Source organism: Chiloscyllium plagiosum, unplaced genomic scaffold (genome assembly GCF_037043375.1).
Source record: "Chiloscyllium plagiosum isolate Xiang-an unplaced genomic scaffold, Cpla_swu_hap1 HiC_scaffold_2, whole genome shotgun sequence".
In the NCBI taxonomy this organism is placed as follows: Eukaryota; Metazoa; Chordata; class Chondrichthyes; order Orectolobiformes; family Hemiscylliidae; genus Chiloscyllium; species Chiloscyllium plagiosum.
Genome location: NW_028270140.1, coordinates 113,465,961 through 113,610,139, shown reverse-complemented (window position 1 = coordinate 113,610,139; position 144,179 = coordinate 113,465,961). Strand labels below are relative to the sequence as shown.

The 144,179-nt window shown below is 40.7% G+C and overlaps 1 protein-coding gene across 1 annotated transcript; it reads right to left on the bottom strand.

Annotated features, from left to right (window-relative positions):
* Window positions 1-70,695: 70,695 nt before the first annotated feature.
* On the bottom strand, window positions 70,696-113,058 carry zcchc9 (zinc finger, CCHC domain containing 9). The gene is made up of 6 exons (XM_043708462.2): window positions 112,848-113,058; window positions 110,451-110,853; window positions 101,105-101,258; window positions 97,061-97,153; window positions 80,163-80,231; window positions 70,696-72,754 (listed from the first exon to the last, which is right to left on the bottom strand). The coding sequence occupies exons 2-6, from the start codon at window positions 110,841-110,843 to the stop codon at window positions 72,633-72,635; spliced, it is 831 nt and encodes a 276-aa protein (XP_043564397.1). The 5' UTR covers window positions 110,844-110,853; window positions 112,848-113,058; the 3' UTR covers window positions 70,696-72,632.
* Window positions 113,059-144,179: the final 31,121 nt, after the last annotated feature.

Sequence of the window (144,179 nt, the reverse complement as noted above, 5' to 3'; positions counted from 1 at the left end):
AATCCAGGTACACCATGCCCACTGGTTCCCCATTATCCTCTGCACTCATAATGTCCTCAGAGAATTCCAGTAAATTAGTTAAACATGATCTGCCTTTCTTGAACCAATGCTGTACCTGATAGGACAGTTTCTATCCAGATGTCTCGCTAATTCTTCCTTGAGTACAGATTCAAGATTTACCCATGACAGAAGTTAAGTTAACAGGCCCATAGTTACCTTTTATCTCCTTTTTTTAAACAGTGACAACATTTGCTGTTTTTCCTATCTGCTGGGACTGCCCAGAGTCCAGTGAAGTTTGCTAAATTACTACTGACGGGTTTCCTATTTCCCCACCATATCTTTCAGTACCCTGGGATGCATTCCATCAGGGCTAGGATACTTGTCTACCTTTGGTTCCCATTAGGTTACCCAACACTACCCTTTCAGTGATATTGATCATTTCTAGTGTTCACCTGCCATAGCTTCCTTGTCATCAATTATTGGCATGTTATTAGTGTCTTCCAATGTGAAAACAGACAAAGTATCTGTCACTGTCTTAGCCATTTCTGCATTTTCCGTTATTAAATTCCCCTTCTCATCCTGTAAAGGACCAATGTTTACCTCAGCCACTCTTTTTCATTTGACATATTTGTGGAAGGTTTTGCTGTCTGTTTTTATATTCTGAGCTAGTCAGTGTAGAAACTATTTCTCCCCATCGCAGTCTTTAGTGGCTTGACCCTTATTTTGAATTGGTCTACTGTTAAAATTGTTGGGTCCTAGACTCCCCAACCAGGGAAAATATCTGCATCTGGCCTGCCTACTCTCTCTAATGTTTTTTAGGTTTGTGATATGAACTGTGTGATTTATATGTTTTTTAATACTATTTGTTGCAAGTTTGGGTACTTGGATTCTGGGTTAATGAAAATGTGAGTTTTTCTGTGTCTGAAGTTAATAATTAACTTGTAGTATTTCTGTATCTGTGATTATTTTTAAAACAGTATTTGAGACGTATCTTTAGAATTAATGGTGGACTGTGTACTTTGGTAAGATTTTACAGCTTAGCAAGATTGCTATCCCTGTATTCAAATCCTCTTGCTGTAATAGCAACCTTCCTAATTGCTTGCCTTCAGTGACTCATTGAAAAGGACAACTAAATCCCTTTGTAATCTACACCCTTTAATCTCTTATCATGTAATAAATACTCTACATCCTATCAAAGTGAGAACACACATTTTTCCACGTTATGTTCGATCTGTCATGTTCATGCTCACTCAAATCTGTCGAAATCCTTTTGTATTAGCTTTGCATCTTTTTCATAGCACCTGTTTTTATCAGGTTTGGTGTCATCCATGAACTTGGAAATATTACATTTGTACCCAGATCCAGATCATTGATGAACACCTAGGGCCCAATTATTGATCCTTGCGATACCTACTCGTCAGTTTGCCAGACCGTACCCTCTACCTGTGTTCTTTTTCTGCACCTACCCTCACCCTCAGTCCTGAAGAAAGGTTATAGCCAAAACGTTGATTTATTAACCTCCTGATGCTGCCTGGCTTGCTGCGTTCTTCCAGCTTCCTGTTTGTCTACTTTGGATTCCAGCATCTGCAGTTTTTTTTTTTGTCTCTAGCATACTAATGTTCTGTTTAGTCCTACTTTCAATTTCCCATCTGTTAATCAACCCTTAATCCATACTAGCATATTGTTTTCTACCCAATAGGAAAGCATTCTGAAAATCCCAAGTATTCTTCCTTTCATCAGCACCCCTTTACCAATTCTGTTCATAACATCCTCAAGAAAAGCTCAAATAAATTTGTCAGACATGATTTCCCATTCACAAATCTATGTTGGCTAAGTCCAGTCAGAACATTATTATCCATCTGCCCATTTATCACTTGCTTTTTAATAGATTCTTGCATATTCCATACTGTTGATGCAAGGCTAATAGGCCAGAAGTTCCCTGTTTTGTCTCCTCCCTTGTTCAATAGTGGGGTGACATTTGCTAGCTTCCAAACTGTAAAAACTATTTCAGAATCTATAGAGTGCAACCTCAATCTCCATAGATATCTGGTTCAGAATTCTGGGATGTAGAATATTAGATCCAGGGCCCTTATGAACATTTTGTCCCTATTAATTTCTCTAACATAACCTTCTCCATAAAACCACGTTCTTTCAATTCTTTATTCTCCCCAATCCCTTCTATAACTAATCCTGGGAGATTTCTTGTTTGCTTGACTCAGTAAAGCAGAAACAAGGTAATCATTTAGCAATTTGTGAGTTAGTTTTGTTAGTGCTACTTCCGAGTAATGTGATTCTAACTTCTCCAAGCATAAATATAAATTCAGCTGACTTTGTATAGATGCCAAACATGTCCTTTCTTGGTACCTATATAGGCATTTAAAGTACTTTTAAAGTATTTTTGCTAATTTACATTCATAATTCATTCCCACTTGTTTTTCAGTTTCTTGGTCCTCCTATGCTTTATTCTGAAATCTTCCCAATCCTTACTTTTATTGCTATCTTGCTTTTTCATTTAATCTTCTACAAGCTTTAACTTGTTTTGTTAACCACAGTTGATACATATTTTTAGAATTACTGTGCCTTAAAGGAATGTACTGTTGCTGTAAACTATGTAATAATGCTCTAAATGTTATCTACTGAATCTGTGCCATCATTCCTTTTAATATATTTTGTTAATCAGCCTCAGGCAATTTGGCCCGTCTCCCTTTATAATTTATTTTGATTAATTTTAACATGCTGGCTTAGATTTAACTACCTCATTTTCAAATATAATACAAAAATGTATCATATTATGGTTATTCATCCCTAAAGTTGTTATTGAGTTAGTTCCATATCATATTGCTCTGGAAAAAATAACCCTAATACACTGTAGAAACTCATCATATTTTGAGTGATTGATTGACATCTTTAAGTATTTTATTGTTATTCTTTCTGTGATGTCTGTTAATGGAAGTTTGAGAGTTTGAAATCATAATGACTAAATAATAACTAATAACACACTGATAAACTGCCGAGCCCCCATATATAAATTAATATAAAGTGATAATGTTATTAATTTTACACCAAAACCATAAACACCTCATGATATTAATATATTAGGCCAGATTTCCAATCATATTTAAGTCTTGGACTCAGCACAAAATAGTATTCTCCTCGGTTTCCGTTTCATGTCATTTTCTCATTTTGTATGTATTTTTGCAAAATAAAGGTATAAAATGACAGATCGAAGGCAGTTGGATGGAGCTAACTTACAGTGCAGCCATAAACATATACAAGGGCAGAACATTTCAGGGAACTGAATAGGGTTCTTCTATTCCTATGTTTTGAATATTTGGAATTTATTATTGTCACTTTGAATTCTTTTAAATTGTGCTATAAGTAAATTGTTTTTTAAAATATTTTTATATTTTACTTTCATTGTTTTGTGAATAAACTTTTTGTTTTATAATTAAAATCAAATCTGTAACATTGCATGCTGTGTTTCAGTGCCAAGTGTTAAATAAAATAAATAAATAATCTAAGAAGCCAAATTTCAGAGTGGGATCTAGTCCAGTAGACACATCAGCTGAGATCGTAGCCTAGATTGGTTACTTGAGCCTTAGTGAAGTTGATCTTTGCAGGATTGACAACTAGGTCAGCTCACTGTATTTTCCAAAAAGGCCTTCAAGTTGCTCTAAGTTCATTTTCTAAATGTCACTGTTAACCATGTAATTAAATTAGCTTATGGCTGTTTTCATTCATAAGCCCTTGAAAGGTGATTGAGGCTTTTCAGAGTCTGAACAGCATGAGTCAATGCAAGAAGATGGTGTCTGCAGATACATAGGTGGAGATTTCCATGTGCGACCAGTCAAAGAAACCTGCAAGTTCCCCTTGGGTTAATCTATCTTGGTAATGTAGGTGACTTTACCTACTGCATTTCTGCAATCATCCAGCTGAGATATTGGGTAGGATTCTGTTCTGGTCACCGCATTAACATTTCAGGAATCAATACAGAGCTTTGTGGAGCTGTCCAGTTGGGCACAAATGGAGATCTCCAGCTACTGCCTCTGGGATCTTTGAAGAAGGCGCTTGGTATGCTTTCCTTTATCGGTCAGAGTATTGAGTACAGGAGTTGGAAGTTCATTCTGAGCAGATAGGGGAAGCCCTAAATGAGTTCTGATCAGATTGGGGAAGCCCTAATTTTGCTTCAGTTTTCACCAAGGAAAGAGAACTTGTTGTAAATGAAAACTTAGAGGAGCTGGGATACAGTCTTGACCAGATCAAGATTGATAAAGCTGATGTGCCAGAAATTTTGGAAAACATTAAGATTGATAAGTCTGCAGGGCCAGACCAGATTTATCCTGGGTTGCTCCGGGAAGTGAGAAAGGCGGTTGCTAAGCCGCTGGCGAGGATATTTGCCTCCTCACTTTCCACAGGAGTTGTACCGGAGGATTGGAAGGAGGCGAATGTTGTTCCTCGTTTCAAGAAGGGTAATAGGGAAATCCCTGGCAATTACAGATCAGTCAGTTTTACGTCTGTGGTCAGCAAGGTTTTGGAAAGAATTCTGAGGGATAGGATCAATTACTATTTGGCAAAGCATAATGTGATTAAAGGCAGTCAGCATGGCTTTGTGAGGGGCAGGTCATGCCTCACAAATCTTATTGAGTTCTTTGAGGAGGTGTCGAGACAAGTCAACGACTGTCAAGCAGTAGATGTGGTGTATATGGACTTCAGCAAGGCATTTGATAGGGTTCCCCATGGTAGGCTCATTCATAAAGTCAGAAAGTATGGGATACAGGGAGATTTGGCTGTCTGGATTCAGAGTTGGCTGACAGAAGGCGGAGGGTGATTGTAGATGGAAAGTATTCTGCCTGGAGGTCAGTGTTGAGTGGGGTCCTGTAGGGCTCTGTTCTTGGGCTGTTTGTAGTTTTTATAAATGACTGGGATGAGGAGGTTGTGGGGTGGATTAGTAAATTTGCAGATGACACAAAGGTTGGAAATGTCGTCGATCGTATAGAGGGCTACTGCAGGCTGCAGCACAACATGAACAGGCTGCAGAGCTGGGCTGAGAAATGGCAGATGGAGTTCAACCTGGATAAATGTGAGGTGATGCATTTTGGAAGGTCAAACTTGAATGCTGAATATAGGATTAAAGACAGGATTCTTGGCAGTGTAGAGGAACAGAGGGATCTGGGTGTGCAAGTGCATAGATCCCTCAAAGTTGCCACCCAAGTGGAGAGGGTTGTTCAGAAAGCATATGGTGTTTTGGCTTTCATTAACAGGGGGATCGAGTTTAAGAGCCACAAGGTTTTGCTACAGCTCTACAAGTCCCTGGTGAGACCACACCTGGAATATTGTGTACAGTTCTGGTCGCCCTACTATAGGACACATACAGAGGCTTTGGAGAGGGTACAAAGAAGGTTTACCAGGATGCTGCCTTGACTGGAGGGCTTGCCTCATGAAGAAATATTGAATAAGCTCGGACTTTTCTCTCTGGAGAGAAGGAGGAAGAGAGATGACCTGATTGAGGCATACAAGGTAATGAGAGGCATGGATAGAGTCAATAGCCAGAGACTTTTCCCCAGGGCAGGATTGATTGGTATGAGAAGTCATAGTTTGAAGATATTAGGAGGAAGGTATAAAGGAGACATCAGAGGTAGGTTCTTTACTCTGAGAGTTGTAAATGTATGGAATGTGTTGCCAGCTGTGGTGGTGGAAGCAGACTCATTGGGGACATTAAAGTGATTGCTGGACATGCACATGGATAGCAGTGAATTGAGGGGTGCGTAGGTTAAGTTACTATATTTACATTAGGATTAAATCTCGGCACAAGATCATGGGCCAAAGGGCCTGTTCTGTGCTGTACTTTTCGATGTTCTATGTCTATGTTCTACGTCATATTGCGGCTGTACAGGACATTGGTTAGGCCACTGTTGGAATATTGCGTGCAATTCTGGTCTCCTTCCTATCGGAAAGATGTTGTGAAACTTGAAAGGGTTCAGAAAAGATTTACAAGGTTGTTTCCAGGGTTGGAGGATTTGAGCTTCAGGGAGAGGCTGAACAGGCTGGAGCTGTTCTTCCTGGAGTGTCGGAGGCTGAGGGATGACCTTATAGAGGTTTACAAAATTATGGGGGGGCATGGACAGGATAAATAGACAAAGTCTTTTTCTGTGGTAGGGGAGTCTAGAACTAGAGGGTGTAGGTTTAGAGTGAGAAGGGAAAGATATAAAAGAGACCTAAGGGGCAACTTTTTCACGCAGAGGGTGGTAGGTGTATAGAATGAGCTACCAGAGGAAGTGGTGGAGGCTGGTACAATTGCAACATTTAAAAGGCATTTGGATGGGCATATGAATTGGAAGGGTTTGGAGGGATATAGGCCGGGTGCTGGCAGGTGGGACGAGGTTGGGTTGGGATATCTGGTCGACATGGATGGATTGGACTGAAGGGTCTGTTTCCATGCTGTACATCTCTATGACTCTATCTATGTCTTGGTGCTCCAGAATGTAGTTAATTTTCATCTAACTCCAGAAATGCTAGGGCAGAGCTAATAGGGATGTGGCCTTGTGGGAGAGGCGCTCATTCATACTATGTCAAGCTCGGCTGGATTGTCAATGTGTAAACTCCTAAATACAGTGTTACCTCATTAAGTCTGCTCACTGCTTTGCACTGAGGTGAGTGTATAAGTTTGTTAGCATTTCTGTATTGGTTAACCAGGTAATAGAAGGTTCAATGTTTGTTAGATTCATCCCAACTCTAACCCATCCTCTCGGTTAATACAATGGGACAGACCCACTTCTCAGCAGTTGGATTGCTAAATCATGTTAACATAGAAACATAGGAGCAGGAATAGCCTTCACATGACACAGTCTTCACTTTGTTTCAATAATCTGTGATCTCAATCAGACAACGCATTTCCCAAGCTTCATGGTTGCTCTGTATGGGTCACTAAACCAAAACGTTACGTTTTCACCTGATACTGGTTGGAACACTACCACGTAGTCTACCAGCTGCAAGGTTCACGCCCTGACATCTCATTGTATATTTTTGTTTCCTCACTGATCAGGAGATTTTCAAGTGTTCTCAGGCCATCTATTGGCTGACAAGAGTTGGTGTCCGAACTCTGATATGAAGACTTCCTCCTCCTATTCTTAAAAAAACTTTCTTTGAATTGCTTCAGTTTCAGATTCATTTTGCATTTGGTGCCCATAAATTAATTCAAATGGAGTAAAACCAGTGGATTCATTGGCTGAGTCCCTGGTGGTGAACAGAAGAAAACCCTGACCTTTATGGGGGTGGTTGTGGCATTACTGATGGCAGTGTGCTCTGATCATTGCTCTTAGAATCCAGTGCTACCATCCAGCACCCACCATGACTGAAGGTGATACACTGCAGATTTCCACTAAGCCATGTCCAGGTTACTCCAAGGTCCTGGAATATTTTGGATATGAAATCTGAGCCCTGGTCTGACTGGATCTCAGTGGGGTATCATACTGTGTGAAGAATTGGGTTAGTTCCCTTACCATTGATTTGGTGTGTCAGATAGCTATGGAAGCAATGTTGAACTAAGCATGAGTTCATTTTCAAGCATAAACACTGCTGTCTGTTGCGCTTTCAATCACTTTAATGTAACTAACTTTTGAAATATTAGTATCTATATTCTTTTATTTTTGTTTAATAAAATTCTTTTGGTTTAAACATAAACCTTGTGGCTTTGTTCTTTTAGTAAATTCCTGTTCTTTGAATGTAAAACAAAACACTTTACTGGTCTTTACGAAGAGGAGAGAAGGAGATCAATTGATCAACAGTTGGATACTGTATATCACTGAACGTGACTTTTCAACACTTTTTTTCTCTTGGCATTAATTGTATCTTCCTTTACTTCTCCTGGGTGATTGCATGACTTATGTTTGGGATGAAGGTTGTCTTGACTGTGATTCATTTAAGTGAGACAGGCAGTCAGTCCTTTTTTTCTTGGTTACTGACTTATTCCCCTTGCAAGTAATGCCTTAGGAGATTGTATCAACATTTTGTTCAAATACCTTTCCACTTGCATTGTCTCTTATATATCCTGGTATTCAAAGGAAATGAAATTGCAAATCCACAGCCTGTTGTCCTGAGGTTCCCAGAACCAAGCGTGTTATTAGCCCATATTCTATATAAGGCAATATTAATAATATGAAAATGAGATATAATTTAATTCTGATTTTAAAAAAGAACACTTGAATTCCATTGGGAATAGATTTACACGGTACATAAACATGAGGAGAATAAGGCCAAGTGACCATTAAAACTAAAGGCTCAAGCCTGAAATAGTGTCGGGCAAAAGTGGATACTGCAGATGCTGGAGATCAGAGTCTAGATTAGAGTGGTGCTGGAAAAGGATAGCGGAGCAGGAAAATCGATGTTTCGGGCAAAAGCCCTTCGTCAGGACCGAAAAGTCGATTTTCCTGCTTCTCAGATGTTGCCTGACCTGCTGTGCTTTTCCAGCACCACTCTAATCTAGACCCTGAAATAGTATCACCAATCTAACCACCACATTGGCCTTTCTGTTTGTAAAAAGTGAGTTAGTGTTGAATAGGGGCAGAACTTAACTACAATATCCAGTTTACAAATGGGTGATTAATACCACTGTCAGTATATGGTTGAGTTTATCCAAATTATATTTTGTTTATTATTGATCTATTATTCTCGAGTTATCTGCTACTGTCCACTGAAATATTGACCTGTCTAATACACTTGTACACCTGAGATTGACAGATGCCTGTGTTACTTATAAACAATATTTTAAAAGAACAAGTGGCATAGAGATGCAGGTTTACATTATTGACACCAAGCTGAAGAACTGTCACTGAAGAATTTCTTTAAAAACCAATCTGCAAGTTCCTGACAAGTGGCTATTATTGGCTTCATATTGAGATAATATGCTGAAAGCTTTCTCTGCTTGAGAGACAGAAACTCAAATGTGTTTGTTTAGACAGCTGATACAGCATACAGTTGATATGGAAATTCTTCATCTCCCCAGATTTCATGTCCATAAATTCTTCCATTAGATAAACAATGATCGCCACTTAGGTATCCTCGCCAATTCAACTGCAAAATAAAACCGTTCATCTTGATACAATTCACTTGAAAGGCCTGAATGTAAGCCAAGCCTTGGATACACCAGACTTCAACCTTGCAAACACTTCACATGAAAACATTATAGTCGGAGAAGAAAATCTGCCCTCACTTGAGGGCCTTGTTGAAATTGGAATGAGTTGGGTGGGGGAGGGTTGGAAGAAACAGGAGAATTGGGACTAGGCCAGGAGCCAGAGCAGATATACTGACATTGCAAATGTTCTGACCTTAATCTCTAAGGTATGCAGATTAGTTTTGGAGCAGGTGTTATTATGGTTGACATGACAGTGAATGTAGGATTTGAATTTATGCTCTGGACATTGGAAGATTGTTTTATTTAATGGTATTGTGAATGTAACTATCTTTTTAATTCCTCACCTTTGGAAGATGCAACTTGACCCAAAGTTTCCAGCCTTGTTTCAATAGCCCAGGAAAGGTGAAAGCCTAGTGGTATTATTGCTAGAAATAATAATCCAGAAACTCAGCTAACGTTCTGGGAACCCAGGTTTGAATTTTGCCATGGCAGATGGTGGAATTTGAATTCAATAAAATCTATTCTTAAGAATCTACTGATGACCATGAAATCTGCCATTCTTACCTGGTCTGGCCTACATGTAACTGCAGATCTGCTGCAATGTGGCTGACACTCAATTGCCCTCTGAAATGGCCGAGTAAGCCATTTGGTTGTACCAATTTCTACAAAGTGTCAAAGAAGTGAAACTGGACGGATCTCCTGGCAATGACTTAGGCACCAGAAAAGACAATGGCAGAAGCAGCCCTCTCGACCCTGCAAAGTTCTCCTTATGAACATCTGGGGTCTAGTACCAAAACTGGGAGAGCTGTCTCACAGACTAGTCAAGCAACAGCCTAACATAGTCATTCTTACAGAATCATACCTTACAGACAATGCTCCAGACACCACCATCACCATCACCATTGGATGACTCTTTGTCCTGTCCCACCAGCAGGACAGACCCAGCAAAGGTAGTAGCACCATGGTATATATTTGGGAAGGAGTTGTCCTGGGAGTCCTCAATTTTGACTCCGGTCCGCAAGAAGCCTCGTGGCATTAAACATAGGCACGGAAACTTCTTGCTGATTACCACATACCATCCTCTCTCAGCTGATGAATCGATGCTCCTCCATGTTGAACAACACTTAGAGGAAGCACTGAGCATGGCAAGGGCACAAAATCTCCACCACCAAGAGTGACTCAGCAGCAGCACTGCTGATTGAGTTGGTTGGGTCCTAAAGGACATAGTTGCTAGATTGGGTCTGCAGCAGATGATGAGAGAACCAACAAGTGGGAAAAGCATACTTGACCTCATTCTTATCGATCTGCCGGCTGGAGATGCATCTGTCCATGAGAGTATCAGTAAGAGCAACCAACGCACAGTCCTTGTGGAGGCAAAGCCCCATCTTCACATTGAGAATAACCTCCATTGTGCTGTGTGGCACTATCACCATACTAAATGGAACAGACTTTGAACAGATCTGGCAACTCAAGTCTGGGCATCTGTGAGTTGCTGTGGGCCATCAACAGCAGCAGAATTGTACTCCAGAACAATCAATAACCTCATGGCCTGGCATGTTCCCTCCTTGACCATTACCAACAAGGCAGGGGGCCAACCCTCGTTCAATGGAGGGCATACCAGGAGCAGCATCAGGCATTCCTAAAATTGAGGTGTCAACCTGCTGAAGCTACCAAACAGGACTACTTTTGTGTCAGACGGCATAAACAGCAAGTGATAGACAGAGATAAGTGATTCCCACAACCAATGGATCTGATCTAAGCTCTGCAGTCTCGCCACATCCAGTCGTGAATGGTGATGGACAATTAAACAACTCACTGGAGGAGGAGGAAGGTCCACAAATATCTCCATCCTCAATGATGGAAGAACCCAGCACATCAGTGCAAAAGATAAGGCTGAAAATTTCACCGCAATCTTCAGCCAGAAGTGCTGAGTAAATGATCCATCTCTACCTCCTCCAGTGGTACCCAGTATTACAAATACCAGTCTTCAGCCAATCCTACATAATATCAAGAAATAGTTGGAGACACCGGATACTGCAAAGGTTACCGGGCCTCACAAGATGCCAGAATTAGTACTGAAGTCTTCTGCTCCAGAACTTGCTGCTCCCCTGGTCAAGCTGTTCCAGTACAGTTACAATACTGTCCTTTACCTGACAATGTGGGAAAATTGCCCAAGTATGTCCTATACTTAAAAAGCAGGACAAATCTAACCCGGCCAATTACTGCCCTGTCAGTCTACTATTAATCATCAGTAAAGTAATGGAAGGTGTCATCAACAGTGCTATCAAGCAGCACCTACTCAGTGACGCACACGTTGGGTTCTACTAGGGTCACTCAGCTCCTGATCTCATTACAACCTTGGTCCAAACATGGATAAAGGAGTTGAATTCCAGAGGTGAGGGGACAGCCCTTGACATCAAGCCTGCATTTGACTATGTGTGGCATCAAGGAGCCCTAGTCATACCTGACACATAGAAAGATGGTCGTGGTTGTTGCAGGCCAGCCATCCCAACTCCAGGACATCTCTGCAGGAGTCCCTCAGTGCAGTGTCCTAGGTCCAACCATCCTCAGCTGCTTCATCAATGACCTTCCCTCTACCATAAAGTTAGAAGTAGGGATGTTCACCGATGATTGTGCAATGTTCAGCACATTCACGACTCTTCAGACACTGAAGCAGTCCATGTCCAAATGCAAGAAGATCTCTACAATATCCAGGCTTAGACTGACAAGTGGCAAGTTACATTTATGTTACACAAATGCCAGGCTATGATCATCACCAGTAAAAGACAATCTAACTACTCCCTCTTGACATTCAATGATCTTACCATCACTGAATTCCCAACTATCAACATCCTGGGGGTTATCTTTGACCAGAAACTCAAATGTACTCAAATGTGCACAAACACAGTGGCTACAAGAGCAGGGCAGAGGCTAGGAATACTACAGCAAGTGACTCACCACCTGACTCCCTAAAGCCTGTCCACCATCTACAAGGCACAAGTCAGAAGTGAGATGAAATACTTGCTGGAATGAGTACAGCCCAACAACGCTCAACAATCTTGACATCATCCAGGACAAAGCAGCCCACTTGATTGAGACTACATCCACTCCCTCCACTAGCAATGCTCAGTAGCAGCAGTGTGAACTATCTACAAGATGTACTGCAAAAACTCACCAAAGATCCTCAGACAGCACTTTCCAAATCCCATGACCACACCCAACTAGAAGGGCAAGAGCAACAGATACATGGGAACACCACCTTCAAGTCCCCCTCCAAGCCACTCACCATCCCAGCTTGGAAATACATCACTGATTCTTCACTGTCACTGGGTCAAAATCCTGGAATTCCCTCCCGAATGGCATTGGTCAACCCACCACAGGTGGACTGCAGCGATTCGAGAATGTAGCTCACCACCACCTTTTCAAGGGCAACTAGAATGGGCAATAAATGCTGGCCAGCCAGCAACACCCACATCCCACAAATTAATTTTAAAATGTAAATGTCTAGGTGTGAGCCCCATGACATGGCAGCTCCTAACTGCAGAGTTATGAGGGAACTCTTAACCCCTTAGTAAGTTGACTCTGGTCTGTAGCCATGTTTCCTGGCAGCTGCAAACCTGATGTTAATGTTGTAATCATTGGCATCCAAAGCTTGTGATTTCAAGTAAACCTGTTGGACTATAACCTGGTGTCCTTGTCCCTACAAGAAGAGTTCAGTTTTAATGGGGCCTCAACTTACAAGAACTGTAAATTTCAAGCAATGACAGTCACATATCTTTTTGGAAATGTAAAGACGTCATTTTTTTTTAAAACCTGGGGACTGAAACAGGAAAGAACTATTTTCTAAACCAGTTTTTCAAAGAAAGCAGTAACTACACCCATGCCAGGAATCGTGTAAGCGTTTCAGCAAACAATAATCACAGATTTGTAGAGCATTTAGAGCCAAGGGAGCATACAGAAGCAGCATTTGCTGGCAGCAAGAAGTTAATGGTTTATGGACTAGTAATCAGTTATTAATGACAGAGATCTATTTGCCTGCTAACAAATGTGTGTTCGCTTCTTAGGCAACTGAACAGTTGGAGCTGAGGGAGAGAAAGAGAGACAAAGAAGTGTTCAGTTCTTTTGCAGCTTAGAAGCCATTTCTATCCTCTGCAGTTAAACTGCACTGTAAACCTGAAGAAAACCAGTTTATCTTTCCTTCAAAAGTCACAGTATGCTGTGACTTTCAACTAATGTCAAAAATGTTTGTATGTATTGGCCACCTTGTGTCTCTTACTATCCAGTGGAAGAAACCAGAGAAAGACAGCTGAATTAACATGCTGGCCAGCAGGTTCTTCCTTAACTATATGCTTTATTGAGCTATGTCTCTTGATAATACTTATGGCTTATGGTATAAGTATAAACTTAATCTGGAGCAGTGTTTTGTAAGACATAAGACAGTGCTATTTTCTGGGTCTGTAGATTGGAAGGAGCAAAATGGCCTTTAGTAGAGTGATATGCTCCTCTTGTTGGATGTGGGAGTTTCGGGCAAGTTCATGGGTTATGAGGATTATATCTGCAATAAATGCCGTTGATTGCAAATCCTATCAGATCGAATGGATTGGTTGGAGACATAGTCAGAGGCAATGAGGAATTTACAAGAGCAAGCGGATGTGATGGATGGAAGTTACAGGAAGGGTTGAAAGTCTCAGATAAAGTCATATAGATGGGTTAACTCCAGGAAAGGTAAAAGAAGTAGGCAGGTAATGCAGGAGTCTTCTGTGGCTATCCCCATTTCAAACAAGTATGCTGTTTTGGAAAACGTAAGGGCTGATTGATTCACAGGGGAACATAGCATGAACAACCAAGTTTCTGGTATTGAGACTGGCTCTAATGCAATGAGGGGTAGGTCGGGTTCCAAGAGATTGATTGTGTTAGGGGACTGTCTAGAACTAGGTACAGACAGGCGTTTCTGTGGCCAGCAGTGAAAAATCAGAATTTTGTGTTGCTTCCCTGGGGCCAGGATAAAGGATATCTCAGAGAGAGTGCAGAATGTTTTCAAGGGGGAGAGGGGTCAGCAGCAGGTCATTGTCCACATTGGAACCAATGACATAGGAAGGGAAAAGGTTGAGATTCTGAAGGGAGATTACAGAGAGTTAGGCAGGAATTTTAAAAAGGAGGTCCTTGAGAGTAGTAATATCTGGATTACTTCTGAAGCTGCAAGCTAGTGAGGGCAGGAATAGGAGAATAGAGCAGATGAAGGCATGGCTCAGGAACTGATGTATGGGAGAAGGATTCACATTTTTGGATCTTTGGAATCTGTTTTAGGGCAGAAGTGACCTGTACAAGAAGGACGGATTGCACCTGAATTAGGAGGAGACTAAGGTACTGGCAGGGAAATTTGCTAGAGCTGCTCGGGAGAATTTAAACTAGTAAGGTGGTGGGATGGGATCCAAGGAGATAGTGAGGAAAGAGAGCAATCTGAGACTGGTACAGTTGAGAACAAAGGTGAATCAAACAGGGCAGGCAGGGACAAAGCAGAGAACAAGGTAGGACTGATAAATTAAACTGCATTTATTTCAATACGAGAGGCCTAACAGAGAAGGCAGATGAACTCAGGGCATGGTTAGGAACATGGGACTGGGATATCATAGCAATTACAGAAACATGGCTCAGGGATGGGCAGGACTGGCAACTTAATGTTCCAGGATTCAAATGCTACAGATAGGACAGACAGGGAGGCAAGAGAGGAGAGGGAGTGGCGTTTTTGATAAGGGATAGCATTACAGCTGTATTGAGGGAGGAAATTCCCAGAAAAAACACCCAAGGAAGTTATTTGGGTGGAACTGAGAAATAAGAAAGGGATGATCACCTTATTAGGATTGTATTTTAGAACCCCCCCAATGGTCAGAGGGAAATTTGGAAGGAGATTTCAGTTATCTGTAAGAATAATAGGGTGGTTATGGTAGAGGATTTTAAATTTCCAAACATAGGCTAGGACTGCCATAGTGTTAAGGGTTTAGATGGAGAGGAATTTAAGTGTGTACAAGAAAAGGTTCTGATTCAGTATGTGAATGTACCGACTAGAGAAGGTGCAAAACTTGACCTACTCTTGAGAAATAAGGCAGGGCAGGTGACTGAGGTGTCAGTGGGGGAGCACCTTGGGACCAGCGACCATAACTCTTAGTTTTAAAATAGTGATGGAAAAGAATAGACCAGATCTAAAAGTTGAAGTTCTAAATTAGAGAAAGGCCAATTTTGACGGTATAAGGCAAGAACGTTTGAAAGCTGATTGGAAGCAGATGTTCGCAGGTAAAGGAACGGGTAGAAAATGGGAAGCCTTCAGAAGTGAGATAACAAGAATCCAGAGAAAGTATATTCCTGTCAGGGTGAAAGGGAAGGTTGGTAGGTATAGGGAGTGCTGGATGACTAAAGAAATTGAGGGTTTGTTTAAGAAAAGGAAAGAAGCATATGTCAGGTATAGACAAGATAGATCGAGTGAATCCTTAGAAGAGTAAAAGAAAGTAGGAATATACTTAAGAGGGAAATCAGGAGAGCAAAACGGGGACAAGAGATAGCTTTGGCAAAAAGATTTAAAGAGTATCCAAAGGGTTTTTACAAATATATTAAGGACAAAAGGGTAACTAGGGAGAGATTGGGCCCTGAGAACTCTGTGGGAAGCTAGAGAAGTGATTGCTGGGCCTCTTGCTGAGATATTTGTATCATCGATAGTCACAGGTGAGGTGCCAGAAGACTGGAAGTTGGCAAACGTGGTGCCACTGTTTAAGAAGGGCAGTAAAGACAAGCCAGGGAACTATAGACCGGTGAGCCTATCCTCGGTGGTGGGCAAGTTGTTGGAGGGAATCCTGAGGGACAGGATGTACATGTATTTGGAAAGGCAAGGACTGATTCGGGATAGTCAGCATGGCTTTGTGTGTGGGAAATCATGTCTCACAAACTTGATTGAGTTTTTTGAAGAAGTAACAAAGAAGATTGATGAGGGCAGAACAGTAGATGTGATCTATATGGACTTCAGTAAGGCATTTGACAAGGTTTCCCCATGGGAGACTGATTAGAAAGGTTAGATCTCATGGAATATAGGGAGAACTAGCCATTTGGATACAGAACTGGCTTAAAGGTAGAAGACAGAGTGTGGTGGTAGAGGGTTGTTTTTCAGACTGGAGGTCTGTGACCAGTGGAGTGCCACAAGGATCGATGCTGGGCCCTCTACTTTTTGTCATTTGCATAAATGATTTGTATGCGAGCATAAGAGGTACAGTTAGTAAGTTTGCAGATGACACCAAAATTGGAGGTGTAGTGGACACGAAGAGGGTTACCTCAGATTACAACAGGATCTGGACCAGATGGGCCAATGGGCTGAGAAGTGGCAGATGGAGTTTAATTCAGATAAATGCGAGGTGCTGCATTTGGGAAAGCAAATCTTAGCAGGGCTTATATACTTAATGGTAAGGTCCTAGGGATTGTTGCTGAACAAAGAGACCTTGGAGTGCAGGTTCATAGCTTCTTGAAAGTGGAGTCACAAGTAGATAGGATAGTGAAGAAGGCATTTGGTATGCTTTCCATTCTTCGTCAGAGTATTGAGTACAGGAGTTGGGAGGTCATATTGCGGCTGTACAGGACATTGGTTAGGCCACTGTTGGAATATTGCATGCAATTCTGGTCTCGTTCCTATCAGAAAGTTGTTGTGAAACTTGAAAGGGTTCAGAAAAGATTTACAAGGATGTTGCCAGGGTTGGAGGATCTGAGCTACAGGGAGAGGCTGAACAGGCTGGGGCTGTTTTCCCTGGAGCGTCGGAGGCTGAGGGGTGACATTATAGAGATTTACAAAATTATGAGGGGCATGGATAGAATAAATAGGCAAAGTCTTTTCCCTGGGGTTGGGGAGTCCAGAGGTAGAGGGCATAGGTTTAGGGTGTGAGGCAAAAGATATAAAAGAGACCTAAGGGGCAACTTTTTCACGCAGAGGCCGCTATGTGTATGGAATGAGCTGCCAGAGGATGTGGTGGAGGCTGGTACAATTGCAACATTTAAGAGACATTTGGATGGGTATATGAATTGGAAGGGTTTGGAGGGATATGGACCGGGTGCTGACAGGTGGGACTAGATTGGGTTGGGATATCTGGTCGGCATGGACGGGTTGGACCAAAGGGTCTGTTTCCATGCTGTACATCTCTATGACTCTAAATGAGATAACGAGAGTCCAGAGAAAGTATATTCCTGCTAGGGTGAAAAGAAAGGCTGGTAGATATAGGGAATGCTGGATGACTAAAGAAATTGATGGTTTGATTAAGAAAAAAAAGGAAGCAAATGTCAGGCATAGGCAGGAGAGATTGAGTGAATCCTTAGAGTATAAAGGCAGTAGGAGTATACTAAAGAGGAAAATCAGGAGGGAAAAAAGGGGACATGAGATAGCATTGGCAAATAGAGTTAAGGAGAATCCAAAGGGTTTTTACAAATACATGAGGGACAAAAGAGTAACGAGGGAGAGAATAGAGCCCCTCAAAGATCAGGCAGCATCTGAGGAGCAGGAAAATCGATGTTTATCATCATCTTCCTTCAGGGTTCTGCTCAAAACGTCAGTTTTCCTGTTTCTTGAATGCTACCTGACCTGCTGTGAATTTCCAGCACCACTCTAATCTCCAGCATACACAGTCCTCACTTTTGCCTCTCAAAGATTAGCAAGGTGGCCTTTGTGTGGAGCCGTAGGAAATGGGGGAGATATTAAACGAGTATCTTGCATCAGTATTTACTGTGGAAAAGGACATGGAAGATATAGAATGTAGGGAAATGGATGGTCACATCTTGAAAAATGTCCATATTACAAGAGGAGTAAGTGCTGGATGTCTTGAAATGCATAAAAGTGGATAAGTCCCCAGGACCTGATCAGGTGTACCTAGAACTCCGTGGCAAGCTAGAGAAGTGATTGCTGAGCCTCTTACTGAGATATTCGTATCATCAATAGTTACAGGTGAGGTGCCGGAAGACTGGAGGTTGGCTAACGTGGTGCCACTGTTTAAGAAGGGTGGTAAGGACAAGCCAGGGAACTAGAGACCAATGAGCCTGACGTCAGCAGTGGGCAAGTTGTTGGAGGGAATCCTGTGAGACAGGATGTACATGTATTTGGAAAGGCAAGGACTGATTATGGATCGACAACATGTCTTGCATGGGAAATCATGTCTCACAAACTTGATTGAGTTTTTTGAAGAAGTAACAAAGAGAATTAATATGGGCAGAGCGGTAGATGTGATCTATATGAATTTCAGTAAGGCGTTCAACAAGATTCCCCAGGGGAGACTGATTAGCAAGGTTAGATCTCATGAAATATAAGGGAAACTAGCCATTTGGATACAGAACTGGCTCAAAGGTAGAAGATAGAGGATGGTGATGGAGGGTTGTTTTTCAGACTGGAGGCCCGTGACCAGTGGAGTGCCACAAGGATCAGCACTGGTTCCACTACTTTTAATCATTTATATAAACAATTTGGATGTGAGCTTAAGAGGTACAGCTAGTAAGTTTGCAGATGACACCAAAATTGGAGATGTTGTGGACAGCAAAGAAGGTTACCTCAGATTACAACAGGATCTTGATCAGATGGGCCAATGGGCTGAGAGGTGGCAGATGGAGTTTAATTTAGATAAATGCGAGGTGCTGCATTTTGGGAATGTAAATCTTAGCAGGACTTATATATTAATGGTAAGGTCCTAGGGAGTGTTGCTGAACAAAAAGACCTTGGAATGCAGGTTCATAGCTCCTTGAAAGCGGAGTCGCAGGTAGATAGGATTGTAAAGAAGGTGTTTGGTATGCTTTCCTTTATTAGTCAGAGTATTGAGTACAGGAGTTGGGAGGTCATATTGCGGCTGTACCGGACATTGGTTCGGCCACTGTTGGAATATAGTGTGCAATTCTGGTCTCCTTCCTTTCGGAAAGATATTGTAAAACTTGAAAGGGTTCAGAAAAGGATGTTGCCAGCGTTGGAGGATTTGAACTTTAGGGAGAGGTTAAATAGGCTAAGGCTGTTTTCCCTGTAGTGTCGGAGGCTGAGGGGTGACTTTATGGAGGTTTATAAAATCATGAGGGGAATGGATAGGATAAATAGACAAAGTCTTTTCCCTGGGGTGGGGGAGTCCAGAAGTAGAGGACATAGGTTTAGGGTGAGAGGGGAAAGATATAAAAGAGACCTACTGGGCAACTTTTTCATGGAGAGGGTGGTGCTTGTATGGAATGAGCTGCCAGACGAAGTGGTAGAGGCTGGTACAATTGCAACATTTAAAAGGCATTTGGATGGGTATATGAATAGGAAGGGTTTGGAGGGATATGGGCCGGGTGCTGGCAGGTGGGACTAAATTGGGTTGGGATATCTGGTCGGCAAAGACGGGTTGGACCAAAGGGTCTGTTTCCGTGCTGTACATCTCAATGACTATGAATCCATGACTCTATGATTATCGCAACAACAGAACCTGGGAACAAAGACAACTGAACTGTATTTCCAGTTTTCCTCTCCTTGTCTATAACCTATTTAAGCTATTTGTCTGTCCGTCTGTGTTGCGCACCAGGCGGGAGTTTGCAAGGAGGTTAAAGTTATAATGAGAATTAAGCTCATTGTTTTATAATTGTTTACATATAGTTAGAGTCTAACTTTTTGTGATAAATAGTGATTCTGGTTCAGTTCAGAAAACTAGTCCATGCTCATTATTCCTGAAAAATGTGTTGCTGGAAAAGCGCAGCAGGTCAGGCAGCATCCAAGGAGCAGGAGAATCGACGTTTTGGGCATAAGCCCTTCTTCAAGAATGAGGGAGGGAGGAAGAGAGCTTCTTCAAGGAAGGCATCTGCAGTCCTCACTTTCTCCATGCTCATTATTACTCTGGGTCTGAAAGTCAGCAAATTGGGGATTTTTGCATTCTTTACAAAATCTTTAACTTTTGTGTTGACTCTGGGAATAGCAAAGATTGATTTCCAGCACGTTCCCTCAGTGAGGTGTAACAGAATATCCCTGTGTTTAATTATATGTTTCTGGTTGCGCGCAAGTGAAATACATGTGAACAAAAGGTGACATCAAAACAAGTGCATAGTTTGTGACTTTGTTTGGAAGAACAAGTCAATGCAATGAATTACGTATTGTTATGATCTCCATGGAGACCAATAAACTAAGTGGAATTATTGAATAGCCCCTATGATAAACCAATGACTAAGACTTCACTTTTGCTAATTTATATGTTAACAATCAAACCAAAATAAATAAGCATTTGAATAAAAATAAAAACCTGTAGATGATGGAAATTTGAAACCAATGTGGAGAAACCAGAAGAAACTCATCAGGTCTGGCAGCATGTGTGTAGGGAACAATAGCGTTAATGTTTTGAGTCCAGTGTAACTCTTTTATAGAACTATAAAATACACATTAATTAACAGGCAAATGTCAGTCAATATAGACTATAAATTACGCATTAAAAACAACTACGTTAAACTCACAGACTTGAACAAAGCAAACAACTGTGGATACTGAAAATCTGAAACAAAAACAGTAAGTGCTTGAGAAACTCTGCGGGTCAGGCTGCATTTGTGGAGAAAAAGCAGAGTTAACATTTTGAGTCTAGTGTTCTGAAGAAGGGTCACTGCACTCAAAATGTTAACTTTTTTTTCTCTCTCCACAGATTCTATCAGACCTATTGAGTTTATCCAGCAATTTCTGTTTTAATCTCACAGATTTACTGAGGAATCTACTCAGTGAATATGGTGCCTGTTTCTAAATCTTTCAAGCTCTTTACTTCCTTCAGGGATTTAGCTTCTCGTTCTATCGAGCAGAAACTTTCGAATTAACTCAGTTCCATAAGCAGGTTCTACCCCTGTAGAACCTTCTCTGATCTGCTTACGATACTCTTAATAAATTAGATCCAAATTACACACTACATTGTTAAAATCCTCACTGATTTCCCATTACTTTTGTTTTATTATTTTATTAATTATAGTTTAGAGCTGTGAACTGAACTGTAACATGAAAATGACCATTGAAACTGTGGGCAGAAGCTTGTGCTAAAAAAGAGAGATAAAAACAACCTGTTTGTGAGGCCAATCCTGAAAGTTAATTGCAAGTTGGTTCTTGATCAATAGGTTCTACAGACTCTTTAACAGTGGTGAAGAGTGTCATTTTTAAACGGATTACAGATATTTGGCCATAAACAAGGTCAGTACTTGGGAATTAGTTCCTGAAAGTCTAGGGGAGACCTTATGCTCAAGCAGATGACAGTTGCTGAATAGTGACTCAGGCCTTTTGGGGATATCAGGATAGCATGTTGGCTCAGTGGTTGGCACAGCTGCCTCGCAGTGCCAGAGACCCAGGTTTGATTCCAGCCTCAGTGTGGTGTCTGAAAATGTGTTGCTGGAAAAGCGCAGCAGGTCAGGCAGCATCCAGGGAACAGGAGAATCGAGGGCTTCATTTCCTGAAGAAGGGCTTATGCCCGAAACGTCGTTTCTCCTGTTCCCTGGATGCTGCCTGACCTGCTGCGCTTTTCCAGCAACACATTTTCAGCTCTGATCTCCAGCATCTGCAGACCTCACTTTCTCCTCAGTGTGGTGTCTGCCTGGGTTTCTACCGGCCGCTCCAATTTAATCCCAAAGTCCAAAGATGTGCAAGGTAAAAACAATGACTGTGGATGCTGAAAAGCAGATTCTGGATTAGAGTGGTGCTGGAAAAGCACAGCGGTTCAGGCGCCATCTGAGGAGCAGGAAAATCAATGTTTAGGGCAAAAGCCTTTAATCCTGATAAAGGGCTTTTGCCCGAAACGTTGATTTTCCTGCTCCTTGGATGCTGCCTAAACTGCTGTGCTTTTCCAGCACCACTCTAATCCAAAGATGCGCAAATTAGGTGTATTGGCCATGCCAAATTGTCGCTTAATGTCTAGGGATGCAGGTGAGTTAGATTAGCCATGGTAAATTTGTGGCTATGGGATAGGGTGGGGTGGGGGGTGCTGGAGCTGGGTGGGTTACTATTCAGAGGGTTGGTCAGAGTCTTTCTGCACTGTAGAGATTCTGAGATGATCAGTCTAGCAGGGACAGACCAAAGTTTGAATTGGGTTTTGGACGAGGTTTTCTGTGAGGAGGAGTTTGGCTGTTGATGCTACAGTGTGAAGAGTTGAAGGATTCCTGCCTGACCTGCCATTATCAGCTACTGGAAATTTGGAGAGTAGAAACTGCATTCTAAGTATCACTGACGTTCTCTGAATGTACTGAAGATGGTGGCCCTGATCGACAACTTTAGAAAATCAACTGAGAAGCAATCATCTATGTCTGTGGAACAGTGCATTGTAAAAACCAACTCAAGGGTCTACCTTCTGTGTGAATGGGGCTGAAAACAAAGGTTATTGGGTTTAAATCATAGATGCCAATTAGATTATTTTGTTGTTTGAATTTGCGATGCTAAAGTTACTGCATTGCTAATAAACTGCTAAGTCTTTTCCCTAATTTGTAGATCTAGTGCCTAGAATTATTTATTCAGAGTCCAGAAATGGTTATTCAAAAAAGTCTGGTTAGAAGCCTTTGAGACCAAGTTTGAGGGTCTTTAATTTTGCAGTGTTATGAATACAGAGGTTGAAAGGCTAATTTGGCTCAGCTGTGTTTCTGTGTTGTGACATAATGACCAAGGCTAGTCTGTCATTTATTGTAAAATAACATGTACATCAGCAGTAGTTGTTTTCCTTCATATCTGCTCCTAGATGGAGCCTTTGTGTTCTTCAGCCTGCCTACACTGCACTGTGTCTGAGGTTGGATGGTTCTCTATCTTCTTGTATTGTTTCACCCAGCTAAAAACCTGAAGTTCCCATTTCAGTTTTAATTTTCCTGAATGAAAAGCTTTACTTTCTCTTTCAGTTAGGGTCTGACCTAGAAAATACATGCTTTTAAAAGCAACAAATGTATCATAACATTGATCTTTGATTTCAGCACCCTTGTCGAAGTAATCATCCCAAACTGATGGACATGAAAGTCTCCTTCTGCCAGAATCCTTTGTGAAATGAGAGTTTTCTGTCTTCCTTTGGAGGATGGATTCTTCTCAAGAAGGTACAATCTCATTCAATAAGCATAACACAACACCAGGTTATAGTCCAACTGGTTTATTTGGAAGTACTAGCTTTTGGAGCACAGCTCCTTCATCACCTCAACCTCCTGATGAAAGAGCCATGCTCCGAAAGCTAGTGCTTCCAAATAAACCTGTCGGACTATTACCTGGTGTTGTGTGATTTTTAACTTTGTATACCCCAGTCCAACACCAGCACTTCCAAATCATAAGAACTCTGTTAGTGGAAACAGAATTATTTTATAGAATTGATTCTGAATGAGGATGTCAATGTTCATCTTCAAGACTGACTTGATAGTACTATTACTGTCCAAGCTAGTTGACCATAAGGACAATTTTCTAAGTTGAAGGACTGAGGAGCAGCTTTACTCTGTACTGTGTTTTACCAACTTGCAAGAACATGCGATGAGTGGCACAAATTTAAGATGGATGTTTTTTATTTCCCAGAATTAAGATTCTTTACTTGCAGAAGTGCAAAACTCAAGCCTGAAGTATAACATTCTAGAGTTACAAGTTCAAAGCGCACTATTGTAGCTAGGAAATTTAAGTTCAGATAAGTAAGTTTACCTGGAAGTAAAACTCTGCAGGTAAAGGTAATGCTGACCATGAAGTCAATAGATGATATTAAAGCCCATCTGATATATTAATGTCCTTTAAGGAAATAAATTTCATCCTTACACCAATGTTAGCTCCAGATCCACAGTAAACTAACTGCCCCCTGAATGATCTAACAAGCCATTCAGTTTTGAATAGCCATTGTCTAAGAATGAAACCAGATGGCTTTTCTGGTATTGACCAAGGCATACAGTGTGAAAAACTCACAGGTCTCCCTTCAAAGGTGCTTCCCACTAATATTTGATGACTTGTCCCAAATTTAGGAGAGCTGCCTTAGACTCATCAAACAATATCCTGACATAATCATTCTCACAAAAAATATACCTTTCAGCCAATATCCAAGAATCCTCCATTGCTATTCCTGTATATGTCCAATCCTGCCAACAGAACAGTCACTCCAGAAGTGGCAGCACAATGGTATCAATGAAGGAAGGAATTGTCTTGGATTCTTCAGCGTTGATTCTTGATGTTTGAAGTCTCAGGGCATCACATCAAAAATGTGTAAGGGACCTCTGATTGATCATCACCTACCACCTGTCCAGAGTTCCCCAAACTGAACATCAATTGAAGGAGCACTGAGACTTTCAAGGGCACAGAATTGATTCTGGATGAGGATGTCAATGTCTATCTTCAAGGCTGACTTGATAGTACTATTACTGTCTAAGTTAGTTGAACCTTAAGGGCATAGCTGCCAGATCAGTTTTGTGTGAGATGCTATGAGAGCCAACAAGCAGGAACAACCTACCTGATGTCATACCCATCAACGTAACTATTGCAAATGCATCTATCCATGACAATATTGATAGAAATAGCAGGCACACAATTCACACTGAGGTGAAATTGTATGCCACCTTTATTGTGGGGCATTAGAATATGCTAAATTGTGTAGGTTCTGAACAGATCTAGCAGTTCAACAGAGGGCATCAATGAGGAATAGACTTACTGCACAGTAGAATTATATTCTTTTGCTTTTTGTAAATTCATGAACTGGCAAATCTGTCACTTTATCATCAAGACAAGTTTACTATTAAAACAATTTATAATCTAGTATTATTACCAAGTAATAATTGAAATTATTTCTATAATAAAAATAAAAAAATGCTAGAAATGCTTGGAAAGTCTATCAGAATCCATGAAGAGAGAAAGAAAAGTTACAATGTCAGCTCTGTGACCCTTTCATTAGAACCTGTCACAGACCTCCCTGGCATGCACATATGTCAGCTTACACCCATTGAGGCAAAATGAGAGTGATACACAAAAAAAACCCCAGAGATTGCTGGAAAAACTCATCAGGTCTGGCAGCATCTGTGGAGAGGAATCAGAGTTAATTTTTCCAGTCCAGTGACCCTACTTCAGAACTCAAGAAAGGTCTGTTCTGAAGAAGGGTTGCTGCACTAGAAACATTGACCTTGATTTCTCTCCACAAATGCTGCCAGACCTGCTAGGTTTTTCCAGCATTTTTGTTTGCTTCTGAGAGTTGAACAGATTCCTCTGAGATGCTTCAGTTGAGGTGGGTCATTAATGGTCTTCCCAGCCAAAGGCAGCAGCTGTTGTTGAACAACCTGAATCATTTAATATTCACTTGGACGTACATTCATCTAGCACCCCACCACTTGCAATTATCGGCCACTTCAGGAGAAATCTTAACCCAGTCCATTGGGCAGGAAACCAATGGATTCAAGTCGGGCACCCATTTTACACCCAACTCAATGTTACACTCCATTGGATGCTAAGCCTCTTCTTGTTCAGCTTAATAGGTTAGTTTAATATTAACCCTATGAATCGATGCATTCAAATTACCAACATGCTAATTTGATTACAAATCATATCATTAACTCTTTTCAAATTCACTAACTTTTTTCAGATTAGATTAGATTAGATTAGATTAGATTACAGTGTGGAAACAGGCCCTTCGGCCCAACAAGTCCACACCGACCCGCCAAAGCGAAACCCACCCATACCCCTACATTTACCCCTTACCTAACACTACGGGCAATTTAGTATGGCCAATTCACCTGACCCTGCACATCTTTGGATGGTGGGAGGAAACCGGAGCACCCGGAGGAAACCCACGCAGACACGGGGAGAACGTGCAAACTCCACACAGTCAGTCGCCTGAGGCGGAATTGAACCCAGGTCTCTGGCGCTGTGAGGCAGCAGTGCTAACCACTGTGCCAGCATGAAAATTCAATTTTCATGACATTGTTATATTGTATATCATATCCTAGATTTTTTGATCGCTTGTTTACAATAGAATTATATGGATATTGTGCCTATGCCTATGGATATTGTGCAGACATAACAATTGGGAACCTATATATTGCCATCTAATTTAAGGTAGCACATCTGTGGGCTGTTCTAATTATGTATTTGTTCACTGTTGTCATTTCATAATAGTGTCTCATCTTGCACTTGAGAGTTGTGCGCATATGCTGATTATATCCTAACAAAAAAGAAATGAAATAAGAGTCCAAGATTATATACTATTTTGTGTGTGTGACGTCATAAAAAGTAAATTACATTCAGAATACAACTGATTAAACACATGTAAGAATGCTTTATATAATTCCAACACTGATTTGTACTGTTATGGCCAGAGTTTCCTAGCGTTATTGTTGATAAGGAATGCTACATCAAAGGAGCTATCAGTAATCTATGTACAAAAGTTGCATCTTAACCTTATTGGTCTTGGCTACAAAAATCAAAAACAGAACATGGCTTGGACCAAATCAAGAGAATAAATAAAAGCCAAGATCACTGACTACTTATGTTCAAAGACAAATAAGATGTAAGTTAAAAATATTTTTAGAAAGACATATATAGGTAACTGAGGGAGGTAAATGAGATACTAAAGACACTTTTAGAATAGCTGAAAAGTTAATTCAAATATGTATAGTGGACAACTACGGTAACAGTATGAAAATCTTTCTCCGTTAAGTGCAAGAGACAGAATATTGCCAAAGGCTGCATTGGGCCATTGAAATATACTCAAGGTCACTTATGCAGGACTGTATCTGTGGCAGCGATAGTAAGGCTGAATGTTTGCTAGCTTGTGTCAGTCACCTCCTCAAGCTCTCCTCCTGAGAGAGCGCATTAAATTATATCCATTGCCTATATAACATGCAGGATTTATCTATCATCTTTTTGTTGTTATGGGATATATTTTCTAATTATGTCTCTGAGATGTTGTACAAAAGAGTATCAGCTCAAGTATCACCATTCCAGTCTGTCTTGCTGTTTGATAGCATCTGCCCTGCAAGCATGTAATAAGCCTTGTTTGCCGTGTGCATGTACAAGCTGCCAATGAGACAAGTGTGAGCCACACAGTACCAGCTGTGCATCGTGTGTAGCCAGTCATGTCATCATTTATCTCAATACTATATCTGACCATTTCATCTGCTTTTATTCCTGGCCTCTGCCAGATATATTTAAGTGACAATGATGTTGCAGTTCTGTCAACATGAATAGGAAATGGCTTGCACACAAAGAGAGGTGAATCATGAGAAGATGCTTCAGACAAAAATCAATTGAGTTTTTTATTATTTTATTACGTTCCTATCCCAGTGGCCAGTCGTCTGACAGTTATTGAAGGAATAGTTACATTGAGGAGAAGCATCACAACCTTATCTGCCTGAATACATGTCTGTTACATTCAGAGTGACAGAGGGACCCTTTTTTTGGCTTTTGCAGGCTGCATGCTAACAGACTTCTTTTGCTGCAACTGTAGGTACACTGTGAAACATTGCATCAGGCAGGTATCTACAAAAAACCATTTTTATGTTTTAAGTTAAAAATGAAAAAATGTCAAGATCTGCAAAGTGAATTTTTATGATGAATAAGTTTGATTAAATGCATCTGACATAGATTTTAGATTTTGATACATGCACTCTGCTCTGATCGATAACTTTAAGATTCTAGTTTTGGAATGAGTTTACATTCAGGCCAAACTAAACAACATTTAGTATCAGCCAAAACTAGGGGCAGAATCTAAAGCTATTCTTAGAAGCAGGCAAAAGTTTTTGCTGGGGAATTCAGTTGTGCAGGAGATGGATACCTAGATTCCCCATGTCCAGACTAAAGGTGAGGAATAAATTAGTAGTTGATTGGAGGTGGATCAAGGAGCTCCTGGCATCAAGTAGCAGGAACATTAGCATGTCACACACATTTATTAAAACACACATTCACCAGAATAGATGTAAATTTGTGATTATGCCAGCAGTTAAACAAGGAAGGCTGGTTAAAGGTGATGTGAAGTAGGAAAAATAGCTTACCTGGTAAATTTGGAAATGACCAGCAGCAGTTTTCGTTGTATGGGTAGTTTTCTTTGACCATGGGAGAGGTGGCTGATATGTTGCATTGAGCAAGAATGTTAGATATTCAGCAAGGCCTGGTTGTCACAGAGAAAGAGATGGATATATATATATATATATATATATATATAGGTAGATAAGGAGACAGAGATCACGATTGATAAATAGATAGATAGAAAGAGAGATGTCTGCCCAGGGACGTGGGGCATAGCTTTATGAGGGAGGAAGGAAATCAGATGATGACACTCCTAAGAAGGACCATGAGGGACAGATGGAGGGAGCTGGATGACAGAGGGAAGGTCAACCTTTGCAGACAGCCCCTCAATCATGAGAGAAGTGAAATTGAGGATAATGGTAAAGTTTGGAGAGGCAAGTGTAGTCCAGGGTAGGACTAGAGTGATAGGAGGACGGTCAAAGATGATGGTAGGAAGGTGCCATGTGGCAGATCAGTGGTGGGAGTTGTTTAAAGGTGTCAGTGGGTCATTTGAAAGTCATCAAAAGTAAGGCAGGGGTGTTAAAGGGAGGGCCAGGGGCAATTGACGGAAGGAGAAGATTAATGTCCTTCAGTCATTGTGTCGGAGCAGGAGTGTCCTGGAAGAGGCACCGAGGCCAAGGGCTGAGGTGGCTGTGGTGAAATGGGTGGAGACCAGGATGTGTTTGATACATCCTCAACCCAATCAACTCACAGTCATCAAGTCAGGAATGAGGCCCAAATAAACTGTGTCTATCTTCGGTCTGCAATGGAATTGAATTGAATTAGGTTTATTGACACCTACTCACATGAGTACAGTGAAAAGTCACCACTTATGCTGCCATCTTAGGTACAAAGGTACCTAGGTACAGAATCTTAAGTACAAAACAGAAGAATAAGGAAAAGAAGGTTAAAATGTTAAATGTTAAAATCCTTCTTCGTAAAAAGTGGAAAAATAAATAAACACAATTACCAATTCCCCACAGTACATAAGCGCCTGGCCATGTCAGGCTCACACTCCTCACAAGGGCTTGACATCCCCGCTCCATCTCAAACAGCACCCCCCAACTTCCATCGCCTTGCCCTATCTGCTCTCATTACCTTGCAGCCTATTTCTGCTATCGTTGCTGGCCACCCCAGGCTGACTGCTCCCGCACTCCTGCTGGAATCCCACTCTGCCACTGACCACCTGCGTTCTACCTGGGCACACCAGCCACTGACTGCCAAAGTCCCCGCTCTGGGACCCCAGCCTGTGCCATCCCAGCCACTGCCTCTGTGACCAAGCTCTATCTAGAAGGTAAATAGAGAAAAGAAAAAAACTTAGAAGAAGAAAAAAAGCGGGAAACAGAGAAAGAAAAGTGGTCACAGCATACGAGCTCTGGCTTAAGAACCCTCCACCACCGCCATCTTGTCTTCAGGCAAACAGCATGAGCATTGTCCACCCAGTGGTTTTTGATGCAATTATACTCTCGGACACTATGAGGTTTCTCTGATTTGGGAAACTGCAGGCATGACTCCTCAGTGACATTGATAGCCTCAGAAGACGTGGCTTGTGGCATTTGTGTGTAACCCACAAATACTAATGAAGGAGGGGTACAATGACACCTAGGCCTCAGCAAGTACAAAGTAGAACCGACCATTGAGCTGGTGATGATTGCATTCCAGATTGAGCTGCAGATACCAGTGTGGTGGAGTGACACACCAGACTGGACTATGAGACACTCTTTAAATCCTGACTACAGGCAGAGGGTGACCCTTCAAGTTCTCTTGATCTCCAACTGAAGAAATATCATAGTGCAAGTGCCACCAAATCTAGACTAACTTACAGGCCTGTGACCACTGGAAACTAGAAGAAAAAGAGCTTGACCTGAACAATTCCCCAGCAGGGTTCTATCGAAACCCAGTTAGCTTCTGACTAGGTAGAAGTCTCCACTGTTTCAGTCTGATTGGACCAAGCTTGATATATTCATACATCTACAAAAGATGGAATGCTTCAGGTATACATGTTGCTCAATCAATCACTTCTAAGGAATGATAAGAATGTGCACTTGTCAGTGAGTTTGCTCACCCGTGAACTAACAAAGGTTGACAAAAACTAAAACTATCACTTGACACATTATTAAAAATCACACAACACCAGGTTATAGTCCAACAGGTTTAATTGGAAGCACACTAGCTTTCGGAGCGACGCTCCTTCATCAGGTGATTGTGGAGGACTCGATCGTAACACAGAATTTATAGCAAAAATTTGCAGTGTGATGTAACTGAAATAATACATTAAAGAATTGATTGTCTGTTAAGCCTTTCATCTGTTCGAATACAGTGATAGTTTCACTTCTTTCACTTCTTTCTTTTACACATGAAAGAAGTGAAACTATCACTGTATTCGAACAGATGAAAGGCTTAACAGACAATCAATTCTTCAATGTATAATTTCAGTTACATCACACTGCAAATTTTTGCTATAAATTCTGTGTTACGATCGAGCCCTCCACAATCACCTGATGAAGGAGCGTCGCTCCGAAAGCTAGTGTGCTTCCAATTAAACCTGTTGGACTATAACCTGGTGTTGTGTGATTTTTAACTTTGTACACCCCAATCCAACACCGGCATCTCCGAATCATTGACACATTATGACATTCAAAATTCATCTGAGTGAAACAGCCATTTTATTCTGTTATATTGAGTGGCAAGTGCTACAACTTTACATCTAGAATCAATGATAATAGACAATAGGGTAAAAACAATGACTGCAGATGCTGAAAACCAGAATTTAGATTAGAGTGATGCTGGAAAAGCACAGCAGTTCAGGCAGCATCCAAGGAGCAGTAAAATCGACGTTTCGGGCAATAGCCCTTCATCAGGAATACAGGCAGAGTGCCTGAAGGGTGGAGAGATAAATGAGAGGAGGGTGGGGGTGGAGAGAAAGTAGCATAGAGTACAATAGGTGAGTGGGGGAGGGGATGAAGGTGATGGGTCAAGGAGGAGGGTGGAGTGGATAGGTGGAAAGGAAGATAGGCAGGTAAGACAAGTCATGGGGACAGTGCGGAGCTGCAAGTTTGGAACTGGGGTGAGGTGGGGGAAGGGGAAATGAGGAAACTGTTGAAGTCCACACTGATGCCCTGGGGTTGAAGTGTTCTGAGGCGGAAGATAAGACGTTCTTCTTCCAGGCGTCGAGTGGTGAGGGAGCGGAGGTGAACGAGGCTCAGGACCTCCATGTCTTCGGCTGAGTGGGAGGGGGAATTGAAGTGTTGGGCCACAGGACGGTGTAGTTGATTGGTGCGGGTGTCCCAGAGATGTTCCCTAAAGCGCTCTGGTGGTGGGGTCCATTTGGAGGTAGCGGAAATGTCGGCGGATGATTTGGTTTATGCGAAGGTTGGTAGGGTGGAAGGTGAGCACCAGGGGGGTTCTGTCCTTGTTACGGTTGAAGGGGTGGGGTCTGAGGGCGGAGGTGCGAGATGTGGATGAGATTCGTTGGAGAGCATCTTTAACCATGTGGGAAGGGAAATTGTGGTCTCTAAAGAAGGAGACCATCTGATGTGTTCTGTGGTGGAACTGGTCCTCCTGGGAGCAGATACAGCGGAGGAATTGGGAATAGGGGATGGCATTTTTGCAGGAGGTAGGGTGGGAAGAGGTGTAATCCAGGTAGCTGTGGGAGTCGGTGGGTTTGGTAAAAAATGTCAGTGTCAAGTTGGTCGTCATTAATGGAGATGGAGAGGTCCAGGAAGGGGAAGGAGATGTCAGAGATGGTCCAGGTAAATTTAAGGTCAGGGTGGAATGTGTTGGTGAAGTTGATGAATTGCTCAACCTCCTCGCGGGAGCACGAGGTGGCACCAATGCAGTCATCAATGTAGTGGAGGAAGAGGTGGGGTGTGGTGCCGGTGTAATTACAGAAGATGGACTGTTCTACGTAGCCAACAAAGAGACAGGCATAGCTGGGGCCCATACGTGTGCCCATGGCTACCCCTTTGGTCTGGAGGAAGTGGGAGGATTCGAAGGAGAAATTGTTAAGGGTGAGGACCAGTTCAGCCAAACGAATGAGAGTGTCGGAGGAAGGAAGGGTACTGTTGGGGACGTTGGGAGAGGAAGAAACGGAGGGCTTTGAGGCCCTGGTCATGGCGGATGGAGGTGTAGAAGGACTGGATATCCATGGTGAAAATTAGGCGTTGGGGGCCGGGGAAACTGAAGTCTTGGAGGCGGTGGAGGGTGTGGGTGGTGTCTCAAACGTATGTAGGGAGTTTCTGGACTGGGGGGGGGGGGGGGGGGGGGGGAATAGGACGATGTCGAGGTAGGTTGAAATGAGTTTAGTGGAGCAGGAGCATGCTGAGATATTGGGTCAGCCAGGCTGGTCAGGCTTGTGGATCTTGGGAAGGAGATAGAACCAGGCAGTGAGGGGTTCCCAGACTGAGGTTGGAAGCTATGGATGGGAGATCTCCTGAGGTGATGAGGTTCTGTATGGTCTGGGAGATGATGGTTTGGTAATGGGGGATGGGGTCATGGTCGAGGGGGCGGTAGGAAGAGGTGTCCTCGAGTTGGCGTCTGGCTTCAGCGGTGTAATAGTAATAGTAATAGACAATAGGTGCAGGAGTAGGCCATTTGGCCCTTCGAGCCATCACCACCATTCATTATGATCATGGCTGATCATCCACAATCAGTATCCTGTTCCTGGCTTATCCCCATAACCCTTGATTACACTATCTTTAAGAGCTCTATCCATCTCTTTCTTGAAAGTATCCAGAGACTTGGCCTTCACTGCCATCCTGGGCAGAGCATTCCATATATCCACCACTCTCTGGGTGAAGAAGTTTCTCCTCAACTCTGTTTTAAATGGCCTACCCCTTATTTTTAATCTGTGTCCTCTGGTTCTGGACTCACCCATCAGCGGAAACATGCTTCCAGCCTCCAGAGTGTTCAATTCCTTTAATAATCTTATACGTCTCAATCAGATCCCCTCTCATCCTTCTAAACTCAAGTGTATACAAGCCCAGCAACATATGACAGTCCCGCCATTCCAGGAATTGGCCTTGTGAACCTACGCTGCACTCCCTCAATAGCCAGAATGTCCTTCCTCAGATTTAGAAACCAAAAATGCGCACAATACTCCAAGTGCAGTCTCACCAGGGCCCTGTACAGCTGCAGAAGGACCTCTTCGCTCCTGTACTCAATTCCTCTTATTATGAAGGCCAGCATGCCATTAGCTTTCTTCACTGCCTGCTGTCCCTGCATGCTTGCTTCCATTGACTGATGTACAAGAACTGGATCAGTGGTGCTGGAAGAGCACAGCAGTTCAGGCAGCATTCAAGGAGCAGCAAAATCGACGTTTTGGGCAAAAGCCCTTCATCAGGAATAAAGACAGTGAGCCTGAAGCGTGGAGAGGTAAGATAGAGGAGGGTGGGGGTGGGGAGAAAGTAGCATAGAGTACAATGGGTGAGTGGGGGAGGGAATGAAGGTGATAGGTCAGGGAGGAGAGGGTGGAGTGGATAGGTGGAAAAGGAGATAGGCGGGTAGGACAAGTCCAGACAAGTCATGGGGACAGTGCTGAGCTGGAAGTTTGGAACTATGGTGAGGTGGGGGAAGGGGAAATGAGGAAACTGTTGAAGTCCACATTGATGCCCTGGGGTTGAAGTGTTCCAAGGCGGAGGATGAGGCGTTCTTCCTCCAGGCGTCTGGTGACGAGGGAGCGGTGGTGAAGGAGGCCCAGGACCTCCATGTCCTCGGTAGAATGGGAGGGGGAGTTGAAATGTTGGGCCATGGGGCAGTGTGGTTGATTGGTGCGGGTGTCCCGGAGATATTCCCTAAAGCGCTCTGCTAGGAGGCGCCCAGTCTCCCCAATGTAGAGGAGACTGCATCGGGAGCAACGGATACAATAAATGATATTAGTGGATGTGCAAGTAAAACTTTGGATGTGGAAGGCTCCTTTAGGGCCTTGGATAGAGGTGAGGGAGGAGGTGTGGGCGCAGGTTTTACAGTTCCTGCGGTGGCAGGGGCAAGTGCCAGGTTTGGAGGGTGGGTTGTAGGGGGGCATGGACCTGACCAGGTAGTCACGGAGGGAACGGTCTTTGCAGAAGGCGGAAAGGGGTGGGGAGGGAAATATATCTCTGGTGGTGGGGTCTTTTTGGAGGTGGCGGAAATGTCGGCACAGTGGTTAGCACTGCTGTCTCACAGCGCCAGAGACCCGGGTTCAATTCCCGCCTCAGGCGACTTGACTGTGTGGAGTTTGCACGTTCTCCCTGTGTCTGTGTGGGTTTCCTCCGGGTGCTCCGGTTTCCTCCCACAGTCCAAAGATGTGCAGGTCAGTGAATTGGCCATGCTAAATTGCCCGTAGTGTTAGGTAAGGGGTAAATGTAGGGGTATGGGTGGGTTGCGCTTCGGTGGGGCGGTGTGGACTTGTTGGGCCGAAGGGCCTGTTTCCACTCTGTAATTAATCTAGTCTAATCTAATCTAATGATTTGGTTTATGCGAAGGTTGGTAGGGTGGAAGGTGAGCACCAGGGGCGTTCTGTCCTTGTTATGGTTGGAGGGATGGGGTCTGAGGGCAGAGGTGCGGGATGTGGACGAGATGCGTTGGAGGGCATATTTAACCCTGTGGAAAGGGAAATTGCGGTCTCTAAAGAAGGAGGCCATCTGGTGTGTTCTGTGGTGGAACTGGTCCTCCTGGGAGCAGATACGGCGGAGGCGGAGGAATTGGGAATATGGGATGGCGTTTTTGCAAGAGGTGGGTTGGGAAGAGGTGTAATCCAGATAGCTGTGGGAGTCGGTGGGTTTGTAAAAAATGTCAGTGTCAAGTCGGTCGTTGTTAATGGAGATGGAGAGGTCCAGGAAGGGGAAGGAGGTGTCAGAGATTGTCCAGGTAAATTTAAGGTCAGGGTGGAATGTGTTGGTGAAGTTGATGAATTGCTCAACCTCCTCACGGGAGCACGAGGTGGCGCCAATGCAGTCATCAATGTACAAGAACACCTGGATCTCGTTGTACTTCCCCTTTGCCTACCTTGACTCCATTTAGATAGTAATCTGCTTGCGTGTTCTTGCCACCAAAGTGGATAACCGCAGATTCATTCACATTAAACTGCATCTGCCTAGCATCCGTCCACTCACCTAGCCTGTCCAAGTCAGCCTGTATTCTTAAAGATCCTCCTCACATTTCCCTCTGCCATCCAGCTTTGTGTCATCAGCAAATTTGCTAATATTACTTTTAATGCCTTCATATATATCATTAATATATATTGTAAACAGCTGCGCTCCCAACACTGAACCTTGTGGTATCCCACTGGTCACCGTCTGCCATTCCGAAAGGGACCTGTTTATCACTACTCTTTGCTTCCTGTCAGTCAGCCAATTTTCATTCCAAGTCAGTATTTTGCCCCCAATACCATGTGCACTAGTTTTGCTCACTAATCTCCTATGTGGGACTTTATCAAAGGCTTTCTGAAAGCTGAGGTACACTACATCCACTGGCTCTCCCTTGTCCATCCTCATAGCTACATCCTCAAAACAATTCCAGTAGATTAGTCAAGCACAATTTTCCCTTTGCAAATCCATGCTGACTCTGACTTTCCTGTTACTGTTATCCAAATGAGTCGTAATTTCATCTTTTATAATTGACTCCAGCATCTTTCCCACCACTGACGCCAGGCTAACCAGTCTGTAATTCCCTGTTTTCTCTCCCCCTCCTTTCTTGAAAAGTGGGACAACATTAGCCACCCTCCAGTCTGCAGGAACTGATCCTGAATTTATAGAACATTGGAAAATGATTATCAATGCGTCCACGATTTCTAGAGCCATTACCTTAAGTACCCTGGGATGCCGACCATCAGGTCTCAGAAACTTACCAGCCTTTAGACATAACAGTCTATTCAATACCATTTCCTGCTTAATATAAGTTCCCTTCAGTTCATCATTACCCGAAGTCCTTCAGCCACTATTACATCTGGGAGATTGCTTGTCTCTTCCCCAGTAAAGACAGATCCAAAGTACATATTCAACTCTTCTGCCATTTCCTTGTTCCCCGTAATAAATTCACCCGTTTCTGTCTTCAAGGGCCCAATTTTAGTCTTAACCATTTTTTTTTCTTTTCACATACCTAAAAAAAGCATTTACTATTCTCCTTTATATTTTTGGCCAGTTTGCCACCTTACCTCATTTTTCTTCTCTGCTTATTGCCTTTTTAGTTATCCTCTGTTGCTCTTTAAAAGTTCCCCAGTCCTCCAGCTTCCTGCTCATCTTTGCTATGTTATACTTCTTCTCTTTTATCTTTATAAAGTACTTAACTTTCCTTGTCAGCCATGGCCACCCCTGCCTCCCCTTAGGATCTTTTTTCCTCTTTGGAATGACCTGATCCTGCACCTTCTGCATTATATCCAGAAATACCTGCCATTGTTGTTCCACTGCCATCCCTGCTAGGGTATTGAACCATTGAACTTTGGCCAGCTCCTCCCTCATAGCTCCATAGTTCCCTTTATTCAAATGCAATACTGACACTTCCAATTCTCCCTTCTCCCTCTCAAATTGCAGATTAAAACTTATCATATTATAGTCACTACCTCCTCGTGGCTCCTTTACTTCGAGGTCCCTGATCAAATCTGGTTTGTTGCACAATACCAGGATTGCCTTCTGCCTGGCAGGCTCCAGTACAAACTGTTCTAAGAATCCATTCCGAAGCACTCCATAAACTCCCTTTCTTGGGGTTCAGTACCATCTTGATTCTCCAAGTCTATCTCCATGTTCAAATCCCGCATAACAACTGTAGTTATACATTTGCGATAGGCCAATTTCAACTCCTTATTCAACTTACACCCTACATCCAGATTACTGTTTGGGACCTTGTAGATAACTCCCATTACAGTTTTTCTATCCTTAGAATTTCTCAGCTCTATCCATACTAATTCTACATCTCCTGATTCTATGTCCCCCTCACAAGGCACTGAATATCATTCCTCATCAACAGGGCCACCCCAACTCCTCTGCCCGTCAGACTGTCCTCTCGATAGCATATGTAACCTTGAATATTCATTTCCCAGACCCTGTCCACTTGAAGCCATGTCTCAGTTATCCCCAGAACATCATACCTGCCAATTTCCAATTGAGCCTCAAGCTCATCCACCTTATTTCTTATGATTTGTGCATTCATATATAATATTCATAATTTGTTACTCCCCTCACCCTTCCTATCAATCCCTATTTCACTTGACCATACTGTATGATTCTATCTTGAGTTTTCTGCTCCGTTGATTCTGTTGTCTTTCTTAACTTCTCTTATCCTCACTTTCCATTTAACTTCCTTCTTGAATTTCCAGTTTGCTCCCCCCCTCGGCTTAGTTTAAACACACCTGTGTTGCAATGGCAAACCTACCTACCAGAATGCTGGTTCCCCCACCTGTTAAGATGCAACCTGCTCCTCTTGTATAATTTATCCTTACCGCAAAACATACCCCAGTGATCCAAGAATTTAAATCCTTGCTTCCTGCACCAGTTCCTCAGCCACACATTCAAGTCCATTATCTCCCTGTTCCTGCCCTCTCCAGCCCGAGGAACTGGAAGCAAACTGAAGATAACCACCCTCTAAGTCCTGCTTTTCCACTTTCTTCTGAGTTCCCTGAAGTCCCACTGTAGAATGTCACTCCTCTTCTTCCCGACGTCATTTGTGCCGACATGCACCACCACCTCTGGCTCTTCACCTTCGACCATGAGGATTCCCTGCACTCTGTCGGTAATATCCTAGATCCTGGCACCAGGAAGACAATACACCATCCTCAAATCCCGCCTGTTGCTGCAGGAACCCTTTTCAGTCCCTCTCACTATGGAGTCCCTTATTACCATGGCTTTGTGTGATGTCTCACTCCTTGGCTCTGCCTCCACACCAATTTTTGATTGGCAGACCTATCCGCCTCTCAGACTGGCAGTGTCATCTGTCTCAACAGTTTCCAAGAGAGTCAGCCTGTTCACGAGAGGTACGTCCCCCGCATGAATCATCTCTTCCTTCCTCATCGTCATCTCCCTTCTCTCTTCTGGTGTAATGACCTCGCTGAAGGTTCTGTCCAGAAAATTCTTGTTCTCTCGGATGAGCCTGAGGTCATCTCGTTCGTTCTTCAGTGCTGCAACATGCTCCTTCAGAAGCTGAATGTGTACACACTTGCCACATCTATAGGAGCCAGAGACACCATCAATGCCACATCTACTGGCTGGGTACCAGTGTAATAAAGCTTGTGGAGGAGCAAGACAAATCCAAAAGTGACTTCAGATGTTCCATTATTACAACAAATTGTGATAGTCTTGCTGTTGTTTTAATTCAAATTTTGTTTCAATATCTAACTAATGCTGCAAGTACACAAACTTAAACTTCTCTCTATTCTCTCAGCGGCACAGGTTTCAGCCACTAAGAAATTGTTATTTGGGCAAGAGATTAATTGTATATGACTTACACACTTAATTAGATATGATTACAATACAGTAATTGTCAGTGTATCTTTGAAGATCCGATGAGATCAAACTCTGGTACCGCAGTTATGCCTGACATTTCTATTTATGTTTATGGGTACCTCCTGTCATGCTGCTTGAGTCACTTTGCATGGTGATTGTATGTTAGTGAATCTTTCATCAATTCTCCCTTCTGTTCAATCAAAAACAAGACAGCAAATTGTTAACCAGGCTATATTTGAGTCTTTTGTTTTTACAATTGAAAGTACTAATATCCTTTTAAACTTCTGGAAGATGTAAGTTCTCATTTACTGAGAGATAAATGGTTAAAGCACAAAATGGTCCTGGAGCTTATCTATACAATTTGAATTAGACCAAATACAAAAACAGAAGTAGGTGCTGAAGTCAAACCATCCAATGTGCTCCCATTCAAATAGGGGGGAGAATGGTGACCAAACATTTGCACTTTCATACTTAGCCAATGTGTTATATAAGAACACACTTAATGTTAACATTTCACTGCTTAGATAATAGATTCTGTACTTCCAGAGTTTACTATTTCCTCAGGATTATTATAACCCTCTCCTTCTAAATCAATAGGGCACTTTCTGTATCACATGTAATACCTTCACTAGAATAAAGGCTTAAACATGAATTTGGTTTTGTTGCATCTGCCAGTTTAGAATAAAGAATACCTAACAAGCATGGATTATGGAACACAGTTCTCCTCTGCTCCATCAACAGCTTAATATCCTATATTTCAGAACATCAGTCATACTGCAGAAATATGAAATGTTTCATTGTTGCATCAGACATTCTTATGAGTTAAGACTAAGTGACACTGACCGCATTAATCCATTCTGAATTCTTTGTAAACTTATGGTGGATAGCAATGTTTGAGAAGCTAAGGGAAAATTTTTTAGTTTCCCTGAAACATTTGGACAGAGTTAAAAATGACACGACACCAGTTTATAGTTCAACGGGTTTATTTGGAAGTTCAAGCTTTAGGAGCGCTGCTCCTTCATCAGGTAGCTATTGGGGCAGGATCATGAGACACAAAATTTATAAGAGATCAAAGTGTCATACAACTGATACGATATATTAGACAAACCTAGATGGCTGTTAAGTCTTCATCACTTATAATGGGGATGAAGATTTTGATTGATTAATATGTCCATCCCATAATTTTTTCCAAGTCACAGGGCTGAGATAACTTAAGGTTTTATCAGTATATAAAAAAAGGTGGCATCTCAGCTCAGACAATACATACACTGTGGGCGGCACGGTGGCACAGTGGTTAGCACTGCTGCCTCACAGCGCCAGAGACCCGGGTTCAATTCCCGACTCAGGCGACTGACTGTGTGGAGTTTGCACGTTCTCCCCGTGTCTGCGTGGGTTTCCTCCGGGTGCTCCGGTTTCCTCCCACAGTCCAAAAAAAATGTGCAGGTCAGGTGAATTGGCCATGCTAAATTGCCCGTAGTGTTAGGTAAAGGGGTAAATGTAGGGGAATGGGTGGGTTGCGCTTCGGCAGGTCGGTGTGGACTTGTTGGGCCTGTTTCCACATTGTAAGTAATCTAATCTAATCTAATCTAATTAAAGGAATGAGGTTAGAGTCTGTCTGTATCCCAACCTGAAGTCAGACTGGTTTTGCAAATTCGTGTGTGTGTTCTTTTATTTATATATATATATAGTGGTGGGGTCACCTGTAGTGTGTCACAAACCCAAGATCCCAGTTGAGGCCATTGTACCGTGTCCATTCATCTGTTGTTGTAGTGTCTGCATGGTTTTGACAATATACCATGCCTCAGGGCATCCGTGCCTGTAGCATATTAGGTAGACAACTTCGGCCGAGTCACATAAGTGTCTGCTGTGTATGTGGTGGATGGTATTCGCCATGCGTAATGGTAGTATCCATGTCAAAACTCTGACATGTCTTGCAGTGGTTGCCATGATAGGATTGTATGGTGTTGTGGGTTATGTTGTCCTGTAGGTTGGGCAGTTTGCTGCAAACAATGGTCTGTTTAAAGTTTAGAGGTTGTTTAAAGGTGAGAAGTGGAAGTGCAGGGAAGATCATGGCGAGATGTTCATTGTCATCGAAATGTGTTGCAGACTGTGAAGAACATGGTGTAGTTTCTGTGTTCCCGGGAAGTACTGGACATTGAAGGGTACCCTATCGGTCATATCCCATGTCTGTCTCCTGAGGAGGTTTTTTGCTGTTGCATGTCGGAACTGGCAATCAATGAGTTGAGCATCGTATCCCGTTCTTACGAGGGCATCCTTCAGCATCTTCAGGAGTCTGTCACGTTCCTCCTCATCTAAGCAGATCCTATGTATGTGTAGGGCTTGTCCGTAGGGGATGGCTGTTTTAATATATTTGGGGTGGAAGCTAGAGAAGTGCAACATCGCGAGGTTATCTGTGGGTTTGCGGTAGAGTGAGGTGTCTGTCCTTGATGGAGATGCATGTGTCCAAGAATGAGACAGAGTCTGAAGAGTAGTCCATGCTAAGTCTGATGGTGGGATGAAACTCGTTGATATCACTGTGTATTTGTTTCAGTGACTCCTCGCCATGGGTCCAGAGGAAGAAAATGTCATCAATGTATCTGGTGTACAGTGTTGATCGGAGGTCCTGTGCAGCAAAGAAGTCTTGTTCAAATTTGTGCATGCAAATTTGTATTTGCAGATACATTCTACTATGTTCAAAAAGCATACAATCTGTATGCAGTCAGTCAATGTGACATTTTATAAAATCTTACTTTGGAAATAAAACCAATCCGACCAAAGGTTGGGGTACAGACAGATTCTAACCTCATTCCTTTAATGCATTGTCTGAGCTGAAATGTCACTTTTTTATAGATACTGATAACACCTTAAGTTGTCACGGGCCTGTGACTTAAAAGAAATTCTGGGATGGACATATTAATCAATTGAAACCTTCATCCCCATTCTAAGTGATTAAGACTTAACAGCCAGCTAGGTTTGTCTTAATACATCGCATCGGTTGTGTGACACTTTGATCTTTTACTATAAATTCTGTGTCTCATGATCCTGCCCCACTAGCTACCTGACGAAGGAGCAGCACTCTGAAAGCTTGTCCATCCCAGTCCAACACTGGCACCTCCACATCATCACTTGGAAAAAGCATCTCAATCACTTTATCAGATTCCTACCTGGAGGGCTATCTATTGAACAGGCTGATCCTTGGTGTTATGACATAATGTTACTGTTCAAGTAATCCAGACCTGTGGGAAGCATGAATTCAAATCTCATTTGAATTGAACAGAAAGATAATTTAGTAGTGACCAGATAAGAGTTGTAGATTGTCACTAAAAAAAACTAGTTTGCTAAAGGGAAGGAAATTTGCAGTCGTTGCCTGATATGGACTATAAATGATTCCAGACCCACAGCAATATGTTAACTGTCCTCTGGGCAATTAGACATCAGAATAAACGTTGGCTAAGATAATAGCATTCACATCACAAGGCCCTCATATAAAAAGAGTTGGGTCTCCAGTTGAAGCAGAATCAATAAGGCACAGCAGCAGCTGCATTCTCATGGTGAACCAGAGCTGGATGGGATCATCCAGATTAAGGGAGTAGACTGAAGAAATTTTGATTGAGAAGATGTCAATTGTGTAAGGGGGCTGAGCCTGGGGAGGAGTATGAAATTGATTGGAGGTGAGTTCAGAGCTGAAAATGTGTTGCTGGAAAAGCGCAGCAGGTCAGGCAGCATCCAAGGAACAGGAGAATCGACGTTTCGGGCATAAGCCCTTCACTTATGCCCGAAACGTCGATTCTCCTGTTCCCTGGATGCTGCCTGACCTGCTGCGCTTTTCCAGCAACACATTTTCAGCTCTGATCTCCAGCATCTGCAGTCCTCACTTTCTCCTGGAGGTGAGTTCAGTCAGGAATGTGATTGGGATTGATTGGAATGGAGGAGGTAAGATTCAATAGAAATCCCAGTCAGGAGGTTAGATTCCTCAGGAGAGAGGTCGGAGCCCTCATAGCTAATGAGAATCAGAGACCTAGGGCAAGGGGTGTATGGGAAGGGGGAGGTGCGAGTAGAGGGATGCAGGGCATGGGGAATCCAAGATTGTGTGAGTTCTGTTTGTGGGAATAGGAAACCTCACAGTCAGGTTGTATTTGGAGATCAATCAGGAAAGCCAGCAATCTTAAGGTGCCCCAGAGTATACAATTGCTGAGTCTTTTGAGAAAGGTATAGAGACCCAAGTCTTAGATTCAATTAGTCTGCTAGATCACCTGTCAGTCTGGAAACCCTGATGTGGAGGTGCTAGTGTTGGTTTGGGTTAGACAAGGTCAGAAGTCACACAGCACCAGGTTATAGTCTAACATGTTTATTTGAAATCACGAGTTCTCGGAATGCTGCCGTTTCCTCAGATAATATCACCTGATGAAGGGGCAGTGCTTTGAAAGCTTGTGATTTCAAATAAACCTGTTAGATTATAATGACAGTTGAAATTTAAATTGCATGTGTCAATGAGATCTGCTGTCTCATTATCACATTTAAAGTTCTCACCCTTTTAAAAATATGTTGGTCATTTGTCAACCATCCAGTACTAAATGTTATGACCATGTAATTATAATATTGTAAGTATGTTGAATGAACCTGTTTGGATGTGCTGGAAACTGTTTACAGCACAAGTAGGACAAGCTCAGAGGCAGTGGCATTACCACAGTGCCACAGGAGCCCTATTATAACATTTAGTGTTTTATAAGGAAAGCTAATTTGACTTTTAAATAATAGAACCAACATAAGGAAATTGGCTGGCAGGGGTCAGATGACTGTTCCTGTTAATTCACTACCAGTAGTCAAACTGGTACATTTTCTGAACATCAATCATAAAGGGAGCTATTTAGAATATGTTTAACCAGGAATTATAGCATGGGACATATTTTTAAAAGAATTGTGAGAATTTAGGAATTCCCAAGATAAGCAAGATGATATGAAGAAAACTTCGCAGAGAATTCCAACATAATTGACTTTGCTTTGTAGGTTAATGATTCATCAAAATTCAGTCACAGAGGCCATCTAAAGTTTGATCTGTAAAAGCTGTGAGGTACCATTAAAATCAGATACCTCAGGAATATCTGTGAGCAACAAGGCGTTTTAGAAATAAACTGTAATTTTATTTAAAAAGTCTGCAAATACCACAACCATAGAACCAGTGAGGATCAACTTTTCTCCCTTGCTGTCAAAGCCTGATCTCCTTACAGAGTCCATTTTGTACAAACACCATCCAACTATTCAACTACAGAAGTCATCAAAACTGCTGAGTTCTAATTTCAGGTTTTCAATTTCTTCAAGCAAGCAACAACCTGCAACATAATTGGATTGAACTAACATTCAACTTTACAAATATCATTTATCTGCATCTATTTTTAATCTTTTAATCTGTATTTTATCTAGTAGTTGCATCACATTTTTACTTAATAACCTTCAGCAATAAAAACGAGCTTTTATCTTGTTTAAAACTGAAACTTTGTTACTGGTTATTTTTAAATTGGATCACTAAAAACCTAAAAAGGAAAAAAAAAATCAAACAATATAATACACTGATCACACTGCATAAAATAGCTGGTAATTGTATACTCAATTGTGGAAAAGTGGCTGTGTCTCTATCTCTAGTCCAGAAGACCTGGGTTCAAGTTCCACTTGCTTCAGAGGGTTATCATAACAGGCCTGAACATTTGATTAAAAATATCTTCTTGGTTTACACTGGAAATTGGTGGGTTGAGGTAAGATCTGGAGAAACAGATTTTTGAGGCTTTAAGCGATCCACATGACACAAGTTGCTCATTTATTTATTTTATAAGTTAGTTGAGACATAAAAACCTTGCAGCAATAAAAAGAGATTGCAATGCAGTATTGTAGACCAGACTGAAATTGTGATTAAGACATGAAATTACATTGGTAAAAACTTGAGTTTCTGAATGTCATGAAGTGCTTTAATTGTTGAGCAAAAGTTGCCAATGTTTTATTGGTATAACTGCAAGCTTAGTTAAATAGGGATTATACAATGCCAGGATTATCCTTGCACTTTGTTAATGCAGTTTTGCGCTATAACTATTAGCATAGGCTGTCATGTTAATGAAACTGTCATTAAATAATTAGGTGGGATAATTAAGCAAAGGGTTCAATTCTTAAACTTTTAACCTGTGATTTCATTATTGAGGATCAAAACCTTTATCGACAAACCGTAGGATATTTTATCGACAGAAGTAACCATAAATGCAGTAATGTCAGCAATGTAGGCTGTACATTCCTGGCTCTGACTTTGGCCTCTGGCACTGCTGGGACAAGCACTATCCAGAAGTACTGCATTAAATCTGGATAGCCCTTGCACAATTTGGGAGTCAAGCCAGATGCATTACAGAACAGAAAACTGCAATAATAATTTAGGGCATGTACCTGTTTGTCATTGATGCATGAAATAAAAACAAATATTATTTTGGTGCACCAATCTATTTGTAAAACTGCTGGCAATTTTTTTATTTTCAGAGCTATTAATATCTGTAGCTTGAAGAAAGCTCCCTTTTTATCATGTGTCACAAAACTCTACTGTAAAAAAGAGAATTGTTGTATCACTGTATATAGGTACCAAGGAATTTGTTTAGACAATTGACTTGTTTCTCTCTGGAACAATGACAAATATTAAGAAAACCAATACGCTGAGGAAATGAGTGGGATAGAAGTATGGGTAAGCAACACATAAAGAAACTGTGGTGAAGCTTGGCATACCAGCACAATGCCATTTCCTCAGCTACCTAGAATCATCAAAGACTTTGGTTCTACTCCCTTGCAAATACAGGTTGCAGATTTTAGTTTCTATTTGGGGTACACAGACCAAATACTTAAATCAAGGACATGAAAGGCCAGTGCTAGAGAATCGTTAAGTTCAGGAATTGGCAAAAAATTATGCTTTTATTGTCCTTTTATGCTTTAATATACTTTTATTTCATCGACAACAAGTGCTGGAGTTGGCCATTCAGCCCTTTGAGCCTGCTTTCCCATTCAGTATGATCGAGACTGTTTTTCTATGTCACTGCCATATTCCCATTTTCTCCCCAAAACCTCTGATGTTTTTAAAATCTAGAAATGTACCTTTCTCTTCCTTGAATATATTCAGTGACTTGGACTCAACAGACTTGTGTGATAGAGAATGCCATACGTTCACTGTCCTTTGAGTGAAAAACATTTTCCTCATCTCAGTCCTAAGTGGTCTACCCTGTATCCTGAAAAGGTATCTCCAGGGTCTAGACACCCCAAACCAAGGAAAACATCCTCCCCATATTTGTGTCCAGCCCTGTTAGAATTTTCTCCATGTCAATCAGATCCCCTCTCAGCCTTCAGAACTGAAATGAATACAAACACATTCAAACTAGTATAGGACAGTCCTACCATCCAAAGAAACAGCCTAGTGAATCTCCCTTGCAATCCCTCAATGACAAATATATCCTTTCGTACATAGGTAAACCAAAATTGGTATAAGACAGATGTCAAAGGTAGTTTCTTTACTCAGAGAGTAGTAGGGGCATGGAATGCACTGCCTGCAATAGTGGTAGACTCGCCAACTTTAAGGACATTTAAATGGTCATTGGATAAACATATGGATGAGAATGGAATAGTGTAGGATAGATCGGCTTTAGATTGGTTCTACAGGTCAGTGCAACATCGAGGGCTGAAGGGCCTGTACAGCACTGTTATATTCTATGTAAATGCACATAACACAGCAGGCATGATCTTATCAAAGCTCTATACAAGTGCGGGAAGACTTCCCTACTTCTGAACTCAAACCCTCAAATTTTAGTTTTGTGTCTTTGTGTGCTGGAAACACATATTGGTAATTTGGATTTTAGAGCATTAAAGTGAAGCTTGACTCCATAATTATTTTTAAAGTCTGACAACCCTAACAAAACTTGTAGAATTTCTGGGAATGTTAAACTAGGGGGCATTCAGGTGAGAGGGGAAAAGTTTAAAGGAAATATGTCAGGAAAGTCTTTATACACAGAAGGTGGTAAGTGCCACACACACTGCCAGAGAAGGTGATGGAAGCAGATATGTTAACAAAGTTCAAGAGGCATTTAGATGGGCAGGGAATAGAGGAATACGGACTACCTGCAGGCAGGTGGGATTAATTTAGAATGGCATCATGGTCAGCACAAACACGATGCGCCGAAGGGCCTGTTCCTGGCTGTACTGTTTTCTTTTAAAATCAAGGGTGAATGAAATACTGGTTGCATTAGCAGAAATATTATTATTGTTGTGTGAAAAATTACGTTACAATTAATTTCACTTGAATTGATACTTGAGCATGTGAAATGTAATTTCATGACTAATTTCAATTGACATCATATTATTTAAACAACTGCAGAGTAAGTGCATGCTGGAAGAGTGTTGTTCATGGCTAGTCTCTGATGGATCTGGTGTTGAGGCTATTCTTAGATTTTTTGCAATATTGACTGTGAAAGGGCTTACAATGAACTCTTGCTTCCTTGGAACTCAACTTCTGGCTGATGTAGTCAGTAGGAGAAAGTGAGGTCTGCAGATGCTGGAGATCAGAGCTGGAAATGTGTTGCTGGAAAAGCGCAGCAGGTCAGGCAGCATCCAGGGAACAGGAGAATCAACGTTTCGGGCATAAGCCCTTCTTCAGGATGTAGTCAGTAAACTATCCTTGTAGTTTGCAGACTTTAACGCAAGGAAGTACTGCTACTATTCAACCAATGTGAAGCAGGCTGTAAACTCTGATAGTTTAGGTCACTCCCTTCTTACCTGAGCTAAGGTATCAGCTTGGTTCAGTTGATCGTATCATTGTCTGTGAGTCAAGTTATTAATTCATTCTCTAAACTGCTCAAATCAACATCTGCAAAAAAAGTGCAAAAAATCATTAAATGAAATGTAACAAAACATTTTGCTGAAGTGGAACAGATGGACATATTAAAGATACCTCAAGCAAATTGAGCAGGGGTTCTCCCACTGTCCAACAAATAATACATTAGCTTGTTATTCATCTAATTACTACTTGCAGCATCTTGATGTTGACGATATAGCTGCTGCATATGCTACATGGCAAGGTTGTTCCAGAGTAGGAAGTGTCTGGGCTCAGATCCTTGGACTTGTTCACGCGATCCATTTTTCTTTTGGTTCTTCTCTACTCACTTTACTTCTTTTTTTTTAGATTTTTTTTTTTAAACATACCTTCTGGAGGGAGCTTTGTTTTGGGAGGCCATAGCCTTGGGTTCTGGAGCAGGTCTTTGGCACTCGGTGACAAGGCAGTGGTGATCTGTGTGGAACCCCAGCAGTCAGTGGCAAGATGGAAGTGCAGAGAGCAAACCCAGCATGGGGGAGAGATCGATCCCTCCTGGGGAATGCGATCCCTCCTGGGGAATGCGATCCCTCCTGGGGAATGAGATCCCTCCTGGGGAGTGCGATCCCTCCTGGGGAGTGCGATCCCTCCTGGGGAATGCGATCCCTCCTGGGGAGTACGCTGCCTTGTGGGGAATGCGATCCCTCCTGGGGAATGCGATCCCTCCTGGGGAGTGCGATCCCTCCTGGGGAATGCGATCCCTCCTGGGGAGTACGCTGCCTTGTGGGGAGTGCGATCCCTCGTGGTGAAAGCCCAATGTGGAGCATCTGCAGGTCCATGGCTGAAGAAGAACTACAATGCTGAACTTTTAACTTTATTTCTTTATTTTTTGACATTATATGAAGAACTGTAATGTTGAACTTTTAATTTTATTTTTCTATTTTGTATCTAAGATATTGTACCTAGGTACCTTTGTACCTAAGATGGTGCTAGGAACAATGATAAAATCATAGAATCCCAACGGTGTGCAAACAGGCCATTTTGGCCCAACAAGTCCACACCAACCCTCTGAAGAGTATCCCACCCAGACCCATTCCTCTAACTAATGCACCTAGACTACACATCGCTGAACAATATGGGCAACTTAGCATGTCCAATTCACCTAACTAGCACATGTTTGGACTGTGTGAGGAAATCAGAGCACCCAGAGGAAAGCTGCACAGACACAGGGCGAATATGCAAACTCCACACAGACAGTCACCTGAGGCTGGAATTGAACCTGGGTCCCTGGCACTTTGAGAAAGCAGTGCTAATGACTGAACCACTGTGCCACCCATAATATTATGCACTTCTCACTGCATTCCTGTATCCCTGTACTGGAATACACAATAAAACCTAATCCAAATATTAATTCAAATCTCAAAGTTATTTTTAAAAAAAAATCAAGTTTTTGAGTGGAATTTTCCCAAATAATTTTGAAGTGTGGGGGTGAACATGTTAGGTGGCAACTAACAATCCACTCCTACCCACAAGGTAACTCACAGTTCACCACCCAACTAACTTATACAGTGCTGATAGACACACCCAGGTATCTCACCGTATAACAGCCCTCAACACTAGTGACCCACATTGTAAGAAGTTGTGACTAATTTCATTCCTGAAGTCCATTGATTAATTCCTACCCTTGGGGGAATCCAATGGTGTGAAGCTTTCTTCTCTCCTTTTTGCGTGCTCAGAGTCAAAGGGCGAAGTGGGTTGGTGTTGAGGATAAGGAGGTGGCTTCCAGAGGCCAGCCCTTGCTCACCATCAGTGCCTGTGATTATCCCGAGGTCGTTTTTAATGTTAAAGAAAATGGCATAATGTGTATGTTAAATTAGATAAATCCTTCTATCCATAATGACTTAATTGATTGCAGGCAGGAAACAACTGAGCAAGACTCTAAAAATTATGGTTTTTAAAACTTGGCAAGGATACACACATTTGGAACTAAAAGAACATGACACAACATACACATTAAATAATTCTGCTCTCCTCCTTCAATAATGTAATAACTGGTTATGGAACTACGTTCCACAGCTGCCCTGTGAACATTGCAACAAGTCCCAGTGAGAAGTAACAGCTTTACAGTGACATCTGGCAAGAAATGAAAAGAAATGTAATGAATACTTGCAAAGCTAGTGACACCATAGTGAATTTCAATGAAATGGCATATTGCAAAGAGTTCATGTGAAATCGAAAAGTAAGATTTATCACTGGAATCTACCTGGTTGAACTGCTGATATGAATTAAGAGCAGGGGTAGCCCACTCTACCCCTCAAGATAACTGGTGCTATCCTACAAACGGATGTCAGTAAGGATCAGAATCTGCACGTCTGAGGTAGATCATAGTATAAGCAGGAAATTAGGCAAAATAGGGTACAGAGAAATTCAATGGCCTTTCCTCCATCATAAGGACAAAAGTGAGGATGGTTGGCGATGACTTTAGCACCATTCATTACTCCTAAGACAATGAAGTAGCTAGTCCATGTCCAAATGCAGCAAGACTTGGACATAAGCTGGGGCTGATAAATGGCAAGTAACATTTGTGCCTTACAAGTGCCAGGCAATGATCATCGCCAGTGAGAAAACCTAACCATCATGCCATGATATTAATTGAAATCACCATTGCTGAATCCCTTACAATCAATATCCTGGAGTTACCATTGACAGAATCTGAACTGGACTGGCCATATTAAATATGTGTTTATAAAAGCAGGTCACAGGCTCGGAGTCTTACAAAGAGTAACTCCCCTCTTGTCTTATCAAAACCTATTCACCATTTAAAAGGCATTAGTCTTTTGGAAAACTCTCTACTTTCCTGGGGAGTAATCATAAACATTACAACTTTTGTTCATCTATTTCTCCAATCCTTTTCCCTTTATCTATTGACTCAAGATAATGCTGAAAACGGACATAGATTCTGATCAATCGCTAACCCTTGAAGCAAATTTCATGATGACCTTCTCAATAGTGTGGTTCAAATTTCACTCCCCTTTCCTGATTGAACTGCTGATATGAATTAGGAGCAGGAGTAGCCCATTCTACCCCTCAAGATAACTGGTGATATCCTACAAATGGATGCAGGAAGGAGCAGCTTTGTTTTATTCAAAAAATGGGGTGTGGGCATTGCTGGCCAGGGCAACAACTGCAGGCTGATGAGAATCTGGTGATGAACTGGCTTCTTGAATTAGGCACACACTCAATGTTATTAGGGAGGGAGTTGCAGGATTTTGACCCTTCTTGATTGTTGCTGGAGCTTCACTCATCCAAACAAATAGAGTTATTCCAATACACACCTGACTTGTGCCTTATACTGTACTGTGGACAGGATTTGGAGAGTCGAGCGATGAATTCTTCACCACAGAATTCCTAACCTATGACCCGTTCCTGTAGTCACAGTAGTTACATGGCTGGCACTTTGTGTGGTGTAAAGGTTCCTTGCCAAATGCAAGCCTAGATGTTGTCCAGGTCTTGCTGCAAAAGTAGCAGTTTCAGTCTCTGAGGAGTCAGAAAATGGTGCTGAACATTGTACAATCATCAGCAATCATCCCAGGCTATGACTTTCTGATGGAAGGAAGTTTATTGATGAAGCAGCTTAAAATGGTGGAGCCTAGAGCATGAGCAACTCCAGTAGTGATGTCCTTTAACTGAGTTGATTGACTTCAACAACCATAGTTATCTTCCTTTGTGTCAGATATGACTCCAAACAGCAGAGAGTTTCAACCTTGATTTCAGACAGCAGCCCACCCCAACTGGCCAGGCCAATCATCTCATCCCCAAGTTAAAAGATCCTTTGCCTCTACAGTATCAATGAGTCCCTTCTTCCCTTTATATTACAGGTATCCCCCCGACTCATCTATCACTAGAATCCTTCACTAGATTAGGATAGTTCCAATTATTTACAGGTATTCCAATCAGGAGGTCCTGTGTGTGTTAGGCTGATTATCTTTCTTCTTACTCTGTTTTCTATAGACAAGGGTGTTGGTTTGCTTGGATGATTTGTTTGTGATGCCAACAGCACAGGCTCAATTCCCACACCAACTGAGGTTACCATTAAGAACTCTACTTCTCAACCTCGCCACTCACCTGAATTGTGGTGTTCCACAGGTTAAACCACCACACGTGGTTAAATAATTTTATCACAATACAGTGCACACATTCCAGTTCTCTTATTCCCCTAGCCTTTGGTCATGTGGCACACTTATATTTGATCGACTATTAATTCCTATACCTATTCTTTCTGCTACAATATCTACATTAGCCCAAAGGAAAAAAAAAACTAAGAATTAATGCAATCAACAAAAGTAATGAGAAATCAACAGGAGAAATGAGAGTGGTGTGTTTAGCTGTTAATAAAAAAAAAAATTGATGTGAAATCATGGAATGATGTAAATTTGCAGTAACCGTACAAATTCAGGATGCTGTGTTTAAAAGTTAATGAGCAAATGAACAAAACAAAATTTAGTTTGTTGCCAATTCCTTAAACATATTCCATAAGCGCTAACTGTTCCCTTGATATCCAAAATAAGCCATCTTTTTCACATGTCCGTATCAACATTGATGTCACACAAAGATTCCTCATTGCTTTCCCTAATTTGAAATATTTTTGTATGTTTGATGGCCACACGTTGTATATTGATTTGGGTGAATGCAACTATGTGCTTTAATAAATCACAGTCTTACGACTATGTTATTTACTGAACTTAATAACAAATGCCACATGACTCTGGAATTTAAATAACTCACCTCTGAACCCATCAAAATGTTTTAGTGAAGGAAGAAAGAGAACATTGTTAACCAGAAAAGATGCTTTCAGAAGAAATATATGCTCTCAGATAAGTAGTCTAAGAATATTCTGAACATATACCCATTTTAACTTGTTCTAAATGAATCAGTAGAAATATAATTTTCAGAGGAAAACCTAAAATAAGGTCTTAGTTCTCATACACTGTTGTGCATCTATTATTCAAAATGCACTGTTCCCAATTAGACAAAAGGTGGCAGGTAATCACACCAGCAATTGGAAATAATTTTAAAGAAAATTCTGAGATTTCATCAGAGAAGTGAAAATTGTTAGAATTGTAACAGTGATTACCTACACAAGACATTTGAAAAACTGGATAGTCTTCAGTTTCAGACAAACGAAGCCAGCATTGATGCGTTGCCCATGGAAATTCACTTCATGGCAATCAAAGATCTGTTAACAGCATTTGTGGAGTTGGCTGCAGTATGGTGCACATTATCGCAGATTATGAAAGGTGGGTGGTAACTGAGCAGTTTTGTCAAAAATAAGTGGAGGAAGGAAACACTTACAGCAGTGAGAAAAATGCAAGTACCTTCTAGAACAATTTAACTTTATAATATAACTTTAGACTTGATGCATTTGGCATTGGTGTCAATTTCTATTGGGTACAAAAGAATTGACCTTCTAATTGTAATGATTACCTGTACTCAATTGTTACCAGACAGTTCCATTTGAAAGATTAACTTGTAGGCCCTGGATAACAAACAACCATCCGACTCATTACAGCAGTAATTGGATAGTGATAGTGATAGTTATAATGATAGTACTATGGTGCAGTGATTTGATCATATAATCCATGCCAATATTTCATTGCAGTACTAAAGAATACTGCACTGATGTTAAACCTTGGTGGCATCTGTCCTCTTGAATGACATAAAAGATGCTATAGCATTATTTGAAGATGAGAAGGTACATTTTCTTGGTGTACAGAACAACATTTATCCTTCAACAAGCATCACCAAAATTGTCCTACAAACCTGCTGTTTGTGGGATCCTACTAGGTCCAAGTTCACCACGTCATTCCCCATATTCCGTTATAACTAGCGTATTTTTATTAACTCAATTCATGAAAGATAGGAGGTACCATAGGCTAACGTTATGGAAAGCTGGTATTTTCCACTTTTGTTGCCTGAGCATAGTAAGACAAATTAAAAAGCAAACTTGGCTAGACAAAAGTTATGAATATTCAAACAACATTGGGAATTCAGAGAGCAAGATAAATGATCAACAGCTGGAAACAGGTATCACAATTTAAGCACCAGCTGAGAAGCATCTTATCATAAGATCATCACTATTAGAAATAAATCACAACCAGAATAGTATAGGCAAAGAATACATTCTCCAGATAAAAAGAATTGCTCACATCTTACTATATGGGCCTGAAACCTGGAGGTGGGAGCCAGATCTTGTGAAAAGCAGGCACTAAAGATTTAAACATGATTCTGGAAAAGGCTAGATCAAGTCAGTTGGAGAAAACATAAGATCAATAAAGAAGTGCTCAGGATAGTGGAGAATAAAAGATTATTGGAATGAACACATCAGGAAAAGGTGACATGATTGGATTGGCTATACTCTAAAGCAAGGAGCATGTTGAGGAAGGTGAAGGACGATTAGAAGGATGCAGACCAAAGGGTAGAAAGGGAATGATAATATCAGACAACTTGAAAGTGATGATAGAAAGCTCCAATGAGCATCTTAGGGGGAAAGCTCAAGACCAAGAGGAGTAGAGAAATGATTAGAGGACCAGCCCTCTGGCAGACCACTACTGATATGTGATTTAGAATTAACTAGTGGTAAGTAGTGAAGTTATTTACATTTCCATGTATTTTGCATAACCTGAACAAAGTTTCCAAATTAATATAAGAATACTGTTCAGGAAGGCCTTTTATGTTTTGTATTATGCACAGAATTGGATTTGTCACACAATTAGTTTCCTTCTCTGTTGCAATTCTCTAATTTTCTTAATATATCCTGGATAATTTTGGGACTTCGTTGCTAATCTCATTACAGAATCTGATTCAGGACAATAAATATCATCTTCATGGGACTGGAGTGGACTGTGGGCAATAGCAGTTTGCAAAGAGGTTTTAAAAACTATCCTTGGACAAGTAGCAAAGTATAATAATTCAAATGAAACAAGCGATACACTCTCAGAAATTGTTTAAAGAATTGAAATATTTTGTTTTTATTAATGTTTAATGCTTCATTGACATAAAGTTCTAATTGCAGAACATTTTAAGATTACACATGCTTTAACATCTGCTTGAAAGACATACTAACTAAATTTATCAATAACTCCACAGCTCAGAAAGGTGATAATTAACTGCACTAAAAAACAAAAATGACAACCAACTGCAGCTAATTATCACTCAACAATCTGCCATTTACCACACATTTCAAATACATTTGAAAGCTAATATAGGACAATAGAACATCATAATATAAAATATTACATAGGCCGACAGTGCCCAATTTATGTTCTCAAACCATTCCAATCTCAGTACATTTTCAACTCAGTTCAATTTACTCTTTTTTGCTTTGCGTGTTTGAAATTTTGGGCCTGCAATTTAGAAAACAATGGAGCTTGTAGTGCAATTGCCTCATTGCTAAATAAATCCAACATTCAAATTCAAAGAATTATTAGTAGAGTGTCAGCAACTTGAGATATATTCAAATTAATGGGAATACAGACTTCAACCTTGCAACGTTTCAGATGGATCTGGGTACAATCAGAACAAGCAGTTTGAGCTTTTGGGTAAAACCCAGTTATATTTTTGAAATTGTTTAAGCTGTTCTGATATCTGCTGTTGATATCTGCTGTAACTGGTTACAGCAAGTTACTCCCTCGATCCATCTGAAATATTGAAAGATTTACAGGACCAGGAGGCTCACCCGATACCCTAACATTTATGCGGGCTTTGCTTGTGTAATGTTTTTGGTGGAGTTACATTGGGAGGTAAGGAGAGCATTGCATTTTGTGAAATTTTTGGAGCAGGATTAGTCAACACACTATAGAGTTATGGGGGACAGATAAGAAAGTGAAGTTGAAGATGATCAGATCAGACATATTCAGACTCGATGGGCTGAGCGGTCTACTTCTGCTTCTATATTTTATGATGCTATGGGTAAAATGCATACAACATCACTCTTTGTCCATACCATCACTAAGGGAATTGCTGATCTTTAGTTGTACACCATTTAGGTAGGCACAAAGTGCCACATAATCCATACAGACTTCAAGTCTCCCTAATGTAAAGCCATATTTAGCTGAAAATGAAAGTTTTGAAAGTATTGAAAATGTTTTGATTATGGTTTTCGTAGAAGTTTGCAAACATGTTCAGCAGCACAATACAGTACATTTAGAGAAATCTTGTAGAAGTCACTATCATACATAGTTGGGTGGGTTTTTTTTTTAACAACAGAATTGGAGAAGGTGCACTAGGACATTAAATGTTGGCAGACTTATTGACCAATACATTCTCCAGCCCTCTTTCATTCATGATTCTGCTTAAATTTCACCATACAAAATTTTTGTGTGCAGAGTTCTACTTGTAAAATTAAAGTCTACAAGTTTCATTGTTGGAACTATGCAGATATTTGGGCTTGACACAGAATGTTAAGGTACAGTAGCAATAAATCGTTGTGGATGACTCAGACGTGATCTGGCGCAAGAACTTGGCAAACATAGCACCGTATTGTGTTCCAAAGGACGTGTGGACTAGCCACATTGTGGATGTTGTGGACAGTTGTCTCTAATCTGAAACAGGCCAAGTGATTCCAGTCTACTTTTTCTCAGGACCATCAAATGATTTCATCCATCGAATCTGACTGCAACATTGTCACCAGCAAAATAGTGAGAACTTGTAAAAGGCTGAAAAAGCATGGGATGAAGAAGATTAGGTTTTCTTGTGAATTGCTACTCTACTGCAAATTTTGCAATATTTTCTATCTTCAGTGTGAACAAGGGTAAATCAGATGTAATTACTAACTCGGTCATTTGAATACTTGTAACAGGAGGGAGTTTGCAATCCTGTACAGGTGGTTGGCAATGTCACAGTCAAATCAAACAAATGCTTTGTTTTTCTCTACAACAGACATGTAATTTATCTGCTTCTACTCAATTAGACTGCTTTTGTCAGCAGATCTTCACAATGTTTTCAAAGATATCTGTGCCAAATGTTAAGGGATATTCTATTTTGAAATAATGTTTTCTAATACCTTCTGGTCAAAATAACTTTTGTAAAAAGCTGCACAATAACTTTCTTTTAATAGTGTGCAACTTCTAATATAAAACCTCAATATTGTGACTGTAGCTAACAGAAATGTTAATACCATTCAATCTCCATATAATTAATGCATATTGAATGTTTTCAGCATCAACAATCAATGTGATAAAGTTGATACAACCTGATGAAAGATCTTCCTTCAAGTGCTGTCAATGGCACTGACAGCAGACAGCTTCCCAAGTCTGTCAGTTTATGTAAACTGAATAGACCGCTTAGTTCACATTTAATAAAGACACTTACTTGACTCAGCCCATTTTTACCAAGTTGATCTCTTCCTCCAACTGACTGAGAAGGGATTCCATATTTTATGATCTATGATAGGAAAAGAGCTGTCAGACACAGGAAACCATGACCATGGGTTTACTTTCCAGCCTCATTATTCACTCGTGGCAGTAGCAACATGGAAATGAACAATTACCTCAATAAAGTCACCTTTTCACAAAAATGTAGTTATGAACAGATGGGAACTACATGCATGTAGTTTATCCAGCCAGTGGAAGCTCATTTCAGAGAGACACCACATTTAGCCTACAGTAGGATATCTATTGAATATCTCTTAACATCCATTATCTTCTCAAACTTGAAATGTATCAAATGTTTCTCATTAGCAAACTGGTATTTCACATATATTACAAGGAATCTCCTTGTAAGATAACCTGAAAATGATGCTTCAAGGTAGAAAATGGGAAATGATTCGTGTTCATTAATAGAGCTTATTAAACAAGTATTGTTTTCATAAATTAGGTGAGGCATCATTAGAATAATCTGGCACTAATACTAATTCTAGGGAATCATGCTTGTGAATAATTTATTCTGATTGCTTCGATTGCATATCAGTGGGATTGAAGCTACATTTTCATTGAAATTGTTTTGAGCTAACATCTGGGTCCTTTGCTTTCTTGCCATCACACAACATGCCAGCCTTTGTTTTATTTTGCACAATTAATTTTAGATACTCAAGGCATAGTTACATTTAGTAGGCACAAGCCAAGTGACAGAGTAGTATTATTTTCTTTGCTCGAGACAGTAATGTTTCAACCTAATTCATGCAATACCATTACATTTTTTTTACAAGACAAGCAAATCACTTGCTTCTGTGGCAACATACATTTATATGTGAAAGACAACAAGGCTGATCTAGTTAATATTTATAGTTTAGCAAATGTTCACATTATCCATGGCAACAGAGTAATCGATCTCATAATATCTCTTAGATGTTTGAAAGCAATGAGAAAGAAAATGGTTTGTTCTTTGTTTCACATTATAAATATGTAAAACTATTTGGTTGATTGCTTTAATAGCTACCAATAATGGTTCAGTACAGACATACTGAATCCGAGGATTCCAAGTTGTGCTAGTGGTAAATAATTTTGTGTTTTAAAAATTTATGTTTCTTTTTTTTCCCTGTGCAGCATCATTTAATCTGATTTTGTTATGTTACCCTTTCCACTGAGATGCAACACTGTACATAATGAACCAACTGGATCAAGTCATGAGTTTTTCGAACTGGGAGCCTTGGCAGATCCACCAAGACACATAAATTTAATACTTTTACTGGAAACCACAACATAATAATAATCATCACATAACTATATCTTTGACACTTTCATCAGCATAAATAAGTCACAATCAAAAACATTCATATCATAAAATAATAGTTTATCTTTGTACTGTGTTGTGCCACCAAGAATATCAATATTTAATGCTACACATTTCTCAGAACATTATTTCCAAACTTTGCAGAAAAGCTTCTGACAGATTCTGTTAGGGAAAGGTAGATATGTTGTAATTCATTAATACAAGGAACTTAAGGCCAAAATTCCTTTTATTTACAAAGCTAAAGCAAAAAGTGTTTTTCTTTTGATTAACTGTTAATCGACCATGGATATGCACCCTTGCTCTCTAACAGTGCCAATATGCTTCTCAGTTGATTAGTGGCTATTCACATTGCTCCTGCAATTATGTTCCTCAAATGTTTCGAGCAGTTAATAATCAGTATTACTGCCCAAATGTTTTTAATCCAGGTATAAACTACCAAAGATTCTGCTAAATGGCCCTAAAGTGATTGAGAAAGTCACAGTTCACACGAGTTTTTGCGTGTTCCATAGCAGTAGCTCTGTTTTTTCTCCTAACAACCTGTTCAAGTAGATCCTGCAAGTAACTTAAAACATTTGTAATTGTACTTAATGTCAATAATAATGAGATGACTATGATATAATGGGACTGGGTCATTGAGGACTCAGGAGTGTGAGACTGAATGGAGGAGTTAAAGAACTTAAAGCACAATGTACTGTTATAATATTATAACAGACATTATAACAGCAGCTGCAGCCAGCTCCAGCTCCTCACAGACCGCGTTAGGGAACTGGAGCTGGAGTTGGATGAACTGAGGATTATTCGGGAGGCTGAGAGGGTGATAGATAGAAGCTACAGGGACATAGTTACGCCAGAGAACAGAGGTAGCTGGGTAACAGTTAGAGGTGGGAAGGGGAGGAAGCAGGCAGTGCAGGGATCCCCTGTGGTCGGTCCCTTCAACAATAAGTATACCGCTTTGGATACTGTTGGGCGGGACGGCCTAGCAGGGGTAAGCGGCAGTGACCGGGTCTCTGGCACGAGGTCCGACTCTGAGGCGCAGAAGGGAAAGGGGGAGAGGAGGAGAGCACTAGTTATAGGAGACTCTATAGTTAGAGGGACAGACAGGCGGTTCTGTGGACATGGGCGAGACTCTCGGATGGTTTGTTGCCTCCCAGGTGCCAGGGTCCGAGACGTCTCGGACCATATCTTCAGAATTCCTAAGGGGGAGGGTGTGCAGCCAGAAGTCGTGGTGCACATTGGCACCAATGACATAGGTAGGAAGAGGGGTGGGGAGGTCATTCAGGAGCTCAGGGAGTTAGACTGGAAGCTAAAAGCTAGGACGGACAGAGTCGTCATCTCTGGGTTGTTGCCGGTGCCACGTGACAGTGAGGCAAGGAATAGGGAGAGAGCACAGTTAAACATGTGGCTGCAAGGATGGTGTAGGAGGGAGGGCTTCAGGTATTTGGACAATTGGACTGCATTCTGGGGAAGGTGGGACCTGTACAAGCAGGACGGGTTGCACCTGAACCAGAAGGGCACCAATATCCTGGGAGGTAGGTTCGCTAGCACTCTTTGGGGGGGAGGGGTTAAACTAATTTGGCAGGGGGATGGGATCTGGACTTGTAGTCCAGCAAGTAGGTTAGCTGTTTTTCAGGTTGTCCAAGAATGTAGGGAGGCTGTGGAGAAGGTAGCATTGACAGGGAATACTTGCGGACACAGAGATGGGCTCAAGTGTGTATACTTCAACACAAGGAGTATCAGAAATAAGGTGGGTGAACTTAAGGCATGGATCGGTACTTGGGACTACGATGTTATGGTCATCACGGAAACGAGGGACAGGAATGGTTGTTGGAGGTTCCTGGTTACAGATGTTTCAGGAAGATTGGGGGGGGGTGGTAAAAAAGGAGGGGGGGTGGCGTTGCTAATTAGAAATGGTATAACGGCTGCAGAAAAGCAGTTCGAGGGGGATCTGCCTTTGGAGGTAGTATGAGCTGAAGTCAGAAATAGGAAAGGAGCAGTCACCTTGTTGGGTGTTTACTATAGGCCCCCCAATAGCAGCAGAGATGTGGAGAAACAGATTGGGAAACAGATTTTGGAAAGGTGCAGAAGCCACAGGATAGTAGTCATGGGCGATTTCAACTTCCCAAATATTGATTGGAAGCTCTTTAGATCAAGTAGATTGGACGGGGCAGTGTTTGTGCAGTGTGTCCAGGAAGCTTTTCTAACTCAGTATGTAGATTGTCCGACTGGACAGGAGGCCATATTGGATTTGGTACTTGGTAACGAACTGGGACAAGTGATGGGCTTGTTAGTGGGTGAGCATTTTGGTGATGGTGACCACAATTCTGTGACTTTCACCTTGGTTATGGAGAGAGATAGATGCGTGCAACAGGGCAGATTTTACAATTGGGGGAAGGGTAAATACAGGAAGACAGGATCTGAGGAGCATAAATTGGGAGCATAGGCTGTCAGGGAAGGATGTCGTTGAAATGAGGAACTTTTTCAAGGAACAGATACGATGTGTCCTTGATATGTATGCACCTCTCAGGCAGGAAAGAGATGGTCGTGTGAGGGAACCTTGGTTGATGAGGGAGGTTGAATGTCTTGTAAGGAGGAAGAAGGAGGCTTACATAAGGTTGAGGAAACAAGGTTCAGACAGAGCGTTAGAGGGATACAGGATAGCCAGGAGGGAGCTGAAGAAAGGGATTAGGAGAGCTAAGAGAGGGCATGAAAAATCTTTGGCGGGTAGGATCAAGGATAACCCCAAGGCCTTTTATGCGTATGTGAGAAACATGAGAATGACAAGAACGAGGGTAGGTCCGATCAAGGACAGTAGTGGGAGACTGTGTATTGAGTCGGGAGAGATAGGAGAGGTCTTGAATGAGTACCTTTCTTCAGTATTTATAAATGAGAGGGACCGTATTGTTGAAGAGGAGAGTATGAAACGGACTGGTAAGCTAGAGGAGATAACTTGTTAGGAAGGAAGATGTGTTGGACATTTTGAAAAACAAGGATAGACAAGTCCCCCGGGCCTGACGGGAATTATCCTAGGATTATGTGGGAAGCAAGAGAAGAAATTACAGAACTGTTGGCAATGATCTTTTCGTCTTCACTGTCAATGGGGGTGTGCCAGGGGACTGGAGACTGGCGAATGTTGTGCCCCTATTCAAAAAAGGGAATAGGGATAACCCCGGGAATTACAGGCCAGTTAGTCTTACTTCAGTCGTAGGCAAAGTAATGGAAAGGCTACTGAGGGATAAGATTTATGAGTATCTGGAAAGACACTGCTTGATTAGGGACAGCCAGCACGGATTTGTGAGGAGTAGGTCTTACCTTACAAATCTTATTGAATTCTTTGAGGAGGTGACCAAGCATGTGGATGAGGGTAGAGCAGTGGATGTAGTGTACATGGATGTTAGTAAGGCATTTGATAAGGTTCCCCATGGTAGGCTTATGCGGAAAGTCAGGAGGCTTGGAAAGTGGGAAGTTTGGCCAGTTGGATAGAGAACTGGCTAACAGGTCGAAGTCAGAGAGTGGTGGTAGATGGTAAATATTCAGCCTGGAGCCCAGTTACAAGTGGAGTTCCGCAGGGATCAGTTCTGGGTGCTCTGCTGTTTGTAATTTTTATTAATGACTTGGAAGAGGGAGTTGAAGGGTGGGTCAGTAAATTTACAGGCGATACGAAGATTGGTGGAGTTGTGGATAGTGAGGAGGGCTGTTGTCAGCTGCAAAGGGACTTAGATATGATGCCGAGCTGGGCTGAGGAGTGGCAGATGGAATTCAACCCTGTCAAGTGTGAGGTTGTCCATTTTGGAAGGACAAATAAGAATGCAGAATACAGGGTTAACGATAGGGTTCTTAGTAAGGTGGAGGAGCAGAGGGATGTTGGGGTCTATGTTCATAGATCTTTGAAAGTTGCCACTCAGGTGGATAGAGCTTGTAAGAAGGCCTATGGTGTATTAGCGTTTCATTAGCAGAGGGATTGAATTCAAGAGTTGTGAGGTGATGTTGCAGCTGTATAGGACCTTGGTAAGGCCACATTTGGAGTACTGTGTGCAGTTCTGGTCGCCTCATTTTAGGAAAGATGTGGAAGCTTTGGAGAGGATGCAGAGGAGATTTACCAGAATGTTGCCTGGAATGGAGAATAGGTCGTACGAGGATAGGTTGAGAGTGCTAGGCCTTTTCTCATTGGAACGGCGAAGGATAAGGGGTGACTTGATAGAGGTTTATAAGATGATCAGGGGAATAGATAGAGTAGACAGTCAGAGACTTTTTCCCCGGGTACAACAGAGTGTTACAAGGGGACATAAATTTAAGGTGAAGGGTGGAAGGTATAGGGGGGATGTCAGGGGTAGGTTCTTTACCCAGAGAGTGGTGGGAGCATGGAATGCGCTGCCTGTGGGAGTGGCAGAGTCAGAATCATTGGTGACCTTTAAGCGGCAATTGGATAGGTACATGGATAGGTGCTTAAGCTAGGACAAATGTTCGGCACAACGCCGTGGGCCGAAGGGCCTGTTCTGTGCTGTATTGTTCTATGTTCTATGTTCTATGTATTAGAACCTAACAAGTAAGAGGAATTTTCTGTATATTAACCAGTAGAACATATTGATTCTGATATAAAGATATTCAGCAAGTTTAGAAAATAAACAACAGAATGGAATTGTGCTAATTTGATCAATGTAAATAATTACAAGATAAAATGAGAGTGTGCTGCTATGCAAGGGGAGGAGGTGTGGTAATAACAATGTCACTGCCTTGATACTCCTATGACAATTTGCAGCTTTGGGTTCAAAACCCATCTTGTTGAAGTTTAAAAGCAATAAAAAGGAAAACCTGGTCTCATGGCAATTACACATGTCCAATGCATGAAGTAAACAAAAATGTGTGGAGTGTAATATGATAACAGTATATTTTGATAACACATTATCAGCAAATTTGCAACAATGACATTGTGCACATGCCCTTACCTCCTGCTATCTCTGTTTGAGTGGTGATCCCTAGGACTACATGGCTAGCGGGGTGCTCCAAGCCCTTGGGGTCAAATTGCCTTTCTTCCTGAAGTTATTGGGTGTCCCTTGATTCGAGATTGACACCTACTCAAAGTTGTGAGTTCCTGCTGTTGGTTTTCATGGAACTGACAAGATGATTTTCAATCTACAGAGCTTTGGGCACAAGGGATGTTTTAAAATGCGACTGATGATTTAATGTAAAAGATTAGAACCATCAGAAGTGGGTGCTGTGCTGGAAATTGTAGAAATATCCGATGGTAATTACGAGGGTGTCCTTTCAAAGGTGTTATGAAAGGAACAGTTGAGTTCCTCCAAAGTGAGAACCACACCTTTACACCAACGAGCTGTAGTTGGAAACAGTCCAGAATAAGTTAGCCTATTGTATCCATTTTAGTTGGAAAAGGAAAATCAAAATAAATTGTGGGAATTCGTAAAAGAGCTGCAGGGTAAAAATGATTGCCAACATGAATGCAACATCTCCATTAGGAATAACATGATGGAAAGGCAATGGGTAGGCCAGCATTGTAACTGGATATTGATATTCAAATGGATTATGAAATGGGCTTCCCCTGGTCTAGCTAAAATCAAAACATGGTAAGCAGAAATCTGTCAAAAACTGCTGTATTGCAAGACAAGGCAGATAACCAGGACTAGAGTGCTTTCCCTCCTGCCTCCCGTTCCGTCTCAATGGATCGATATGTACCATTCCCTCCTGCCTCCCATTCTGTCTCTATGCATTGATATGTAACATTCCCCAGCAGTTGGAAGAAGTGGTTGAAAGGCCCTTAAGGCCCAGTAAAGGATGACCTTGTAACCCTGAGCTGGTTCCTTTCCTCCAGTGAAGTTAAAGAAGCCCTTGTGAAAATTGAATTGTGCCCGTAGAATATCCCCTATGCACATCTGAAATCAGTCTGAAAGCATCACAGATTTCAATCTTATTTAAAAAGTGAAATTCTCCATCGATGGCGTGAAACTATAATTATTAGTAATTTTTTAAAGGGCTGCAAAAAAAGATCATGTTGTGAAAAAGAAGTTTGGCTTGTTCTCAAAATAAGTTGCATTTTTTTTGGAAAACACACTTACGGCTCAGAATTTGGAAGAAGAAATATTTTGTCCATCTACTTTGTTTTTAAGTGTTATTAAAATATTTTTTAAAATGTTTTCTTTAAGACAAGAAGTCAGTTTGAAATTATGATAAGACTTTAACAGAAATTTTCTCAGCAAAATATGTGCAAGTACAACATGATGTCACATGGTGATTTGGGCTCTACTTTTTCTCAGAACAGCAGAGGATTCACTCTTCCTGCTGAGTTTTAAAAACCTTATCATGTACCTTCTCTGTGGCTAGATCCATGATTTCAGGCAGATATGTTTGGACATTACTAGTCCTTCTTCCAGAGTCAAAAGGGATATTGTTTATGTGCTTTTATACAAGTTACAAGAATACAGTAAGCGATCTAGAGGTCTTAGTGTTGGGAATAGGAGAACCTTGAATACAGGGAGATCACTCGTGCCTTCAATGTAAAAGCATTTCTTTTGTTAAAAACCAAGAAGCATGAACATAGATGTTTCTCAAATTGGGATTGATAAAATAACTCCATACAATTCTGAGGAACGGTCACTGGACCATAAATATTAACTTGAATATTTCTCCATAGCTGCTGCCAGACCTACTGAGTCTTTCCAGCAATTTCTGTTTTTGTTACAAGTTTCTAGTTCAAGCACACATTAAGGAATTTAATGTTTAAGCAGGCAAATAAAATTAACCCTCCAACCACAAAGGATGAACTCGGATTTCACCAGTTTTCTCATTTCCCCTCCCCCCAGCCTGTCTCAGTCAAATCCATCAAATTCAGCACCGCCTTCCTAACCTGCAATCTTCTTCCCGACCTCTCCGCCCCCACCCCAGTCTGACCTATCACCCTCACCTTGACCTCTTTCCACCTATCACATTTCCGACGCCCCTCCCCCAAGTCCCTCCTCCCTACCTTTTATCTTAGCTTGCTGGACAAACTGTCCTCATTCCTGAAGAAGGGCTAATGCCCGAAACGTCGATTCTCCTGTTCCCTAGATGCTGCCTGACCTGCTGCGCTTTTCCAGCAACACATTTCCATCTCTGATCTCCAGCATCTGCAGACCTCACTTTCTCCTCAAATAAAATTAATGTTTTAAATTAAAATATAAAACAAGAGCCAATGGAAACAGCCTTGATGGTTTTAAGTTGTATTAAAAAGAAATGGGAAAGATTGTTTGGGAAGAAATTAATTGACCACAAATGAAACTGTTTAGCCCAACAACACTGCTGAGGTTGTAAACAGAAGAAATAGCATGCTGGCCTTCATAACAGGAGGAATTGAGTATAGAAGCAAAGAGGTCCTTCTGCAGCTGTACAGGGCCCTGGTGAGACCGCACCTGGAATATTCTGCGCAGTTTTGGTCTCTAACTTTGAGGAAAGACATTCTGGCTATTGAGGAAGTGCAGCGTAGGTTCACGAGGTCAATTCCCGGAATGGTGGGACTATCTTACGCTGAAAGATTGGAGCGACTAGGCTTGTATATGCTTGAGTTTAGAAGGCTGAGGGGGGCTGAGACGTATAAGATTATTAAAGGATTGGACACTTTGGAGGCAGGAAGCATGTTTCCGCTGATGGGTGAGTCCCAAACCAGAGGACACAGTTTAAAAATAAGGGGTAGGCCACTTAGAACAGAGCTGAGGAGAAACTTCTTCACCCAGAGAGTGATGGGTGTATGGAATGCTCCGCCCCAGGAGGCTGTGGACGCCAAGTCTCTGGATACATTCAAGAAAGAGTTGGATAGAGCTCTTAAGGATAGTGGAATCAAGGGTTATGGAGATAAGGCAGGAACAGGATACTGACTGAGGATGATCAGCCATGATCATAATGAATGGTGGTGCTGGCTCGAAGGGCAGAATGGCCTACTTCTGCACCTATTGTCTATTGTCTATTGAAACCCTCAAGTCTGTCATACTTGAATTTTGCATAGTTTTAAAATGAAACGTCAAGAATAATTTAGTAAATTGCCAGGGTTGGAGGATTTGAGCCATATGGAGAGGCTGAATAGGCTGGGGCTGTTTGTCCTGGAGTGTTGGAGGCTAAGGAGTGACCTTATAGTGGTTTATAAAATCATGAGGGGCATGGATAGGATAAATAGACAAGGTCTTTTCCATGGGGTGGGGGAGTCTAGAGCTAGAGGGCATAGGTTTAGGGTGAGAGGGGAAAAAATTAAAAGGGACCTAAGGGGCAATGTTTTCATACAGAGAGTGGTACATGTATGGAATAAGCTGCCAGAGAATGTGGTGGAGGCTGGTACAATTACAGCATTTAAAAGGCATCTGAATGGGTTTATGAATAGGAAGGATTTAGAGGGATATGGGCCAAGTGCTAGATTAGGTTAGGATATCTGGTCAGCATGAATGCCTTGGACCAAGGGGTCTGTTTCTGTGCTGCACGTCTCTTTAACTCTCTAAGTTCCTTTGATAAAATTGTAGTTTTGGAAGGAAAAAACAAACAAGTAAAATTTGATAATGCTTGAAAACACAGTAATGCTTGATTTCTGTTTTCAAAATATTATGAAAACATGTTTTAAAAATTGGACAGTAAGGTTTCTCCAGTGCTCCTGGATCAGATAGACTGCTAATTAATGAGATGGTCTTACTGAGTGACAGGGAAAAAGTGACACAGCATCAATGAAAATAGGAATGACTCACTTTTAGTTTAGTCAAGTGAAATTTATCAAGTGAGTGTCAATGAAATTAAATAACTAACAGCTTTCTCTTGGGGATATTTGTGCCTTTGTCTGAGTTTTATGTTATTCAGAGAACTGAATTGGATGATTTGGTCATCACCTGGAATATTGGGACCAGACAGTGAAGACATGCATGCCTTCTCCCACCCAAACTTTTCATACTTCAAAAAAAATCACCTGAAAGTCAAGAATGCATGGCATGGTCTTAGGATTATGGTGTAAGCACACAGAAATGTTTGTTACATCTGAAGTAATGGACATGAGGGAATTTATGATGAAAATGTACTGAAGAATGGGTCACAGACATGTCCACCTCCTTGATAAACAGTTATTGTGACCCAAAGAGCAATAAACAATGATAAGGCGGCGACACATAATCCACAGAGAAACTGCCTTTAAAATTCCTGATTCTCACCATTCCCTGACATGCCTCATCTTGCCAAACCCATGACTCAAATCACTCTCTCCGGAGCTTTCAAACTCTGATTCCTGTCATCTGACTCCGGACTCCAATTGCAACCACCCCCAACACTCCTCCCCCTCAAGTCTGGTATTCCGTTACCCTTGGTCTTTCGAACATTGTCTAGCTTCACACTTCCATTCTGGATTTGGATTGTGCTCCCATCTCCAGCATTAGCTAAATTCCGATCAAGGTTCACTTCCTTCTAGTCAGCACCCTAACTGCTTGACAATCTGTCAATCTCGTTCACAGCAGTTAGGAAATGGGAATAGAAATCCTCATCTGGATCAGAAATTACATTTTGGCAGGCCATTTAAGAAATTTGTACTTGCAGGTTTGTTAAACTCAAACTAGCAATGCTATTCATTACCAGCCTCTAAGTACATATCCAGCCCACTCACATAGTGATATATATTGTTGATTTTGACACCAGCTCCAGCCCAGGAACTCAACCAGCCCGAACAGTAGACTATTGGTAATGTTATCAATTAAGCAATTCCCTCCAAGTCACATACATTCTTACTTGGATACATATTGCCATGTCCATGTTTTCAGTAAAAAAAACCCTCAAAATTCCTTTCCTAACAAGCTATATTTATTGCCTGGTGTGTGTTGTTCTTAATGAGAACCAACTAAAAAGCAGCTTTTAGCCTCTTAAAAACTGAAGTTTCAAACTGAATGCAAACTCCTCTGTGGTCAAATAAGATTCAAAAGGCAAACAGCAAATATTATTCAATATCAAACGTGAGAAAACAGGCTCAATAGCTGGCTTTGGTATGAATGTTTGGCCTACAGTGAAGTAATGGTCTTGCTGCAGATCTTGAAGAAAGATGTCCACAAAGTCCAGGGACCCATGATGGATTTCATCTTTCCCAATATTAATCTTACTCTGCCAACCAGTGGGGACCCCAACAATCAGCAACCGTGGTGATATTAAGCAGATGAAACAGCTAATCAAATTGAAGAATTCTCATAATCAGCAAGCCAGGAAGTAAATTCCACTGATTATGAAATGATTACAAGGATTAATGGATAGAGAATTAAATAAGGATTAGGCATTTACAAGGAATTAACAAAACTGAAATACTATATAAACAATTTTCAGTTTTTATGAAAAATAAACACCTATGGTTTCCCAAGGAGAAATTTGCATTGTACAAAAATATGTTTATTGTTTCAAGGCTAGAAAGGCTTTTCAATATCATTGATTTAAAATGCATTAAAAATGAAATTACAATTTGTTCAACAGACATAACTTCTTTTCCAAAGATGGGGTGGGGTGAGGTTTACAGTGAGATTAAAGCATTAAAAAGTGAAATTTAGCATTAGTTCAAATTATTCAATCAAGAGTGGCATGGTGCTCAGTGGTTAGCACTGCTGCCTCACAGTGCTAGTGACCTGGGTTTGATTCCAGCCTTGGGCAACAGTGTGTGTGTGTGGAGTTTGCATATTCTCTCTGTGTCTGTGTGAGTTTTCTCCGGGTGCTTTGGTTTGATCCCACTGTCCAAAGATGTGCAATGTAGATTGGTTGGCCATGTTAAATTGCTCATAGTGTCCAGGGATGTGCAGGCTGGATTGATTAGTCATAGGAAATGCAGTGTTACAAGGATGGGTGCATCAGTGTGGAATGCTCTTTAGAGGGGTGGTGTGATTTCAATAGGCTGAATGGCCTGCTTCCACACTGAAGGGATACTATGATAATTCCAAAAGGCTTTCATCGGAGGGGATTTAAATAGCAAATCCTAAAGGTGAGCAGGGAATAACCAATGTTAACCTTTGAATCTCTGCATTAATACATTCCTGAAGCTTTCTCACTGACATGTATGCACCATATTGTATAGCTTGTAACAAACTAATTGTTTTTAAAATGGAAACACGGGAGATTTTAAACATAATTCCTAAAAGTTGGGTCTGATCTATTTGCCAGTTTCGTAATGATGACAAATCTCACTCACCACCAAATCTGGGTTTACATTTCCAGTAAATATTTCTATATGGAATCATATTAAAACTTGCAGTAATTAATATTTCAAATACATCACTTGTTATATCAGTCAAATCAACTAGCAGCAGAGAACATATATCTTTCTCCTTCAGTACATATTTGCTCAAGAAGTCTTGGGAATCTTCATGCTGAGGAATGGGAGTGACTCAACTCGCTGAAACCTGAACTGAGTATCAATGAATTGGTTCTTACTGAGTTGGTGTCACTTCATTGTGCTGAGGACAACATCAGCCACCAGTTGACTGAGGGGAGACTAATTAAAAATTGGATGATGGGGTTATTGGCAAGGTTGGATTTGTGAAAAATAGAAAGAGTTGAAGAAAACAAATTGACACTATGATAAAGCACAATTGCAGCAAATGGGTATAAAAATTGTATTAATACATTCCCGAAGCTTTCTCACTGACACGTATGCACCATATTGTATAGCTTGTAACAAACTAATTGTTTTTAAAATGGAAACACAGGAGAGTTTAAACATAACTCCTAGAATTCTCTTGTAGATTCAGTTGCAGCCAAAGCAGACACACGTACCCGTCGAGGTCTACTCAGACAATCAGACTGTATTATCTTAATTATCAATTAGAAAAGATAATTAAATATTTCAAGGATTCCAAGACTAAATATTGAAGTGTCAAAAGGTGTGAAGACTAGAAGCTTCTGTAGTGTGGAACAGGAGATGGGAAGGACCATCATAGGAAATTCCAGAGTAATGGGCTTTACTATTTGGAACAATGATTCATCAAGTATAACAACTGCAACTATTTTCTTTCGATTGTGATAAAGCTGGTGGGAGAATAATTGTTTTAAGGAAGACTATCTGACTAACATGAGATACGCATTTCGAAACAAAATCTACTCACAATAGTTAGTCAGAAGACAGAAAAACCTAAAGAACTGCTATATTGAAAAAGGCCACCAAGAACCACAACATGCAGTACTATAGGAGTAAAGGAGCCTTCACTCACTCCCAGAATTTTTTTTGCTTATTGAGTCAGATTTTGGGAGCAAATCCCAACTATTCAACAATTAGTGGGCGGCACAGTGGTTAGCCAGGTTCAATTCCCGCCTCAGGCGACTGACTGTGTGGAGTTTGCACATTCTCCCTGTGTCTGCGTGGGTTTCCTCCGGGTGCTCTGGTTTCCTCCCACAGTCCAAAGATGTGCAGGTCAGGTGAATTGGCCATGCTAAATTGCCCGTAATGCTAGGTAAAGGGTAAATGTAGGGGTATGGATGGGTTGCGCTTCGGCGGGTCGGTGTGGACTTGTTGGGCTGAAGGGCCTGTTTCCACACTGTAATGTAATGTAATGTAATCTACAGAAGCTTTTGCAGCTGTTGCGTTGGACTTTAAGTTTCAATCCTTTTATTTCACAAAAAGAATCTTCAAGCAACCAAGGCCAGAAATGATGAGGCACTAATCTTATCCTCCTCTTCATATCTAATTTTAATTTTCATATATGCATTTTAGATAATTATTTTACACTTGTATCAATATTTAGCAATAATCGTGAGATAATGTAAACATTTTATCTTGTTTAAAATATAAAGCTATTTTGCTGGCTATTTTTAAATTGGAACACTTGAAATATTAAGAGATTTGAGATTGTACAAATTCCAAATTTGCAGATCACTTATGAACATGGTACATCATTGTAATATCACAATTTTGATTGCTATCAACAGTCAAAGCCTTGAGCATTCAGTGGATCTCTAATTTTTTTTCAGCCAAATTACTTCCTTAGTCTTGGGAATATATGGTTTCCTGGCTTGGGGTACTGTTTCATAGGTGTTCTTTGTTTCTGTAACCATTCATGTGCAAAGAGCTTTATCATTCTAATCTTGGAGCTGAACACTGCTAAATCAGTTCCAAAAGTTATTTTGGAATGTTAACAAAATGTTACCTTTGTTTTTCTCTCTCCACAGTTTCTGCCAGATTTACTGAATTTCCCCAGATCGTTGTTTTTACTTCAGATTTCCAGCATCGACAGGACTTAGCTTTTATTTGACTGTTTTTACCTCTCACTATTGGTATTAGCTTTGGTCCAAATGAAGCTCTCCATAGACTAGAATCTATATTCAAGGATGACCCTCCAGCAAAGTACATAGGGAGTAATTTTGAGTCCAGCTTTCAAATGAGATATTAAACTCGGGTTCGACTGTCACTTTGGGTGGAAATAAAATATCCGAGGGCTCTACTTCAAAGTAAGGAGGTTCTACTGGCATCTTGACTGTGTATATATATATATGGGCCAACAGATGCACGTATGGCACAGCAGCACAAGCTAGCGCTCTCTTTGCAAATATTATTCTGTATTTATCCATATTACAACAATGACTACAAACCTGAATTCTTTCCTTGCCTTTCATATAGCACCTGTTTGGGTCACATGATTAGTGCGTGCTCCCAGGGCTATTCTAGAGATTGTTGATTTGAATCTTATTTACCTTTTAGCAAAAAACACATATAATGCAGACGAGAGTACAGCCAAATTTAAACATGGTTCAATCTCTCTGCTCCTTCCCAAATAAAGAGGTAAAGTCAAAGTCCGACTGGACCACAGGACAGCTCTCTCATCAGAGAGGAAAAGAGAGGGGAGGAGACAGAGAGAGGGCGAGAGAGATAGTTTAACCTGATGGCCAGAACAGAACACCTCAGAGACGGGAAGAGGTTTAAAAAAAAGAGTTCTGTAATGGTAGCTGGTGCAGGAATTCAGCCCACACAGTTGCATCACAACCCAGCCATCCAGTCAACTGAGCTAATCAACATTCCATATATTGTAAACATAATACAATCTCCTCCGAAACCTCATCCCTCCAAGACATTTGTGTTCCTCCAACTCTGGTCTCGCAATCATCCCCCATTCCCTGGGTCACATATTTGGACATCTAAGCCCTGAACTTTAGAATTCCCTATTTGTGTCACTTTTATTCTTCACCTTTAAAACTTCCCTTAAAATTTATCTTTGACAAAAGTTCTCAACATCTTTTTTGGCTTGGTGCCAATTCTTGTCCAACTGTTTTGCTGTGAAGCACTTTTTCCTACATTCAAGGCACTGTACAAATGCAAGTTGTTGCAGCAAAGCTCAATTCTTCAACTTCTTCAAAATTATATGGACCAAATATCATCTCAATGCAATTGTATACAATCATTTATTAGAATTAGGAGCAATGAACAGTTTTAAATTGCATCAGGCCTGGATTTGGCACACAATAGCCCCACCTGCTGGCATTAAATTGAATTTTTTCACACTTCCCATTTCAACATAACATTTACATTTTTAAATCAAAACACGAGCATTCTTGCGATAAGTTGCTGGATTCCCATACAAGCAAATCGATGAAATTCTCATTTCAAAGATCCATTTAAAAATTCACAGTTTTTGGAACTTTAGGCTTTGCTTTATGAGTATTTGAAGTCACTGGGATTTCTTCGTAATCAGCACTCATTCCTTCTGTCCATCGGGCAACAGTTAAAACAGAATGATCTAAAGAATGAAAAGCACGACAGTTAAAAATATAATTAAAGAACATTCAAATATTTCAATGATTTCAAGAAGTAACTGGAGTAGAAGCAAGTCATCCTCCACTCTGAGGAACTGCTCAAGATGACTTATCCTGTATTAATAAAAGGCAGATTTTAGAATAAACTATACACATTGAGCAGAATATTGCAGCAGGATGTATTTATTCAGGATTAAGAATAGTAGAAAGGCTTTTTTTTATTTACTGGAATCAAATGTTTTCATCATCTTTGGTAGATAGTTATTTACATGAAGGAACACTGGGGTTGAAATGACCTGTGAGCTAATGACTTTGAAGATTCTGGTTATTTTAATAAAGTCTCTTATTTAGCTTTTGCTAAGGAATTGAATTTACTAAGGAATAATAAATTTATATAACATATTGCAACACCTAAAAAATCTAGTCAGTGCACTTTGCCATGGGCTGTGTCAATGGTTTATAGTTATGCTGTGTAGCAATCGCCCAAGATAACCATCTTGACATACACCTCTGAGCAGAGAGATTGGAGTTCTAATATCGTATAACATGGATCATTGAGAGACTAGCCCAATTCTCTATTCCATTTCTGATCCCCACCACGTTGAAATGGAAAGGAGTTGAGAAAATTCCGGACAGGAAAATGTAGGATAAGGCAGACCATTTTCCTTCAGTTGTCTTTTGTATTCCACAAATAGGAGAAGATTAGATTCCCTACAGTGTGAAAACAGGCCCTTTGGCCCAACTAATCTACACCGACCCTCCGAAGAGTAACCCACCCAGACCCAATTCCCTCTAATGCACTTAACACTATGGACAATTTACCATGGCCAATTCACCTAACCTTCAACCTTTGGACTGTGGGAGGAAATCGGAGCACCCGGAGGAAACCCACGCAGACACGGGGAGAATGTGCAAACTCCACACAGACAGTCACCCAAGGTTGGAATCGAACCTGGGACCATGGTGCTGTGAGGCAGCAGTGCTAACCACTGAGCCACTGTGCCACCCTAGTGAAACACTAATGATGGAAAACAAAATAGCAACTATCTCTGGTTCTCTATCAGTAGAAGCTTGAGGACACTAAGCCAAAAAAGAGATTTCATACCTACAAATAGAAATAAATGAAATAATTCAACGGCACAAAACCAAAAACGTGCGACTGCTTGAACCAGATTACAATGAAAAAGCAGGGAGTTGAAATGCTAACTCAATTTATCTTTCAACTGATGACGTCTGAGCTGTTGAATACTTTGCACAATTTCTTCTTCTCATTTATAATGCAAAATTACTTGTTTTATCAGTGAAGTGCCGTGTAGAACAGCTAATACTTAATAATATGTTTCTCTATACACTTATTCCTAGACTCTATATTCCTTCAGTAGGATTTACAATGTTGTTTTGCTCAATAATATGAATCAGACTGAACCAATAGTACAAAACTTTGACCCTAAGATGAGCATAAACCTCTTTATGAAGTTAGTCATGAAAACTGTTAATTGTGTCTCTTTCCCCATTACATTGCTGTCCAGCATCTCATATCATACCTTGGTCAACCCCAGGCTCAACCATTCAACACCCCCAACTAGTTGCCAAAGTGTCCACTGCTGATTTACAATGGCTTCCCAATAGTCTAGCAATTATTTTCAAAATCACATCCTTATTTTTAAATATCTCAATGCCTATAACACCCTCCAACTCTGAATCCTAGCTGTAATCTAACTCTTCCGAGTCTGGGTTGACTTGTACCATCTTGCACTGAAATTTTCTTGCACAATCCCTCCAACTTGTTACATCTCATGTATTTTCAAAAGTCTTCTAAATATCTATTACAGACCCTAATCTTGCCCCTACATTTTTCAATGTCCAATCAACCCCTGTGTCAAATGCCTCTAGACATTCTGCTGTTTTGAAATGCAAGTTACTTTCACGTCAAAGATGCCACAGAGAAGGCTGATACATGAAAAATTGCTGCAAACATGGAATTTTCCTTTCAGATTGGAGAAAAGATACATTGCTGCAAGCTTTGCTTATCTTAGTGACTAGGTGGTGTGAATAATTTATAACTAAGATACCAGCATTTTCTTGGCCTCCGGTATTTTAATGCAGAATTACTTGTTTTATCAGTGAAGTGCTGCATACAACAGCTAATACTTAACTCTATATTTCTCTGTACACTTATTCCCAGATTCTATATTCCTTCAGCAGGATTTACAATGTTGTTGTTGTACAATTCTGGTACTCTGGTAAAAACTGCACTGTGTAGAAATCTGTGAGTTGTCATGCCATTTAAATTACTTAGCTTAATTGTAATTGTGAAGCTTGATATCTAATGCCAACATGAAAGGCCGTTTCATTCTCCAACCATCAGAAAAGGTATTGAACATTAAATTTACGAACAAACACTTGCTCAGTCTAATATTCGAAGAGCTGTCCTTGCAGGGCTGCAAAGGAATAAAGAATAACTCTAACTTCAAAATTTCTTTTTCTCAATGTCAGCAATTGGATCTTCATTCTTGAACAGCATTTTTTTTTCATTAAATGGTTCTGTGAAAATCATGATTTAAATTTCAGTTGAAGTATATAATGTACTATAATGATGTGTTGCAAGAAAAAGGATGCACTTTTCCAAAAAGATCAGAACATGGTGTAGTAATCAAAAAGATAACGATTGAGAACATAAGAAATAGCAGCAGGACTAGGACATTCAGTATGATCATGGCTGATCAGCCCCAGGCCCCAACTCCTGCTTAACATCAACTCATTACAGCCCTCAACTTCCTGATGTTTCAAAAATCTATCTCGTCTTGAAATGCTTTCAGTGATATAGCCTCCACAGCTCTCTCTGGTAGAAAATCCTAAACATCCACTACCTGGTGGGAAAAGACGTTCATTTGCATAGCAGCTTTAAATGAGTGTTCCCATATCCACCCAAGGTGGAAACATCTTTTCGACATCTTCCCTGTCAAGCCTTCCCCTCAAAATCATGTATGTTTTAACAACATTTTATCTCATTCTTCTAAACTCTAATAAATTAAGGCCTAACAACCGTTTTACCATTCTTGATAAATTAACCCCTTCATCTCAGAATTAGCCTAGTGAATCTATTTCTAATTGCCACCAATGCCAGAACACCATTTTTTAAATGTGGGGACCAAAATTATATGCAGTATACTAGGTGTGGCCTCATCACCACTCTGCACAATTGTAAGAAGACCTTTTTTTTAAAACTCCAACCCCACAGCAATAAAGGCCAAAATTCCATTAGCCTTCTTACTTACTTGCTGCACCTGAAAGTGAACTTTGTATGTTCATGCACAAGAACACTCTGGTCTCTCTACACAACATGATTTTTTGGAGTCTCTCAATTTAAATGTTGTCTAACTTTCAATTCTTCTTACCAAAGTGCATGAACTCAGACTTCTGTACATTAAGCTCTATCTGCCAAGTTTTTTGCCCACACTTTCAATATATTAATATCCCTTTGCTGATTCATTATGCCCACATCACAACATTCTCTCCCACCTATTTTTGTATTGCCAGCAAATCTGGGTACATTACATTCAGTCCCCAAGTCAACACATACAATTGAGGCTTCAAAAATCTACCTCGTCTTGAAATGCTTTCAGTGATCTAGCCTCCACAGCTCTCTCTGGTAGAGAAATCTAAACATTCACTACCCTGTTGCACTTGTTAAATTAATCCTAACTCTGTTTTCTGTGTTGGCTAAGCCTCAATTTACACTAATATATCACTTCCAATAACGTGGTCACTGGCATTTTCCTAGCAATAGGTGCTCGGCTAACTGGCTTACACTTTCCGGCTTTCTGTCTCCCTCTCTTCTTGAACAAGATTGTCTCATCAGTGGATTCCCAATTTGCTGGAAATCTCCCAGAATCCAGTGAGTTCTGGAATATTTCAACCAATGCCTCCATTATCTGCAGCCACTTCCTTTAAAACTCATGGATGCAGGACATCAGGTTGGAGACCTATCTACCTTTAGGCCCATTTGTTTGTCAAATACGTTGTCTCTTCTGATAGAGACTGTTGCAAGATCTTTCCTCCTATTAGCACCTTGTTTAACTGTCATCTTTGGGAGCTGGTGGTGGAGTGGAAATGTCACTGGACTAGTAATTCAGATCCCTCAGGCAAATGCCTCTGAGGATTTGGGTTCAAATTCCAGCAAGATATATGGCAAAATCTGAATTTAATAATTACAAAAAAACTTGCCTAATGCCAATCATGTGACCACTGTTGATTGTCACATAAACCCATCTGGTTTACTAATGCCCTTTAGGAAAGGAAATCTGCCATCCTTTCCTGTTCTGGACTACATTTGACCCTCAATGTGACTCTAGACCCACAGCAATGTGGGTGACTCCTAACTACCTTTTGGGCAAATAGGGGTAGGCAATAAACACTGGCATTGTATAAAGAGAAGATGAGTAGGTTGGACTTGTACTCATTGAAATTTAGAAGAATGAGGAGATTTTATTGAAACATACAAGATGCTTAGAGGGCTTGACAGTTGATCTGGACAGGTAGTTTCTCCCTAGCAGCAGAGGGCATAACCTCACAGTAAAGGGTTTAAGACAGAGATGAAGAGGATTTTTTTCTCTCAGAGGATAGTGATCTGTGAAATTCTTTACTGCAGAGAGATGTCAAGCTGGGTTGTTAAGTATATTCAAAGCTGAGATCGACAATTTTTAAATTACTAATGGAATCAAGGGAAATCGGCAAAAGGCAGGAAATTTGAGTTGAAGATTATCAGATCAGCCATGATCTCACTGAATGATAGAGCAGGCTTGACTGGCCAAATGGCCTACTTTTGCTCCTATGTAGTAGGATCATTATGGGTACCTCATTCAGCACCTTAAACATTCACGCACTTCATTAAAGACACACAGAGACAATGGCACCACAAGCTGTATACCACCAAAAAGGCAGCAGATACATGGGAACACTGCCTCCTACCAAGGTATGTTTAATCCTTACTTGGAACTATGTCATTCCTTAATTGTCGCTGGGTCAAAATAGGATCATAGGAACAGAAGTAGGCCATTCAGTTCCTCCAGCCTATTCCACCATTCAATGAGATTATGGCCTAACTCTGTATATCTGCCTTTGGCCCATATCGCTTAATATCTTTACTTTAGAAAAAATGACCGATATCAGATTTAAATTTAACAACTATCAGGCATTCACTGCCATTTGTAGAAGAAAGTTCCAAACTTCTACCACCCTTTGTGTACAGAAATGCTTCCTAACAACTCTCCTGAACAATCTGGCTCTAATATTTAGAATAGACTCCCCAATCTGTGGAAATAGTTTGTGTTTATCTTCTTGGTCTTTTCCTGTTATTATCTTGAAACTGTGTAATCACGCCGCATAACTTCACCCCTTGAGGTAAAATTCTTGTAAATCTGCAAGACCAAAACCCAAAACTCTCTTCCTAACAGCATTGTGGGTCTGTCTACCACTCGTACTGCAGTAGTTCAAGAAAACAGCTTACCAAGCGATGGGTGGAAACCCCATTCAGATATTCCATGTTTAGAGTGCATTCTCAATACACCGTTTGTCAACAAGAGAATCAACCTGAATAGGTCGAAACCCACATTTGCTTTATCAGGGTTACTGGGCATACACTTGGACCTGCACTGCAACTACACATGCTCAGGTGCTCTGTATATTCTTTCAACATTTCCTCACCACTGCTATCTAAACAGTGTATTCTCATTCCCTCTCACCAGCCTTCCTGACCCCTATCACTCACTGGCCTTCCCAAACACCTCCCACTCTTTGATCCTTCCAACCTACTGTTCACAAGACCAGCATTCCACTCCCTTTCTGGCTGTCAGAAGGATATTGATCATTTTATTACTTTGCCAACGCCATTCAGTTTTTTAAAAATTAATTATTTCATGGAATATGATGTCTTTGGGCAAACCAACATTTGTTGTCATTGTCTGATTGCCTTTGAGACAGTGGGAATGAGCTAACTTCATGAACTATGGCAGTGCTTCTGTGTAGGTACATTCACATTGCTGTTAGGAAGTGAGTCCCCAGATTTTGATCTTGTGCAAGAAAAGGGATATACTTCTATGTCAGAATGCTGCATGGTTCAGGGAACTTGTCGCTGACCATGTTCATGTAGAGGTCCCAAGTTTATTGTGCCTTTGAAGGAGGTTTGACGAGTTGTTGCAATGCATCTTATAGATGGTACAACTGCTACCACTGTCTGTTGACAGTGGAGGGACGCAATGCTTAAGATGATTGGTGAGGCGACTATTAAGTAGACTGCCTTGTCCTGAATAGTTTTGGACTTCTTGATTGCTGTTGGATCTTCACGCATCCTGGCAAGTGGAGAGTTTTCCATAACACTCCTGAATTTTGCCTTCTAGATCATGGACAGCGATTTCTTATTCATTCATGGTATGGGGAAAACTTAGCTGACTGTTCTATGTTTAGTTGGTTGGTTTGAAGGTTTTCAAGGCAAATTTACTTGCTCTTCCATGTACTTTGAGCTCTGTTGTCACAAAGGGTGGTGATTAATTGGCAAACAAACTTCACCAAGCCTTTTCAGTACCCTTTCTCATGCAGTATAAATTATTTTCCCTTTGAAATTTAATTCAGGTGCGCAATCCTTTATCCAAAATTCTCGGGACCAGCTGGTTTTTGGAATTCAGACTTTTTCGAATTTCAGAATAAGCGGCAGTTTGATGGGTGAAATTTTTAAAAATCTTTCCAAAGAACAAACTTACTGTGAGTAAAACGGGTCCTGAAACAAAATTGAGGCCTGCCAGTACATGGCCACGCCCCCACACGTCTCATCTGAATGACACACATCGAGTGGGTGTGGACTTGGGTTAACTGTTTGCATGCCAAACAACCTTGTCAATGAGAAAAAAACTTCACAAAAAACCTTCGGACTTAGGAGCTTTTGGAATTTCAGATTAAGGGCTGTCTACCTGTATTTATGCATTTGAATCTAGTAAGTAATAAACAAAAAGCTTTGATAGCATGGCTAATTTCATCACAATCAGAAATTGTAGTTTAAGTTCTCTGGAATCTATAACAAAATCAGAAAATATTAGAAAAATTCAACAGTTCAGGCATCATTAATGGAAAGTAACATAGTTAAGATAGGTGGATGATCAATATCAGAACAATAACTAGATAAACCAAGTAATAAAAAATTAAAACAAAATCAATCTGAAATGTATATTCCATTTTTTTCTCTATTAATGTTCCTGACTTCTGAGGAGTTTGTCCAGCAATTTTTATTTTAGATTTCCAGCATCTGTAGAATTTTGTTTTTGCTTGAGAATGTCTATGTTAGACTTAAGTCATAGAATTTCTAAAAATGAAACATAATGCATGCAGATTCATACTTACTCATATTCTGGTGGTCTGGGCAGTCCTTCTGAAAGTGCTCTACTGAGCCACACAGCCTGCAGCAGCGGCCTGAAAAACAGTACCATAAAATTGAGGAACTCTGAAGAGCAACTGAATATATTTTGAATTTTCAAAGTAAAAATTTATTTTACAAAACATGTCCAAGATATTGAAGCATGTGAGAATGGAAATTGTGGGTGGACTTGCCATCATTTTACAGACTACCTTGTCATTCCATTAATCTTCCTCATACCTTGTTGCACCTGCATGTTAGCCTTCAGTGATTTATCAACAAGGACAGCCTAGGTTCCTTTGTACATTTACATTTTCCAACCTCTTACCCCTTAAGAAATTCTCTACACGTGTTTTTCTTACCTAAGTGGATAAACCCATTTTTCCAGATTCTATTCAATCTGCCATGCTCTTGCCCAATAAATAAGCCTGACCAAGTCCTGTTGGTCATTTTATTTCTTTCTCACAACACTCATCCCCACTTGCTTTGTATCACCCACAAATTTAGAAATATTACATTTAGACCCCACCTCCACATTACTGACAATTTGTGAACTGGTGGAGGTCCTGAATACAGTCTGTGTGGTACCCCACTAGTCTCAGTCTGCCAATGAGTAACTCATTTATCCCTAGCCTGTTTTCTGGTTGTTAGCCAATCATTAATCCTAGTCAGTATATTACATTCTATCCCATGTGCTTTCATTTTCTTATCCAGTTCCTGTAGGGGATTTTATCAAAAGTCTTGAAAAGTATAGCATTCTACGTCCATCGACATTCTTTCATCAATTTTATTTATAACATCTCGAGTCCAGTGACCTACTTGAAATGTTAACCCAACATTCTCTCCACTGATACTACTGGACCTGCTGAGTTTCACTGGCATTTTTTGTTCAGGAACTTCAGCATCCACAGATCTTTATTTTATTCCGGAGGTAATGCTGAACATACACATAACGACAATTAGATTGCAGTTGGATTATTGTGTGTAGTTCTGGTTGGGGCGGGGGGGGGGGGGGGGGGGAAGGAGGATATGAAGTCATTCAAAAAATTGCAGAAGGAATTTACAAGAATGGTTCCAAGGATGACACAGAGTAGATATGGAGAATGTGTTCCCACTCGTAAAAAGATGGAGAACAAGAGGGCACAGCTTTAAAGTAATTTGCAATAGAAGCAAATGTGATGTGAAAATATAACTTTTTGCACTCAGCAAACTGTTAGGATCTGGATTGCATGGTGTGGTAGCGAGCTGGAAGCAAGGCCATTCAAGGTTTTCAAGAAGTCCTTCGCTCATTACCTGAACAGAAACAATGTGCTGTGTTCAGGGAAAAGGCAGGACAAGGTCACTGCATCATAACACTCATTCAGAGAGCTAGTATCAACAGGATGGACTGAATGATCTCCTCTTGCACTGCAATGATGGTGTGTGTGAGTGGATGAGAAATTAACTATACATTTTATTTTTGATTGCTTCTAATTTAGAAAACTAGAATGGAACTGCAAAATTGTAACACACTACTACTTCAATAAATATATTCATACATTTTAATAACCACCAATGATGTTTTTCTGAAAAAAATGTCATCTGTTTGGGAATAAAAGGTTTCATGTAGACTTGGTCAAACCAAAATTTCCCTTCACATTTTCGAGGCAGTTTTACACCAACATATTTTAGTGGTGCACCAAAAAAAAACTTGACTAACTTCATTACATTCATACATCCAACTTCATCATTCCAAGACTAATATTGAGCTAACCAGTAACCTCGTCAGCAAGAGTTCTCTTGTAAAATTGATTTAACAGGTCAACCAAGACAAGGTAATAAAAGAAAGATCTGGATGTGAAAACAGACATTTCAGCAATGAGGAGAGGTCAGAGGAACTGGGGCTTATTTGAACAGAAGAAAAAAGTGATTAAGACCAAACTACAGGATTTCAATGTATGGGCAGTTTCGAACTAGATACTTGCATCTTTCACATATTTTTCAATTTCCCTTAAGACAGAATGAGTAAAATACTTGGTTTAATGCAATTTGTTAAACTGTTATATTTCATAAGAAGGTGAACATGCAGAGTGGTGTTAAGGATAACAACAACCTCCATCTATATAATGCCATGAACACAGTAAAATGCTCCAAGGAACAATTCTAACTGTGAGAAGTAGCTGCAAAGAAGCTATTAGGACAGGTGACCAAATGCTTTGTGAAAAAAAGTTTCTTTCAAGGATAATTTTAATGGAGGTGAGAGAGATAAAAAGCACACATTAAATTAAATCTGTATTATTTATTCATATGTAACATGCTACATTATGTTAGTGTGTGATCTTATTAACTAAAACAAGAGGATTTCTAATTATTCTCCAGCAATTTTTGCTGCTTTCTATTTAACAAACATTACTGGCAAAAAGCCTCTGTCAAGGTTTGTTTCTTATGTCTTACCATTGGAATTCACAAAGAGAAACATCCTGCCAGGGAATCAGAGACTCTCCAACATGCAAGTCAATTATTAATTACCAACATAAGCTAATGAATTTCTCATTAACCAGTGCATAGAGAAGCATTATCGAAGATTGCTCATGATCTTCTTTTGAGCTACTTTTTAGCTCTGTCTGATTTTTAAAATAACTTACAGGTATACACTGTGCTTTAAAACACACCATTCAATGAATAGTATTTTCACAAATGCTTTTGAGGAAACATGGTTAAATAATTTAGAATACGATGCAGTACATTTTAATAATGTAACACCAGCCAGAAAAGACAATTGTAATCTATCTCTACACATTTTCATAAATCTAGATGCAAATGTTGAGATTAACCTAAGGTCCCAGAGCCAGCGGGCTGCCCACCCCACAAAACAACAGATAAAAACAGTCATTACCATTGGAAGCAACAAAGTAGTTTGTGGAAAATATGTACTTAGTAAAACCATGGAACTAAAGAAGTTTGAAGCATGGTCTGAGTTTATTTGGTACATAATATCTGTCATATCACTTTACTTCAAGCTTTACGATCTTATTTAATCTGGTCAAGGTTTGAGTGAAACCTACTGATGCAGTCAGATTATAATCTGATGCCATTTTTCTTGTAAAGAATAAATATGACACAATTCGGTACAATGTCCAAGCTATGTGCTATTTTAAAATTATAAAATATGAATATCTTTTATTTCAGCCTAGGTCTCAACCCTAACTTCATGAAAGAAAGTTTAACTTTATACTAAGAAGATAGTTAAGAGAGTTGATTAAGGAAATGAAATTCTTGTGTTGATTTTTGACATCTCAAATGTCTGGATGGTTCAAATTCGATGTCTTACATATACAACAAAGATAAGTCAGGTTCTCTTTTGTCCAATCATTGCAAGCTCTTTGAACCATACATAAACAGAATGGTGCTTGTATTCTAAGACCTCACATACTGAAATCCACTTATAGCGAAACCTCTTTCACAAAGAGTAATCTTCTAAGGTTGAGCCCATAAGGAGCAATGGAATGGATCTCATGGACCAATGCAAATCACGAAGCATCTAATCAAATTATGCAAAATGACTACATCTCATAATCATACTCTTCTAAAACAAAAGGTGTTCATTCCAGTTCACTGACAGGAAGCAGTCAATCTTGGAATCACATGGTCAAATTAAGACAATGCTGAAAAACTCCAAAACCAGTGCAACTCTTTTGAAACCAATTATTTGATTCTCTGTAAGGAATCAGAAATATCAAATACAACAATATGTTAACTGAAATTAAATATGCTCTGTGCCATTTTGTCAAACTAAACAGTATCTCCATCGACACAGTCTTCATAGAATGACACCATGATTTTCAGAAATGTTATAATGTTAAATAACTTGAAAGATAACAAAGGAGATAAATTGGTCGAGTTAAGTAACTTTACATCAGAAAACTCATTGATACAAAAACTCAATTTGATAGTTTCAGAACAGGAAATTCTGCTTGCTCTTACATACCTAATGATACCGGTAGTGAAATGGTTTTGTTTTAATATGTCATAGGCTGACAGTAGAGATTGACATAACCTTTTCCTGGTAGTTACTAATAAGAGATGAAATTTTTCACTTATCTGAAGTTTGACATATAAAAAAAATTCACTGCTTGGAAGGAATAATAGTGCTGCATGCATGGAATTAATAATGCTGCAAGCACATAAGAAGGGTTCTTGTGGTAATGGTAAACGTGGGGGCCAAGAGGCCCATCTTCTCCAGAGGAATGCAATAACATCCCTGAACAGACTGATTAGAAATATCTGAAAGAAACTAAGAAATAGGAGCAAGAGCATGCCATTCAGACTTCTATGCCAGTCTCACGATTCTGAGAGATCATGGCTGACCTGGCCCAGGTGTCTGCTCTTTTTCTTCATGTCAGCTTCTCATAACCCTCAATTCCTTGATATTCTAAATATATATCTACCTCCTCTTTAAATACATTCAGTGATCAAGTCCCCATAACTCTGTGGGGTAGAGAATTTCACACATTCACTAACCACTGAAAGAAGACATTCCATCACTTCCAAGTTTTAAGCGAGTGCTCTTATTCTGTAACTATGATCTCTCTAGTTCACCTGTCAAAACAACTTTTCAACATCTATCTTCTCAAGCCCTCCCTCAGAACCTTGTATTTTTGATTAAGATCACCCCTCATTTCTATGAATTCTAATGAATAAAGGACTAACCTGTTTAGTGTTCTTGATAAATCAACTCCTTCATCCCAGGAATCAGCCTAGTGTATCTCTGGTAAACAGCCTGAAAAGTCAGTATTTCTTAAATATGGGGAGCGAAACTGCACGTAATACTCCTGGTACAACCTCATAACGCCCTTATGGTTGTAACAAGATTTGCATATTTTTAAACGCTAGCCCTCTAGTAATAAAGGCCAATATTCCTTTTACTTTCTTAATTAAATGTATTACATGCACATTACCATTTTGTGTCTCATGCACAATAATCCCCTTTAACCTATAGGCACCGAGTCCTGGGTTCAGGTCCCACCTGCTCTGGAGGTTTGTACTAGCATCTTTGAACAGATGTATATAAAAATATCCACACAAGAACATCTCGGTCCCTGAACTACACTTTTGTTTTTGGAGTCTTCTCCATTTAACTCTAATCTGCCTTTTGAGTCATCTTGTCGAAGTGCATAAACTCATGCTTTCTGACATTAAAGTCCATTTGCCAAATTTTTGCCCAGTTACTCAACCTATCTATGCCCTCCTGCAGATTCCTTATGTCCTCGTCACAACATGCCCTCCCACCTATCTTTGTATCACAAACATAATTGGACTCAATGCACTCCTCCCCCTCCACCAAGTCAATAACATTGATGGTAAGCAACTGAGGCCCCAGGACAGATACTTCTGGCACTGTATTATTTACATCTTTCCAAACTGAAAAAGACCCATTACATTCCATAATACTGTAAGATTATAGGAGTAGCTCCGTCTTTGAATATGTTTAAGGTAGAGATTGAGAGGTCTTTTTATTACCTATAGAGCATAGGGTTATTGGATTGAGTGAGTAAAAGGCATTGAAGTATTCAAATCAGCCATGATTGCATTGAATGGTAGGATGGGCTTGATGGGCTGAACGGCCTATTCCTTTCCTATATTGAAAATGACCTATTATCCTGAACTTGATTAACAAACAATAAACAGTCCCCTATCTATATTAGGACATTGCTCCAACACAATAAGCTCTTAACTCATTAGAGCTGCAGCTTTTTGAAAACCTTTTGGAAATCTAAATAAACTACATCTAATAGTTCGCATTTAAGTGCCATTTGTTCCATCTTCAAAGAACTGTAATATATTTATGAAACATGATTATTCTTTCATAAAACCATTCTAATTCTGCCTAATTGTTAAGATTTAAGTGTCCTGTTAATGATGGATTCCTGTATTTTGCCAATGACTGCCCTCACCTTCATCCATCTATCACTTTCTCAGCTACCTTCCCCCAACCCCACCCACCTACCATTTATCTCTCAGCCCCGACCCAGAAGCTTCATTCCTGATGGTGGGCTAAAGCCCGAAACATGGATTCTCCTGCTCCTCAGATGCTGCCTGACCTGCTGTGCTTTTCCAGCACCACTCTCTCGACAATGACTGTTGTTAGACCACCTAGCTGACAGTATTCTGCTTTGTCCATTTCCTTTCTTGGATAGTTTAGATTTGTGGTTTATCAATCTCCTAGGGCCTTTCCAGAATCTTGGGAATTCTGGAATGCATCCACTATTTCTGCAGACACTTCTTTTAAGATCCTTGGGTGAAGGCCATCAGGTCCAGAGGACTTGCCAACCTCGTCAGATTCATATTACCATTTTGTCTTTTCTCACTATTATAAATTCTTTAAGTTTTTTCCTCTATTTTGACATCTGCTTTTTACTACTCTTGGGGTATTTTTTGCTTTCCACTGTGAAATATTTGGTCAAAGCTTCTGCCATTTCATCAATTCCCATGAACTCCCTAGACTTACTCACAAAAGTATTTTAGCTACTCTTTAGCTCACGTTAACTACTCTTTTCCTTTTTGCACATTTGTAGAAGCTTTCACTGTGTTTTTATTTTTGTTTAATATCTCTCATTCTCCAATTCTTACTCAAATCTTTAACTTCTGTTTGATCATACTTTTCTTCCTAAAATGTTTCCAATCTTATGACCTTATGCTAATTTTTGCAGCAATACACACCTTGACATTCGATTTAATATCTTCTTTGGTTAGCCACAGATGGTGCATCGAGTTGATACCAAAATTAGGGGCCATAAATTTAAAATTGTTACACATAAATTCAAAACTAATTTCAGACCAAACTTATTTATCTAAACTGGCTGGAATGTAGTACTCACTACTGCACAAAATAGTTGAGATGACCAATACAGAACATTTAAGGTCATGCTAGTTAGACACATGAGGGAGAGAGGGTTAGGATATATTGATCAGGCTTCACAATAGATGGGATATTGATGTGCAGCACGGATCTATTTGGTAAAATAGTTTGTTTCTATACTGCAACTACTTCATATATTCTCCACCATGTACTTCACTACTCAGGTCATGGATCACTTACACCATGTGCTGCATAGAATGCTTTTTCATTTACTCAACCATATTGTTTCCATTTCCTAACCACCTTTTCTGAAATCTGTTCTATTGCTGCAATTGTGTTCTTTAGAACAGAAAGGTCTGACTATTTAGATAAAGATCCTACTGTCTGCAACACTTAGTAGCCAATTATGTCCAGCTTGGAGGCGAGACTCTGTAACAAATGTTAAAATGAGACCTTTGAGCTGAATCTGTGCTTCAACTTCACAGAATTGTTATAGTACAAAAAGAGATCTTTTGCATCTTCTCTGTGCCAATTCTCCAAATGAGCAATTTACTTATTGACAATCCCCTGCATACTTCCAATAAACCTGCAGTTCCTAGGTTAAGATAATGTTTCTGTCCCCGAGAACTCCTCTTAAGATTTTCTTCAGGGTTTTTTTTGGTTTTCAGGGTCTCCTTTTTCATCAACACTGTCTCACCTAATTAAGGAGTTAGTCATGTAATAATATTACATTCTTTACTTATATTAACATATGGGAGATACAGAATCAGTTAGAATCAGGACTGGAAGAATTTAACAATATCCTCAATAATTATCACCCTTCCATAAAATGTAATGCCACAACATGCAAAAAAAGCATTCATTTTCTAGATGCCACAGTAATTAAACTGGTGCAAAATAAGGCTTAAGTTACGAAAAGCTGTCAAAAAAAGACACACCTCTGTACATAAAAGTCCATTACCCCTTGCTCAATTTCTAAGGCCTGGTGAGGTCACAGATAATGTGCTTTCATTGTACATGCATACTGGCAGGATTTTAATTTGACAGTTACATCTTTTTACTGTACTTAATCTCAATCTCAGATATAAATTTAAGAATTCATCTGGCATTGGTATTGATCTAGTATCACTTGTTGTTTTAATGAAGAGTGTTCCAAAGTGTTTCACCACAATTTGTTTGATGAAGTGCTCTATAATGTCACTATTGAAAAATCTGGTTCCAATCTTAGACCATGCCTTTAGTCCTGGCAACTTTGCTGCCTTCAGTCCCACCAAAATTAGTTTTAGTGAGACACTCCAAAATTAATTAGATCATTTACCTCATTAAATTTTTACCTGCTGTTCGCACATTTGAATGACCTAATGAGTAATAAATGTCTCCACTGTGGTTTATTTTGAAGATTTAAAAATGTAGAGTATCAGTTCAAGGTGTATAAGAGGTTACATTATGCTTGTGTGTGTTTATCAATACAACTTGAACTTTTGATCCATCTCAGAGGTGATTTCAAGCAAGCAAACCTTGACTTTCTCTGACGAAGGTGATTGTGGAGGGTTTAAAAACTTAAGTGGGAAGAAAATTGACCTGGAGGTTGCAAATATCCAGTCTGCTGTGTTTAAAATAAAATGTATATGTAAGCAGAGAAACAGAGAGTTCTAGAGAATTGGGCAGAATCAAGTAGGCTTATAAAGAGGGAAATCTAGCTACAGAATACATAACCTGGGAGTATCCATGCCTGTCAGAGTGGAAGCCACAAAAGAAGCCACTCTGTGTATAAACCAATCCTCAATCCATGCTAATACATTAACTCCAAATGTGGTGAGTTCCTTTCTACTTTCAATATCAACGCTTTATCAACTCGACTTGCTATAGCCTATTAGAAGTCTAGCAAATTTGTCAATCATGATTTTCTTTCCACAAAAGCATTTGACTTTGTTTGATAGTGTCAGATTTTTCTAAATGTCCTACTATTTCCTCCTTAATGACTGACTCTAACATTTTTCTAATGACCATGAGATACAAGAGCAGAACTAGGTCATTCAGCTCAATGAGCATGCTTACCATTCAATCATGGCTGATATATTTCTCAACCCCATTCTCCTGCCTTCACCCCATAACTCTTGATCTACTTACTAATCAAGGACATATCTACCGGTCTTCAGCATATTTAATAACTTGGCCTGCACAGCCGTCAGTATCAATGAGTTCCACTGATTCTTCACCCTCTGGCTCAAGAAATTTCTCCTCACCTCAGTTCTAGGCCAACTGTTAGGCGAACTGGCCTGTCACCCTCCACTCTTGAACAGGGGCATTACTTCAGCAGTTTTCTAGGCCATTGGAACTCTGCCAGAATCCAGAGAGTTCTGGAACATTTGATCAATGCCTCCAATATTTCTGTAGTCACTTCCTTTAAAACCCTTGGATGCCAAGTTGTCAGGTCCTGGCTCTCCTGGTGACTTGTCTGCCTTCAGTCCCGTTAGTTTGTCAACTACCAGACATTGTTACAAGATCTTTCCTCCAATTAACACCTGGCTTATCTTTAGGATGTTTGTTACAGTGCCCTTCACTGTGAAGACCGATGTGAAATATTTGATTAAATTATCTGTCATTTCAATATTCCCTATCATCAATTCCCTAGTTGCACCCTCAAGAGTCCCATATTCAGTTTAGTTACACTTTCTTTTTATGTAACTATCAAATCTCTTGCTGTTTGCTTGTATATTTCTTGTCAATTTACTGTCATTTCATTGTTAAAATTTTTTTAGTCATCTGCTGCTGGGTCCTAAAAGTTTCCCAATCTTCTGACTTACCACTAGTTGATGCTGCTTTGTATGCTGCAGTGCAGTTTTTGATTGGATACTCTCTTTTATTAATCATGGTGGTTCATTCTCCTTATCTAGTTTTTTTTGACCAGAATAAACTTTCACTGAGTACTATGAAATATCTGCTAAAATGTCTGCCACTGCTCATTTACTGACCTTCCACTTAGCCTAGTTTCCCAGCATGCTTAAGACAACTCTTTCTTCATAGCTCTTTATGTGGCCTTATTTAAGCTGAGGACACTGATTTGAGGTGCAGGTTGTCCTCCCTCAAACTTAAAATTCTACCTTGTTATGACCATTGCTGTGGACAGGCTCCTTAATTAATCCTATTTCATGATATATAACTAAATTTAAAATAGCCTATTCCTGTGCAAAGTACAGCCCTAAGAAATAATCCCTGATGCACTCTAGAAATTTGTGTTCCATGTTATCCTCTCCCATCTTACTTGTCCAGTCAATATGCAAATTAAAGTCACCATGACAACTGTCGTGCCCTTATTATGTGCTTTAAGAGCTGACAAAAATTTAGTTAAATTATGTCACTGTCGCCACACTTATGGTTCACCAAAAACTTCTGCTGGACACCAATGGGCTAGGGTGGAGTTACTCTACTTGTGCCAGTTTAGAAAAGATATCACAACTCCAGCAAGTACATGTGCTTAGATTCATCAGGTTGCTATGAGAACTGAGAAAATTAAATTATGAAGGAAGCCTGAAAGTACTGGTACCATTTGCACTGGAACAGAGAACATTGAGAGCAAAGTTAATACATTCATTTTAAATTAACGAATGACTGCCTATTCACTTGCATATAAACTATTACCTGTTTTTTGGGAACTTAGTGGTAAATTATCCCTGATAAGCAAAATTGCAAGAAATGTCTTAAATCAGAGGACTGCTGGAGAAGGAAATGCATTGCTTGTGCTCCATTGTTGCCGGCTAGGAGATGAGGGAACAGCTTAGAGTAATTACCTTCCCGATCTTTCTCTCTTCCTGTGACGAACCACTTAGACTTTACTCAGTAATACATTTGAACTAAATTTTATTATGTGTTTAAATCTCAGACAGAAATCCTATTCGATCCAGGTTACATAACTACATACTTTTTATTTCTACCCTTATTATCTACTTCACAACCATTTTAGCTGCTGTGGTGAATTATTCTGAGCTGCCAATGATGATGGAGTTTTCTAAAGATTAAGAAATGATTAGCAAAGCAACTATAATTTCAGTGATTAGCAGACACTGAGTACCTTCAAATCTATGACATTTTGTTTTTATTCATGGGAGCTGATCTTGAATGTTATCAAGTCAGATGGGATACAATCCCCTCTCTGCTCGATATAATAACCGAGGGGAAATTAGTTTGGCCAGCATCTCCAAAGACCCTAAACCACAATTTCTCACAGCAGATGGGGCTTTTCCTTCTTTGGTTTTAAAGGCCAGGATTTCATGTGGAGGCATAGGCCTGGCAGCAAGTTAGGAACAAATTTACCTCCACCTACCCTGAAAGCCATGGCTAAATTTAGTATGATTCAAGTTATCAGTTACCTGAGATTGTGGCTATTGCTCCATGTGAAGAATGGCCATATTTGGGACAGTAGGTGTCCCTGGATCAGCAACTCTAGATCAGCCTAGATTAAGGCAATTTTTGGAACTAATCAGATGGACTCTGGTAGAAGACATGCCACTTGAGAAAGTGGAAGGTGACATTAAGCAGGGACCATGCATGCCTCTGGGGAGGTCTTCTGTGGGACACTTACTATCAGATCAGGAAGGAAGCTCTGTCCTTATAACCAGCAACTCCCTTTCCTTAGCACAGTCCTTGAACATGAAACTGGTTTCCACATCCTGGTTATCCTTCCCAGGGTCCCATAATTAAATCTCTGCAACCTGATAGCCATCTTTGCACAGAAGGCATTGTGTTTAGTCCTTGCCACAAACACAGCTCCCAAACCACTGACTGTTCTTCAACATTGACATCACCTGAGGGTGAACCAGCCTGTTCATAATCTCAGCATTCTATTGACCCTGAGCTGAGCTTCTAACATCAGACCCTAGCCACCTACCTCTCTCTCTGTATCCTCATAGATCTCCTACTCCCACATTAGCTTAGTTGCTGCCAAATGCCTCAGCTGCGCCTTTGTTACCTGTTGATTTTCTGGCTGGCCTCCCACTTTGTTCCCTCACAACCTTGAGTTGATCCAAAAGTCTGCTCTTTGTATCCTAACTTGTATCAAATGCTATTGTCTCTTCAACCATTCTCTTACCAGCTTTGGCTTCCAGCTGGCAATGGTTTAATATTTATTGGCATCTTAATTTTTAATCTCTCCATGGTCTGTCTGCCTCCCCTCTCCCCTCCGCGCACATCTATACTTTCTCCAGCCTTGTAACATTCCAAGATCTTGATGCACCTCTAATTCTCACCTCTTAAACATCTCACATTTGAATCACTTCAATAGTTGCCAGGTCTGTAAACATTAGAATTGTCACCATAAACTTCTCCACCTCTCAATTAGTTTGTTTCTTAAATTGTATGTTTTGACCAAGCTTTAAATGTGTGTGTGGCTCAGTGTTCAATTTTAACTTGATAAATGTTTCTGATAAAATCTCTAGGATTGGTTTACTGCCATAGATCACAAAATATAAGATAACCTCATTTTTCAGCACCGAATATCATGTGTTTGCTTATACTCAACAAATAATTCAACCTCCTCTTTCAAACACAATACTGTATGTGAAAATTAATTAGCCTCAATTTTTCACCCCTGCATCTCTTGCCTCATAACTTAAGTCAGTGAATAGGATTAAATAGTTGATAAGAGCTGTGTTGTGAAGCTAGAACACTGGCAAAGGTATGGAAAGTGAAGAACTGAAATAGGTCCTCCATTAAAACAATGTTTGCACAAATCTTCTTTCAAGCTAAAAGTACTAAAGTTTGCTAACTTGCCAAATAATTGTGCTGCAGCAAGAGAATTTTGTATTCAGAGAAAACTAATAAAAATAGGAGGAGGAGGAATCTAGCCTGAATAAGATGTACAGCAACAAATTTGATGTCACAAAAGAAACAGCCAGTGGCCTGATGTGAGGACATATGTATTATAATAGGTACTTTCAGCGACTGATGTACAAGGGCACTCAGGTCTGGTTGCACTTCACCCTCACCCGATCTATTGCCATTCAGATTATAACCTGCCATCCTGTTTTTCCTACTATAATGGATAACATTGATCTACATTATACTTCATCTGCCATACATTTTTTCACTCACTCAACTTATCCAAATCACACTGAAGCATTCTGCATTCTCCTCACTGTCCACCCTGCCACCCAGATTTATGTCATCCACGAACTGAGAGAAATTATACTAGTTCCCTCATATTTCACACATGTAAACTTCTTACAATCTTAACATCTCCTGACTGAACTGCATCTGAAGACATCCCAGGACCAACCAAATATGCCCAAGGAAGCATCGACATGTAGCAGAAACCAGACCAAAAGCCATTGGAGTATTTTAGATCTTATCTTTTTTTCCTTAGAAAATTAACCACTTGGCTACATTTATTCTAAAAAGGGTAATTGCTGCAGAGAAAGTTTCTCTATTTTTCCTTTAACAGGTACAAGCATGTGTTGAGTTATTTACAAGACGAATATAAAAATTATAGTTTCATATTTTCTGCATTCATGAAATTTGCACCTTTGTGAAATAAGTCTCATTTTATAATAAATCAATAGTTTTGTCATGTAACAAAATCTGTTGATGGATCTTTTTATTCTGAACCTAATATAGATGAAGTATATCAATTGTCATATTGCCAACTGGTTAACATTCAAAGGTACATTGTGACAAGTGAAGAGAAAAGACTATAGAGAAAGAATATACTTCTCCAACTTTGGTTCTCATTAAAAAAAAAGAGGGGTGATGGGTAAAGAGGAGAAGAAAGGGATTAGTGGATACTGTCTGAGAAGGTTGGCACAAATAGCTTCCTTCTGAGCTATAAAATTGCTGGTTCTGTGTCACTCTTTCGGTTTTTGCTGTTCACCTAAACGTGAATTTTGGCAACATGCGGTCCTGCTTTAATCTAACACAGTCAAGTCACACCAGGCAGTATGGCAAAATAACAAAGCAGACAGAGCTTGTATGAAATGTATCTATCTGATCGACAGGTGGCGATCTCAACTGTAATGCGAAGTATTATTAGTTATAATTTTAATATCAGTCTATTCATTATTAAGCTCCTGTATTGCAATATAGTCTCTGATTGTTGCTTTCATTGAGAATGCTGTAGTTGTTTTTCAGTGTAAAATACAATCTGAGAGTCAGCCTCCTCTCTTTCACTCTGTGCCAGCTGCTCTTACTCCCCCTTTTTGGCTTCCATCATCTAGGCACTAACTGTGTTATTGCACAGTGTCAGTGGTGCATTGTAGAGTCAACCCACGTATTTGAATATCATTTCCTGCCTTCTAGAGAGTTATTCCATTAGTCACTATCAAGGCACTGCAGCAAGTGAGAAATTTGATTTTAATGAGTGCACTGATTGTTTCACACTCTTCATCGAGAAAATTGGTGAATGGGAAGCCAGGCAAAAAAGACCAGGAGTGGACGATCAAACCAGTAGGTATGAACAACTAGAATGAGCTGCTGGTAACATTAATAAATTATAAAGGAAGCCCTGAACCCAAAAACAGTGATTTAAACTTGCCATCTTAATAACAAATTTATCTGTCAGCTGCAGGGTAAAACTACATTTTGAGAACTTAAATCCTGCTCATAAAAGGAATATTATACGTTGTTTGACTCTCTAGCAAAAAACCATTAAAGGATGAACATCAAGAGCGAAATGCTCCTCTTTGCATTTGTCATGGCTTTGTGAACAGGATTCGTGGAACCCAGCCCACTACAGCTCAGAGCAATAGTGGCACTTTTCTGCTCTTAACCTCATCAATCATGCAACCAGCTTTTTGGTATCCTTCTCATAAAATTGTGCGGCAGGAGAGTGTAAGTATTCACCATTGCCGTACACTGCTGTATTTATGCTATTGGCACCATAACAACTACCTGTCCACCACACAAATCAGGAATTGGCCCTCACATGGTGTTGCTGGAACATTCTGGCGTAGAAAGGAAAGCTCACCTCCTTGCTTTGTTGTCAGGGACCCAGAGGTGGTGGTGGATGGGATGGTGGAGAGGGGGGTCTGTACTTTTTCCAGCTGACTTCCACAAGAAGCCACATCAACAGCCCCTGTATGTAAAATCCAGCCGGGGAACTTTAATTCCCCAACTGTAGACTGGGATACTGATAGCACAAGACATAGTGAGCAATGAGGATTCCTAGAATATATTTAAGAGAGCTTCCTATAGAAGTGTACCCAGTCCAACAAGAAAGAATGTATTGTTGAATCTGGTCCTTGGAAATGAGATTGGCCAAGTGATCAAGGGCAGGGTAAGGTTTAGGAAATACTAATCATTGCATCATTAGGTTCAGGATGGTGGTGGACAATGACATGTAACAATCCAGAGTACGAAAAATCAGTTGGCGGAGCGCTGACTTCGATGAGGCAAGAACAGAACTGGGCAGGATTGACTGGAACAAGGGGGTGGTAGAAAAATCAGTAATTGAATAATGAGCCACCTTCAAGGGGCAGATGATTTAAGTACAGTTCAAGTATTCTTCCTCTAATAGAAAAAGTAGGACTAACAAATGGAGAGTCCCTGGATCACAAAGGAGGTGGAAATGAACATTTGTCTTTACAAAAGAGGAGGATGATACCTGGGTTCTGGTGACACATAAGGAAACTTTGTCAATAAAAGAGTTCAAAACTAACAAGGCAGAAATTTCGAACAGACTGTTTCTACTTAAAGTTGACAAGCCAACGGGATCAAATGAGAAGTTTCCAAAGTTTTTAAAAGACGTGAGGCTAGAAGTTGTGGTGGCACTGCCCTGGACTTGGGGAAGGTACCAGATCAATGGTAAATTGCAAACATTATGGCCTTGTTCAAGAAAGATTGTAAGGATAATTCTAGCAATTCCAGAAAGTATGTTTGCTGACTGCTAAGAAAGCAAACTAACAGCCATAAGATGCATTGGAAGTTGGAGGTCTTCTAGAATGCAAAGTAGATGGCTGAAGTCATGAAATGGTATCTTGAGTTGGACCAAGAGCGAGCATAAAGGTCTGGTGAGGCTGGTGGTATGCTGATTCTGACTCTTGTGAATGGACAATGTTGTCCATGTTGAATGTAGAGCTGTAATACTGAAGACAGTGTTAAATGATAGCTGGAACAAGAAATTAAAAAGCTGCAGCTACCAGGTATCTTTTAAGCCATCTAGTTTCTTGGGAAGGAGAAGAACTTTACTAATAAGTGTAGGTTGTGTGGTATTGGTAAGGTACAAATGCAAGTAAATAAGTTAGTTAGAACTGAACAGCAAGACTCTGAAGTCACAATTTAAAGCTCAAGGGGAAAACTGCAAATAATTTTCTCTCTGATATTTTCCATTTCCTTTGTATTTCCTTACATTTCTTATCATTGACTCATGCCACAACAGGAAGGGGAAAAATCTCTACTAGCAAATGCATTTTAAAAACAAAATTAAATATGCATAAACAGTATACAGTTCAACATTTTTGAGACAAATTTATAGAAATTAATTATGGAAGTTATAAATGAAGTAGGTTATGACTTTATGAAGCTGAGGTTTGTTTTCTCTTTATCAGTTGTCCTTTGCAGATTTCCTATCGCCTACTAAGTATATTTCTGCAGAACGCCATGGGATTCCCTATTATTCCCAAACATAATGTCTACAGCATTAATGTAATTATCAATCCAGTAAATCTTTGCTCCTTTAGTGGGAGATGCGTAGCATTTGCTTAACAACTGGAATCAAGAATCAGTGTCAGATTTCAGTTTTATATTCCAACTATCTTCATGGTCCACTGTGTTCCAGCAAGAGTGGCCCTTGAGAAATTGATAAGACTTAATAAAGAGGTGGTGAATATCCAAATGATAGAGCAGGAAGCATGCTTCAGCATGGGGACCACATTCTGAAGGTCTGGCCCATTCCACAAGGAGAAAGATTACAAGCATTAAAGATTACAAGTGTTTACTGTGTCGTAACCTGCATTTGCCACTTACTAAAGCATGAAACAAACTTTCATTCTGAAAATTTAAGTTAAACAGCAGATGTGGTGCAATGTAAATATTAATTTTTAAAATGCACATACTTACCATCTGCATATAGTCCTTTTGGGTTATCTGGGCAGGATCTTGAAAGATGTCCCATTTCACCACAAATAAAACATTTTGCAAATGGAAATTCTCCTGTAAAAATCAAGCAATGAAATTTTATCAGCAACTTTAATAAATGATTTCAGAAATGCATTAGAACAAGGAACATAGTAGTTAAGTGAGTTAGCAATCTGTCCAATCACCTTCGGGCTTGAATATGACAGCGTTATAGAAGAGAACCCTCTCTCTTTGTAATTGATAGCTCATGAAAACAATTTCAATAAATTTCCTATGGAATGTCAGCCCACATAGCAGCACTACCCACAAACTAACTCACTCTCACGTAGAGAAGCTATGAATTGGCTGGGAGTAAAAACAAAGTCACAGTGGCGAAGAAGGTGCATTCTACTTAGATTTTGAATTGAAGGAAACTGCCTTGTTTAGGTAAAGAGCAGTTTTTTAAAATCTAGATATTATAACTGAGTCAGGAATATTTGATACAAATTTTGGAAAACATTTTTTTCAAATGAATTTTGCTGCTCAGCTTTGCCACCCTTTACCTTGATGAGCACAAAAAAAAATACAGAGAAACAAAATCTGCTACATTCATGTGGATCTGAAAAAAACAGAAACAATTTTGGAGTATTAGATTTAGAAAGTATCAGCTTTGTATTTACTGTGTTTAGACAAGATGTATTCACCTCACATCAACAATTAACAAAAGAAATTATCAATCAATTTAATTTTCATTTGTACATTTCAATGCAGAGAATGGAACACATTTGCTTCTTGTTTGCAGGATAAAGTATTCACAAGTCAGTAACACCAGAGTCAGGGCAATAAACAGCTCACTCCGCGTTACTCTCCACAATATTCTAGTCAGCAAAGTACTTCCTTTGGCACCAGAATGGCATTTCATTACACACATAAGCTAAATTTACAGCCCTACAAACTTACTAATTAGTGTCAATTAGCTACTTTCTATCAATTTGTTTCCCAGAAATTTACAGACTACAGTCACTGCTGTTCTGAATAATTCAAGAATCTTCAACTCTTTCAATTGCATACTTGACACGATGGATCAATTGGTAATAGAAGCCTTCAAATAAATATGTAACCCAGAGTGTCTCAAGCTCAGTAACCATTCTCTTTTTCTTATTCTTTCGGGGGATGTGGACATCACCGACTGGGCCAGCATCGACTGCCCATTCAGAACTGTCCTTGAGAAGGTGGTGGTGAGAAATCTTCATGTACTACTTCAGACCATGTGGTGCCTAGAATGGATCCTAGGACTTTTAAAATTCACTTGTGGGATGTGGGCATCACTTGTTGGCCAGCATTTATCGCCCATCCTGAGTTGCCTTTGAACTGATTTGCTTGCTAGACCATTTCAGAGGGCAGTTAAGAGTCAATCACATTGCTGTGGTTCTGGAGTCAGATCTAGGCCAGACCAGGTGAGGATGGCAGATTTCCTTCCCTGAAGGACATTAATGAACCAGATGAGTTTTCCAACAATTGGCAATTATTTTGTGATCATCAGTAGATTCTTAATTCCAGAACACAAATTCACAACTGAGTCCTCAACTTAGTTGAGCTTCTGGATTAATAATGTAGCGATAATACACTTATTATGCCATCCCCTATACTGGTAATGTTATAACTTCAAGTCAGGATGTTATGTGGCTTGTAAGGGAACTTTCAGGTGTTCCAACACCACTACTGTTCCTGTCCATTTCAGTGGTAGAGATTGGTATTTGGACGTTGATGTTGTAGGAGTCTTGATGAATTACTGCAGTGCATCTCATGTCTGGTACACACTGCTACCACTGTGCTTCAGTGATAGAGGGAGTGCATATTTAACGTGATGGTGGGATAGCAATCAAATGGGCTACTTTGTTCTGAATGGTGTCAAGCTTCTTGAGTGTGGTTGGAGCTGCATTTATCCCGTTAAATGGAGAAGATTCCATCACACTCTTGGCTCGTGTCATTTAGATGGTGGACAGACTTTAGGGAGTCAGCAGGTGAGTTGCCAACAGAGAGTTCCCAGCCACTGACTGCTGGTACAGTTCAATTTCTGCTCAATTAATAAACCCCAAATAGTTAAATGTTGCAAATTTAATTTATTATTGTCACATGTACTGAGATACAGTGCAAAACTTTGTTTTCTGTGTTAACCAGACAAATCATATCTTATTTAAGTATATCAGGTTAACGGAACAAAATGCAGAATATGGTGTTACAACTACAGAGAAGGTTCAACCCTCATAAATGAAAGGTCCATTGATAAGTCTGATAACAGCAGGGAAGAAGCTGTTCTTAAATCTGCTGGTACATGTTTTCAAACTTTTGTATCTTCTGCCCAATGGAAGAGGATGAAAGAGTATAACCAGGGTGGGAGGGGTCTTTAATTATGTTGGCAGCTTTCCCAAGGCAGTGAGAAGTGTGGACAGAGTCAATGGAAAAAAAGCTAATTTTCATGATGGAATTGGCTGTGTTCATAACTCTCAGTAATTTTTCGCAGTCTCGGGCAGAACAGTTGCCAAACTAAACTGGGATAATTCAAGATTGCATGCTTTCTATAGTAATGCCATTAAGAGTCAAGGAGACTTGGCTAAATTCTCTCTTGTTGGAGATGGTTATTGCATGGAACCTGTGTGGCACAAATGTTACTGCCCACTTATAAGCCCAAGCCTGAATGTTTTGCTAAAATACGTTAATCTTTCTTTGCATAGTAAATTGGGCTAATTGGGCTCAGAATCTCCTTCACAGACTGGGATTTAACCACCAGCATTTCAGTTCCTGATCACTATCCATTGGAGCCCTTTGGATCCGTATGTCAACACTGGATGTTGACAGGTTTGGTTTGATTCTGATACTCTTCCATGGCCATCTAGGCCTGCACTATTGCTGAGGTAAAAATTAACTGCCGGGGTAAAACACAACATAATAACTAGTACCCAAGGACATTTATTCTAGAATGAGTCAATGCTTAAGAGATGAGGAGGAAACATAGGGAAAGGAAAGCTGTTGCAAATTTGCTATTTTATGTCTACTTCTGTTACTCTAGTAATGTCAAATTTTTGTTGCAAGTTAAATATTCACAGGAGTTCAACATGCTGTCTACATTTTTCTTATAATTCCTTCATGGGATGTGAGCATCATTGACTAGGCTAGCATTTATTACCCATCCCTTAAATGCCCAGAAGGCAGTTAAGATTCAACTACATTACTGTGGGTCTGGAATCACTTGTAAGACAAACCAGGTGAAGATAGCAGACTTCCTCCCTTAAAGGATATTAGAGAACCAAATGGATTTTTATAATAATTGACCGTGTTTGAATTTTACCATCTGCTAAGGTGGGATTTTAACCCATATCCCCAGCATATTAACATGATGCTATGGAAAACTAGTCCACTAACATTATCATCATGTAATTGCTGTCAAGGGGAACTACAAATAGATCATGGCTTAAAATAATCCAGGGCATATTAAATTACTTTGATTAGCACAAAGACTAATACCCAATACCTTCTTGTGCAGGGATGGGACAGTAAACATACCACAAAATGCATGTCAGTAAGGTACCTCAGTGAAAAACGGTTCAGCTGGATCAAATGATCAATTATTCTTCCAACAGAACAAAGCTGAAGGCTCTTGTGGTGCAGTGGTAGTTCTCTAATGCTGAATCAGGTGGCCTGGTTAAAGTCCCACCTGCTCCAGAGGTATATGATAACATTTCCAAACAGGCCAATTGGAAATATCGACTGAACACGTCTGTGATCTACTTAGTCAGCCAGCATTTTATTCTGGTGATGTGACTCAATTATTCTACTAGCCACAAAAAAAAGTTGTTGCTGGTATACAGGGCTGTCCACTGACTAAATAACAGCTCTCCAGATTAACAAGACAGACGGACTTGGTTATTCTGTTAAAGCAGTGCACTAGGTACTCAGAAAAAAGTAAAGTTGTTTCAAAAGGGTTGTTTCTTTATAATGAACATTACAGTTATTATGGAATAAAGTCATCTACAAGACATTTTTTACCTAAAGCAGGGTCAACCTTTGCTCTGCATTTGCGGATCTCATGTTCTGTGGAACCACATCGGTAACAGATACCATTTCCACTCTCTTTGTCATCTCTGTCCATTTCTGGACACTGGTCCATTCCATGTCCTGTTTTTTTGCAGTGGAAACATATCTTTCCAATGGAAGGAGGAAAACAGAAATATTCAGATGTTTTATTCAACTGCACAAGTACAATATAGTTTGACATAACATCCTATTGGTAAACTCAATTAAAATAATTACAATATCTCTTATTTATTGAGCAGGCTAAATTGAGTATTCCCTCTCAAATGGCCTAGCAAGCTACTAATCCAAGAGCAAATTAGGGATGGAAAACAAATGCTACCATTGTCCAAATCTCAAAAAATTAATTTAATATCCCAAAGAAATAGAATACTAGTATGAGCTCAGGGTTCCCCACCTACTAATTTCATCATATCGGGAAATTTAGGGGCAAGTGTAGTTGAAGTCAAGAAATTCTATATATCCTGCAATAAGTTCTATAATTTATTTCGATAGTATCCATGACCGTGCTCTTGGATTTATGTCTAATTGCTTAAAGATTTACAAGGATGTTGCCAGGGTCGGAGGGTTTGAACTATAGGGAGAGGCTGATTAGGCTGGGGCTGTTTTCCCTGGAGCGTCGGAGGCTAAGGGGTGACCTTATAGAGGTTTATAAAATCATGAGGGGCACGGATAGGATAAATAGACAAAGTCTTTTCCCAGGGGTGGGGGAGTCCAGAACTAGAGGGCATAGGTTTAAGGTGAGAGGGGAAAGATTTAAAAGGGACCTAAGGGGCAACTTTTTCACACAGAGGGTGGTACGTGTATGGAATGACCTGCCAGAGGAAGTGGTGAAAGTTGGTACAATTGTAACATTTAAAAGGAATCTGGATGGGTATATGAATAGGAGGGGTTGAGAGTTTATGGGCCAAGTGCTGGCAAGTGGGACTAGATTAATTAGGATATTTGATCGGCATGGACAAGTTGGATCGAAGGGTCTGTTTCCGTGCTGTACATCTCTATGATTCTAGCATTGGGCAGCTACTCCTCATTGGTTATGTGCAACAGTGTTCATATTTGTTTTAAAAAAAGCAAGCTGTACAAAGGTTAAGCAGTCAAATTTGAGGCGGGCTAATATATAAAAGTATTGAATTGTTTTTAAATTGCAACAATTGTCATTTGCAATAGCTAGAGAAATATGAGTCTTTAAGTGTATATCCTAAAATAGCTGCAAATGGATGGAAATTTAAAGGTGACGACCATTTAAATTTTGACCCAAGATGATAGTACCAGTAGTTTCGAAGGTGAAATCACTACCTACTTAAGAAAAAGGCCCACAAAAGGCTGCAGGCAAGAAAATGTTAATAAACATAATTTACAGAAATCAGTCATTCAGCCCAAGTGATCGCTGCCTATGTTTATGCCTGTTCATGCCCTACATCATCTAACCTCATTAATATATCCTGCCTTTCCTTTCTCCCTTAGGTACCTATCTAGTTTCCCTGTAAATGACTGCAGTGGTATTTTCATGTTCTCAATACTTTATGATGCAGATATTTCTCATTAACCTATTGGATTTATTAGTGACTTTTCAATATTTATGTTCCCTGGTTTTGGGCTCCTCCACACATGGAAACATCTTCTCTATTAAATCTGCCATAATTTGCAAAGATCTCCACTCAGTTTTGCTCTTATACAGTTAAAAGCTCCAGTTAGATTTGCTTCTCCTTATAGTTATAACCTCAGATACTAACTTCAAAACACGGGAATGACAGGGAGTATGCCAAAGCTCAGCTAAAGCAAAGAAAACAAAAATGTGTTGAGGATTGAGTTATTTTCATCCATGCCAATCAAAGTAACATTGATCTGTAGCTGCAAGGACAGAACATCTGTGTGAAACACTGAGCCAGAGCCGCTGAAAAGAGTAATGAGGTCTGTAGGAACACAGTTATTAATATTCAAAGCAGCCAACAATTTGTCATGAGAAAAAGACACTCCATGAATTGCAAATTGCCACAATTTGCTTTCCAACATTTGTGATTTCCAAGTTAGATATGATTTGCAAAAATGATGCCTTGGACTTAACCTTCACATGATTTTTAGGACAGTTTCATTGACACGTCCAACTGCATGCCCATCAAACTGCAAGAGTTAAGCTTGAAACTCATCAGTATATGCAGGTTTTAACAATGTGCTAAGGACTGCCAATCAGACTTTCATGTACAGAAAGTAAAGAATTATAAATGTAGTGAATTGATGCAAGTTTTAAAACATGAATTATAATGTTGTTGCTAACACAGGGACATGGTTGAGGGACGGTAAAGACTGGCAACTCTACATTCTGGAGCTTAGGATCTTCAAGCAGGATAGGGATGGGTGTAAAAGAGGTGGTGATGTTACATTATTAAGGATCAGTTACTGCCTAAGGAGATATAATATATTGTAAGGATCTTCAAACGAGGCTTTGAGAGTAGAAAACGAAAAAATTGTGGATGTTGAAAATCAGAAACAAAATCAGAAGTTGCTGGAAAGGCTCAGCACGTCTGGCAGCATCTGTGGAGAGAAATCAGAGTTAGCGTTTTGGGTTCAGTATCCCTTCCTCAGAGCTGATGGTAACTAGGAAAACGTTAGTTTAATGCAAAGGTGGGCTGTGTATCCACAAATAACTTCATTCTCCCAGGCTGATTGTTATCCACTTTGTCTGTCCAACTGTTCCCGGCTCTCTTTGGGCTCTATCTCCAACTACTATTTACTCCTTGCCCCTTCCCCCACCCTCACCCCCATCCTATCTTCTGCAGGATGGGTTAATAGGTTTGTGAAGAAGCCATAGGAGACACTTTATCAGTCACGGTATAAGTTACAAATGCAGGGAGATCATGCCGGAACTGCCCAGGACATTGGTTAGCCACAGCTGCAGTACTGGTCACTGCACTATAGGAATGGTGTGACTGCACTGCAAGGGGGTGTTGAAGAGATTTTCAAGGATATTGCCTGAGATGAAGCAGTTTAGCTATGAAGGGAGGCTGAATAAGCTCAGGTTTATTTTTGGAGTAGAGAAGGCTTAGAGGGGATCTTATTGAGCAGTATAAGAGTATAAGCAGCATGGACAAGGTGGATAGAAAGCTGCTGTTCCCCTTAGTTAAAAGATCAATAATAAAGGGGTGTTATTTTAATGTGAAAGGCATTTTACACCTAGAAAGTAGTGGGAATCTGTAATGCAATATCTGGGAAGGTAGGTGAGGCAGGAAACTTTACAATCTTTAAATAAAGTACTTGGAAAATTGACAGACCTTGGTATCCAGTATTCTCCAAGGTACCCAGCAGTGCTTCGCTTTATGTATGATGGGCCTGTGCGTTCTTTTGACTCCTCGGAAAGTGAACAATTTTTTTGGACACTTTAAAATAGACCGATAACGTAAAGTAAGTGGATAATAGTGTTTCTTTTTTCCTTTATTTTTTAAGATGTTGCTGAACCCTTTTTTTCTGATAATAGTAAGTGATAATGTATGCTTGAGGATGGGTAGAGTTCTACTTTTAATTTCCTTGTTAAGAGTTTATTTTATTTTTCTCCTTTCCTTTGGCCAGAGTCAGGGATGCGGCTCAAGCTGGAAAGAGATATGAAGGTGTTTTTGGGATATGCAAGTGCTCCCTGTGGGCAGGGGTAGAGCCCCTTCTTAAGTGTTGTATTTGGTTTTTTTGTATATGTAGTTATTAGGGTGTCAGATGCATAGCTTATGTAACTTTTAGGTTTTGTGATTTTTTTTGTTTACACTCAGCAGTTGTTATTTCGAGTTCTTCCTTTTTAGATATTAAATGATGTTATAGAGAGTCATGGCTAATTATGTCCTCAAATGGTGTACCTGGAATGTCAGAGGGATCCATTCGCTGATTTAAAGGAAAAAAGGTGTTTTCCAGTCTTAGAAAGGAGAGGGTGAACATTGCCCTTTTATAGGAGACTCATCTTAAAGATAAAGAAGATTTGAAATTGCAACAGGGTGGATTTGGTTGGATGCACATCTCTTCCTTCAATTCTAGAAGCACAGTATGGCCACACTCATTAGGAAGAACCTTTCATTTAAGGTGCTACAGCAAATTAAAGATGAGTATGGGCGCTTTATCATTCACAAGGCCTCAATACATGGAGAAGAGTACAGTATCTTGAATGTTTATTGTCCCCTAGTGCATGCCCTTAATTTTTTGATAGACACATTCTCCAACTTGATGGCTGTTGCGCCATGGCACATTATTATAGGGGGCAAGACTTTAATTGCCTTATCCCGCGGTGGATAGAATGCCGAGGGGCCCCTCAACAATCTAAACAATTAGTGGATTGATGTGCGAAATTGGGATTGGTAGATGTCTGGAGGCATCTCCATCCCACGGGTAGGGACTTTACGTTTTTCTCTAAATCACACAAATCTGATCCTCTGGTGACAGTTCTCAGCAATGGTGTGAAGTCTAGTAAATTTAATATTTATAGGGGCAGACAGCAAGGTTGTCCCTTCTCGCCATTACTTTTCACATTGGTGATTGTGCCACTGGCAGAGGCAATCCATAGAGATCCTAATATAGCCGCCCCAAAGGTAGGATCTAAATCACATAAGATCTCACTATATGCAGATGATGCTCTTGTTTTCCTGTTGAACCCAGTGGTCTCTGTATCTCATCTGATACAATGCATCAATTCATTTGGTTCCTTTTCGGGTTATAAGATTAATTTCTCAAAATTGGAAGCTATAACTATGGAGGGGGGGGGGGTGAGGACGGTTCTTAGGAGAGCATTTGAGTTGGGGGACGAATTACAGTTCCCCGTTAAATGGTCACACGAGGGTTTTCTTTATTTAGGCATCTTTATTATTCCTGCCTTTGATCAGTTGCTTACAGCCAATCTTTCCCATTCGTTTGACAGGATTAAGTAAGATCTTCAGCGACGGGAGGCGTTTCCAGTATTCTGGCTAGGCCAGGTAGCTCTTATCAAAATGAATGTTCACCCCCACTTGTTATATCCTATACAAATGCTTCCCTTAATGTTTCCTAAGCAAACATCCCAGAGATTTAATGGATGGTTTAGCTTCTTTATTTGGTGCCGTAGGCAAGCTCTTATCAAGCTAAGTTTCGGTTGCCTCAGGGGTTGTGGGGAAGGGGGGTCTGGGCTCTAGAAAGGAGAATTAGGGGTTGAGATCTCTATGGACACATGGGGGGCCATTTGCGAAAATGCAAGGAAGATTTTGATCTGTAATAGCACCTATACCATGCAGCTAAAGATTTTGCATGGGGTTCATTTGGTCATTGGTTGTGGTCTTGCCGTAACCTCCGTATATAATGGAATGCTGCGGCAGGAGTTATCGAGAGAGTCTTTGGGGTCAATGTTAAGATGGATTGTATCTCTCTCCTCCTGGGCCGCCCCAATATACTCTCTCTGGATGCTCATGAGAAAAAAAAAATTAATACTCTTGCTTTCTGTGCAAGGAAAAATATTCTAATGTGTTGGATCTCTGAAACCCCCCCGCCCTGGTCTGTCGGGTTGACATAGGCTTACGGAATGTATTCCTCATGTCCCTTTTACGAATATGGTACACCGGGAAACTGAAAATTTTTAGAGGCTATGGTAGCTGTTTCTGGACTATTTGGATGTAGATTTATCTGACATTTTAACTGGGGCTTTTGTGTAGCCAAGAATGGTCTGATCTAGTCTACGTGATGTCCTTGAAGGAAGAATTTCGAATACATTTGTGTAACACTTAGGGCTCTCGGAGGTCGGGAGCTAATGTTTTGTTGTGCTGAGCTGTTTTATTTATTGATCTTTGTTTTATTTATTACCTTTATTGATCTGCCTATTTTTCACAAGAGTATAGTTGTGTTTTGTTTATGTTGTAGGTTTTTTTTCCCTCTTTTGCTGTTATATACATATAGAGCAATGTTTTTTCTCTCGGCTTGTTGATGTTGTAATGTAATTTTTTTGTAATTTTATAAAAAAACTCTTTCAATAAAAAAAAGTACTTGAATGAGCAGTTGAAATGCCATAACATTCAAGACTATGGGCCAAGTGCTGGTCAGTGGGACTAGTGTTGATTTACAGCAGTTTTTTGGTGGTGGGACTGAATGGACCTCTTCTGCACTGCCATGATTCATATTAGTCTTATTTAGGATTATCACGAGGAGAAATGTTTTTCACTCTGAGGCAGTGGTTTCCAATCTATTTAAGCAGAAGATCACTTTTCAATTTAAGTGCATCACAGGTCCTATCACCAAGAAAATATCGAATAAATAGTTTGATTTAGTGCTATATTAATTTAAAACCAAACGTACATAATTATTAATTTTGTCCTGAACTCAGTAATTCTCAGCATTACACATGAGAGTATACATTATCTGCCAGTGCCTTGAAGTCTGGGTTGTAGTTTGAGTCTGTTGTTGAATACAGACTGAAAGGCAGGTGAAAAGCCTATCAATATTCCCTGTTGTCCAAGGCTTTCATCCTTGCTAATTACCACATCAATTTGTGCATCATCTGCAAACTCACTGATCAAACCTCCTATATTTGTGTCTAAATAATTACCATATGCCATATACAGTAAAGGACTCAGCACCAAATCCTACAGTACACCACTGGACACAGGTTTCCAATCACTAAAATAACCTCTGACCATCACCCTCTGCCCTACAGCCACTCAGCTAATTTTGGATTCAATGTGCCAAACTGCTTTGGATCCAATGGGTTTTATCTGCTGACGATTGCCCATGTGACAGCTTGACAAAAGCCTTACTGAAGTCCATGTAGACTTCAGCATATGCACAATACTCATCCACACACCTCACCACCTCCTCAAAAAAAATTCAATGCAACCTGTCAGACATGATCTCCCCCTTGACAATGACACGCTGAATATTCTTGGTTAATCTTTCAATGAAGATGAAGTCAATCCTCTGAACTTTTTCCAAAGGGTTCCCTGCCACTGATGTTAGACTCACTGGTTTAACCCTACCAGATTCTATGAACAATGTAACCCATTAACTGCCCTTCAGTTCTCTGGAACCTTTCCCATGTCCAGAGATGATTTGAAAATTAATGTCAGAACCCCGACAATCTCCTCCTTTGCTTTTCACAACAGCTTGGAATACATCTTCTCCAGCCCTGGGAATTTATCCAAATTTAAGACAGTTAAAAATGTTAATACTTCCTCTGTTTCAGTTGGAATTTGTTCAAGTATATCACTATGCCCCTCCCTTATTTCTGTATTTATATTGCCTTTCAGTTGGTATCTACCATAATCTTTTCTTTTTCTGCTTGTCCAATCCTGCACATTCTTTTAAATCCAAGGTTCTCTGAATATGCTGGTCCCACGCTTCAGCTTTATAGGAACATATTGGCCTTATACTCTCACTATTTCCTTTTTCAAAGTCTTCTACTTCTCCGTTGTAGATTTTCCAACAATTAGCTGTGCCCAGTTCACTTTGGCAAGAACCTGTCTTATTATCCAAAAATCAGCCTGTCACAAATTTACAACCTTTACTTCTGGTCCATCTTTGTCCTTTTCATGACTGCCTTAAATATTACTGAGTTATGGTCACCATCACCAACATGTTTTCACCATTGACACATCTACCACTTACCCAACTTTATTCCCTTACATTAGGTGCAACATTGCTCCCTCTCTCATAGGACTTCCCCCGTGCTGGCTTAAAAAGCTCTAATGGATACATTTTAAGAATTCCATTGTCTCTAAGCCTTTTACACTTTTTTTCTATCCCAGCCAGCTAACAGCTAAATGACAATAGCGCAACTAAATGGTGTTCATAGTGACTCTCTCATCATGAACAATGGAATTTAATTATGGTCAAAAGAAATCAAAATTACAAATCTCAACCACTCTGCAAAACTAAGGATTGTGAAAATGACTGTATAACTGCAAATCCTAATGCTACCAGTCCACTGTAATGTGCAATTCATAGATTGATTCCTATTTGTTTTTTAAACTTTTATCATTTTGTACTCATCTCATTTGATTGTACATGTGTTGTGTTACTAATTCTTCTGGTATTTAGTAATTAATAAGCTCACTCTTTGTTAATACAAGAAAGTCTGATTAAATTGGCTTCTTTTAAAATATAAGTTCATTTGAGTCTTGGAGAAAATTATTCACAAGGAAGGATTTTTTTTATTAACCTTGTTGTGACAAACCAAGGTGAGGGGGAACTCAGACAGGGAGGTGAGTAGTTCATCCCTTCTCACCCTGGGACTTAGCAGTTAGACTGCCAGGGGTCTGCTTGTAACAAATCACAATTGCTAAACTGAAATTATCTCCTCATCTCCGACTTCAGCCTTGGTGGTATCCTGCATTATAGGCACGGCTATTTTTCTATTTCTGAGGAAAACTAATGTGTCTCAAAATTTGATGATTTTATATTTTTTCTTGCAGTTTATTTCGCCATTTTCTTAATGACTTGAATAATTCTATTCACAAATATCCTGACTTGATATGCTTATATGCAGGATGCCAATGCAGATTGTTGGCATGTTCACCAGTGCAAGACCTGCTTGTAGGTATCAGAATTGATTGGAAAATACATTTTGTAGGATTTTAATTATTTGTCGTTTGAGGTCTAGTCAAGATGTTATTACAGAAGGCAGGAATTTCAGACACAAGTCATAAAGGTGAGTGACTTAAATTGTTCAGCTTAGAAGTCATGAACTATTTTAGTTCATTTATAGCTTCTTATATCCTTCAGTTTTTTTTTCTGATAGTCAAGACTTTAGAAGCAATCAAACTCTAACACATATTAGAGATCGATCATCGATCGTTTTCTTCTAAACTACCAACTGGCACAATATGGGTTTGCATTTGGCAGGAGCTCCTGGTTTTAGTTTGAGCACACTCAATATAACATACTGATAACTGTGAACCTGTGCATTATGTTTTACCATAAGCAACAACTACTTTGCACCTAAATAAGCTTTCAGGTTGGCAAATTTGCATTATGTTCAATTTCTGCAAACTTAATGAGGCACTACCAAAACTGTGAAAAATTTTTTTTCAACATTTAAAAGGTAATTCTTACAGGATAAAAGTAAAATATCATTTTTATCCAATAGTGATTATTTCACACGTGTGAATCATATTTTATATCCTAATGCAGTTATTATGATTAAATGGCACATTATTCTCACCTACATGAGAATTTCCATTGGACAAAGGTTAGCCGAACATGTAAGGTTAAACTATATTTTTGAGTTGTCATAATTCGTTTACTTTAAATATTGCTCTGGATAAATATTTAGGGTATTAGGTATCATGATGGCTCAACTACATTTAAAAATTACCATGGCATTTTTCTTTTGCATTTGCCTCTTCAATCTTCTGTGCTCCCGTCTCTGGTCCTTCTTTAGAGATAATGCTGCATCAACTTTTAACTTCTCACTGTCTGCTGCCACCAATGTTCCTTTGTGGAGAACCTGACCTGTTTCTTTCAGGTAATCCATAAACCCATTAACATCTTCACTGTGATATTCTTCTTTGATATGATACCATTCACTTTCCTTCCGTTTTGATTTGTTTGGAATTCTCCCATCCTTGGCTTGCTGCTTTTCACCCCGACTGTTTTTCACTATTGTCTTACTGGGGTCTCTACCATCATTCTGTTTCAACTGACTCCATGGTGTGGCTTCCAGGACCTTCTTTTTATGGATGTTGTTAGCACGAGCCCAACGTGTCATTGTTTTCTTTCTATGACAATGCAGAGTAAGAGAAGGTTTAATGAAAACTACAATACATAAAATCTTAGCCTAACATTTATATTGTGTAAGAGAATGATACAAACAGAAGTTTGATTTATTCAGTCACAATAAAAAGGCCTTGAGCATGGATTTCTGGAAAATAAGCATCTCAAAGGTTTATCCTTGTCAAGTTCCACTCAAATTCTTTGGTAATAATTGGAACTATCTGAGAACGACAAACCACCTGCAGCGTCAAGTGATGTTCCCATGATTCATCTGTTTGCCGATACTGCCTAGGCTCAGAATGGCTACATGAATGAGACAATGAAGTTTGACGTTCATTAACACTGATTTCAGAAGAGCAAGGAAAAAGATATGAAAGGATAATTGTCTTCCCAAAATGTCCAAAAGTATTTTACAAACATAGGAATTAAGAAAAGGAATAGGCTGTTCAGTCTGTCAAGGTAAAAACAATGACTGCAGATGCTGGAAACCAGATTCTGGATTAGTGGTGCTGGAAGAGCACAGCAGTTCAGGCAGCATCCGAGGAGCAGTAATTGACGTTTTGGGAAAAAGCCCTTCATCAGGAATAAAGCTGTTCAGTCTGTCAAGTCTACTATGCCCTTCAACATGATTATGGCTGATTCTTCAAGTCAATGCCATATTCCTACTTTCTCACCATATCTTTTATACTTTTAATACCTCAAAATTAAAGAATTTCTTTCTGGAATACATGCACTGATACTCTCTCCACAGAAATCCACAGGTTAAATACTGTCTGAGTGAAGAACTGTTTCCTTATCATGGTCCTAAATGCCTATCCCATATCCTGAACGGTGAACACTCCCAGTCCTCCAACAGGTGGAAAAGTCCTGCCTGTATGTAGTCTCTTCAGTCCTAGTAGAATTTCATACCTTTCAACTAGAATCCCCCTCATTCTTTTAAAATCTAGTAAATACAGGCCGAGTTGAACCAATCTTTTCTCATATGACAGTCCTCTTATCTCCAGTATTAGCCTAGTGAATCTTTGCTGCACTCCCTTAATGGCAAATGCATCTTACCTTAGGTAGGGGGATAAATTAAAGTGCAGTTAGGCAAACACAAGTACAAATTATAGTTACTCATCAAATGGTCTTTTGTCACTGCCTCTTCGTCAGGGACAAGGCACTTCAATTCCATTTATAAACATAGTTGATTAGATTTGAGAACATAGGGAACATGCATAGGGGTTTGGAGAAAGAAAAATAGAATTGGGCTGTTTGGATGGCTCATTGAAAAGGCTGGAAAAGGCAAGGTGACCCCAATAACTTTCTACAGCACTGTATGATTTTAAAACAAATGTGCCAATTAATGAGCACATCATCCAAAACAGTATGAATACAGCCTGTGAAACACATACAAAGTATAAAGGACGTGTAGGTGCCGGTACCGAACTGGGGTGAACAAAATCAGAAGGTGAAGAGGCTGATGAAGTGGCTACGGTCCGAAAACTTGCGATTTCAAATAAACCTGTCGACCTATAACCTGGTGTCGTGTGACTTCCAACCGAGTATAAAGGGACATAGCCAAAAAAAACCTTTGCCATGCTTATCAGGGATGCCCAAAATTGAAGTTTATGTCATACAAAGGGTAACAGTGGGTCTTTTCTTTCTCTAAACTCATGCCTAGTTCTGATGTTACACAATGAGCTGCTCATTTGCAGAGTTAAAAATCACAACACCAGGTTATAGTCCAACAGATTTAACTGGAAGCACACATGTACAAATTATAGTTACTCATCAAAGGGTCATTTGTCACTGTGTGCTTCCAATTAAACCTGTTGGACTACAACCTGGTGTTGTGTGATTTTTAACTTTGTACACCCCAGTCCAACACCGGCATCTCCGAATCATTTGCAGGGTAACTGTTTTTGGTTTTGAAGCCACACTGATGCCATGGTTGATCTGGTTAAAAAGGCGATCCCCCAGATGTTGCTGGTGTGTTCATGGTCGAAGTGGTCATTACCCTGGCCGTAGATGTGACCTGCCCAGTCCCAGTCTCAGTCCAGGCCGGGCCGGGTGATAGCAGGAGCTGGCGATGGCGGGGAGGAGGGAGTCAGGGTCTCCTGTCCCCTTCGGGAGGGTCCTGCAGGGAGAGGGTGAGGGATGGGAGTGGGGCGGCGGGGAGAGTGCAAAGACCAAGCCCCGTCTCCAGCACCGACTCGCACAACCCCATCCGAACCGGCATCTTACCTAGAACCGTACTTCCGGTGTGACGATCAAACCGAGCCGTGCGCTCCCGGAGTGCACCAGAAAGGTTCCTACCCCTGACTGCCCCAAATCCCAGTGAACCACAGCATCCAGGGTCAGGGAAATCAAAGGGAAAGATCACTGTGTCGCCTCCACCCAAAATTAACAGGGAGAAACATCACTGTTTGTTCAGAAATGGGAAATTAACAGGGAGAACATCACTGATATTTGAGCAGAGGGAAATAGCATTAACTGTTACAAGTATAGGGAAGCAATAGAAGGAAATCACTGGTTGGTAAAGAAACGGGGAATTTACAGATTGGGGTGGCATGGTGGCTCAGTGGTTAGCACCGCTGCCTCACGGCATCAGTCTCCCAGGTTTGATTCCAGCCTTGGGCGACTGTCTGTGTGGAGTTTGCACATTCTCCCCGTGTCTGCTCCAGTTTCCTCCCACAGTCCAAAGAGGGATATGGGCCGAGTGCTGGCAGGTCAGACTAGATTGGGTTGGGATATCTGGTCGGCATGGACGGGTTGGACCAAAGGGTCTGTTTCCATGCTGTACATCTCTATGACTCTATGTGCAGGTCAGGTGAACTGGCCATGCAAAGTTGCTCATAGTGTTAGGTGCATTAGTCAGAGAGAAATGGGTCTGTGTGGGTTACTCTTCAGAGGGTCGGTGTGGACTGGTTGTGCCAAAGTGCCTGTTTCCACACTGTAGGGAATCTAATCTAAAAAAACCGCTGACCTTTCCAACCATGATTCTTTGAGGTCCGTGGAATTAACAGGAAGGAAATAATTGACTCACACAGAACACGAGGAATAAAACAGGAATGTAATGACAGAGGAACAAGAACTGTTGTGTTCTGGTCTTCTTGTCTACGGAAAGATATTCAGGCTATATTGAGATTTCAACAAAGGCTGACTAGACTGATGAAGGGAAAAAGTGAGGTCTGCAGATGCTGGAGATCAGAGATGGAAATGTGTTGCTGGAAAAGCACAGCAGGTCAGGCAGCATCTAGGGAACAGGAGAATAGACGTTTCGGGCATTAGCCATGAAGAAGGGCTAATGCCCGAAACGTCGATTCTCCTGTTCCCTAGATGCTGCCTGACTTGCTGCGCTTTTCCAGCAACACATTTCCTAGACTGATGAAGGGTCACTGGACTTGAAATGTTAACTCTGGTTTTCTCTCTACAGATGCTGCCAGACCTGCTGAGTTTCTCCAGTACTTTCTATTTGTGTTAAAGGTTTACCAGATTTATTTTTAGGACTGCAGGATTGGCATTTGAACAAACACTAGAGTAATTTGGAGTATATTCACTGGAGTTTAGAAGAAGGGGAGTGTCTCATAGAATCCTATACAGTTGTAACAGGAGTAGGCTGGGTAAATGTTAGCCTAATTGAATCTCTTCAGTGCAGATAGAAGTCATTTCGGCCCATTGAGTCCTCACCAACCCTCGAATGAGCATCCCACCAGACCCACTCCCCCACACTATTCCCATATTCCTGCATTCCCCATGGCTAATTCATGTAGCCTACACATCTCTAACCACTATGGGGCAATTTATCATGGCCAATCCACCTAATGTGCACATCTCTGGACTGTGGGAGGAAACCAGAGCACCTGGCAGAAACTTACGCAGGCACAGGGAGAATGTGCAAACGGCTCACAGTTACCCAAGGATGAAATTGAACCGGTGTCCTTGGCATTGTGAAGCAGCAGTACCATAGTGTCGCCTGTGTTCCCAAAAGCCTGGCAAGTCTAGAAACAGTGGTTACACGCTGAAGATATGGAGTAGGCCATTTAGGACTGAGATGAGGAGTAATTTCTTCACCCAAAGAGTGATGAGCTTTTCGAATTCTATGTCCCAGAAGGTGGTTGAGGCCAACACATTGAATATTTTTGTGAAGGAGATAGATATGTTCCGTCGGACTAAAGGATATTAAAGGGGGCAAAAGCCAGAACAGGGTACAGATCATATTGAATGGCTGAAAGGGCTTGAAGGGCTGAATGGCCTACTTCTGGTTCTGTTTTCTATAATCGGTTCCAATTTTTCTATTAGGCAATAAACAAGAGAGTAAGTTACTGACAATTCCAAGATCAGGGAATAAAAAAGGAGAAAATCACTGACAGTTTCAGGAACAAGAAATAACTGTCGTAAAATCCTGACTCTTCCAGGAAAAGGCAACTAATAGAGGGCAAACCACTGACTGTTCCAGTACCAGGAGAAACAACACAGGAAAAAAAATAGTGACTGTTCCATGAACAGGGAATCAACACCGAGAAAACCACTGATAGTTCCAGGAACAGGGACTTAGCAGATAAATTCACTGCCTCATACAGGAATAGAGAAATAGAATGGAGAAAATCAAACTGCTCTGGAAACAGGGAATAAACATAGGGAAATTACTGACTGTTTTTGGAACAGAAAATGAACAGGAAGAAAATCACTGACACAGGATCAGGGAATAAAAAGGAAAGAAATCTGAGACTCTTACTGGACCAGGATATGAACAGAAAGCTAGTCACTGACTGCTGCAGAAACAGGTAATATGGAGAGAGAAAACCACTGGGTAATCTAGGAATCAGCATCACTGATACTTCCAGGAAAAAGGAGTGAACAGAGGGAAACCAATGAATGTTCCAGGCATTGAGAAATAATAAGGAAGACATCACTGACAGTTATAGAAACAGGGAATTAACAGGTTGAAGATCACTGACTATTCTAGGAGCAGGGAATAAAAGGGAGAATTTAGATGACTCTTGAAGAAATAGCAGATTAACAGGGAGGAACTCGCTGACTCTTCCAGCAACAGGGAATAAACAGGGAAAATCACCAAGTCTTGCTGGAACAGGGAATAAACAGGGAGAAAATCACTGATTGAGACCATAAGACTAGAGAATAAAGGAGCAGAAGTAGGCCATTCAACCCATCAAATCTATTCAATTAGATCATGGCTGATCTGATTATCCTCAACTCCATTTTCCAGTCTTTCTCCATAAGCCTTGATTCCTTAACTGATTAAAAATCTAACTATCTCAGCCTTGACTATACTCAATGACCCAAACTCTACTGCATTCTGTGGTAAAGAACTCCATGGATTGACAGCCCTCTGAAAGAGGAATTTCCTCTTCATCTCTGTCATAAAGTAGTGTCTCCTTATTCTGAGATTATGCCCTCTGGTCTCAGACTCTTTCACAAGTGGAAACAACCTTTCCGCATCTAACCTCATGTACCCTAAGAGACGTGTACGTTTCAATGAGGTCACCACTCATGCTTATAAACTTTAATGAGTACAGCCCAATTTGCTCAACCTCTCCTCATGATCCAGTCACTCCATAGCTATTACCAACCTCGTGAGCCTTCTCTGGACAGCCTCCATCTTGCCTTTCCTTAGATTCCATCTGTGGTCTTACTAATGTCTAATGTTGTTTTAGCAAGACTTCACTATTTTTATACTCCACTCCCTATAAAATAAAGGACAGCATCCATTTGCTTTCCCTATTACCTACTGACCTTTTAAGCCAGTTTGTTTCAGACTTACCAACGAGGACTTCCAAATCCCGCTGTGCTGGAGCTTTCTACAGTATTTCCATTTAAATAATGTTCAGCTCTAATGACCAAGTGCATAACCTCATTGTTTTCCATATTATATTGACTCTAACAGGTCATATTTTCCATTTACTTAATCTGTCTATATCCTTCTGCAAACTCTTTGTGTCATCCTCCACAAACCTGGCTGTAGTGCATTCACTTTCTACATCCAGGAGCATGGAAAAAACCTGAAGAAAAATCGCTGACTGTTCTAGGAACAAGAAACCAACTGGGAGGAAATCACAGACTCTTACAGGTACAGGGAATTTAAAGAGAGAAAATGATTGACGGTCCCAGAAACAAGGAATAAAAAGAGAGAATGTCTCTGACTTTAGGCAATATGGAATTAACGGAGAAAAGAATCAATGGTTGTTGCAAGAACAGAAAGTAAGAGTGAGAAAATCATCGACCGAGGAACAGTACATTAACTGGGAGGAAATTATTGCATCTTCCAGGAATAAATGGAGGGAAAAATCACTGACTGTTGCAAGTTCAAGGAATAAAAGGGGGAAAATATCAGACTCTGAAGAACAGGGAATAAACAGGAAGAAAATAAATAACTGCTCGAGGAAGTGGAGGTAAACAGGGTTAAATGATTTACTCTTCCAAAAACAAGGAATAAACAGGAAGAAAATCATTGCGTTCCAGGTGCAGAAAATCAACAGCATTAAAATGACTGACTCTTTCAGGAACAGGGAATTAACAAGGTGGAAATTATTAACAGCAAGGAAATAATTGGTTGTTGGAAGAATAGGGAATTAACAGGGAGATAATAATTTACTCCTCCAGAATAAGTGAGTAGCCAGACAGAAATTTATTGTGTTCCAGAAACAGCAAATTAATATGGAAGAAATTACTAACTTCCATAAAGAGGGAATAAACAGAGGGAAAATCATTGACTCTTCCTGGAACAGGTAATAAACAGAAAGAAAATATTGACTCTTGCACAATAATCAGGCAGAGTGAATTATCACAGAGGAAATCACTGACTGTTCCAGGACTAGGGAATTAACAGAAGAAAAATCATTGTTCCAGAATCAGGGAAATAAATAGGGAGAAAAGCAAGGGTTCCAGGAAATGAAATAAACAAAGGCAAAATCACTGATAAGGATTAAATAGAAATAAAAGTCTTATAAAGCCATTGTACATCGGGTAAGTATGGTTAGTCTGCTACTGCCCTATATGATTCCTGACAGTTATCCTTAACACAACAAATGAAGGAAATCCCTTTTTGCGGTCAGTGATCAGGAAATCTTGCTGGATGGTGTTGTGCTCTGGTGGGATGTCATCTTCTCCAGGATCAAAGAGGAAGCTACAACATCAGACCAGGAGAGCCAGCTCAGTGCAGTCTCAACCATTCAGAGGAACTTTCAACCATGTGGGAAGAAGGTCAATGTTCTTCTCCACTTTGCCAGTGTAAGTGCCACCATCTTGTTTCCAGCATGTCACACTCACTTGGTCTCTGTTACTGTGACTGCTTTTCCCCAAAGTTCGTGCTCAACCTCTCTCACTATTACCAGTAACATCTTCCCCACTCACTCCCCCATCCCAACCCAAGACACCACTAACCCCTGCATGCTCTCTGCACTTCCTGCTCACTCACCTGAGACAACTTTCTGTCTGCATCCACAGTAACAGCTGTGCCACTCACATTAATTGCTCTTAGTAGCAGCTTCTCTCTCATCCCAGGAAGTAAACAGCCTACAATAGGTCAGAAAGAATCAAGATGGGGAGTAGACTGTTTAAAATTTGTCTCCTCTCTCCTTATGTATAGATCATCCTGAGTTTAACTGCCCCGAGTGGCTGACTGAGTCCATGCACCTGAACTAGCATAGGAGGGATCTTCCTGCAACAAATCCTCTGAATAGAGTCTATTTGCCTTGGTTCAAGTGAGGCATGCTGGCAGCCTTGACAAACTTAGTTTCTGTTATAGGACAGTAGTACTGTGAGCCTGTGCCAGAGAGGAAATGTGTAACACGACAAGACATAGTCAAGTAGGTTCAGAGTGAATGAGCACATGACAGAGAGCCAACAGCCTGCGGATTCAATCTGGCTCATCCATAAGCTACGAGTGTGTGTGTCTGAGTGCACAGTACTGAAAATGTGATGCTGGAAAAGCGCAGCAGGTCAGGCAGCATCCAAGGAGCAGAAGAATCGACGTTTCGGGCATTCCTGAAGAAGGGCTCATGCCTGAAATGTCGATTCTCCTGCTCCTTGGATGCTGCCTGACCTGCTGCATTTTTCCAGCAACACATTTTCAGCTCTGATCTCTAGCATCTGCAGTCCTCACTTTCTCCCTGAGTGCACAGTACCCTGAAGTGCAGGTTTAAGCATACTGTAAGCAAATCAGAGATATGCCTTAGAAGCTGACACATGTTAGATGGCAATTTCTGTGGCCATGGGTTAGGTGTAGCTCGTGCCTGTGGAGTGTGCCTTGAGATGTTGGTGCCTGGCATCCAACACCAAGGCTTTTGAAGCAAGTGACAAACAGAAATCACCAGGCACTTCCTCTGACTTCCCTCTCAATAATTCTGTGTCTAGCTTGTTTGGTGCATTTGGTAAGAAAGGAAGCTGAATATTAACGAGTTGTGTTGTGGCAATAATTAAAGCTTTTAGCAAGCTAAAATTCTGCCTTGATTGGCAGCTCATCATTACCTAGCAACAAACTCACCTCACCTCTTGGCAGTTGCAGAAATGATGCAACGAGTTGCTCAAAATATTGAGATGGGTCTCGCCAGACTTCTCATTCGATTTTACCACAAATCTTACCAGAGCCCCTATTGTTCAGGTCCTCATAAGGTTCTGTCTATTAACTCTTCTAGGAACAGGGAATCAATGAGGAAAAAAATCACACTGTACCAGGAGCAGGGAATCCACAGAGAGCTTTTCGTTGACTATTCCAGAACTATTCCTCCGCCTCACTATGATCTTGAACTTTCCTCTGTAGTAACTTGTAAGACCTTTCTATTTTTAGTTTTGAGTTGTCTAATATTATCATTCCCTTTTTCCTTCATGTTCACCATCCTTATAATTTTCTTTCTTATCACCTTCTTCTGAATGCTACAGCCATACCAGCTTTGCCTTTTTTGAAATGACATTCATTAATGATCTTTTCTCCTCCACCCTCCTGAGAACTTGGTTATTGCTCTTGTGTTCACTCCAGCTGACCCAGTCCATCCATCAACAAAACCACATTTCACAACTTTCAAGACTTTGGATGTCTATTTTTCATAACGTCCACGTTGAAGTTACATGCAGCAAGACATTCTAAATCACAGCCTTTTTAATTATTTATTTGTGATCTCTACTCATTCTTATTATTAGCAGATCTTTATGTTTGGAGAATGTATTCTTTGCCATTGGTATTCTAGCTGTGATATCCTTTTAGCAATCATCATCCTCTGACAAGGAGGATGTCTCTTACGTGCTTACTTTATGGTATCTTTCCAGCTGTTGACCATTTATTTGGATGTCTGTTTTATCATCATTATTTCTTTCCATCTTCATAACTTTTGTCTTTCTTTTACATTAATTTTCTTTCCATAAGCTTCCTCTGGTGCATTTGTTCTACCCATTAATATATTAATCATCTCTTATGCTAACTGCAAGGGTCTAGTCATAAGCAAATGTCAAAACTTACTAATTGATGTCCTGCTTTGAAAAGTTTCTTAACTTCATTTAGTACTTCCTTCATTATGACTTTTGATTGAATGCTAAAGAGCAATGGAGATAATTAATTGTTGAGTCTCATCTGATTACTCCAAGTCCTGTGTGTCCCATGTACAGAGCTACAACCATTCTTTTGTCCCTTCTGTCAACTTTGCCTGCCTCCTACACTTAAGACCATAAGACATAGGAGTGGAAGTAAGGCCATTTGGCCGATTGAGTCCACTCTGCCATTTAATCATGGCTGCTGGGAATTTCAATGCCACTTGCCCACACTCTCCCTGTAGCCCTTAATTCTTTGCAAGATCAAGAATTTATCAACCTCTGCCTTGAAGATGTTTAACATCCTGGCCTCCACTGCGCTTCATGGCAATGAATTCCACAGGCCCACCACTCTCTGGCTGAAGAAATGTCTCCTCATTTCCATTCTAAATTGACCCCCTCTACTTATAACGTTGTGCCCACGGGTCCTAGTATCCCCACCTAACGAAAACAAATTTCCAGCATCCACCCTTTCTAAGATATGCATTATCTTGTAAGTTTCTATCAGATCTCCCTTCAACCTTCTAAACTCCAATGAATACAATCCCAGGATCCTCAGCCATTCATTGTATGTTAGGCCAACCGTTCCAGGGATCATCCACGTGAATCTCCTTTGGACACACTCCAGTGCTATTATGTCCTTCCTGAGGTGTGGAGCCCAAAATTGGACACAGTATTCTAAATAGGGCCTAACTAGAGCTTTATAAAGTCTCAGTAGCACATCACCGCTTTTGTATTCCAACCGTTTTGAGATAAATGACAACATTACATTTGCTTTCTTAACCACTGACTCAACCTGTAAGTTAACCTTTAGAGAATCCTGGACTAACACTCCCAGATCCCTTTGTACTTCGACTTTATGAATTTTCTCACCGTTTAGAAAATAGTCCATGCCTGTATTCTTTTTTCCAAAATGTAAGACCTCGCATTTGCTTACATTAAATTTCATCAGCCATTTCCTGGACCACTCTCCTAAACTGTCTAAATCTTTCTGCAATCTCCCCACCTCCTCAGAACTACCTGCCTGTTCGCCTAACTTCATATCATCGGCGAACTTCAACAGAATGCGCCTAGCCCCCTCGTCCAGATCATTAATATATAAAGTGACCAGCTGCTGCCCCAACACTGAACCCTGTGGGACACCACTTGTCACCAGCTGCCATTCTGAAAAATAACCTTTTATCCCAACTCTCTGCCTTCTGTCAGACAGCTAATCCTCAATCAATGCCAGTGGCTCACCTCCTCGAACACCATGGGCCCTCACCTTACTCAGCAGCCTCCCGTGAGGCACCATATCAAAGGCCTTTTGAAAGTCTAGGTAGATAACATCCACTGGATTTCCCTGGTCTAACCTACTTGCTACCTCTTCAAAGAATTCTAACAGGTTCGTCAGGCATGACATCGCCTTACTAAATCCATGCTGACTTGTTCTAATCCAACTCTGCACTTCCAAGAATTTAGAAATCTCATCTTTAACAATGGATTCTAGCATTTTACTGACAACTGAGGTTAGGCTAATCGGCAGATAATTTTCTATCTTTTGTCTTGATTCTTTTGAACAAGGGGGTCACAATAGTGATTTTCCAATCATCTGGGACTTTCCCTGGCTCCAGTGATTTTTGGACGATTACAACCAATGCATCTGCTAATTCTTCAGCCACCTCCCTCAGAACTCTAGGATGTAGCCCATCTGGGCCAGGAGATTTATCATTTTTTAGACTTTTTAGCTTCTTTAGCACTTTCTCTTTTGTAATGGCCACCATACGCAACTCTGCCCCATGACTCTCCTTAATTGTTGGGATAATACTCATGTCTTCCACTGTGAAGATTGACACAAAGTTTTCATTAAGTTCTTCAGCTATTTCCTTATCTCCCATCACAAGTCTTCCTGCATCAATTTGGAGCAGCCCATTTTCTACTTTTACCTCTCATTTGTTTCTTATGTATTGAAAGAAACTTTTACCGGCATTTCTAGTATTACTGGCTAGCGTACCTTCATATTTGATCCTCTCCTTACATATTCCTTTCTTTGTTATCCTCTGTTTGTTTTTATAGTCTTCCCAATCTTCTGATTTCCCAGTGCACTTGGCCACTTTATAGGCTCTCTCTCTCTCTTTCTATGATACCTTTCCTGATTTTGTCAGTCATGGCTGTCTAACCACCCCGTGGATAATTTTTCTTTTCTTTGGAATGAATCCCTGTACTGTGTCCTCAATTATGCCCAGAAACTCCTGACATTGTTGTTCTATTGTCTTCCCCACTAGGCTTTGCTTCTAGTCAATTTTCGTCAGTTCCTCTCTCATGCGTCTGTAATTACCTTTATTTAACTATAACACCATTACATCCGATTTTGCCTTCTCTCTTTCAAACTGCAGACTGAACTCTACCATATTATGATCGCTGCCTCCGAAGTGTTCCCTTATTTTATAATCTTTTACAAAGTCTGGCTTATTACATAGCACAAAGTCCAGAATAGCCTGCTCCCTTGTGGGCTCCATCACAAGCTGTTCCAAAAAGCCATCCTCTAAGCATTCCATGAATTCCCTTTCTTTGGATCCACCGGCAACATTATTCACCCAGTCCATTTGCAAATTGAAGTCCCCTATGATCACTGTGACCTTGCCTTTCTGACATGCCCTATCTATTTCCTGGTACATCTTGCACCCCTGGTCCTGACCACTGCTGGGAGGTCTGCACATAACTCCCATTATGGTTTTTTGCCTCTGTGGTTCCTCAACTCCACTCACACAGACTTGACATCATCTGACCCTATGTTATTTAGTGCCATAGATTTACTTTCATTCTTAACTAGCAAGGCAACCCCGCCCCCTTTGCCCACCTCCCTGTCTTCTCAATAAGTTGTAAATCCTTGGATGTTTAACTGCCAGTCCTGAACCCCCTGCAACCACATCTCTGTGATGCCTACCACATCACAATCATTCACAATGATTTGTGCTGTTAATTCATCTACTTTGTTCCGAATACTATGAGCATTCAGGTAAAGAACCTTAATGCTAATTTTCTTATCCTCATGATTTCCATCATCTCCAATAATATGTCCTAAGTTTCCTTCCGTATCGATTCATTCCTAGTCTGCCTGGAACTTAAACCCTGCACACATGCTAACCTGCTGCTTATCTTTCTACTTGACTCCATATTCCCTGTTGCTTTCCCTTTTCCTTCCCCCTGACTCATAAGTTTAAAGTCCTAGTGACCACCCTATTTGTCCTTTTCGCCAGAACACTGGTTCCAGATCCGTTCAGGTGGAGATCGTCCCATCGGTACAGATCGCCCTGGTTCCAAAATTGATGCCAATGTCCCATGAAATGGAATCCCTCTTTCCAACACCAATCTCTTAGCCACGTGTTTACTTCCCTAGTTTTCTTATCCCTATGCCAATTAGCACCCGGCTCGGGCAGTAATACAGAAATTATAACAGTCGAGGACCTGTTCTTCAATTTCCTTCCTAGTGCTTGATACTCCCCAAACAGGTCCTCCTTCCTAGCCTTGCCTATGTTGTTTGTGCCAACATGGACCACAAAAACTGGATCTTCTCCCTCTTGTTCCAATATCCTTTCAAGCTGGTCAGAGATGTCCTGCACCATGGCACTGGGCAGACAATACACCACTTGAAATAGCACTTGCCAGTTCACCACTTTGAAAGCGTTTTCATAATCCACAAAACACGTCTCACTGGTAAACACAACACTCTATGACTAGAGCCTATAATTTCACATGCTTCCTTAAACTGAATTGATCATAGTTGATGTAATGGCAAACTTTGGCTTTCATTCTATTTGCTAGGATCTTTAATACTGCCTTGGATATATGAGTAATCAAAGTTATGGTATAATGTTCTTCCATATTGTGGTGTTTCTGGGACCATTGTGCTCTTCAAAAAGGCCCCAATCATTCTCCTTTATTCACTTGTTGCCTTCTCTCCAAATGCTATTATCATTTCTTTTGGGATTTCATCACGCCCTTTCACTTTTACTTGTTTCAGATGGTTTATTGGCTCTAAATATTTTATATCCCATCTTATCGGGTCTTAACATTTAAATTATCCTGGGCTCTGTATCTGATATAGGGAATCTGATATAGGGAATCCGATATAGGGAATACAGGGCGGCACGGTGGCACAGTGGTTAGCACTGCTGCCTCACAGCGCCAAAGACCCGGGTTCAATTCCCGCCTCGGGCAACTGTCTGTGTGGAGTTTGCACATTCTCCCCGTGTCTGCGTGGGTTTCCTCTGGGTGCTCCGGTTCCCTCCCACAGTCCAAAGATGTGCAGGTTAGGTGAATTGGCCATGCTAAATTGCCCATAGTGTTAGATGAAGGGGTAAATGTAAGGGAATGGGTCTGGGTGGGTTGCTCTTCGGAGGATCGGTGTGGGCTTGTTGGCCCGAAGGGCCTGTTTCCACACTGTAAGTAATCTAATCAACGGAGGACAAACCATTGCCTCTACAAGGAATAGGGAATAAAGAGGTGAAAAAAAAGGACTCCTTCAGGAACAAGTAATAAGCAGGGAGTAGTGACTGTTCCATGACCAGGAAATAGAGCATCGGTGAAACCAAAATCTAGAATACTATGTACAATTTTGGTTTCCTTATTTAAGAAAGCATATAATTGCAAAGAAGCAGTACAGAGAAGGTTCAGATGACTGAGACCATTAATCTGTGAAATTCTTTCCTCTAATCTGTGAAGTTCTTTCCTCAAAGCTGTGAAGGCTGGATCATTGCATATTTTTCAGGCTGAGTGAAGTAGATTATTGACTGCCAAGTGAGTCAAAAAATACAGGAGTAGGCAGGAAAGTAGAGGCCACACTAAAGTATGTCATGATCTTTTCAAATGTTAGAGCAGGCTGTAAAGGGGTGAATGGCCTGGCTACTATTGCTCCTAATTGGATTGTTCATAAAAATACGGGGACCAAATCACTGAGTGCACCTGCAAGAAAGAATAAACAGGGAGTACTGTACCAGGAACAGGGAATAAGTCCACATCAGAAATAAAAGTGTTGGGATGAAGCCTGATTCACATAGTAAGGCAATTGATTTACTTAACTTTAAATACAAATTCACCATCATTTCAGCCTTGATTAAAATCAAAATCTTGTTGATAAACTGGAGGTTCTTTTTGTTGTTCCTTACAGTGACCTTCCATTCAACTGTTCTTGGAGTTGCGGTTAAAAAAAACAGAGAGAAAACAACAGCTTAGACCAACCCATTTCCCTGACTGATGGAGTAAACGCAGAGCCAGGGGAAAAGAAGAATTAGGGAAAAAATAGAAACCAAAATTAGATTCATAAGATCTGCATTGTTGACATTCTAGAGATTTATTTAATTAAAGTGACAGCAAAATGTTACTTCTTTTACATCAGTAAACATACTATCTAATACAAAAATACTCGTAGCTAATCTTTAGGCAGTGTCTGACTCACACTTTTAACCGAGTCAGAATTGTGTATTGAATAGCAAAAGACTAGTGTAGAGAACATTTCTCCAGTTAAGCATATCCACAGTGCCATCTATTGGTTCTTCTTATTGTAGGTTTGCTCTCTCACCAATAGTGAATGTGATCGAACATAAAAATAAATTCTCGCAGGAAATATTATGTTAGAATCATCAATCTTGCATCAGAAAATGTGGTAGAGTTTAGCATTCTTGTTGTAATGCTGGGCTAACAGACAAAAATAGGAAATTTAAATCAACTTAATCACAAGTTGCAAAATTGAATTCAATAAACAAGGCAACTGGTCAAAAAGTGCCACAAATATTCTTTTAAAAAAGAACCTGGTTCCCTTCATAGTTTGATTGTGAATGTCATCTAATGTTATAAGAAGTAATCTGGGATGCGTTAAATGGCTAGAACAAAAAAAAATGACTTTGAACAATTTCTCCTTTTCAGAGTAACTGAGATGTAAGATTTATATTTTTGCTAGAATACATTGAATCGTTACAGATAAGGAAAGTAGGATCCTATTGATTAGTTGTAAGAAAAAGGATAAAAAGTCATGACACCATCATTACCTATTCATTACCTCAATGTTTTCATTTCCATAGTGCTATTAGACCATTTGCTTGATACCACATTCAACTCAAACCTTTTTTAATTCATATATGGATGGTGGGCATCACAGGATCAGCAAACAATTATCGTCTATCAATATGTGCCCTATAGAAGGTGATGTTGAGCTATCTTCTGGAATGGCTCCAGTCTATTTTGTATAGATTATGGAGGGAGTTCCAGGATTTTGACTCAGTGATACTGAAGGAATGGTGATATTTTTCCAAGTCAGGATGATGAGTGGCTTAGAGGGGAACTTGCAATGGTGGTTTTCCCATGTGTATAATGCCCTTGTCCTTCTAGATGTTAGGCATTGTGGGTTTGGAAGGTGCTGTCTAAAGAGCCTTGGTGAATTTCTGTAATATACCTTGTAGATGATAAACACCACCACTACTGCCTTTGTGGATGGAATGAATATGATGCCAATCAAGCAAGCTGCTTTGAGCTAGATGATGTCAAACCTCTTCAGTGTTGTTGGAGATTCACTCATCCAGATAACTGAGGAGTATTCCTGCACACTCTTGACTGTACCTTGTAGACAGTGGACAGATTTTGGAAAGTCAGGATATGAATTACTCACTACACGATTCTTAGCCTCTTGTAGCCACAATATTTATTTGGCTGGACCAACTCAGTTTCTGGTAAATGACCCCCAGATATCTTTTTTTAAGTGATTTGTCAATGTTAATGCCATTGAATGTCGAGGGACAAGGGTTAAGATGCCTGGCACTTGTCCTATGACTATCACTTATCATGTTTCAGCGCAACCTGGATATTGTCAAGGTCTTGCTGCATTTGGACATAGACTGCTTCAATATCTGAGGAAACAAAAGTAAAATAATGACTATACTGGAACAAACTCAGAAAATGGCAGGGAAACTCAGCAGTTCTGGCAGCATCTGTTGAGTGAAAGAAACAGATTTAATGATTCATGTCCAATATGATTCTTCTTCAGAATGGAATTTAGTATCTGAGGAGCTGCAAATGTTCTAACATTATGTAATCGTCAGTGAACATCCCCATTTACCTTACCTAAGTGAAGCTCAGAAGTGAATTTTCTGAACCTATACATTCTTCAACATGTAGTCCTGACATCCAACTCCATACATTTCCCAGTTTACCCCATCTCAAACCATCCTCTATCTAAATCCTCATCCTTTCCTTTTTTAAAAATTCTTTGTAGCCAGAGCAGTATTGATTGCCCATCCCTACTTGATCTTGAGATTATGGAAGTAGTCTACCAATATAAGCACCAATTAATAGTTTTATACAACTGAATGGCTTGACAGTTCATTTCAGAGGGCAATTAAGAGTAATCTTTAGACCAGTTTGGGTAAGGATGGTGGATTTCCTTCCCAAAACCATTAGTAAACTAGATGAGTTTTCACAGCTGTCCCGTTGTTTCATGGTCTTCATTTACTCCGATAAACTTCATATTCCAGATTTATTTAAATGACTGGATTTAGATTCTCCAGCTATTGTGATGGGATTTGAACTCATGTGTCCAGCATTTGTCCAGAATGCTGGATTTTGAGTCCAGTAACATATTAGTGTAACATGGTGGCTCAGTGGTTAGCACTCTGCCTCACAGTGCTAGGAACCTGGGTTCAATTCCACCTGTGGGCGACTGTCCGCGTGGAGTTTGTACATTCTCCCTCTGTATGTATGGGTTTCCTCCCACAATCCAAAAGATGTGCAGGTTAGGTGAATTGGCCATGCTAAATTGCGCATAGTGTTCAGGGGAATGTAGATTAGGTCCATTAGTCAGGAGTAAAGGTAGACTAATTGGGTAGAGAAATGGGTCTGGGTGGGATACTCTTTGGAGGGTTAGTGTGGAGTTTTTGGGCCAAATGGCCTGTATCCACACAGTCGAGATTCTATTCTATATCCTCTACAAAATTGTAATAATCAACTCTTTTAATTATCTACATGCTTTAAAGTGTGCCAATATAGATTAACAGAAGCTGTAAAAGTTTACTTCAATTTGGAGGTTTCTTATATGTATATTTAAAAACAGTTTCCTTTATGATAGGGCAATTGTTGTAATCCATCTTTACTACACGCAGAAAGCTTTTTGGAAAAACATACAGTAGCATTAGATTTGTCTCTTTTCATTAATATTAATGCAAGCAAAATAATTAGTGAAACTATTTTCTCAATGAATTTATGTCTCATTCAGCTAATGGTTACAGTACATTGCTTATTTCTGTTTGTTAAATTATAAATAAGTATTGATTAATGTATAGGAGATAGGAAAAAAAACAATTTAGCGATTGCATTCCATAATGAACTCTCCTTGTCAGTCATGGTTGCAAGATAATGCTGGATTTGTAGAATAAAGAACAAAGAACAATGCAACACAGGAACAGGCCCTTTGACCCTCCAAGCTTGCACCGCCACATTTTGCCTTTCCATACTAAAACTGTCTTCATGTACAGGATCTGTATCCCTCTATTCCCTTCCTATTCTTGTATTCATCCAAGGTGCTTCTGAATGCAACTATTGTGTCTGCTTCCATCATCTCCTCTGGCAACGCAATCCAGGCACTTGCCACCCTTTGTGTGAGAAACGTGCCTCACACATCTCTTTTAAACTTCCCCCCTCACACCCTGAATCTATGTCCCCAAGTAATTGATCCCTCAAACCCTGGAAAAAGCCTCATATTTCCTATTCTATCCATGCCATTCACAATCTGATAAACCTCTATCAGGCCACACCCTCAACTTCCTGTGTTCCACTGAAAACAATCAGTCTATCCAACATTTCTTCATAGCTAATATCCCTCATACATCTTGGTAAACCTTTTCTGTACCCTCTCTAAAGCATCCACATCTTTCTGGTGGTGTAGTGAGCAGAACTGTATGCAATATTCCAAGTGTAGCCTAACTGAAGTTCTATAAAACTGCAGCATAACTTGTCTATCCTTCCACTCAATGCCCCTTCCAATGAAGGCAAGCATGCCATAAGCCTTTTTTACTACCTTATCTACCTATGCTGCCAACTTCAGTGATCCGTGGACCTGCATACCCAGGTCTCTCTGCATATCAATACTCCAAAGTGTTATGCCATTCTCTGTATAATTTCCATCTGCATGTGATCTTCCAAAATGCATCACCTCACATTTGTCCGGATTAAACTCCATTTGCCAATTTTCTGCCCATGCCTCCAACTGATCTGTATCATTATGTTGTACACTTTACTGGAGTGTAAGGTAAAATAAATAAAGTGGCAATGAATTTGTTAATAAAAAGCATTAAAATGATTTTTGTAATTTCTGGAAAAGGGCAAAATTAATAACTTATCAGAAAGAAAGCTTGTAAGAAGCAATACTGCCATGCCTGTGTTATTCTTTTGCTCGATAATTTGTGTTTCGACTTTTTTTATTTGCTTTTCACGAACAAAATTGGTGAGTTTGTCTCAGACAGGGAGTTTTTAGTTGATGCAACAATGCTATCTCCTGTAACATAAGAAACTGGGTGTGAAGATTGTGGTACTGAAGAATTCAAAATATATTTGTTACAATGAACTATTATGTACAACTGTTACATTACAATCCATTGTCAGGCACCCTCTGTCCTGGGTTTCCAAATAAAACTTTAAAAAGTGCTCATCGTGTCAGCAATAATTGCACTTGTTGTGTTGCTGAGTCAATCAATTGGAATTTTAGAAAAGCAACCCATCACAAGGACATAATCTTCCCAATGCACTGTAATGGATATATTGTTACTTCCATCCAAGAAGTGGATGGAAAATTGCTTGGCTGTAAAAGCTCCTTCTGCTTCTGAAATTGATACATTTGTCATACCTTATATGCATTCGCAACCTTGAATATCCTGAGACACCCCCTGGCCAGTGTTCACATTGACATGTTGGTTATCCTTGTGGGTTTTAAGCCCATACGTCCCTGATATAATGTGGACACGATATCTTGGTGTAATTCTTTTGGAATTAGGACTTGCTTGCTCTCTTGAAAATGGCTTGTCGAAATATACAAAGTTCATGAATGATAAAAATGCACAAATCTTCTCAGGTACTTCTTTGATAACATCTAGCCATCCCTGGATAATGATCTTTCACAACTCTTGGAGTTGTTCATCTCTAGCAGTGCTGATTGCAATTGTTCACAGTGGCTCTGGCCAAAGTGTAGCAGAACAACCTTGAGAATATCTTTGTAGTCAAGAGCATTGATGCGAAAAATATCTTAGTCTTTGCATATGTTAGGCAGTCTGCTCAGCATGTCAAAAATAATCAGCATTACCTGTCTTATATCTCACTTCATGGACATATCCTTGCAAATTTTGATTGATTCAACTGTGTCATATGTGGTCCGTTCCACCTCAGTGGGTGTTGTTTGAAGCTCATGAATTGTGACTATATTGAGATCTCAGCATACTGGTAATCCTGCCATTGATGGACTGTTGGTACCGACCAGGTAGAGGATCTTGAGAAGCCAAGATGCAGTTGCATATTGGCACTGCATGTGTTACTCTACCAACCTACAATATTTGTGATCTGTTATACACCGTGACACAGTCTCTTGAAGGCTGTACCGTGGAGCACAACTTGCTGTGATAGATAATTTTCAGAATTGTAGACATAATATGTTGGCACTAGTTCCCATATCTATCTCAAATTCTAGTGCAGGTCATTCTGCCTTTACAGCACATATGATACTAATAGTTATAAAAACTTTTGATCACTTATATTGTTGCCACAGTGTGTATGGTTAACAACATGGAAAGCCTGGTCGTCATCTGAAAGAGGCCTTCACTTGGTTGTCTCTGAACCTTGTTGATAGTTTTGTTATGTACATTCCTAACACTTTCCCTGCTGCCAGTGTTGTCATGTTGTACTGCCTTATTGGTCAACAGTGTTTTGCCCTGCTGTCTGGCTTGGCATTTGGAACCAGATTTCCTGTATATGATTTCAAAAGTGTCATCGAGCCAGATGCTATAAAAATATTAAGAACATCTGGAGAGCTTTTGGGTAGGCACATCTGTTACACTCTTTGTTGGTTTGATGAACTTTCTACTTTTCCCTGTGGAGGGAATATACCATGACTGTGCCCAAACCCTATCATCTTTGAAGGTAGCCCATCAATGTCCTTAGGAGAAAGTGAGGACTGCAGATGCTGGAGATCAGAGCTGAAAATGTGTTGCTGGAAAAGCACAGCAGGTCAGGCAGCATCCAAGGAGCAGGAGAATCGTCGTTTCGGGCATGAGCCCTTCTTCAGGAATGAGGAAAGTATGCTAAGCAGGCTAAGATAAAAGGTAGGGAGGACGGACTTGGGGGAGGGGCGTTGGAAATGCGATAGGTGGAAGGAGGTTTAGGTGAGGGTGATAAGGTGAGGGTGATAGGCCAGAGTGGGGGCGGAGAGGTCAGGAAGAAGATTGCAGGTTAGGAAGGTGGTGCTGAGTTTGAGGGTTGGGACTGAAACAAGGTGGGGGGAGGGGAAATGAGGAAACTGTAGAAATCTGAGTTCATCCCTTGTGGTTGGAGGGTTCCTAGGTGGAAGATGAGGTGCTCTTCCTCCAGCCGTCGTGTTGCTATGGTCTGGCAATGGAGGAGTCCAAGGACCTGCATGTCCTTGGTGGAGTGGGAGGGGGAGTCGAAGTGTTGAGCCTCGGGGTGGTTGGGTTGGTTGGTCCGGGTGTCCCAGAGGTGTTCTCTGAAACGTTCTGCAAGTAGGCGGCCTGTCTCCCCAATATAGAGGAGGCCACATTGGGTGCAGCAGATGCAGTAAATGATGTGTGTGGAGGTGCAGGTGAATTTGTGGCGGATATGGAAGGATCCTTTGACGCCTTGGAGGGAAGTAAGGGGGGAGGTGTGGGCGCAAGTTTTGCATATCTTGCAGTTGCAGGGGAAGGTGCTGGGAGTGGAGGTTGGGGGGGGTGGACCTGACGAGGGAGTCACGGAGGGAGTGGTCTTTTCGGAACGCTGATAGGGAGGGGAGGGAAATATATCCCTGGTGGTGGGGTCCGTTTGGAGGTGGTGGAAATGACGACGGATGATACGGTGCATGTGGAGGTTGGTGGGGTGGTAGATGATGACCAGTGGGTTCTGTCCTGGTGGTGATTGGATGGGCGGGGCTCAAGGGCGGAGGAGTGGGAAGTGGAGGAGATGCGGTGGAGAGCATCGTCGATCAGGTCTGGGGGGAAATTGCGGTCTTTGAAGAAGGAGGCCATCTGGGTTGTTCGGTATTGGAACTGGTCCTCCTGGGAGCAGATGCGGCGGAGATGAAGGAATTGGGAATATGGGATGGCGTTTTTACAGGGGCAGGGTGGGAGGAGGTGTAGTCTAGGTAGCTGTGGGAGTTAGTCGGTTTATAGTAAATGTCCATGTTGATTCGGTCGCCCGAGATAGAAATGGAGAGGTCTAGGAAGGGGAGGTTGATCATGGGATTGAAAATACACACACACTCCTGACATAGGGCTTAGTATTTAGATTTTATGCCAGTGCTGGCATTTTGTAGATTAATTCTCTAACCAGTGCCCTCTCCTTACCTCACACAGCTGAACATGCATTGAAACACCATGAACAATCCCCTCTTCCATACTATTTAAAGGTTTTGCAAATAGTTACTTCGTCATTCCTGTTTTATAACATACTTTTAGAAATTAAAACTTAAACTGTGGAAAAATGGGGACCTCTGACTGAGAAGTTGGTAAATAACCTTGAAGTAAGCGCAATACAAACAAGGTTAAGTTAATCACATTTAAATGGTACCCAGCATTTGTCTTGTAGTGAAAAGTAACACTGTAGTGAAAAGCTTGGACAAACAATTTTTAAACTTATAATGGAGTGAAGGAATCTGAACAGAGGGCAATTGCATGCATTTGAAATATGAATTATTCCTATGAGGTACAAAAGCAAAAGTTGTGTTGAAGGTAAATTGATTTGTTTGAATTTCTGTGAAACCATCCCAACACATGCCACTTTATCATAGCAATAATGATTCAAGTTGGTGTCTTCATTTGAAGGCGCTTTATTTTTACCTATGTGTTTGCTGACAAAAGGAAGTAGTTCAATTTGGATACATACAGAGATACTTGCAGCTTTGGTTTAGGTCTAGGCTGAATTTGTGATGTTCAAATAAATCAAAAATACTAACTTTACTGTTCACCCCTTGGAATCTAGGTATTGCTCTATCTTAATTTGAACTGCATGAAGGAAAAAACATCTGAAAGATTTGTTCCTTCTAAGCTACAATACTAAGTTCATGGTTGGAAATGTGTTGCTGGAAAAGCGCAGCAGGTCAGGCAGCATCTAGGGAACAGGAGAATCGACGTTTCGGGCATTAGCCCTTCTGATAGGTCAGACTGGGGTGGGGGCGGAGAGGTCGGGAAGAAGATTGCAGGTTAGGAAGGTGGTGCTGAATTTGATGGATTTGACTGAGACAGGCTGGGGGGAGGGGAAATGAGGAAACTGGTGAAATCCGAGTTCATCCCTTGTGGTTGGAGGGTTCCTAGCCGGAAGATGAGGCGTTCTTCCTCCAACCGTCGTTTCGCTGTGGTCTGACGATGGAGGAGTCCAAAGACCTGCATATCCTTGGTGGAGTGGGAGGGGGAATTGAAATGTTGAGCTACAGGGTGGTTGGGTTGGTTGGTCCGGGTGTCCCAGAGGTGTTCTCTGAAACGCTCCACAAGTAGGCGGCCTGTCTCCCCAATATAGAGGAGGCCACATCGGGTGCAAAGGATGCAATAGATGATATGTGTGGAGGTACAGGTGAATCTGTGGTGGATATGGAAGTTTCCTTTGGGGCCTTGGAGGGAGGTGAGTGGGGAGGTGTGGGCGCAAGTCTTGCACCTCCTGCGGTTGCAGGGGAAGGTGCCGGGAGTGGAAGTTGGGTTGGTGGGGGGTGTGGATCTGACGAGGGAGTCACGGAGGGAGTTGTCTTTACGGAATGCTGATAGGGGAGGGGAGGGAAATATATCCTTGGTGGTGGGGTCCGTTTGGAGGTGGCGGAAATGACGGCGGATGATGCGCTGTACATGGAGGTTAGTGGGGTGGTAGGTGAGGACCAGTGGGGTTCTGTCCTGGTGGCGGTTGGAGGGGCGGGGTTCAAGGGCGGAGGATCGGGAAGTGGAAGAAATGCGGTGGAGGGCATCGTCGACCACGTCGGGGGGGAAATTGCGGTCCTTGAAGAAGGAGGCCATCTGGGATGTGCGTTTTTGGAACTGGTCCTCCTGGGAGCAGATGCGGCGGAGTCGAAGGAATTGGGAGAATGGGATGGCGTTTTTACAGGGGGCAGGATGGGAGGAGGTGTAGTCCAGGTAGCTGTGGGAGTCGGTTGGTTTGTAGTAGATGTCCGTGTTGATTCGGTCGCCTGAGATGGAAATAGAAAGGTCGAGGAAGGGGAGGGAGGAATCTGAGACTGTCCAGGTGAATTTGAGATCGGGGTGGAAGGTGTTGGTGAAATGGATGAACTGTTCAACCTCCTCGTGGGAGCACGAGGCGGCGCCGATACAGTCATCGATGTAGCGGAGGAAAAGGTGGGGGGTGGGGCCAGTGTAGTTGCGGGAAGATGGATTGTTCCACATATCCTACGAGGAGGCAGGCATAGCTGGGGCCCATGCGGGTGCCCATGGCTACTCCTTTCGTTTGGAGGAAGTGGGAAGATTGGAAAGAGAAGTTGTTCAGGGTGAGGACCAGTTCAGTCAGTCAAAGGAGGGTGTCAGTGGAAGGGTACTGGTCGGTACGGCGGGAAAGAAAGAAGTTCATGGTGTTTGGTTTTTAAACAAATCTCCCTTTTTTATATTTACAACAGAGCTTTTTTTGCTTAAAAAATGTAAAACTTTGGTGTAGGTGTTTAATTGTGGAAGTTCAAGCTCATCTTAACGTTAACAGTCCTGAACAGGATCATAACAAAGGAAACATTAAATTCTTATAAGTTAATTGGTATGTTATATCTTCTGGCTCTTGCTAAGCTTCTGTATTTTTTTGGTGCTCTTCATTGTTGTTTCAAGTTTCAAAGGAGAAAGTGAGATCTGCAGATGCTGGAGATCAGAGCTGAAAATGTGTTGCTGGAAAAGCGCAGCAAGTCAGGCAGCATCCAGGGAACAAGAGAATCGACGTTTCGGGTGTAAGCCCTTCTGAAGAAGGGCTTATGGCCGAAACGTCGATTCTCTTGTTCCCTGGATGCTGCCTGACTTGCTGCGCTTTTCCAGCAACACATTTTCAGCTCAAGTTTCAAAGGTACTACTACATGAGCTAGTTGCTCCCAGCCATGCATTGAAAGCCCTTTCCCTCTGAAACAAGTATCATTGGGAGAATGCGAAGAGGCCTCGTGAGATTCCTCACTGTATCTGAGCAAATTCCCCTCATTAACTCCCCTGCCCCTGTGGCATCCCTCATACCCAATTCCAACTGCATCTTATCATGTGCTGTGCTCAGAACAATAATGGCACCGCAGCTACAAAGCCACACTACTCACGGCACATAGCTGGCATTCCCAGGCACAAACAAGTCCATTCTCTCACCCTACTCATTGTTTAAACATCATGCCACAGAGGTATTCGTCTTTAACTACATACCATCTCAACAACCTTCCCAGGTCACTGATACTTAATCTTCATTACCTATTGGACACCTGCATCTCATCATTGAAGAAAAATGAAGAGCCACACTTAAAGCAAAAACAAAAATTGTTGGCGAAACTCAACAGGTCTGGCAGCACCTGTGGACAGAAAGTAGAGTAAACGCTTTGAGTCTGATGACGCTTCACCAGAAAAGTTAGCAGCTAGGAAAAAATGGTGCTGATGAGAGAGGAGCAGAATGTCTTCAAGGTGAGCATACCTGGAAGAGATGTGGCAGTGAGTTTAATGCTAAAATAAACCAAAGAACTGCAAATGCTGGAGATCTGAAACAAAAACAGAAATTGCCCTTTGTCTTGATCGCTCTAATTTAAAATAAATTTCTATTGTCCGCTGATTTGCACTCATTTTAGACCAAAACATTTCTCTTTATTATGAATTTTATCACTTATTTGATTAGCTTTTTTCCATTGAACCCATGACGATCACATTATATATGCTCTAGGTTTCGGACAGGTGTTTGGCTTTCTTCCAACAGTAAAGCATTTAAGGTTTCCCGTACTTTCTGTGTAGTGTGTTTACTAATTTCTTGGCAGTGTTGCAAATGCTGCATAATGTGTTCTAAAGTTCATGTTTTTAATGCAATTAACACATCAATTTCTTGATTAAATGGATCGCTTCCCTTATAGCTTGACAGGACAGAGAAACACTGACAGGTCATTTCCTCTGGCTTGGGAATCTAGAATATAGAGGTACAATCCAGGATAAGCAATCAATCATTTAGGAGTGATTTGTAGAAAAAAATTTATGCAGATGATTTTTCTTTGATTGTTTACCTTAGAGGGTTGTGGATGTTCACCTATTGAATTTATTTAAGACTGAGACAAATTGTTGGTCTATCAGGGAATCAATGGATATGTGGAGTAGGAAGGAAAGTGGATTTGTGACAGAGAATCAGCTGGAATATACTGAATGTCAAAGCAGGTACGAGAGTCTGCATTGTCTATTCATGTTTATAATTTGTTTAAAAATCCTAAAGGTCTTTCTTTGTGGTATGTTTCAGCAATCCTAGTACATTAATGAAGGACACATTGCTCCTTTGGCACTCTGCAAGCCCCTTTGAAAACTATTATATACAGTCATCAAGATAGCAATGTGAAATCTGTGTGGCAACAAGCTGAGGTTCCGATTCAACACCAGACCTTTGATGGAAATTACTTGTGCTACAATGGAAGCTGAGACATCAACCATCAGACGGTGTGTTATTACTTATCTAGAATATTGAAGGAGTAGGTTGGAGCTAATGAATTCTAAGCTCTGGGCTGTTGTTGCCGGAATTACCCATGCTCCTTGAAATGGAACCAGGCCCTTCTTACCTATGCAACAAACATTAAAGCTTTCTGTCGTATTCCAGTCACCTAAGTTTTAATTTGAATCATCCACAGGACTATTTGAGTGACATTGCCCTCCAGTGAGCTGATACTTGTCTCATCCTTGCTTCTTGAGCTGTTTGAAGTAGACTTGTGCTTGTGCCTCACCATTTGTAGGTCCTGTTTCAATGCTATCTTATATGATTTGGAAATGTTAATATATGATTGGAAGTATGAAATAAAGTGATCATATCTCTTCATTGTCAATGTCTCCAGCTCCTCCTTCACTGTCTGGTGTGGCTGTAATGTTTGGATACCTAAAAGAAAAATAACAGGGAGAAGGTTGGGGTAATGAAATGGAGGAATGTAAAAATGGTATACTTCTAACATGTGCAATACGCGAGTCAGAAGGGATTGTGGAACGAGAAGGAAGTGGGATATGAGTAGGGGAATTAAATAGATTCAGACCCAATGCAGGCTACAGTGTCAGCTACATCTCTGAGTGATCTGTCTGGTCTAACTGACAATGTATGCAAGCTGTGAGTGTGAGGCTGTGTGTGAGGTGAGATGAGTGGTAGGGATGCGGTGTATTGTGCAGTGGCTGACACTAATACTGAAATTGGTAGGTTATTGCATTTGCGAAATGCATACGTTGGCTTCGATCAGTGCTATGAAATCATTAAATGTCTTTGAGGGATCACATCCAGGTTCTTGGAACTAAACTCTACTTGACTCTATTTGTTTCTACTAACTTCTCATCATATGTCCTCTTGTCTTCCTTCCCATCTTTACCACCTGTAGAGTCTCCAGTATCAGAATACTTGATACACCACCTTGCCCATGGTTGCTTGTTACATAGTACTATGGTGAGTGATATTAGTACACTCAGTAGCCATGAAGCATCTTCCTTTTAAAAGGTGTGAAAGCTAGTTATTAGTAGTGCTGGTAAGTAATGATATTGAGTGCACTGATGATACGTGTATCTGATGATCAGCATGCTCAGCACTGTCAGCGTGTGAAGATCCAGACCACTTTGCAGGGCCTCTTCGTCTTGGGATTGGTCAGAAGAATCACCAAGAGTACAGTCTGTTTAAAGCAAGGTTACCAGTTTAATAAATTAAGGCAGCCTGGTGCAGTTTTGTCCAGTAGCACTGAGGTTAAAGCTTCTGTGTTCTGTGGAGAAATAGCGCAATTACAGTTGAAAATTACACATTATTTCTATGTTTTTTTAAGAGACAGTACAGCCTTGATTCCAAGAAAAGACCAATCACATATAATAAGGTGATATGATTTACACCAGGTTAATCTAATGATATTCCCTGGGAAAGGGTTCTTAATTTACGTGGATCACTATCTCATGCTAGCAATTCAAGGTTGGTTCGAATACCAAATCACTGTCTTATGATTCATATTATGAAAAATCCATTGCTGTCTCATATCTCTAAATACAACCAACTTAGCAAAGCATCAGTTCAAGTTCACAGAGTCAAATCATTACTTGCAGCCATTTTGTTGTGTTATTTTAAATTGAAAAGCCATTTTGTGGTTAATAAAAATCAACATATACTTGTTGCTTCTGACAACAGCCTAAATTCAAATTTTAGATCCTCATTCCCCACTTTGGTTATTCTATGACCACACCATAAAGGCATGGATCAAATTAATCCAATTCGATGGCAGCAAAAGGCTGCAATATTTTCTGTTCCTCCATAGGAAGGTGTGACATAGCTATACATCATAAACTATGTGTCCATTTTATAAAGGAGTTATCCATTTAAACCTTCACATGTCTGGCATGAATTTAAAACTAACAAAGCCCCTTAAAAACTATACAGAGCATTAACTTGAAGTTTCAGATCAAGAATTATTTCAGTTGCGATCTTTTTGACCTATCATTGAATTTTACATGTCTGGTTACAATAAATTTTTGATGAATGATTGGAATTATACATACTTCATCATCAGTTGAATAAATGGCAAATGCTGCACTGGACAGTCTGGCAGGGCCTTGTGTGGGAGCATTACTCACCAAGTTGTGCCTTTAAGTGTTCATTCACATTCCCTTATTATTTTAGAAGGAGGGTTTTTTTAAAAAATGAGAAAATTGGTGGAAATTGTTAGGTATCAATTAAAGTATAGAGATCTGCCCAGAAAGACAGAAGGTAAAAATCCCTTTGTTTGAAGTCTAAACCAGTCTACCCATAAACAGCAAACTGTGATAAAGAAATCAAGGGTTATTTTTTATTCATTTATGGGAGATAGGTGTAGCTGCCTAGCCAGCCTTTATTACCCATCCCTCGTTGTCTTGGGAAGATGGCGGTGATGTGCCTTCTTGAACTGCTGCCGTCCCTGAGCTGTAGGTAGACCCACAATGCCCTTAGGGATGGAATTCTAAGATTTTGATCCAGTGACAGTGAAAGAATGGTGATATATTTATCAGTCAGGATGGTGAGTGGTTTGGAGAGGAACTTGCAGGTGATGTTCCCATGTACCTGCTGCCATGTATTTGATGATACACCAGGCAAACTAACATATGCCAGGAACCCTTCACTGCAAATTTCAAAAAGATAGAGAAAATGCATCTTATCTCTTCTTTAGACAATGCTTTAAGAATGTTTGATTCAATCTATAAACTGAAGGACCATTATTGAGTACCAGGAAACTGGAATACAGAACTAAACTCAAAGCAGAAGGAGATTAATGAAGTGTCTCCTCTATGATAGTTACCATCAAACCTACTAACCTCTCTGTACTTCTGATGTAGCTAAATTGGAGATAATTGTTAGGCTTTAAAATGTTAAGTTGATTCCCTGCAAATGATTATAAAGTGTCACCACATCAATCACTAAGTTCTCTCAGAGAACTTTCTCTGGGAAAATTTGTAACTTCTTTAATTGTACATGAGTGATGGAATAGCGATGAACAAAAAAAATCACTACTCTGTATCTACTTTTCTGGTCAAATTAAAGAAAACAAGGATTTCATCAATGATGTAAACTAACAGCGTCCATATAAAGAAGAGGAGCATAAAGTCAATTTGTATTTGACGGCAAAAAACATGAAAATAACTTTAATCTTGGAATAATTATAATAACCATAGATAATATTTGGTGTATGGAAATATATTTGCAGGGCCCATGGATATATACATATTAAAACTACAATCAAGCGTATGGTGCTGGAAACGCACAGCAGGTTAGGCAGCATCCGAGGAGCAGGAAGATCAACGTTTCGGGAAAAGCCCTTCATCAGGCTTCATTCCTGATGAAGTACTTTTGCCCAAAACGTCGATTTTCCTGCTCCTCAGATGCTGCCTGACCTGCTGTGCTTTTCCAGCACCACACTCTTGATTCTAATCTCCAGCATCTGTAGTACTCACGTTCGCCATATTAAAACTATATCACATTTTGTGTTCTGCGAAGAGTATGAAAATGGGTATGTTGACAAAGATCAGTGTCTTGTAAGTACTTACAATTTTAACAGGAGAAAGAACTTGGATTTCTGAATTATTCTACAGAAATAATTCATGGAATGAAAATAGCATTGTGTTTTGAGTGAAATATAATTGGCTCCATCATAATTGAATGTAATCTTGTTGAGGTAAGAATTACAGAAGCTATTGTGAATTAAAATTTGGAATTGAAATGGCAAACCCCAGCTTTAAACCACCTTGAACCTAATCAGAAAAGGTATATTGGTGTAATGTCTGAGAATAAAATAAAACAAAAGCTTATGGGACAAATCTTATAGCCACTAAGTGTGATTTTGTAGACATGGTCCATTCATAAAATTCCATGAGGGCCTTTTACTGCCACCCAGTCATACACTCCCAACCTGGCTGCAATTTACAGGCCAAGAGCGAGACTTCAAATAGACCAAAGCCATTCTGCCAATTGAATCCTATGTGGTTAATGGCCACCTCAGTATCATGTGCAGCTACATTTATTTAGCTGGTGGGAAGTGGTTGGTAATGTATGGGAAGATCAGTTTGTAAACTAACCCGGATTTTAGTTGGGAAAGGGAAGGGGAGGTCACTCCTTCACCAGCCACTTTTCCAATCACAGCTCATGCACATCCCCATGTCTGCACATTCCTTCTCTGGGTACACCTCCACATCCCAGACCTCTGAATATGCCCCCCCCCCCCTCCCCCCCTCAATCTCTCCTCTCACCAATGTTCATTGAAAAAAGCTCTGCCTTACCTAACATTTGTCTCCTGGCTCTTATTCACTCAGAGTAGATGCAGTTCAATTTATGACTACCACTGCTGGTGGTGCTGCTGGGACCAAAGAGCTGCTGGCTAATTTGATTAATTGGAGATTTCCAGAAGCACAACTTTCTGCACAGATGGCGTCAGAGGTCTCCCTGAAACATGAAATATTGTTCTGATTGTTAAATGGCTGCAGGGTATCTGCTGGAACAGGGTTTAACATGGACTGTTGTCAGTAGCGATGTCCTCCCTTATATTTTTGTAAGTCTGAGTGCAGGGTTTGAATTGAGTCTAGGCTGACGTGTACCACAAAAGCTGATACAAACAGTCCCTGGATTGTGAAGGGTCTAGTTTAATTCCTGAATCCATTCACAAGTCAATTTTTGAGCAAGTTAGAACACAATGTAGGATAATAAAATCAGCCGAACACACATATAAGAAATAGAGTCACAGAGTCATAGAGATATACAGCATGGAAACAAACCCTTCGGTCCAATCTGTCCCTGCCGACCAGATATCCCAACCCAATCGAGTCCCATCTGCCAGTACTCGGCCCATATTCCTCCAAACTCTTCCTTTTCATAAATCCATCCAAATGCCTTTTTGTGGCATGGTGGCTCAGTGGTTAGCATTTCGTTTCTCACAGCACTAGGGACCTGGGTTCAATTCCTGCCTCTGGTGATTGTCTGTGTGGAGTTTGCATGTTCTCCCTGTGTCTGTGTGGGTTTCCTCCCACAATCAAACATGTGCAGGTCAGGTGAATTGAGCATGCTAAATTGTCTATAGTGTTAGGTCCATTAATCAGGGTAAATGTAGGGTCGGTGTGGACTTTTGGGGTGGCACAGTGGTTTGCATTGCTGCCTCACAGCGCTAGGGTGCCAGGTTCAATTCCAGCCTCAAGCGACTGTCTGTGTGGAGTTTGTACATTCTCCCAGTGTCTGCGTGGGTTTCCTCGGAGTGCTTCGGTTTCCTCCCACACTCCAAAGATGTGCAGGTCAGGTGAATTGGCCATGTTAAATTGCCCATAGTGTTAGATGCATTAGTCAGAGGTGAATGTGTCTGGGTGGGTTAGTCTTTGGAGGGTCGGTGTGGAGAGGTTGGGCCAAAGGGCCTGTTTCCAACTGTAGGTAATCTAATCTAAAATGTTGCAATTATACCAGCCTCTATCACTTCCTCTGGCAGCTCATTCCATACACGTGAAACATTTGCCCCTTAGGTCCCTTTTATATCTTTCCCCTCTCACCCTAAACCTATGCCCTCTAGTTCTGGACTCCCCCACCCCAGGGAAAAGACTTTGTCTATTTATCCTATCCATGCCCCTCATGATTTTGTAAACCTCTATAAGGTCACCCCTCAGCCTCCGATGCTCCAGGGAAAACAGCCCCAGCCTGTTCAGCTTCTCCCTATAGCTCAAATCCTCCAACCCTGGCAACATCCTTGTAGATCTTTTCTGAATCCTTTCAAGTTTCACAACATCTTTCCGATAGGAAGGAGACCAGAATTGCATGCAATATTCCAACAGTGGCCTAACCAATGTCCTGTACAGCTGCAACATGACCTCCCAACTCCTGTATTCAATACTCTGACCAATAAAGGAAAGCATAGCAAACGCCTTCTTCACTATCCTATGTACCTGTGACTCCACTTTCAAGGAGCTATGTACCTGCACTCCAAGGTCTCTTTGTTCAGCAACACTACCTCGGACATTACCATTAAGTGTATAAGTCCTGCTAAGATTTGCTTTCCCAAAATGCAGCCCCTCGCATTTATCTGAATTAAACTCCATCTGCCACTTCTCAGCCCATTGGCCCATCTGGTCCAGATCCTGTTGTAATCTGAGGTAACCCTCTTCGTGTCCACTACACCTCCAATTTTGGTGTCATCTGTAAACTTACTAACTGTACCTCTTATGCTCGCATCCAAATCATTTATGTAAATGAGAAAACGTAGAGGTCCCAGCACCGAACCTTGTGGCACTCCACTGGTCACAGGCCTCCAGTCTGAAAAACAACCCTCCACCACCACACTCTGTCTTCTACCTTTGAGCCAGTTCTGTATCCAAATGGCTAGTTCTCCCTGTATTCCATGAGATTTAACCTTGCAGTCAGTCTCCCATGGGGAACCTTGTCAAACACCTTACTGAAGTCCATATAGATCAAGTCTACTGCTCTGCCCTCATCAATCTTCTTTGTTACTTCTTCAAGAAACTCAATCAAGTTTGTGAGACATGATTTCCCACGCTCAAAGCCATGTTGACTATCCCTAATCAGTCCTTGCCTTTCCAAATACATGTACATCCTGTCCCTCAGGATTCCCTCCAATAACTTGCCCACCACTGAGGTCAGGCTCACCGGTCTATAGTTCCCTGGCTTGTCCTTACCGCCCTTCTTAAACAGTGCACCACGTTTGCCAACCTCCAATCTTCTGGCACCTCACCTGTGACTATCGATGATACAAATATCTCAGCAAGAGGCCCAGCAACCACTTCTCCAGCTTCCCACAGAGCTCTCGGGTACACCTGATCAGGTCCCAGGGATTTATCCACCTTTAACTGTTTCAAGACATTCAGCACTTCCTCCTCTGTAATCCGGACATTTTGCAAGATGTCACCATCTATTTCCTTACAGTCTA

Coding starts and splice junctions, on each gene's coding strand:
- zcchc9 (XM_043708462.2), bottom strand. CDS start 110,843: ATGACACGTTGGGCTCGTGCTAACAACATCCATAAAAAGAAGGTCCTG. Junction 80,232..97,060: donor AAAAGGACTATATGCAGATG/GTAAGTATGTGC, acceptor ACTGTTTTTCAG/GCCGCTGCTGCAGGCTGTGT. Junction 72,755..80,162: donor CCCAGACCACCAGAATATGA/GTAAGTATGAAT, acceptor TTCATTCTTTAG/ATCATTCTGTTTTAACTGTT.